The 144,179-nt window shown below is 33.5% G+C and overlaps 1 protein-coding gene across 4 annotated transcripts; it reads left to right on the top strand.

Moving 5' to 3' along the window:
• Positions 1-75,035: 75,035 nt before the first annotated feature.
• Positions 75,036-131,350, top strand: CD99 (CD99 molecule (Xg blood group)). Of its 4 annotated transcripts, none has more exons than XM_074300230.1 (11): positions 75,036-75,366; positions 98,947-98,994; positions 102,980-103,015; positions 106,031-106,078; positions 107,179-107,214; positions 109,481-109,537; positions 114,953-114,997; positions 118,638-118,673; positions 120,089-120,202; positions 130,435-130,491; positions 131,056-131,350. In XM_074300230.1, the coding sequence occupies exons 1-11, from the start codon at positions 75,300-75,302 to the stop codon at positions 131,079-131,081; spliced, it is 570 nt and encodes a 189-aa protein (XP_074156331.1). In that variant the 5' UTR covers positions 75,036-75,299; the 3' UTR covers positions 131,082-131,350. The 4 variants fall into 4 exon arrangements, with proteins under 4 accessions (XP_074156331.1, XP_074156333.1, XP_074156332.1 ...); XM_074300231.1 differs by having other exon boundaries at positions 75,041-75,366; positions 98,950-98,994; XM_074300232.1 differs by lacking the exons at positions 130,435-130,491; positions 131,056-131,350 and adding an exon at positions 124,681-127,283.
• The last annotated feature ends 12,829 nt before the right edge of the window (positions 131,351-144,179 follow it).

Genomic DNA, 144,179 nt, shown 5'->3' with positions numbered 1-144,179 from the left:
TTTATAACAACAACAAAAATACTACTTAGTCATGTGTCCCATATATCTGATATATTGAAGTATTCTTTAAGAAAAGCATGTGTGCTATTACAATTAGGGTTCTTTGTGCTCCTGAGTATGTGGCATAAGGATATTTTTTGCTGATGAAATTCTAACTACAAATATACTATGAAGATGGATATCATGTTGAATATAATCCCTGCTTGGGGTTCACTTCAGAACAATTAAAATGCAGACAACTTCTTTGACACTTTATTGTTACCTTACCATTATAAAGCAGCTAATAAGTCAAAATACCAGTTTAATTCTAATTTAATTAACCATAGAAATCTTTCCTGGTGAGCTATTTTCTCTAAGTTTTAAGTCAGGGATTTTTAACTTGGGATTTATGATTTTTTTCATATTTTGATGACTTGTATTCAATGTAATTGGTTTCCTTTCTAATCTTGAGTATTTTATTTTATGTATTTGAAAACATTATTGTTTTTAGGGGTCAATAGGCTTCACCAGACTCCCAGAAGAAGTTCAAAACATTAAAAAAAATTCAAATTCCTTACTCTAAATGAATACATTGTTAGTCTTTACTAACATAACACATAAGATTCATTTTACTCATATGAAAACACTCAAAATTTATCACATACTCCTTTTTAATCAACCTAAGTCAATTGAAAACTTAATCACATTTCTTGCATAATGTTGACAGATTACATTAGGAAACACTCCCAATGATGCTTAGAAAAAATATTCATGGAAATTGAGAGTATGTCCATTAATTGTGGAATATCTAAACAAATTTTGGCATATGATTGTGATGGATTACTACTGTGTTGTAAGAAATGATGAGTTGCTTGAGCAGGCAGCCTACAAATTGGATGCATATTCAAAGAAACTATAAGCAAAGTATAAGAAGTTAGAGAGATGATGAAAATCATTAGCACAAAGATTTGTGCTAATGTTTCATAAAATAGGTAAAATGGAACTTAGCAAACTTCTTTGTTTCAATTCCATAAAAGGTAGTGGTGCTGCTAGTACAAGGAGGGATGCAGCCTCATCTTTGGTTGGATGTGTAACTTTGGCCACCTCTTGATATCTTCCTAAAACTGCATCCCCTGGAACTCTACCTTATCATGTGCTTCATTGTATGCCCTGGACCAAATCTCAGAAATTAGGATCAACATCTGCCAGAGCAGACACTGATGAGCCACTCTGGTCTCCTTATCTCCTCTCCCTCCCCTCCCTATTTAACTGTTATGAATTCTCACCTACCTTCTATACCTCCTAATAATCTGTCCTTGATAATAATAATTGATAATTGATAATAAATCCCAATTTATAAAAAAGGAATGAAGAACTGATTGAGTTTAGCATAATAAAGACTTGCATGAAATAATGAAGCAGAAATGAGCAGAACCAAAGGAATATTGTATATAATAATAGCAATATTTTCAGAATAAATGTGAATGACTAAATTATTCTGAGTATTATAAATACTCAAATTAACTACAAAGACCCTATTAAGGAAGATACTATACTCCTCCAGAGAAAGAATTCATAAATAGATATATGTATAATATGGTTGTGTGTGTGTGTGTATGTGTGTGTGTGTGTGTGAAATGATGGCTTTCTAGTGTCATGTGGACAGGAAGAGAAAAACAGTCAAGAACTTAAAACTTAAAATATTCAGAACAAAAATAAATAAATATCCAACAAATGGCAACTGTATAGAAAATTTAACTGTTTCTCCTCCTGGATAATTTTTCCTTTCTGGATTTTCTTTCTCCTACTTATCTGATTATTACTTTGGATCACCTCTGCCTCCCATCCTCTAATTGTAGGTATGTTCCAAGGTTTTGTTGTAGCCCCCTATTCCCCCTTACACTTTGTTAATAAATCCATTAGCTCAAACTGTTTTAATTATTATCTCTATGAAGAGATCTCCCATATCTACGTATTAAGCCATAGTATCTCTCCTGAGCTTTAGTCTCATATTACCATATTTATCTTAAACTCAAGACTAAATATTTATTGACAGATTATTGCTATTAAATGTATGATGAATTTTCTTATTCTCATATTCACTTTTTATTATAGAAATGAAAATACTTTTGATATATGTGGACTTAGTAACATTTATATAGATAAACTTTTAGGAAATAAACATTACTGGTTGATTTTATTTCTTTATTCCTCTGTTAAAACTCTACTGGATGACAAGAATATTCAACATCCTGAAAGGCATGTGAAAGTCTTGTCTAATGTATAGATTCGTAATTTAATTAAAATTCAAAGTTTTATTATTATATGTCACAGTTTAGGTAGAGAATGTGTATTATAAAGGATGGAGGAAGTTTCCAAGGTCTGGAAATTAAAAGCAGGAGATGTATTCTAAAGATATAGGCCAATGAGTTTTATGGTGATGACTGTAAAAATTTTGGAATTAAAGGAATACGTAATTTCTAAAACTTAGAAAGGGAAGAAATGATCATTCAAAATAATGATGGACTGGTTAAGTACAAGATATGTGGTACTAATCTCTTTCCCTTTTTTGTTTGCATTGCTAGACTATTTGAAAAAAATATTATATTTATTAACCTCTGGTATATTTGGTATAGGATGCATAACTTTGGGACATATACCCAGGAATAAAAAAAAAATTAAAGGCAAATACTCAATCACAAAAGATAATTTCTCAAAAATTAAAAAACCTAAAACTTTATTAAACAATTTCTAAAATTAACAATTAAACTTTGTTTTTAAAAATATAAATTTTAAATAGAACTCCTATTAATCAAAACTCTTCCCCTTTCTCTTCATCTTCCCCTTCTTCTTCTTCCACTAAAAAATAGAATTATGTTTTCAGTCTTTTTTAAACTAAAAAAGCATTTCCCCAATATACCTTGCATTTTCCTTCTTCCTTCAGCTTTGCCTTAGAAATATATTTTTTTAATTGTGAAAATACAGATTTAAGTGGTACAAGAAGAGAACATTCTATGTGAAAGCAAATTCTATGAGTATGGGGTCTATGGTCTGGAGGCTCAATCTGAGTGTGATATGTCAGCGAGAAAAACTAAAGCAAATTTTCAAATCTGATTTTTATTCATTGTTTTATTTATGTTATCTTTTTTAAGATTCCCAATTATATTGTAAGGTTAATATTATAGATATTATTGTCACCATTTGACAAATGTGAAAAGAGGGTCAGATAAATCCAGTGACCAGTGAACCCAGGTTTCTTTTGATTGTAGGTCCACCACTTATTCCCTTATAACAACCTTCCATAGTCTCTAAAACAAGAGAGATGATAATTTATTGTATCCTGCCCTATGTCTCACATCTAGACTTTAATGTTCAATTCTGGGCCCTACATTTTAGGAAAAACATTAACAAGTCAGAGGAAATTCAGATGAGGGTGACTAGTATAAAAAGAAGACTCAAAACCATATCATATGAGGATCAGTTGGGCACATTTAGCCTAAGAAAATTAGGTAGGGGTATCCTTTAAGTATTTTAAGGATTTCAATATTGTATTAGAAATGTTAGCTTTGGCAATAAGAGTGGAGAAAGAGATTAAAGGAATTAGAGTAGGTAATGAGGAAACCAAATTATCACTCTTTGCAGATGATATGGTATACACAGAGAACCCCAAAGACTCTGCTAAAAAGCTATTAGAAATAATCCACACTTTTAACAAAGTTGCAGGATACAAAATAAATCCACATAAATCATCAACATTCTTATATGTCACTAACAAAGTCCAACACTTAGAGTTACAGAGAGAAATTCCATTTAAAGTAACTACCGATAGTATAAAATATTTAGGAATATATCTGCCAAGGGAAAATCAGAAACTATATGAGCAAAACTATAAAACACTTTCCACACAAATTAAGTCCGATCTATCCAATTGGAAAAATATTAAATGCTCTTGGATAGGGCGAGCAAATATAATAAAGATGACAATACTACCTAAACTAATCTATTTATTTAGCGCTATACCAATCAGACTCCCAAAAAACTATTTTAATGACCTAGGAAAAATAACAACAAAGTTCATATGGAAAAACAAAAGGTCAAGAATTTCAAGGGAATTAATGAAAAAAAAAATCAAATGAAGGTGGCCTAGATATACCAGATCTAAAATTATATTATAAAGCAGCAGTTACCAAACCATTTGGTATTGGCTAAGAAATAGACTAGTTGATCAGAGGAATAAGTTAGGTCCAAAGGGCAAAATAACTCTAACAACCTAGTGTTTGACAAATCCAAGGACCCCAGCCTTTGGGATAAGAACTCAATGTTTGACAAAAATTACTAGGAAAATTGGAAATTAATATGGCAGAAATTAGGCATTGATCCACACTTAACACCGTACACCAAGGTCAGGTCAAAATGGGTTCATGACCTAGGAATAAAGAATGAGATTATAAATAAATTAGAAGAACATAGGATAGTTTACCTCTCAGACCTGTGGAAGAGGAATTAATTATGACCAAAGAAGAACTAGAGATCATTATTGATCACAAAATAGAAAGCTTTGATTATGTCAAATTGAAAAGTTTTTGTACAAACAAAATCAATGCAGATAAGACTAGAAGGGAAACAATAAACTGGGAAAACATTTTTACAGTCAAAGGTTCAGATAAAGGCCTCATTTCCAAAAATATAAAGAGAATTGACTCTAATATATAAGAAATCAAGCTAATTTCCAATTGATAAATGGTCAAAGGATATGAACAGACAATTCTCGGATAAAGAAATTGAAACTATTTCTAGTCATATGAAAAGATGCTCCAAATCATTATTAATCAGAAAAATGCAAATTAAGACAACTCTGAGATACCACTACACACCTGTCAGATTGGCTAGGAAAGGGAAAGGTAATGCAGAATGTTGGAGGGGATGTGGGAAAACAGGGACACTGATACATTGTTAGTGGAACTGCAAATACATCCAGCCATTCTGGAGAGCAATTTGGAACTATGCTCAAAAAATTATCAAACTGCGCATACCCTTTGATCCAGCAGTGTTGCTACTGGGTTTGTATCCCAAAGAGATCTTAAAGAAGGGAAAGGGACCTGTATGTGCAAGAATATTTGTGGCAGCCCTCTTTGTGGTGGACAGAAATTGGAAAGTGAATGGATGCCCATCAATTGAAGATTGGCTGAATAAATTGTGGTATATGAATATTATGGAATATTATTGTTCTGTAAGAAATGACCAACAGGATGATTTCAGAAAGGCCTGGAGAGACTTACATGAACTGATGCTGAGTGAAATGAGCAGGACCAGGAGATCATTGTATACTTCAAAAACAATACTGTATGACGATCAATTCTGATGGACATGGCCCTCTCCAACAATGAGATGAACCAAATCAATTCCAATAAAGCAGTAATGAACTGAACCAGCTACACTCAGCGAAAGAACTCTGGGAGATGACTATGAACCACTACATAGAATTTCCAATCCCTCTAATTTTGTCCTCCTGCATTTTTTATTTCCTTCACAGGCTAATTGTACACTATTTCAAAGTCAGATTCTTTTTGTTCAGCAAAACAACTGTTTGGACATGTATACATATATTGTATTTAATTTATACTCATATTTAACATGTATTGGTTGACCTGTCATCTGGGGGAGGGGGGAAAGAGGGGAAAAATTGGAACAAATGGTTTGGCAATTGTCAGTGTTGTAAAATTACCCATGCAAATATCTGGTAAATAAAAACTATTATTAAAAAAAAAGTATTTTAAGGATTTATTCCATAAAAAAGAGTATACTTTTCTAGTTGGTACTAAAGGAATTAACTAGAAACAAAAATGGAAGCTTTAACGATGCAGGTTTTAGTTTAATGTAAGAAATAATTTCCTGACATTTAGGGCAATTCCCAAATGTAAGGGGCTATCTCAAAATAATAGATAGTTCCTAGCAATGATAGTCTTCCAACAGGGCCTTGTGGATATGCTAGTCTCGTGTACTAATATAAGTTGTAAAGATTGATTTAATTTTTAGGTTCTGTGATTCTAAATTTTAAATTAAGCAACTGACATTAAGTATTTTAATTTTAATTTATCAAGAATACCACACCTAATGATTTTTTTACTGTGTTTTCACCCATAACATAAATTCTTTTGAGATGCACATTTACAAAGAAAGGTTGGTTTTTCCTCTTCATATCTGAAAAAGCAATTTTGAGTATGTGTAACACAGCAAGTAAAACTGGAATACTTTCAACATTCTTTCTGACTTCCTGTTTTTATGCTATAGGTTATGATATCTCTTAACACAGAGAGAAGAATGTTAGGAATGGATTATTCAAAGGAGAAAGCAGGAGAAATATCAATGATCAGGAACCTATCCAGAATAGCCCTAAGTGATTTCTTTCAATTTTCCTTTTCCTTTTCTTTTTTCATTTTTCTGGTCTCTTTTTCTTCATTTCTTTTAAACAACAAAAAATAAAGGAGCTACATTTAAAATTGTAATATGATAAATATTACTTTTTGCTCCCTCATACCTTTGTAATCGGCATAAGGAATGTTTCCTAACCCTCTCTGAAAACCTTATTAAATATTAGAATGATTTATAGCATCAGTGAAAGTAGTACAAATTTTCCTTTTCAGGAGATTTGCCATTTTTGTATTCTCTTCTTTCACAATCTTTACTTCAGCCAAACTAGACTTCTAGTCATAACTACGATAGTCACACAGAGCATTAGGAAAGGGACAAACTCAAAAAAAAAAAAAAAAAAAAAAAGAAAAAAGAAAAAAAAATTCCTACTTAGAAGCAACCTTAACACCTACTATATCTCATAGGATGAAATCACAAGTATCTGTGATTACACACCAAGATACTTCATGCTGGGGGATAGAGGTTTATTTCTTCCCTTTCATAAAATTCTGGCCCATCATTCCTCTATCTCATAGTCCCTTGAGTTCTTTCTTCTACTATCACTAGGATCTCCAATCTATCATACCTGCCATCTAAATTGGTCTCTTTCTAGTACAACCTTAATTACCTAGGATGGCCTCTCTCCAAGTTTTCCATCTAACTGGGAACTCTATCCCCAGGCTCTGTAAATTTGCATAAACTATGTCTCATAGACAGGAGTGTATCCTTCCTCATTCTATCATTCTCAGCATTCTTGTATTTTTTTTGGTTGTTGTTGTTGAGGTAATTGGGGTTAAGTAACTTGCCCAGGGTCACACAACTAGGAAATGTTAAGTGTCTGAGATCATATCTGAATTCAGGTCCTGCTGAATTCAGGGCTGGTGCACTATCCACTGCGTCACCTAGCTATCCCTTCTTGTATTCTTTTAAAACTAATTTTAGATGTCACCTACTTCCTGGAAACATTTCCTAATCCTATCAATTAGTGCTCTCTCTCTGTGTGTTACCTTTTTTTACTCTCCTTCAGTTACCTTCTTTTTCTCTTTTTTTTAAATTTTATTTTGTTTTTTATTAATTTTTATAATTATAACTTTTTTTTTGACAATACATATGCAGGGGTAATTTTTTTTTTTACAATATTATCCCTTGTACTCCCTTCTGTTCCGAGTTTTTCCCTCCCCCCTCCCCTAGATGGCAGGCATTCCCATACATATTAAATATCTTATAGTATATCCTAGGTAAAATATATATGTGCAGAACCGAATTTTGTTGTTGTTGTTGCAAAGGAAGGATTGTATTCGCAAGGTAAAAATAATCTGGTAAAAGAAACAAAACAAAACAAAAAAAAAAAAAACAAAAAAAAAAAACAATGCTCACACTTTACACTCATTTCCCAGTGTTCCTTTTCTGGATGTAGCTGATTCTGTCCATCATTGATCAATTCAAATTGGTTTATCTCTTCTCTATGTTGAAGATATCCACTTCCATCAGAATACATCCTCATACAGTATTACTGTTGAAGTGTATAGTGATCTTCTGGTTCTGCTCATTTCACTCAGCATCAGTTGATGTAAGTCTCTCCAAGCCTCTCTGTATTCCTCTTGTTGGTCATTTCTTACAGAACAATAATATTCTATAACATTCATATGCCATAATTTACCCAACCATTCTCCAATTGATGGGCATCCATTCATTTTCCAGTTTCTAGCCACTATGATAAGGGCTGCCACAAACATTTTGGCACATACAGGTCCCTTTCCCTTCTTTAGTATTTCCTTGGGATATAAGCAGTAGTAGTATGGCTGGGTCAAAGGGTATGCACATTTTGATAACTTTTTGGGTATAGTTGCACATTGCTCTCCAGAATGGTTGGATTCTTTCACAACTCCACCAACAATGCATCAGTGTCCCAGTTTTCCCACAGCCCCTCCAACATTCATCGTTATTTGTTTCTGTCATCTTAGCCAATCTGACAGGTGTGTAATGATATCTCAGAGTTGTCTTAATTTGCATTTCTCTGATCAATAGTGATTTGGAACACTCTTTCATATGAGTAAAAATAGTTTCAATTTCATCATCTGAAAATTGTCTGTTCATATCCTTTGACCATTTATCAATTGGAGAATGGCTTGATTTCTTATAAATTAAAGTCAATTCTCTGTATATTTTGGAGATGAGGCCTTTATCAGAACCTTTAACTGTAAAAATGTTTTCCCAATTTGTTACTTCCCTTCTAATCTTGTTAGCATTAGTTTTGTTTGTGCAGAAACTTTTTAATTTGATGTAATCAAAATTTTCTATTTTGTGATCAATAATGATCTCTAGTTCTCCTTTGGACACAAATTCCTTCCTCCTCCACAAGTCCGAGAGGTAAACCATCCCATGTTCCTCCAATTTATTTATGATTTTGTTCTTTATGCCTAAATCTTGGACCCATTTTGATCTTATCTTAGTATGTGGTGTTAAATGTGGGTCCATGCCTAGTTTCTGCCATACTAATTTCCAGTTTCCCAGCAGTTTTTGTCAAATAATGAATTCTTATCCCAAAATTTGGGATCTTTGGGTTTGTCAAACACTACATTGCTATTTTTATTCACTATCTTGCCCTGTGAACCTAACCTATGCCACTGATCAACTAGCCTATTTCTTAGCCAATACCAAATGGTTTTGGTGACTGTTGCTTTAAAATATAGTTCTAGATCAGGTACAGCTAGATAACCTTCATTTATTTTTTTTTTCATTACTTCCCTTTAAATTCCCGACCTTTTGTTGTTCCATATGAATTCTGTTATTATTTTTTCTAGGTCATTAAAATAGTTTCTTGGGAGTCTGATTGGTATAGCACTAAATAAATAGATTAGTTTAGGGAGTATTGTCATCTTGATTATTTTCGCTCGGCCTATCCAAGAGCACTGAATGTCTTTCCAATTATTTAAATCTGACTTTACTTTTGTGGCAAGTGTTTCATAATTTTGCTCATATAATTCCTGACTTTCCTTTGGTAGATATATTCCCAAATATTTTATACTATCGACCGTTATTTTGAATGGAATTTCTCTTTGTATCTCTTGCTGTTGGATTGTGTTGGTAATGTATAAAAATGCTGAGGATTTATGTGGATTTATTTTGTATCCTGCAACTTTGCTAAAATTCTGAATTATTTCTAATAGCTTTATAGCAGCATCTTTGGGGTTCTAAGTATACCATCATGTCATCTGCGAAAAGTGAAAATTTGATTTCCTCATTTCCTACTCTAATTCCTTGAATCTCTTTCTCGGCTCTTATTGCCGAGGCTAGAGTTTCTAGTACTATATTGAATAGTAACGGTGATAGTGGGCAATCTTGTTTCACTCCTGATCTTACTGGGAAAGATTCTAGTTTATCGCCATTACATAGGATGTTTACTGAAGGTTTTAAATATATGCTCGTTATTATTTTAAGGAATAGTCCATTTATTCCTATACTCTCAAGTGTTTTTAGTAGGAATGGATGTTGGATTTTATCAAATGCTTTTTCTGCATCTATTGAAGATGATCATATGGTTTTTATTAATTTGATTATTAATGTGGTCAATTATACTAATAGTTTTCCTAATATTAAACCAGCCCTGCATTCCTGATATAAATCCCACTTGGTCATAGTGTATTATACCTTATTTTTCTATGCCCATCTTGTATACTTGAGTAATATGTAAGTTCCTTAACAGAAGGAACAATTTCATTTTTGTTTTCATAGGTGTGGTGCTAAGCAAAGTGCTTTGTACATCAAAAACACTTAATAGATATTTGTTGAATTGAATTCATTGAGCTTCATCATCCTTAGTTTTTTAGAACATAAGTTTAGAGTAGCAAAGGACCATAAAGATCAAGAAATTTAGCTTCCATCATTTTATTAATAAGAAAACTAAGATTCAGAGTGATTAAATGACTTTTATAGAGTCTTATAATAAATATCTAAGGTCAAATTAGAACTCAGGTCATCCTTATTCCAATTTCAACAGACTTTCCATCTGTCCATTAGAGAAGTATTCCTTCTTGAAAAATAGATTGATAAGGATTCAGAATCCATTCTCTGGCCAACTGTATGGCCCTGAACAAATCACTTAACCCTGTTTGCCTCAGTTTCCTCATTGGTAAAATGAGCAGTCGAAGGAAAAATTGAACTATTCCAATATCTTTGCAAAAACAATCAAGAAAACAAAACAAAACAAACAAACAAAAAAGTCCAAATGAGATCATGAAGAATTGAACACAGCTGAAATGACTGAACCACAGAATCATAGTTTTAGCCCTATTATTATTTGTGATAATGGTTTATATCAAACATTAATGGCACCCATATTCTGATTCCAGATAGAAAAGATCTTTTGAAATCTAAGAATTTGAAAGTTTCCTAGCTAGTAGCAAGGAAGTGAATCTAGTATTGGGATTAGAGTTAGGAAGATGAGTCCAAAATCTACTTCAGGTACTTATTAGGTATATAAACCATGGCAAATCATTTAATCTCTCAACTTTAGTTTCCTCATCTGTAAAATGAGGATGGTGGGATTTGCCTCATAGAGCTGTGAAGATCAAATAAGATAATATTATAAAATTACTCCGCTAATATTAAACTACTATATAAATATCTGCTATGGTGCTCATCAACATCATCATTGTTGATGTCATCATTGTCATCATCACATCATACATTGTCATCATTAGGAATGGGACAAATCCAAAGAAAAATTCCTGCTTAGGAACAACTCTTGTGACCTAAACACTTACTTTATTTTTGCTTAATTTAGTTACATCCATATATTATAAGATTGATTAGAACAAAAGGGCAATGTAAAAAATTAGAAAGAATCCATCTATCATCTCTTGAAATAAACCCTCAAATGAAAATTCTCAGGAATGTCATGGTCAAAATTCAGATAAAATGAAAATTAATTCAAGTACCCAGAAAGGAAAAACTCAAATATCAAGGCATGATTGTCAGAATGGCATAAGTTTTAGCAGCTATCATTATGAAGAAACAAAGAATATATAGTAGGATATTTTAAAAGACAAAAGAGAACGGTCTACAACTAAGATTATTTTGCTCAATACAACTTGGTATAATGTATAAGAAAAAAAAAGAATATTCAGTGAAATAAAGGACTTTTAAGTATTCATGATTGGGGGAGGTGGGACAAACCAGAAACTGAAATGGAACTTTGAAATTTAAATATTGTAGTCAAAATAAAATAAACAAATGAAAAATAGAAGGGACTTTATAAGTATGAACTGTTTACATTCTAATTGAGATAATTTATTAAAAAGTTTCTCTCATAATAGTGATATCACAATAGGCCATAGATATAATCAAGTTAGGTGGAAGATCCATGAACAGTTTTGCTATGTTTTGCAGATCATGTCAGAAAAAAAAAAAAACCCAAATAGGAAAGGAAAGGAGAGAAGAGATAAAGATTCATTAGAGGGAAATAAAAGGAAAGATGGAGGAATTTATAATCAAAGTCTGAGTAAAACTATATACTCTAATGTTCTCATTGGATTGCTATGAAGAAATTGTTTTGTGTGCTTAATAGTATGTTTTGCACATAATAGGCACTTACGCTTTTTGAAATAAATTGAAATTAAAACACCATATAAATATATTATTATTGTCATTGAAAAATAATTATATCTTGTTTCATGGAGTTCAAGTAGAAAAAGTCCCAGAAAAAGTCACTGTCTGGGTATTATTCTTTTATACTTAGTGTTAAGTAAACTAATGCACAGATAGTAAAATAACTGTGCTTTTGAAATTAAATATAAATACAAGGATGCTCACTAGAAAGGATCCTCAAAATGACTCCATTAGCAGATAAGTTGATGAATATGAAATGAACCTCAGATCTCCATGTCTTAAAAGCTTTTCATTCTATACAACTTGGAAATTATGAACATTGGTATTGAAACTTAATAAGAATGTCATTTTTATTTTTATGCATCAGCAGTATTTCTGGGTGATTGTTGATAATTGTCTAGTTCTGGAATGGTTTATTAGTTGAACTTTTAAGGCTATGTTGAAGTCTGTGTTTATAATATAGGAATTTGTCATGTATCAGTCTTGAAACAGTGAGTTTCTGGTGGTGTAAAATTCCTTTTCCTTGTTTTTGGTGAGGAAACATTAATCTTTCCAAAGCTACCTTATGGCAACAGAGCCTATGTTTTGTTTATATTACATGGGTTTTTACTAGGGAAGTTAAAATATACATTATGGTCCAATTGACAGTTCTAAAAGTGTACATCAACTGGTAATCTGAATTGTTAATTGCTTTAAACACATTCTTCTCATTCAGTTTTTCCTAGTCAGATTTTGGGAAGACATTAAATCTCTTGACATATTTAGCCATAGCTATCTCCTTGATAGTTTTATATTTGGTTCACCTTGCCTAGAAAAGATGAAAATACTTAGAAATATTGCCTTTATGCATTAGTTTAATATAATCCTGTGATTCAAGCTTAGAAGAGATTTATTTAACATTATATATTAACACTAACTATCTCTGCTTCTCAGACATAGGATTATAATGAAAGTGTACATGGAGAATAAAACAAGTTATAAAATAAAGCATTTTTCACAGACCTAGTATCAGGTTTGCATCTGAGAGATGGTTAAAAGCTTGTGTATGAAAGGAAGCTAGTAAAGTATTTTCCAATAATGCATGTGCCACTGTGAAATGTTTGAGCCAGCAATTATGGATATTTTATGACCTTTCTCCATTCACTTTTATGGAGAAGATGAAATTTCAGTTACTTCTTTTGATGTAACTATTATTTCATTCTTTGTATTAATGATGCCGGAGCTTTTTGTTTTCCATTTAATTTCAATATGTTCTGTTGTGCTGTTTATATTATAGAGAACAAGAAAATTTTCACGCTCATCTTTTCCATCTCCCCTTTTTTTGATGTTGTTACTTCTCAAGCTTCTGTGGTAAAATTTTTGACTTGGATTAAATTACTTTGTCTATTGAACTTCTTTTGGCTCATATCACTTAAACTTTTGACTTTTAGTTGTCTTATTTCTTTCTCCCTTTCCCTTTGAAATAGGTCTAACCCACAATCTTTTTCTGCTTTAACTATTGGTTTGACTCTTGGGAATAGTTATACCATTACTATACCCAGTATAGTAATTGCATCAATTATTAATGAATTATTATGAATAAATCAATACACTGGACAGCACTTTAGGGCTCCTGCTGGATTGTAGCCCTTCAAAACTACCAAAAACGTTTCACTGCACATGTATTCCCATTGTGCCTTATCCTACATGAGTTTCTCTGCTTTGTCCTTGCCACGCTCACTCACCTCCATCCTCCATATCACTTCATCTGAAAAATGGGCTGGGCTTTGAAATGATGATGATGAGTATTATTAAGATTTTTCCATATTACTAATAAAAAAAAAAAAGGTAATTCCAAACAACCCTAAAGTCTTTCCAATCACAGCCCTTGGTTTTCATGTGATATTAACATTAAAGCTAACATTTGGTAAAAATTTTCATTTTGCAAAACTTATATTAGTGTTATTTTCTAAATATCATGCAATTGATTATATTTTGTTTCTACTGAGTAAGATTGAGTTTCCTCTTCATATGTCAGCCATGTCCAAGTTTACTCTTAACTGAATGGGAAAATCAACTCACTAAGTGTATTTTTCTAGTATCTGTGTTTCCAGCTACATTAGGAATGAACTTGGCCAACTATGAATTCTCCTAATTATACATTGTTAGGATGCCAAAAAAGACCTGCACATTATGCAGGAAGTTAGGGGACATGACCCTGATAAAGATTCTCTCTAGTCATTCCCCTACTTATGACCATTTCCCTCCTGGGATTTTATGGTCTACAAGTCACATAAAAATACTGTATCCATGACCCAGATAAAAGCATAGTCACCCTTTGGCCATATAAACAATCAGTATACATTGTTGATAACCTATTTATCTTTGACATTTCCCTCAATATCTGAACACTCACAAATTGCTTTAAATGCCCATTTCATTCTTTCTCCTTTGTAATACCCTTATGTCTCACTGTGAATGGCACCCTTTTTTATTACATAGACTTGTTTGAATGTGGGTAGAAGTCAATTTCTTGAGTAGGAGTCAAAAACAGGATGCAAATGGGAGATCAAAGACATTTTCTCCCAAATCATTAAAATTCACATTCTTTTACATTTTATTTTCCCAATTAATTTATAGGATCTCTATTATCATTGTAGATGGACCTCTTTGGACACTCTGTCCATAACTATTATTGTTCCACAGTTCTGATGACAGTCACACATGCTAGACTAATAGCCAGCCAAAGAAGTTACCCACATGTTCCCTGGAACAAATTGCCAGAGATCTTTTTGTTTCCAGCTCTGAGTCAGGCCTTCTGATGCTTCCAAACAAGCTAACATTCTTTTTCTGTCTGGCCATTGGTAGGATGAATTGTACAGAAAGCTGAGCTGGCAGCCTCTGTTAGTGTTGTACACATAAAGAGGATTTACAAAATGCATTGTAAGGGAGTGATGCTGGTCTGGCTTCATTGAGTCCACAGTTTTCATCCACTGATTATTCTTTTAAACCTGCCTCTCCCCCCAGTCTTTCCTCCCTGCTGTTTGTTATGTGAAATCTAGTGTTCTGTGGTAAGCTCCATCTAAGGTACAGGAGTTTATGACAGCTCCAGAATGAGTGGCAATACTGAGATTTTTCTGGCAAGGATTCTGCCCTGTCTGGGTTGTAGAGTAGAAATTAGACTGATAAGATTTGCCAAATGGATGGATGAATGCCCTAAAAATGTAGCAGAACTAAGATCAATCTCTTTACATTTTGATTCATCTACTTGCCTGATTTGTATTTCTGTTCTGATGAGTGCCCTGTTAGGGTAACTAAGTTGTTTAACTATGTGGTCCTTTCTTTAACAAAACTGTCATATGCAGATCTCTGATTTTCACTATGTTTATTCAAAAAGTTGGTATTATTGTTATTATTATTAGCACACAATCATGCTAATTATTGAGCTAAAAGAAGACTGTGTTAACTCTGAACTCCAGGCGTCAAATTGTGAATATATAATATGAATTTTGTCCTAGGACTAGAAATGGAACTTTTTTTTCTTTTCCCTAAAATATATAAAATATAAGAGTGTATGTGGTTTAAAAGACTATAAAAGTAAACAAACAAATAACAACAATAAAAACACTAGCAGATAGAATTCTACATAAGAATACAGAGGTCCTAAATTTCAAACCTCCATCCTTACTACCTACTTAACCTTAGGCTTTAATTTCCTGGAAGGCTCATAGGGGTATATCTAGAAAGATCTTTCAGTCCACACTAATCCAACTATCTTCTTTTACACATAAGGAAGTTGAATCCTAAAGTGTTTTAAGTGACTTGGCTAAGATCAATGTGAAGTACATTAAAGAGAGAATAAAAACCAAGTTCTCCTATTCCAGATCCAGTGTTTATTCCATAAGGCAGAGCTGCTAACTCAGCTATAAAATGAGGGGTCTAAACTCAATGATTACTAATATCCCCATTCAACTCTAAATATATTAGATCACTGATCCTGTGAAAATTCCAATTAACTAATTATTTAATACTACAAAATAATTCTTAGCTTAACCAAAGCATAATTTTAGTAGCAGCACCCCCACTGCCTTTCGGTGCTTGTTTATAGATTATTTACTACTTGACTTTTTTGCCTGTAGTTTCTAATTAGGAAACAGAGTTTACACTTTTGTGAGAGAGATAAAATTTAAACATGAGACAAAGAACCATGTAATGTAGGCCAAAATGTTGAACTTTAGAATTTAAACTGGAGGTTGGATTCAGATTCCAAAGTCCTAAAACGCCTAAATCCCAATTCCTTGGCCTTGCTTTATCGTAGGCCCTAGGTTTGGATGACTGAGAAACTCTAAGGAAAAAGGAGCATATAATTCCTAGATTCCATCACAAGATAAGAGAATCCCTTACTTTTGGGGTTGTCTTTACAAGGGGTCTTATGGGTTTAGGTAAGAGAGAAAAGAATAAAATAGAGAGCTTGGGTGATATAGGTATGTAGTTATCTTAAGGAGTAGCTTGTTTATTTGAAAAATAACTGAAACTAAGGTAATAATAGATCACATAGAGCTTTATAATGGATTGTAAGATTTACAAAGCATTTTCTTTATAACAGCTGGGAAGATAACACAAATATTTCTATCCTTAGTTTACAAAAGAGGATTATAGGATTTAGGGGTAGTAGTAGGTTTAATCTAACCTCCTTATTTTATAGATGAAAAAACTGAGTTTTTAGATGGTCATCTAAAGTTATATTAGCTGAAAAATTCATCTCTGTGCAGCCAGAATGATGATGATACTCCCCTCACGTAGTCAGATTGGACCTTTGACCTCAGCCCTTTCTGACCTCAGAAAACCTTTTCTGATAGGTTAGGACCAGCTAGAGTGAAGATTACATATCTAGTAAACTTCAGGGGAAAGTATTCAAGCTGGTCTTCTGACTCCAAATTCAATGCTCTTTACTAGCACACAAATTCAGAAAGTTTAAGGGATTTATCTGGTCCAATAAACCAAGTAGCAAATTTAAGTTTTCTGACTCTGATCTTTTTTCCATTCAACTTCCATATATAATATAAAACTAAAAATTTTGTATATAGGGATGTCCCCCAAAGTTTGGAAACAGGGTGTGGACTTACTTCCTGAAATATAGGTTTCTGGAGCCTAAAATAAAAGTGTACTTCCTCTGTTATCTGCTGTGTCTCCAATCCTTTTATTCTGGGCTAAAATATGATCAATTCTTGAAAGTTAACTGAAATGGGTGATAGTTTGGTCAAGTAGTGAAAAAAAAGAATAACATGGATTACAGCAAAACTTCTTAAACAGTAAGTCATATTCCCATGTCGGGTTGAGTCACAAAATTATCATTAATAATAAATGTTTCATTTGTACACCTATTTTATATAATTATACATGCAAAGTTGCATAGATATTTCTCGGGCAGAAAGGGGGTTGTGAGTGGAATAGGTTTAAGAAGCCCTGAACTAGCAGAAAGACCTTTGGAAGATATCAATTATGGGTCTTTTTCTGGGAACTGTGCTTTTGACTTCCTAATTAATATAGAAACTGAAACCAAGACTTCTTCAAAACAAGACAAATACTCATATTACTGCCATATAAATATTACACTTCAATACTGCAATGAATCAACCAATCAATCTAAAAGTATTCATTAATGCCCTTGTTGTGGCCTAAGAATTCAAAAAAAGAAATAGTCATTGTCCTCAATGAGTTTAAATTCTTTCAGGAATATAACATGCACATATTAAGTAAGTATATTAAACTCTTTGGGAGAGGAGGGAGAACTTTAGAAAAGTCTGTTTAGGGAATGCAGTTCAATCAGTTCCCTTGAGTACATGCTCTCACTTCCACAGGTAGACAGCTATAAGAGCTACCTAGGATGGAGAAATGATCCTTTTTCCTCTACTGGAAATATGAGGAGAAACCAACACTCCCATGGACCAAAAGAGAGAGAAGTGGCTAATCCTTATGACACGGCTCCCAATATGAGAGGTGTTTTGTTTTTGTTTGGGGGGCAGGGTGGGGTGTTGCACATGGAGAAGAACCAGAACATTCTGATCACATATCTTCTGTGACAAAGGTCCATCCTCTACCGAACTGAAATCTGGTGTTCTAATGGAATCTTTATACATTGAAGTGGGAGTTTTTAAACATCGCGCTAACTTAATTCAACAAAGATTTGATAAAGTTATACTATCTACAAGACACTCTGCTAGGTTCAGGGAATGTAAAAATAATATAGTCTTTGACCACAAGCACCTGAGGTAAGAGATGCTAGAGTATTAAAAAAATCAATCATATAAAACACTCTTAAGAAAAAAGTTGAGGAAAGAGAGAAGAAAGAAGCAACAACTTCAAATAGGAAGTGATACGTGAGCCAAACTTTGATGTTACATAAGGATTGTGAAAGAGAAAGATGAGACTGATATGACCCTGCAGGATGAGCAAGTCTGAAGAAAGGAAAATAAATGAGAAAAGAGACAACAAGTTGAACCAGAACTTAACTGTCAGAACCTCAAAAATCATCTATTTCCCTTTTTTTTATGCCTCTTTCTTGGGGGAAGAGCAGGACCTTAAGAAGACACAGCTCTTTCCTAAGTATATGACTAAGTCTTCTGCAAGCTCCTTTTCTTACTTGAAAAAAGTCCTGTTTCCATAAGGCAGAATGGTCAGGCCTTGTCTTAGCACCAAAAATTTTGAGATAAAAGTCACATGTCTGCTCACACTAACTCAATTCAACAAATAGCCATAGTCAGTCATCTTGACTTTTGTCTTGCTAATGGAACCCACATATTGAGCAGGTACTACCCGTATTATATATAGCATAGTAGCAGGTGTTGCAAAGAAGGGTAGATTTACAAAAGAGGAGAAATTCAATTCCGTGCAATTTCAATTTAACAACAAAGCTTTAATAAGTGCCTAATGCACTGATATTTAGGGAATACTAGCACTTTTGGTCCACTTCATTTCAGGACTGCTAACAACCCACTTTGGTGTCCATCTAATTCATACAACTTTTTCTTACCTGTGACTCCAAGAATTTGCAGCATATGCAGCAGCCATACTCTACTAAACAATCTTAGTAGATAGATTAAACCAGGTTGAAGGTACTTAAAGGGCCTCAAACCTTCAGATGAGTTAAAGAAGTATCTATCCAAGCATATGAAGATCTATTGGTGCAATTGATAGATGAGAACAGTTTGTTCCAATGACCATGGAGGTCACTGAAGCAGGTGTTGTGGAATGAATAGAGCTTGTTTAGATATCAAAAATGTTATGGTCATCCACCTAATCATATATCTCCTTTGGCAAAAGTCCATCCTCTACTGAGCCAAAATCTTTTCTTTTACAATGAAGTATGAATTTTTAAACATCACACTAACTCAATTCAACAAACAGCCATAGTCAGTCATCTTGACTTTTGTCTTGCCAACGGAGTCCAATGACGCTGAAAGAGAGAGTGAAGACAATCATTTTTGTAACTATGCCTCACTTAAATTCAATTTATATGTTAATAAAAAGATATCACCTATATCATTTTACCATTTTTACCTATCTCAAACTCTTGGGGCATCTAATGAGTAATGAAACAGCAGGTATAGATGCATTGGGAACTACAGTCATAACCCTGCATACAGATGGTCCAGGCCAGAGTGTGGTCATTTTCTCAGGACTAAAAAAGACCAAAAGAATTTGGTAGTCCCCTAGTTTTCTGAGCAGGCTTTGTTCTCCTTTTTTAAAAATTAAAGCTTTTTATTTTTCAAAACATATGCATGAATAATTCTTTGACATTAACCCTTGCAAAACTTTGTGTTCCAATTTTACCCCCTTAAACCTTCCCTTCTCCTAGATGGCAAGTAATCCAATATATGTTAAATGTGGTAGAAATATATGTTAAATCCAATATATGTATACATATATAATTGTCATGCTGCACAAAAAAAAAAAATCAAATCAAACTGGAAAAAAAAAGAGAAAAGAAATAAAATGCAAGCAAAAACAACAAAGAGTGAAAATACTATGTTGTCATCCCCATTCAGTTCCCACAGTCCTCTCTCTGGGTATAGATAACTCTCTTCATCACTGAACTGGTTTGAATCATCTCAATATTGAAAAGAGCCACATCCATCAGAATTGATCATTGTATAATGATCTCCTGGTTCCTGAGCAGCTTTTTTTTAAAGGACTATATTGCTTGCCTCTTGTCATGAGGAAGAAGTTAGAAAAAAATATCCTAGAAATTGTCTTGCTTACCACAGCAGGTGAGGATCCTATTCTGCAGCTGGAACAAACACAAACACACACATACACACACACACTCTCTGTATGAAAAATTTTGTAAAGATAATTTCACTCACCAGTGGTACACGGAATATGCATGTCCCTAAGGATCCATAAGATGTAAAAAGCTCTAGTTGAAAGAAAACTCAGAAGGGATCCTATCCAGATAGTAGTCCTGAGTGAAAAAAAGGCTGGTAAATGAAGGAAAGTTTACCAAAGTCAGAGCTGGATGCACGTTTTTCTGGAGTGGCTTTAGTGATGGACAATGCTGAGAAATTGATATAGATTTTACAACCAAAACTAATCTCATCAACCAGTTTGTAGGCTCCCAAAAAGAGGCTCATGAAAATGTGACTGCCATTTGCAGGTAAGTGCCATACCACCATCACCGGTTCATATGCTCCCACCATGACAAAATCTAATGAGGTCAAGGAAAAAATTTATGAAGATATGGAGACCCTCATCACTAAGGTGCTGAAAGAGGATAATCTTGTCATTCTGTGAGCTTTAATGGCAGAATAGACACAGACTATCAAACATGGCAGGGAGTCTTTTGGGAAGAATGGAGTCAGAAGAAAAAAAAAATAATAGTAATGATCACTTAAATTGCTAGTGAAAACAGGTACATCTCAAGGCCTTCTGATCATTAATGCTGTCTTCCATTTACCTAAATACAATAAAACTTCATGGATGTTCTCTCTCAGCAAACATTTAATAGACTGTGTAATTGTAAAAATGAGAGAGACAGGAGAGTGACAAATGTCATATATGGTACAGAATGTTGGATTGATCTATTTAACAAAAGTGTGGGCTTCAAGGAAAGAGGAGTACCAGAAGATTTAATGTCAACAGATAAGAGCTCTTCTCTGTACATGAGCAATTTGTTGCTAACTGTGGAAAAATTGAGCCTACACACTATTGGTAAGAGTGAAACAGAAAAGGAGTGGGCAATTTTCAAAGGTTTTGTGTACAGTGTCACATTTACTCTTGTGGTCCAGAATACTTGCATATATAAAGATTGGTTTGATGAAAATGATGGGGAAATTCAGAAGTTGCTAAACAAAAAAATGAAAATTCCACAGAGTTTACCAACAAGTTAGTTTGTCCATCTCTAAGAACGTGGCATTTAACTCCATCAAAAATAAGCACAAGTGAAAAACACATGCAGGATTCTCAGTTCAGGAAAAAAGACAGGTAAAATTCATTTTTATGCTGATAGTAATAACCTATGGTACCCTGAAAGTGGGCCAAAGATCTAGAGTATATCCCAACTACTCAACATGATTGGGCCTTATTGATTAGTAATAAAGATATGATTCCGGAGAGATAGACTTAACATTTGAATCCCATTCTCAACAGACAATCATCAACCAATGCTGAAACCACTAACTGTATACCTTAGGTTGAAGCTAATCTTTCTGTCTTTCTCTCTAATCAAATTTTCAACTGAACAAGAGGCTTTGAATGCCATTAATCTCTTTTCATATGGCACAGCCCCTGGCACTGATTCCTTTCCACCTGAGAATTACAAGACATGGGGTCTACTGCTCATACAAAAGTTGACTGAACTTTTCCAAGTTATATGGAAAGAAGAGGTTATCCTCCAAGAGTTAAAGAATGCCTCCATTGTTCATCTCTGTAAAGGTGAAGGAAATAAGTTGTCTTGTCACAATCACAGGTTGGGGGGTATGGGAGAAAGAGAAGTCTCTCTCAGTCACTGACAGCAAGCTTCTTGACATGTCAAGTTCTCCTTAATAGACTGATTCTTCATATGGAAGAGAGTCATCTACCTGAGAGACAGTGTGACTTCAGGAAGGGTTGAGAAATGGTTGACATGGTATTTGCTGCCCAACAACCTGGAGCAGAAAAGAGGTCTGTACAGAATGTCTGTAGATCTAATGAAGATCTTTTATACTATTGATCATGAGGACTTGTGAATTTTTCACAAGGTGCCTTCAACAAGAACAAAAACAACATCAAGGTCAACTAAAGCACTGATAGTAAACTATTTGTTTCTAATTATTTAATTAACGTATTAATTTCTAGTTATTTAATTTGAAAAGGCTTCAAGTCAAGACTAATGTAGAGGGAGAATTAGTGTGCAACATTTTGTTCAAAGATAATTGTGCACTCAATGCAGTCTCTGAAGCTGAGATACAACAGAGTATGGAGTCTCTGAAGCTTGTGCTAATTTTGGTCTGACAATTAACACTGAGAAAAGAGAGATTCTCTACTGACCAAAATTGTATTATTCATATGTGGAACCCATTGGTTACAATAAATGGAGAAATTTAAAATCCTTTGGATAAGTTCACTTGCCTTGGCAGTATACTTTCCAGGGACGTACACATTGGTAATGATATTGACTCTCACATTGACAGAGTTTCCAAAGAAAAGCATGGGAAAGAAGTATTAAACTACTACCAAAGTGAAGGTCTACAAAGCCATTGTGCTGACACTTTCAAGGACTCTTTGAAGAACTTTGGGATCAATTGTGAGGCATGGAATTCACTGGCACAGGACCACTTAGTATGGCATATCTTTAGGAAAGAAGCACTGTGTTTTATGAGCAAAACAGAATTGCAGTAGTTCAAAAGAAACATGAGATGCACAAATTTAGAGACATCTCTATTCCAAATGTTCATATGAGCTATTTGTGCCCAACTTGTGGCGGAGTCTTCTAAGTTTGTCTTATCTGACCAGCCACAATTAGACACACTATATGTTGACCAAACATGGTGAAGTCATTTTGATCCTCTGAATGCAATAACAACAGCCAATGAATTTAGAGAACTGGTACTTGATCCTTTGTGAGATATAAAATCTGGTTAAGACATAGTCTTAGTCTTTAAGACTTTAAATAGGGAATATGACATGAATAAATTGAAGTGTACTTGTGAAGTGTAAACCAAAGTGATATGTGATATAGTCATTGTCTTCCAAGTAACTCACCGATTTCATTAAAGAGAACAATATCTAATCCTATTATCAGAATACTTACCAAAATGAACTATCAGCAAGTGCCAATTTAGATGATGTCTGCTGTGTACATTAATAATAAGGAGAAAACAGAAACATTTCAAAATAGTGAATTTAATTATCCAAGGTTACCTTCTCAGGATTCGACATTAGTTTTAAATCATAAAGGCATTCTACAATTTGAATTTGTTAGATGTCTTATCTGCTTGTTTTGAAGACAAACTTATTAACTGACATTTATTGTATATTAAGTTACAGTATAATAGCTATAATTATATAATAATACAGATATTATTATTAATATTAATATATTATTATTATATTATATAATTATATATAATACAGCTATAATAGCTTAAGTTTCTCAAAATTCCAAAGGAGATTTTAGGGCTCTGATTTTCCAAGTGGAAGATTCTAGTTAAGTTTCCTCAAGTTGGGACTTGGGACAAGTTGAAATGGTTAAATAACTAAGGTAAAAAGTAACAAGTATCTAATATTCTCCACTCCCTTCTCCCATTGGAACTCTACCTCAAGTCTAGCTGCTGTACAATGGACTAGCCATCCATCAGAATTTCCCTGAAGCCAGTATTAGCCTTACTAACAGTGTCAGTCAACAAAAAGTTCCATACCAAGCCCACTTGGTTTTTATTTTGGCCCAGTTTGCCTCAGAGTGAATATAAATAGCAATTGTTATTTAGTATAGAAACCCACAACTGTTCCCTCCCAGATTGATTTTTTTATTTATTTATGAATGATTAGCCCCACCCCACCCCCAATAGGCAATTCTTTGACTCATTTCTTATCTCACCTTAATTACTGAATGGGTGGTTCCCTCAATTAAACTCAAACCCCTTAAAGACCTTACCTTAAAAATACCTAGGTCTCCCACTATATCCAGAGCCATCTCTACTCACCCTGATCTAATATCTCCTCCAATTTCTGAAGGAGAAAGTGAGGCTGGCAACTTTGTACAGCCTTCTCTCACACAAATCCAATTCACTTACATGTCATGGCATCATTTTCCTGATATCATGTTCTTTCTTTGAGAATGGATAAACAACTACTGAGTACAAAGCAATCAACAAAGTATAACTTAAGAGGCACTAAAACGCACAAAAATCATCAGGTTATGGGGAAAGATCCAGAAGATCTTGATTTGGATCTTAGCTATGTCTAGTTAGTGAACTTTGGTAAATCATTTCAACTCTTTGGCTCTCGGTTTTCTTATCTGCAAAATGTGTGTGTGTGGAAATGGATTAGAAGATTTCTAAGATAGTTTCCAGCTCTAAATTCATGATCCTATCACTTTTTCATCTTTCCCACTGAATCTCATTGTAATGTCTATATCTCAATCCTTCATGGTAAAGTTATATACCAAAGATTCCTATAAAATGTTCTTGTTTGATCTAAGTGAGATTTTTTGAGACTATCAGTTATTATCACTTAAAATTAATTAGACCAACAGAGAAGTTACCTGCCAAAAACTTAAAGGAATGGGATCCTTGACAAGTAAAATTTGAATGGGGAAAAAAGTCTCGGTCTAGAACATGCCTGATGGGAAAACCCTAGGACAATGGTTTTCAAATATTTTCTGTGCATTACAAACTATTCTTTGCCATGAGGAATACATTTAAGTTGTGTCACTGTGGGAAAATTATAAGATTTGAAAATGAAAGTTTTCCTCTAAAAAGGATAGATTCATGGTATATGAAAGTTATGGAATATTATTTTCTATAAGAAATGACCAGCGGGATGATTTCAGAAAGGCCTGGAGAGACTTATATGAACTGATGCTGAGTGATGTGAGCAGAACCAAGAGATCGTTGTATATGGAAACAAGACTGTAAAACTATCAATTTTGATGGATGTGGCTCTTTTCAACAAGGAGATGATTCAGGCCAGTTCCAATGATTTTATAATGAAGAGAGCCATCTACACCAACTGTGGTGAACAGAGTGGCTGTGGGAACGGAGTGTGGATGACAACATGGCATTTTAATGCTTTTTATTGTTGTTTGCTCACATTTATTTCTTTCTCATTTTTTTTCCTTTTTGATCTGATTTTTCTTTTGCAGCAAGATAATTGTATAAATATGTATGCACATATTAGATTTAATGTATATTTTTTATCATGTTTAACATGTATTGGATCTAGGGGAGGAGGTGGAGGGGAAGGGGGAAAAATTGGAACACAAGGTTTTGCAAGGGTCAATGCTGAAAAATTATCCATGCATATGTTTTGAAAATAAAAAGCTTTAATAAAAAAATAAATAAAAAGGGTAGACTTTTATTGCCTTTTCAAATTCTTTATCTGACATTAATTGCTTTGAAGTTAGGTCATAAAGGTAACTGACAAGTTCTATTTGTTTTATGAATACTATACTTGGCCAACTATATACAGAAGTTAAAGCTTGAAACAAGACTAAGACTTTTAAGACTTAATAATTCATATTAAAATTATTCAGAAATTTTATTTTATGCAATGATATAAAATCTAAAACTTTGCAATACATCTATCATTCTGGGCATTTGAAAGCACCATTCTATTAGGACAGTGCAGTAGGAAGTCATAGGCAGGCAGTTGACAGCTAAAAGACTTCCCACTTGACAGTTATAGTGAAGGCTGATTCTGATTATTAAGGGTAAGGGAAAAATTGACCCATACATTTCCATTAAGCCAGATTCTGATCCCATCACAATTTTACTATATCTCTCATCAAACTCATGTATCACAGAATCAAAGAATGACCAGATTTATTTATAGGTAAGAAAACACTAAAATCCATACAGGCTACGAGACAGTAATAATAATACTTAAGGAATTCTACCAAAAGATCTTTTTACTCACCCTCACAATTTCCCCTTGGGTAGGGTTGTAGCAAGGGTTCCCCAATGCTACTTTTCCAAGTTAGTACTTTCATTATCAGCTCCATTGACCAAATCTACAAAATCATTGCCCATCTCCCCTGTCCTCTGACTCAATTGCTATTCCTGCAGCTCATTGTTTCTAACATTCCAACAATCAACAAGTATTCCAAGGAACCTCAGCAGCTATTTAGGCCAACTTAAATTGAATAAGGATCCTTTCTACAATACATTTACCCAACAAGTGACTATCTAGCCTTTGTTTAAACACATCCTCTGAGAAGTAATCCATTACTTCTCTGGGGTTTTCATTTTGCTTTTAAATAGCTCTATTTGTGAGTAATCTTTTTCTCACAATTGTTTTAATACAACTTTGTACCCTATCAGTGCTTCTTATTGTAGTATTTTCTTCCTTTCCAAGTAGCATTTCATTCTTCCTGAAGTTCTCCTCAGCTTCCAAAAGATGGCATTCATTAGTCATTCTCTTTCCAAGTATACCAAGTCAGCTAATACTTATTGCCCTTAATGTCTTTAATGTCCTCTAAATCCTTACTTATTCTAAAGCTTAATTAGAAAAAGTTTGGAAATCCTATTGAAATCGCTAGTTCCTAAGTTCAATGCTCTTTTTTAAGGCACTTTGTATTATTAAATTTTATTTTGGCTTTCATATACTAAGTTAAGAAACATTAAGAAAAAAAAACTATTGTAACTTTATATAACAACCTAGCAAAATCAAAAAATTATGGTTGGGGTCATTTTGAACTTTTAAGTGAATTTGCTTTCCCTGTAATAGCCAACACACCAATAAAAGGAGACTTAGGAAAGAGCTTAATTTAGAAAGGCCAAGGTCACCCACTGTATCCTGGACCCTTGCCAGTCATCTTAAGCTTTGTCTTGCCACAGGACTTCAGTGACTCTGGAAGAGAAAGTTTGGTTGGTGATTTTGCAAAGCTCTGCCATACTCTAGCACAAGTCAAAACTTAAACTCTATGCCATTGGCCTTCTTCAGAAATAAAGGAAGCCCATTACCTACAGCAACAATATCTTTTTTTTAAATAATAGCTTTTTATTTTTCCAAATATATGCAAAGATTACAACATTCATCTTTGCAAATCCCAGTGTTCCAAATTTTTTTCCTTCCTCTCCCCTACTCAGAAAGCAATCCAACATGTGCAATTTTTCTAAACATACTTCTATATTCATCATGTTGCACAAGAAAAATCAGACCAAAAGGGAAAAAACAATTAAGAAAACAACAACAAAGGTAATAACATTTTTTTTGATCCACATTTAAGCTCCATAATTCTTTCTCTGTTGATAGTACTTTCCATCAGGTCTATTAGAATTGTCATGAATCACCTCATAATAACAATATCTTTTTTTAAAATTATTATAATAAATGAGGACTAAGATAATTTTGAAAAACATGAGATCTATATAAATAAATGCAGACTGAAGTGAGCAGACTCAGTAATGATGATCAACTGTGATCATGTAACTCCTGTAACTTCAAGGGTCTTCCACCATAACACTGGGACAATATTTCATTCATCCAACCAGGCTTTCAGCTGAAAGGTTTCTAAACTAGCACTAACTCTCCCATGACTTATGTTTTTTTGGCCTGAATGACTGTGGCCAGTTCCATAATTCAGAAGCTGTTATTTCTGGACAGATACTCTTTTATATTTTCTTGCTTTCCTAGCACCCTCTTATTTAATACCCCAGTAATTTCTACTTGGTGATTATTCTGCAATATTCCTTTAGTCCCTGGAATTCTGTAAAACAGAAAGCTTCTTTCATCTTCCTCATGAGGCATTCTCTCTGAGTGTTCACTACCTTTATTCTTCTTATGTGTCTTCCCCCACCCCTTACCTCTTCATAAAATGAGATGATTCAAGGAGAGTCAAAGCCATATCTACCTACTACTGTGCTTAAATTCCTAGGATTTCTCTTACACATTCTTGCTGCACTTACTTTACAGGTTTTCCTAAGTCTAGCACTGCCTACACATGAACGTAAACAGAACCATTCAGGAAAGACTGCACATACTACAGTTAGAATAAATAGCTCCAAAAGACTTTGGGAAATTTCTCTGGGGGAAAAATATTTAGTTACAAGTTATACAATTTTTAGAAGAGCAGTTTGATTTCATATTTAATCATCTGAAGAGTCTATCCATAAGAATCTATTCTTATGGATATAATACTGTATTCAGTAAGAGAATCCTTAATAAACTAAGTACTAAGTAATTGGGTACAATGCTGATCACTATAGACTGATATCACCATATATCTGATTACCATTTTTTTTGGTAAATTTTATTATTTATTTTAAACTTAAATACAAAATGAGAAAAGAAAAAAATGTCATATACACAGCAGAACATAATACATAAAACAATGAATTTTCATTAAAAAACCCTAAATAATAAATATTACACATTGTTTTCAGTTACCCAGCTTTTTTTGTTTGTTTTTTTCCATGTAGATTTTCTTTTATCCTCTTTTTTTCTTTTGTTCTAAAGAGAACTTTTATTTTTCCCCCTATATATGATTAAGCATAGATACATACACAGAGTGATGTGTACAAACATATACTTACATACACACACACACACACATATATATATATATATATATATATATATATATATATATATATATATATATATATATATATATATATATATACACACACATATATATATATACACATATATAAAAGTGTACTATGTTTATTTCCACCTGTCATCTATTTCTCTGAAGGTAAATAGAATATTCTTTTATAGGTTCAATTCTTCCCAGGTTTTTCTATTTATTACATATTATATAACATATTAAGAAATATCATATGTGTAATATTATAATATGTGGCCATGTATATCCAAATATTGTACTCAATATTCATCTATATTATATGTTAAGGTATATAATTATATAAATATGCTAAGATGTATTAGTGTATAGATTGAAATATAGCGATATATTATCAAAAGCATCTGTAAATCACATATTAATTAGACATGGATATTTATAATAATGTATATAATTATCATATAATATTAAATATATTAAAATATAATATAATATTTTCCTAAGATATCTTCTTTCATGGTACTGTCATCTTTTGAAATTTTGATAGCTTCTCTAATGAAGCTGAAAACACAAATAACATCTTGCTAGCTAATCCACTTTTCAATCAATTTATTTCAAATTTTACCTTTTGAGATGCATACAATAGTTAGTGCCATGGAAAAAAATTGAGCAGACATGAAAGGGTCTAACAGTTATACAGATTTAATGAATTATCCCAGCACAGGCTTAGACAAAGAATATGCAGAAAGACTATACTTAACTGTGAGACTATTAAATATTAGGCTAGTTTTAGTGAGACATGTTCAGAATGGACTCTGATGGAAGTAGAAAATAATAGAAGTACTCATTAGTAATATAGAGCAGATAATCATCTTGTTTTTATCAAAATGGTATGACCATTTGTTGCTTGTCTGATAGACATTTTAAACTGGAGTTGAATCCAATTAAATAAAATGTTCCTAAATGAGAGAATATGATAGGCTATGTGTACAAATGGGCAATTAATCCAAAATGAAATAGTTTGCAGTGCATTGTGTGAATTTTCAGAGCATTTTTGTTAAGATACATTTGCTTCTTTTCTTTTCTTTTTGAGTGTGTGTGTGTGTATAGGGAGGTAGTATTTCGTTCTTAAACTGACAACTTTTATTTAAAGTTTTATTATTATAGTTTTTTATTGACAAACCTATGCATGGGTAGTTTTTCAACATTGACCCTTGCAAAAACTTCTGTCCAACTTTTCCCTTCCTTCCCTCCACCCCCTTCCCCTTTAACATGTTAAACCTGTTAAAGTATATATTAAATACAATATATGTATACATATTTATATAGTTATCTTGTTGCACAAGAAAAATCAGATTTAGAAAGAAGGTAAAAATAACCTGGGAAGAAAAACAAAAATGCAAGCAGACAAAAACAGAAAGAGTGCAAATTCTATCTTGTGGTCCACGTTCATTTCCCAAGTATTCTTTTGCTGTGTAGCTGGTTCGGTTCATCACTGATCAAGTGGAACTGATTTAGATTCTCTCATTGCTGAAGATAGCCACTTCCATCAGAATTTATCCTCATATAGTATTGTTGTTAAAGTATATAATGATCTCCTGGTTCTGCTCATTTCACTTAGCATCAGTTCATGTAAATCTCTCCAAGCCTCTCTGTGTTCATCCTGCTGGTCATTTCTTACAGAACAATAATATTCCATAACATTCATATATCACAATTTACTTAGCCATTTTCCAATTGATGGGTATCCATTCAATTTCCAGTTTCTAGCCACTATGAAAAGGGCTACAACAAACATTTTTGCACATATGGGTCCCTTTCCCTTCTTTAATATCTCTTTGGGATATAGCCTAGTAGTGACACATTGTTGCATCAAAAGGTTTTGCATCAAAACTGCATTCACAGTTTGATAACTTTTTGAGTATAGTTCCAAATTGCTCTCCAGAATGGTTGGATCTTTTCACAATTCCACCAATAATGTATCAGTGTCCCAGTTTTCCTGCATCCCCTCCAACATTTGTCATTATCTTTTCTGTACTTTTAGCCAATCTGACAGGTATGTAGTGGTATCTCAGAGTTGTCTTAACTTGCATTTCTCTGATCAACAATGATTTAAAACACCTTTTCATATGACTGGAAATAGTTTTAAATTCTTCATCTGAAAATTGTCTGTTCATATCCTTTGACCATTTATCAATTGGAAAATGGCTTGAATTCTTAAAAATTAGAGTCAATTCTCTAAATATTTTGGAAATGAAGCCTTTATCGGAACCTTTAACTGTAAAAATGCTTTCCCAGTTTATTGCTTCCCTTCTAATCTTGTCTGCATTAGTTTTGTTTGTACAAAAGCTTTTTAACTTTTTAAACTTTTTTTTAACTTGATATAATCAAAATTTTCTATTTTGTGATCAATAATGATCTCTAGTTCTTTGGTCTTCCCTCTCCACAGGTCTGAGAGGTAAACTATCCTATGTTCTTCTAATTTATTTATAATCTTACTCTTTATGCCTAAATCACGAACCCATTTTGATCTTATCTTGGTGTATGTTGTTAAGTGTGGATCTATGTCTAATTTCTGCCATACTAATTTCCAATTTTCCCAGCAGTTTTTGTCAAATAGTGAATTCTTGTCCCAAAAGTTGGGGTCTTTGGGTTTGTCAAACACTAGATTGCTATAGTTATTGACTATTTTGTCCTGTGAACCTAACCTATTCCACTGATCAACTAGTCTATTTCTTAGACAATACTAAATGGTTTTGGCGACTGCTGCTTTATAATATAGTTTTAGATCAAGTACAGCTAGGCCATCTTCATTTGATTTTTTTTTTTATTAGTTCCCTTTAAATTCTTGACCTTTTATTCTTCCAGATGAATTTTGTTGTTATTTTTTCTAGGTCATTACAATAGTTTCTTGGGAGTATGATTGGTATAGCACTAAATACATAGATTAGTTTAGGCAGTATTGTCATCTTTATTATATTCGCTTGACCTATCCAAGAGCACTTAATATTTTTCCAGTTGTTTAGATCTGACTTTATTTGTGTGGAAAGTGTTTTATAGTTTTGCTCACATAGTTCCTGAGTTTCCTTTTGGAGATAGATTCCCAAATATTTTATACTATCGACAGTTATTTTGAATGGAATTTCTCTTTGTATCTCTTCTATTAGATTTTGTTAGTGATGTATAAAAATGCTGAGGATTTATGTGATTTATTTTGTATCCTGCAACTTTGATAAAGTTGTAGATTATTTCTAATAACTTTTTAGTAGAATATCTGGGGTTCTCTAGGTATACCATCATATTATCTGCAAAGAATGATAATTTGGTTTCCTCATTACCTACTCTAATTCCTTTAATCTCTTTTTTCATCTCTTATTGCTAAAGCTAGCATTTCTAATACAATACTGAATAGTAACAATGATAGTGATCAACACTGTTTCACTCCTGATTTTATTGGGAGCGGTTCTAGTTTATTACCATTACATATGATGCTTACTGATGGTTTTAAATAGATGCTACTGATTATTTTAAGAAAAAGTCCATTAAACTGAGTCTTAAGGACTGTCCAAATATATATTTAAAATTCTTCCATCTCCTTGAGATAGGTTACATGTTAAATAGATGGCAGAGTATAATAACAAGTCCAGGGACATCACCAGGTAAATTGTGATAGATTGCATTTGATTTTGTTTGCCTTCACAACTGCCCTTTCTACAAAGAAGCCATATTGTTCTGTTGACTACAATAGACTTGGGGTCAGTTGGGAATAACTAGAATCAATTCTAGCTTCTGATGTTTGCTTACTATATGACCATGGGAAAGTCCCTTATTTTAAATCTTAATTTGTTTGTAATTGGGAACAATTGGGAACAATAATATTTGGCTTATTTATCTCAGTCTCAAATAACATAATATGTATAAAGTACTTTGCAAATTTAAATCACTATGTAAATGTCAGTACTCCTCTTTAGGTAGCTTCCTTCTCTCTCTAGAGTGCCCACTACCCTTATACTTCTCATTGATATTTCAACTTCCCTTCTGCAACTCATTTCACTGTGAGAGATATTTATGTGTATCTCTACAATCAGTTTACAAATGTCAGTATCCCATATGTTCAAGTCTTTTGAAATGATTGAAGTTAATCTGAAAAATCAAGTCTATCCTCATGCTCCTAAGAAGCCAAATACAGAATGGAAAAGTTCTATCTGTACAGAAGTATTTCTATGAGAACTTTTTGATAGTAACAACCTAAGGGGGAAAAAAAAAAAGATTGGTGCCTATTGATTAGAGAATTGCTGAGTAAAATGTTATAGATATAATGGAATATCAGAGTGCTGTTAGAAAAGAGGGACATAGAAATTTCAGAGAAATGGGAAAACTTGTTTTAGTCAACGTAGATTCAAGAAAGAAACTAAGAGCAATATTTAATACAAAAACAAATGAAAAAAACAACATTAAATGCAATATCAAAATTTGGCTCTAGATAAGGAAATAAAGGAGAGATGAATATTTTGCAGATCATGAATGTATTATATGAATTTAGGCATGGTCACTGCTCATCTAATTGTGCTTAAATGGTACTTTGTTATAATTGGAAAGGAGCTTGGGTGGAATATATCTAGAAGTTAAGATAGTATTTTTTATAAAATGCATTAAGGAAGGAGGGGAAAGGAAGAATAAAGGAAGGAAAAGAAGAGAGAAAGAAAGAAAAGAAAGAAAGGAAAAAAAGAAAAAAAAAAAGAAAAGAAAGTACTTCTGTCCAATCAAGGAGATATAATGGGAGAAATATATTTAGGGATAATTAACATCCTTTGAGAGAAGAGTGGAATAAAGAAACAAAAGATTAGATTTCAGTTCTTATCTGAAATAGTAACAACAAAGAAATAGACATTCCTGCAACGTCCCAACCCTCAGAAAGAACTAACTAAGGATAATCAGATGATAGGACTAGATTGAGATGTGGGAAATGAATTCCAGAACACCTGATCCAGGCCCTGAAGGCAGCTAAGTAGAAGAGTAGAAGTTATAGAGAGGGGAGCAAGGTTGGTGGGTGGGTGGGGAGGCATATAGATCATGAAAAGACTTCAGAAGGAGAAATACCAAATCATGGAAGAATGGCAGATATTTTCATGCAAAATTTTCACCTGAGTCATGCTGGTATATATAGACACATCACTCTTTCCTGCAGTTTCATCAACTGTGAATAGAGAAAATTCATGCAAAGGTGTTAATTGTTATCATTGACTTCATGTGTTAATTCCAGTGCTAGAGAAATGGTTCTAAACTTTACCTGAAAGTGGTGAGATTTCAATGAATATGTTAATTAATTGTTAAAATTAAGAGTATAAACTGGCTCTCCATCTCAGATATAGACCATCCAGAACTTATCAGCTACCATGGTGGATAAATAGAAGAAATACCATAGAAGCACTTTCCACCCCCAATAAGATAAATTTAAAAAGACCTAAAGAAGTTCATAAACCTCTGACAAAGAAAGGAGAAACCTCTGTGAGAGTAAAAAAAAAGCAACAAGGATTCAAAAGCCTCTTTACTATCAGCCCAGAGTTTGACAATCAAGTAGTTCTTGTTCTAAGAACTAGTTAGTTCTAGTTCTTAAAGTCTTCCCTCTCCTCTCCATGCCCCCACTAGCATGAATCAGCACCATTTCCCAAATCTACGATCCTTGATCCCTCCCCATGATGATTAGTCCTCTTTGATCTCGATAAGAATTCTTTATTTTTTTTAAATTCAAATAATAATAATAACTGACAAATATATGTAGTTTTATGTTCCAAATGCTTTACATTCATTATCTCATTTGAGTCTCATAACACTCCTAAATATATAAAAAGTCAGTATATGCTCCTGGCATTGTATTTTAGATATTCTGTATGGCATTATTATTATTATATGTAAAAGTGGTTCAGAAAAAAGTCATATTGCTAATGTTTTTCCCAGGTATTTATGAACATGTGTACAATTGTAGCTACATGAATGAACCACATTAAAAAACAGTCTTGTTGCATCCTTTAAGTATTAAATCAGTTATCTAGAATGGCATGTTATATATTATTGTGAATTTTTTAAAGAACCATGATCAGGAAGACAAAATAAAGAAGTAAATTTTAAAAATTCAAAAACACAGAGAGAGAAAGAAAGAGAGAGAATGCTTCAGTCTATATTCAGACACAACTTATTCTTTCTGTGAGTAGAATTTTTCATCCTAAATCCTTCAGAGTAGTTGTGGATCATTGAACTACTGAGAATAGCAAAATCATTAACAGCTGATCATCCCAGAACATTGCTATTCCTTTGTATACAGTACATTTCACTTTGCTTAAACTCATGTAGGACTCCTGGTTTTGTTGTTTTTTGGTTTTTTCCCCAAGAGCATCTTGTTCAACATTTTCCATAGGAAAATAATATTCCATGACAATCACATACCACAATTTATTCAACCATTCCCCAATTGATGGGCTTCTCCTCAATCTTTACTTATTTGCCTTGAGAAAAGAGCTACTGCAATTTTTTTTTTTTGGGGGGGGGTACAAATAAGTCCTTTTCCTTTTCCTTTTTTTTTTTTTTTTTTAACTCTTTTTGGTATTCATGCCTAGTAGTAGTATTGTTAGATCAAGGGATATGTATGATTTGTATACAATTTAATCATTCATTAATTGGGGCATGGCTCTAATTTTTTATAAATGTTTGAAAAATAAGGCTTATTATTCACCAGACTTAACTGGTTTAGAGGTGAGGGTGCTCCATCCCTTCCAGACCCTAATGGATTACCCTCTTTCACCAGACAACCTAGAAGGCCTAACCAGTTTCCATAAACTTCTCTGACTTTCCTGCTTTTTATGAATATTACTCCTTAGTAAAGCTGGCTTATTTTGCCATTTTAGAGCTTCATTTTTCTTGTACTGGACTACTGGTGTTTTGAATCTCCCTTTGCCTATGTTAAGACTATCAAAAGCATAAACACAAAGCATGACCATTATTGTCAAGTTTACAGGATTATGACTTGGCTGTCTATTATTCAAATCTAAGATGATAGTTTCTACTGAGGCTGATATTATCTGTGTCAGATTTAACATATTGCTAGAGTGAGAAGTTGAAAGGAATCAGGAATTGTTAGGTCTAAGAATTTGAGGTATGCAGAGGACCTGTCATCTGGTCCTCTGTGTGTTCCTTCAACCCTGAATCCATTTAAAAAGCTTGAAGACAGGCTAGAGAACAATTCAAGACCTATTTTACTGAGATGCTTTTTGGCAGAGATATAAAAATTCATTGAAACTAAATAAAAATATAGGCATATAATTTTCTTCTAATAAGCAAATCCTATAAACAAAAACTTTTTTATTAATTTTAAAATAACTCAAATTCATAGTCAGGAAGTCATGATCTATTTTAAAGTAGACAAACAAGTGCTACCAAATTAATTTCTGAGTTAGAATTTTCATTTCATGGTTTCTTGTACAGTGTAGAACATGCTAGTTTTTAAGTTGAAGGACCTAGTTTTTTTAAATTCTGGCTCTGCCACTTTCTACTGCTGTGACTTTGGATAAATCATTAAACTTCCCTTGATTTTGGCTTCCTTAAGGTAATAATGAAAAAATTAGATCTATAACTAATTCAGGGTTGACTTTAAAAAGAAAATAAATTAGGATTTAAATGTTAATTTTTTTTTTTTTTATTGCTCTGAATTTGACACTTAGAACTTCTTCTGGCACTGAACATATGATCCTAGTCTTTCTCAAATTGGATTATATGATTGTTGGTGAATGAAGTGAACAGTGAAAGCAGTCTCACAAGATGGAGACAGTGTTATAAAGAATGAAGTTCGGCTGTGCCCCAAGACCAGGTTTCTTTCTCCAGAAATCACATGGTTTACAAGGAGTGGGGCCTTTTCTTTATGAGACTAAATTGGGGTCTCCTTGGAATTGAAACTCCCATATAAGATAATTTAGTAATCCTAAAGACGTGGCTGGATTGAAAGTTTTTCCTCATTTATGACTTAGAATGTGAGATCATTTGTCCTGGCCAATCAGGGCAAAGATCCAGCTTATAGGGAGTGCTAGGCCAAGGCTCCTATATAATTCTTGTCTATAAATGGGCCTTGCCTCTTCTTGCACAACCATTTGTGGGGAAGGAGACACTCTTTCTCTAAGATTATAATAAAATTCCTTTCTACTTTTGCCTTGAGAAATCTCCTAAATTTATTTGATTTATTTGAGCCGGTGGTCTTGTCCCACACATTGGTATGAAATACAAGTTCTAACTCTCAATATTTTCTGTTTTAATTGAGTAAATGCCACATGTCCACTCCATTTTATGCTGTGAATCCATACTCTAAAAGAAAAAAAAAAAATGATGTGATTGTTGAATTTACCAACAAATAAATAGCATGCCTGCTTTGAGTAACAAAGCCAGATGGATGAAAGCACAGATCAAAAATACTGTTCAAAGGAAAACTCCAAAACCTTCAGTTTTCTTTCATTGAGCAATTTAGCAGATAAAAATTTTAAGAAGGGAATGATAACTCCTTTTTTAATATAGCTTTTTATTTATAAAATATACTCATGGGTAATTTTTCAACACTGATCCTTGCAAAACTTTGTGTTCCAAATTTTCCTCTCCTTTCCCCTGCCTCCCTTAGAAGGCAGGTATTCCAATACGTGTTAAAATATATGTTAAATTCAATATATGTATACATATCCATATAGTTATCTTGCTACACAAGAAAAATTGGATCTAGAAAGAAAAAAACAAATAAATAAACCTGAGAAAGAAAACAAAAATGCAAATAAACAACAACAGAAAGAGTGAAAATGCTATGTTGTGGTCCACACTCAATTCCCACAGTCTTCTCCCTGGATGTAGATGGCTCTCTTCATTACTGAATAATTGGAACTGGTCTGAATCATTTCATTGTTGAAGAGAGCCACGTCCAACAGAATTGATCATCATGTAATCTTGTTCCTGTGTATAATGATCTCTTGGTTCTACTCATTTCACTCAGCATCATTTCATGTAGGTTTCTCTGTTTCTCTGTATTCATCCTGCTGGTCATTTCTTACAGAACAATAATATTCCATAACATTCATATACCATAACTTATTCAGCCATTCTCCAATTGATGGGCATCCACTCAGTTTCCAGTTTCTAGCCACTACAAAAAGGGCTGCCACAAACATTTTTGCACATGTGAGTCCCTTTCCCTCCTTTAAGATCTCTTTGGGATATAAGACCCAGTAGAAACACTGCTAGGTCGAAGGATATGCACAGTTCGATAACTCTTTGAGCATAGTTCCAAGTTGCTCTCCAGAATGGTGGGATTCTTTCACAACTCCACCAATAATGTATCAAGTGTCCCAGTTTTCCCACATCCCCTCCGACATTTGTCATTAGAAATGATAACTCTTTCATTTAATATCGTACTTCTGTTAAGCTAAAGAATAAGGAAGGAAGAAATTAAATTAGATAAAGTCAATATCTGGGAGGGAATTTTAAAATTATTTCTTTTGAATTGAGGGGCAACAGTGGATATAGAGTTGCGTATGGGTCAGGAAAACTTACACTGAAGTCCTATATTTAACATGTACTGTATGAGTGATTCTGAGCAAGTCACTTAACTTTTCAGTGTTCTAGGTAACTCTATGAAACTATAAGTTACACAAGGAGGTGATTCAAGGCAATTCCAATAGACTTGTGATGAAAAGAATCAACTGCATCCAGAGAGAGAAGTATAGAAACTGAATGTGGATCAAACCATGGTGTTTTCACCTTCTTTGTTGCCATTGTTTGCTTGGTTTTTTTCCCCTTTATTATGCTTTTTTCCCTTTTGATCTGATTTTTTTTTCTTTTTACAGCATGATTGAATATGGAAATATATTTAGAAGAATTACACATTTAACCCATATTGGATTGCTTACTGTTTTAGGAAGGGGAGAGGAGGAAAAAGAGGGAGAAAAATTTGAAACACAAGGTTTTGCAAAAGTGAACACTAAAAACTATTTTTGTATGCATTTGGAAAAAATAAAATATTATTTTAAAAAGGCCAAAAAAAAAAGACTATAAATTACAAAGCGTTTTCAATGCGTGATGATACAAAGTTTCTCAAATAGGAGTTCTTTATGCCAATGAAATTGGAAGTCCATTTTCAAGCTCTAGCCTAATTTTAATTAACTCATTCTTATATATAGATTTAACTAACATATTTGAAAAGATAAAGCAGAGAGTGTATGTCCTCATGAAACTGGCAATTAGTCCAGAAAACTCCTGCCTCTTTTCATTAAGGAGAGGGAGAGATGGAAGAAGTTGCTGAAGAACAGCAATTTTGAAAGGGATAAGAGGAGGATGGAGGGAAACAACTTATTGGATTTGTAGTTCAGCATTGGTTTGGGTTCTTTTTTTTTTATTTAAATGTTAATTTTTTTTGGTTCCTTCAAACTTGACAAGCATCAACATGAACACTTCTATATAGAAAAAGAACTTTATACATAAAACTGCTCATCTCTATTCTATAAAATTTATTTTTAAAGTATAAATAAAACTAACAATTTAGCTACAAAGTTGCCCTGCTTTTCTCTGGCTCTCCCTAAATTTCCTTCCATTCTTTTCTGTCCATTATGAAAAAATTTCATTGATGTGTTTTTCTTTGTTCTGTTTTCTTTTTTCCTTTGTCACCACTGAGACCTATGTTGGCAAACATCTTCAATGAGAACAAACATAGAATCAAGGTCAGCAACCACATTGATGGTAAATTCTTCTACTTGGAAAGGCTATAAGCCAAGACTAAAGCTGAGGGAGTGTTGGTACATGATTTTTTGTTTGCAATCACATGATTGCAATCATATGATTGTACATTCAATGAAGCCTCGAAAGTTGAAATATAACAAAGGATGGATCAACTCTCTGCTGTTTGTATTAATTTTGGTCTAATAATTAATACCAAAAAAATACAGGTGCTCCATTAGCCAGTATCACATCATTCATATGTGAAAATATCGTTGCAGCAAATGGAGAAGTTTAGAATGCTGTGGATAAGTTCACTTATTTTGGCAGTATACTTTCCAGGGATGTACACATTGATAATGAGTTGATGTACACACTGTCAAAGCAAATCTAGTTTTTACATTTTACATGTGTTACAATATAATCTAGGTACAATACATGTGTGCGAATATCATTTTCTTGTTGCACAATAAACATTAGAATCCGAAGGTACATGCAACCTGGGCAGACAGATATTAGTGCTAACAATTTTCATTCCCCTCCCAGTGTTTCTTCTCTGGGTGTAGCTACCTCTGTCCATCATTGATCAACTGGAAGTGAGTTGGATCTTCTTTATGTTGAAGATTTCCACTTCCATCAGAATACATCCTCATACAGTATTGTTGTTGAAGTATACAGTGATCTTCTGGTTCTGCTCATTTCACTCAGCATCAGTTGATTTAAGTCTCTCCAGGCCTCTCTATATTCCTCCTGCTGGTCATTTCTTACCGAGCAATAATATTCCATAACCTTCATATACCACAATTTACCCAACCATTCTCCATCTGATGGACATCCATTCATCTTCCAGTTTCTAGCTACAACAAAAAGAGCTGCCACAAACATTTTGGCACATATATGTCTCTTTCCGCTCTTTAGTATTTCTTTGGGATATAATCCCAGTAGTAGCGCTGCTGGGTCAAAGGGTATGCACAGTTTGATAACTTTTTGGGCATAATTCCAGATTGCTCTCCAGAATGGCCGGATTCTTTCACAACTCCACCAGCAATGTATTAGTGTCCCAATTTCCCCACATCCCCTCCAACATTTGTCATTATTTGTTCCTGTCATCTTAGCCAATCTGACAGGTGTGTAGTGGTATCTCAGAGTGGTCTTAATTTGCATTTCTCTGATCAGTAGTGATTTGGAACACTCTTTCATGTGAGTGGATATAGTTTCAATTTCTTCCTCTGAGAATTGTCTGTTCATATCCTTTGACCATTTATCAATTGGAGAATGGTTCGGTTTCTTATAAATTATGGTCAGTTCTCTATATATTTTGGAAATGAGACCTTTGTCAGAACCTTTGTTTTTAAAAATATTTTCCCAATTTGTTACTTCCCTTCTAATCTTGTTTGCATTAGTATTATTTGTACAGAAACTTTTTAGTTTGATGTAATCAAAATCTTCTATTTTGTGATCAATAATGATCTCTAGTTCTCCTCTGGTCATAAATTCCTTCCTCCTCCACAAGTCTGAGAGGTAGATTATCCTCTGTTCCTCTAATCTATTTATTATCTCCCTCTTTATGCCTAAATCATGGACCCATTTTGATCTTATCTTGGTATATGGTGTTAAGTGTGGATCCATATCTAATTTCTGCCATACTAATTTCCAGTTTTCCCAACAGTTTTTTCCGAATAATGAATTTTTATCCCTAATGTTGGAATCTTTGGGTAAAGCAAACCTAGTTTTAAGGAGGCTCCAAAGGAAAGTGTGGGAGAAAAGAGTTTTTAGACTGACTACCAAAGTGAAGGTATCCAGAATTATTGTGCTGATCTCAGTATTGCATTTCTGTTAAACCTGGACTATCTATCATTGCCAGGCCGGGAAATAGAATCATTTCCATTTGAATTCTCTTGAAAAGATTCTGAAGTTCACCTGGGCAGGATAAGATACCAAACACAGAGGTCCTTTCTCAAACTAAATTGCCAAGCATTCAAATTCACCTGGAGAGAGCACAATTCAGGGGGGCTGGCCACATTGTTTGAATGCCAAACATATGTTTAAAAAAAAAAAAAAACAACCCACTTTCTTGGAGCATTCACACAAGGCAAGTGCTCACATGGAGGTAAGAAAAAGTGATACAAGGACACCCTCGATGTCTCTTTTACGAACTTTAGAACTGATTGTGCAACATGGAAGATACTGGCACAGAGCCACCCAACATAGTGTGCCTTCATCAAAGAAGGTGCTGTGCCCTATAAGCAAGGCAGAACTGAATTATTGCAAAAGAAATATGAGAAATGCATATTTAAAGAATCCACCCCAAATGTTCACCTGGACTATTTATTCCCAACCTGTAGTAGAGCATTTTGAGCTCACCTTGATCTTATTAACCAAGATAGGACATATTATAACTTGATTCTAATATAGTGATGTCATTTTGGTCCTCTTTAAGAATAAAGGATAACAACCAATCATTAACCTCTTCAATGCTGCCCCCATCCCTATCCAACTTCCCTGCATTGGTTGTTTTATTTTTAAGATTGGCTGACTCTTTCAACATTTAGTTTATTCCAATTTCTTATCTGGAAAAATCATGCTGGGTGAGGCAATATCTCTGTGCTGAAGTTGAGTTCAAATCAACAAAAGAGGTCCATCAAGTTTTGTTGTTGACAGGTATGCATAATCAAAGAAGGAATGTAGAGCAAGCAGGTGTGGAAAATACCCTTTCCTTTTTTACTAACTTTTATCCTTGTCCTAACTTCATTTTCATATCAAAGAGGATGATGGGAGATGAACTTACCCTGGCCCTCCAGTCTTTACACTGGTCCCACAAGTGTGTGTGTGTGTGTGTGTGTGTGTGTGTGTGTGTGTGTGTGTGTGTGTCGGGGCAGTGCACATCTGTTTGTGCATGCACACACATGTAAACAAATGAGCATATGTGTGGGTGCAGAGTCACTGTGGGTGAGTACACAAATTAACAACACTCGGGGATTTAGTGGGAATTGGAAGGAATTTTCTAACAACAAATCAGATGATTGTTGAATATCAAAGATCTTCATCAGCTCTGGACAAAAATATTAGAAATAACATGCTTTATCTGAGACTGTCCCTGGGACATTTTACTCCCTTTGGTTTACTATTTGGCTGCCTACTGAGCAAAGTAGTAATCCATTAATCAGTCAACATAAAATTTATTAAGTGCCTACTATGTGCCAGGTAACATGCTAATCATTGGAGATACAGTTCCTGTCCTCAAGGAATTTATAATCGAATGGGGGAATTTATAATCTAATATGTAAGCAAATATATATGTAATACAAGTTTTAAACCAGATAAACAAAAAATGATTAATAGAAGGAAAGCAATGGAATTAAGAGGGACAGAGTAAGACTCAATATAAAAAAATCATATTTTGATTGGAACTTAAAGGAAGCTAGAGAAGTGAATACTCAGAGAAGAGGATGGAGAATATTCCAGCACTGGGGGGTAGGGATGGAGGGCAGCCAAAGAGAATGCCCAAAGCTGAGATGTGCATTTAAAAAGCTGTATGGCACCTAGATAGTAAAGGGGATAGGATATTAGACCTAGTCAGGAAAGCTCATCTTTCTAAGTTCAAACCTGGCCTTGGACATTTATTAGTTATACCACCCAGAGCAAGTCACTTTAACTTGTTTTCCTTAGTTTCCTCATTTGTAAAATGAACTGGAGAAGGAATGGCCTAGGACTTCTGTATCTTTGTCAAGAAAACCACAAATGGGGTGACAAAGGATTGGGCACAACTGAAAATTACTGAACAACAACAAAGTTCTCTGCGAGGGAGAGGCTTTCTAGCCCTTGTAATAACTGAAGAAGCCAGCTATAGCTTTAATTCTTTTATTCTGGTTGCTTTTAGTCATAGGACAGCACCATCTTATAATGGCACTTCAATCCTTGAGCATACTTTAAATGACTAAGGAGATATACTATCTGACAGTTATATTCCTCACAGCTCTCCCAGGCTACCAACCACCCTTTCTCAGCTTTCATTTTTCTCCCTTACAGATCTTAATCCTATAGTTAACCAGTATCTTGTCTTAATTCTCATATCTCTTGTTTCCTTATCCTATCACTGTTCATGACTTGCCAAACTCCAGCTCTGTGTTACATTCATCATCTACCTTTTCTCTTCCTACCCACATATTGTTAGAACCTTCAGAATCAGAGATGGAATCATATACTTATCCATATTTGTTGTCCATTACAAATCTCATCTTCAACCCTCTCTGCAGCAGTCCTTTTATTCTTCCTTGACTATCAAATATCCCACCAGAATGGTTCTATTCTCTCCTCAAGATACCACTCCATTTCTCCTGTGATTCAATAAACTCTATTGAAATAAAGACCATCTAATATGAGCCCCTCCTACTTCCCTATTCTTACTTCAAAGATTCTCAAGGTCACCCCTCTGGTCTCTCATTTGTTCCATTCTCAGAAAAAGAAGTGGTTCTTTTTTATTCCAAACTCATACCCTATTTCTTTCCATTTCTTCTATTACTTTCCATTACTTCTAGCTTATACCATCAATCAAATCCTGTCTTTCTCCATCTAATATCCAATTTTTCAACAATCTCATGGCTCTCCTTCTATTGTTTATACATATTCTCAAGTCTTCCTCATACTCCCCCCTCCCACACCGAGGCTCGGGTTAAGTGACTTGCCCAGGGTCACACAGCTAGGAAGTGTTAAGTGTCTGAGACCAGATTTGAACTCGGGTCCTCCTGAATTCAGGGCTGGTGCACTATCCACTGGGCCACCTAGCTGCCTCTGTCTTCCTCATACTTAATAAAAAATTAATTTGACCCATATGTTTCCTCAAGCTATTTTTTTTTCCCCTGTACCTGGGAAATAACTTTACCTCAGTGGGCCCCAGTTTCTTCCTCTGTACAATTAAACTAATTATCTCAAGGACTTCATTTAGCTCTCAAGTCCTAAGAATCCTATGTTTATATTTTCTCCTTAGTTTCATTTTTTACTTCTTTCCTTTTCTACATCATTTATGTCTTCAGTAAATATGAATGAATGGATGGATCCTGAGTAAATAACTAGAAGTGTCTAAGGTCAGCTTTTCTTTGTTTAGCATCTTTATTGTATGGCACACCCTTAGACAGTTTTGAAATCTGTGAAAGCTTATCTATAATTCTGGGCATATATGGGCTTCCCAATGCTAATTGCTTAGCTATCAAGTTTTGTTTTTTGTTTTTGTTTTACTTTTATTTCAACAGACAGATAAAACGAAGTCTATTGCTTCATCATCTGGCAAGCATTTAGGTGAAAATGTACTTCCTTTAAGTTTTTACTGAGTCACTCTCCCATCAGATCCCATTGTTTTTAAGAGACTGAATAGGACTGGTTTAAATTCTAAAACTGTACACAATTGAGAGCAGTTAAACATTTGGAAAGAAATCTTCAGTTTAGTTGATGAAAGTAAATTAGAGAGAGCTGAACTAACTTAAAAGTTACTCCAGAAAAAGATAGACTATATATGCAGTAGAAGAAGCAAATGCAATACAAGGTGATGCTGCAGCTGTGAATCCTACAGATTTCAGGAAAATGGAATACATTGTAGGTGCATCCTTGGGCTAAACAATCACTTCCAAATTCATTTTGTATGTATATTCCCTGTAGTCAGTACAAGTTTCCATCTAGAAATAGAGAGATATATGTTTTAACTAAAAGAAAAGCTCAGGCACTAATTTTGTTTCCCGCTCACTTTTTTTACCAAACACACACGAAATTATTTTCCCAAGTGTCATAGAGACCTTCCTTGTTTTTACACAATTATATATGTAGATGCACTAGCTGTAGGTAAGAACTACCACCTTTCTAAAGTTGTCAAATATGACCAATTGAGTTGAGAAACAAAGCATAGTGAATGTTGACTTTCTCTATGCAATTATTTTGTGCAATAATGATAACTGGCAGCAGTGGTGATTGTTCATACATTTCCCAGCATTCCTTTCCTTTGCCCCTAAGCAGTTAGTAAAGGTTAGACATTATTTAAAAGCACAAATGAATTTTTTTATATTTTAAGGATTATTTATCATATAATTAGAGAAAACTCTATGTTATGTGTAGAGTGGAGCTTGTCTTGTGGCTCAAAAGGAGGAAAAATAAACTTCTCTAGAGTCTTCCAATCCTTCCAGTCCCTTCATTAAGGGAGACTTACTTTCATTCTTGCTAGGAAAGGAAGCAGAAGGTTGGGGATAGAAGCTGCCATTCTGTTCTCCTCAGATAGAAAGGAAACTAAGAAAAAGTGTACTTATCTGTTCTCTTAGATATTGTTCATCTAGGAGATATGATAAATTTCCATATGATTTCTAATCACTTTGTTGTTTTGGAACGAGAGAGGGGTGGGAGAGAGGGGTGGCTCTAAGCTCTATATTCAAGGCTTGTTCTTTTCCCCAAATTTCCCCTTTGCTAATTCCAAATAATAGAGGAAAAAAAAAATTCAGAGAATACACCCACACCCACCCACACCCACACCCACACCCACACCCACACACATATATATATATATATCTCAGACAATGAAAAATGAAGTTCTGCCACTGGGAGTGACGTAACTCAGTTCAACCAAAAGAGAGAGTTCTCTTGGATCTCATACAAGGGAAAACTCCTGGAAGTCTCTAGTGCAACAAACTGGGAATAAGGATGTGCTGGGGATTTCCAGCTGCTTTCATGTCTTCCCAGAATCTTTTCTTTAGCATCTTGAACAGGGTTTGACCTGTTCGATCTTTTCACTTGAAGTCAGAAGCAGACCATGCTGAAAGACAATTTGAAGCTTGACTAATCCCAAAAGGGAGACTGCTGAGAAATGGAGCTTCCTGTTTCTATAATTCTGCCTGACCTGCCTAATGAAGGTTTTTTTTTTTTTTCTCCATCAATAAGGACAGAGTATCATATCAAAGGGCTTTGGGATAGTAATTATACTAAAAATGTACTTTTACTTTCTCTGTGACTCTGACCTACTTATTTCATCTCTCAGATCTTCAGTTATTCATCTATAAAATAAAGTGATTGTCAGCAAAACAGATTTGATCATTAACTCTATACAAGTAACTATCTATCATGTAAATATGTAAATATATAGATACATATCTGTTTATATATATAAATATATGTATATATGCACATCCTCAACTATTTGTATATATATATGTCTCATTCTGCACCCTAAATTGTAGAGGGCTGAAACTCTGCATCAGATTAGAGAGCACTTAAGGCTACTATTTGATGTGAGACAATGGCTCTGCTAGCATATATTTGGATGATGGCTCTCCTCACCATTGGTGCTTGTTGAATGTTTGGTAGTAAGATAATCGTAGGCAAGGAGTGGAGAGTCGAGAGAGAGAAGTGAAAGGCACTTGGCAGCAGGACGAGGAGGAGAGAGGCTGGAGACTCTGGACTCCAGAATCCAGGATATATCTTTGGCATGCCACATGGCAGTTTGTCTGTCTCCTTCACTTCTCCCCCTAAAGACCAAGGACTTTGATTTATCCTGACTCTGCCTGACCCAGAAGCCCTCCAGGGAGCTAGCTTGCACTTTACACTAAATCCATCATCTCTATCAGGAAGCAATTAATAGATTTCATCCTTGTTTCTTTGGAAGAATGGATGGTCATAGCATTTCTGATAGTTCTAATAGTTTTCAAAGATATTTATCTTTATAATTTTATTGTTAAATTGTTACAGGAATTATTAGAAGGACTCTGTTTTTCACTTTTCCTTTTCCCTCAGTCCCCATAAGGTAAAGGTTGGGAGGGAAAAGAAAATAGATTTCTATTAATTAAAGAAAAATTTAAAATAGAGAAGTTGGGGAGGAGAAACCCTCCCTTAAGCAAAATCCCTGTATTGTTATAAGAGAATTCTCATGCAGTGAGGCTAATCTGGAAATATTTGATATATAAAAGCAGAACACATAATTAAAATTTTAAAATAAAACAAGACATAAAATAAAGAGATTGAGTGAGATGATCTCTAAGTCAGGCATGGTCTGGCTGGACTATTCTAGCTTTCAATATAGCAGCTGGTGAAGGCCCCAGTAGCATCATGGGAAGAGTACTAGCAGTTAGGGAATCTGTTTTCATTTTAGTGCTATTATTTGCTAGCTGTCAATGTGGACAAATCACTTAACTTTTCTGAAGCTCAATTTCTTCATTTGTAAAATGGAGAGGGGAAAGAATAGACTTAATGATCTCTTAGCTCCCTTCTAATTCTAGATACTGAAAGGCTTTGAAAATTGCCAAGTTTCACAAATAAAAAATATTATTATTTTAAAAACTATAATAGTTTGGTAAATTTTTGAAAGAGGGTTAATAATCTTAATAGTGATATTTACAGATAATTGCATGTCTACAGAATGACAATCTTTCAATTCAATTGAACATCTATTCTGAAAAGTATTATCATAGATAATAAAGATATAAAGACAAATAGAATGATGTAGTCAACAAAGTTATTCTTAAAACAATATTGCTTTTACTGTATACAATGTTTTCTTTATTCTGTTCATTTTGTACTTCATTATTTCATGCATAGAAGAAATTAATATGATATTTTCCTGAGAAAGAGAAACATGTAGTTGAAAGGCAGCCTTTCAAAACTCTGTTTTCAAGGAGTTTACATTCTACTGGTAATAACTAGGAAAACACTTAGATATAAATAGAATGTAATTTTCAGGCTGAGAGAACACTAAAACCTGGGAGACAGAGTAGAATGGGAAATCAAGAAAGGTATTATATGGGAAGCAGCTGAAAAGCTAGTCTTAGAAAGAAGTTGAGGATTCTCTGAGGCAAAAGTGAGATGAAAGTATCCCCCCAGGAAAGATAATGCGGAATGTTGGAGGGGATATGGGAAAACTGGGACACTGTTGCATTGTTGGTGGAATTGTGAATACATCCAGCCATTATAGAGAGTGATTTGGAACTATGCTCAAAAAGCTATCAAACTGTGCATACCCTTTGATCCAGCAGTGTTGCTACTGGGCTTATATCCCCAAAAGATCTTAAAAAAGGGAAAAGGACCTGTATGTGCAAAAATGTTTGTGGCAGCTCTCTTTGTAGTGGCCAGAAACTGGAAACTAAGTGGATGTCCATCAATTGGAGAATGGCTGAATAAATTGTGGTATATGAATATTATGGAATATTATTGTTCTGTAAGAAATGACCAGCAGGATGATTTCAGAAAGGCCTGGAGAGACTTACATGAACTGATGTTGAGGGAATTAACAGGACAAGAAGATCATTATATACATCAACAACAATACTATATGATGATCAATTCTGATGGATGTGGCCCTCTTCAACAATGAGATGAACCAAATCAGTTCCAATAGAGCAGTAATGACCTGAACCAGCTACACCCAGCGAAAGAACTCTGGGAAATGAATATGAACCACTACATAGAATTCCTAATCCCTCTATTTTTGTCCGCCTATATTTTTTATTTCCTTCACAGGTTAAGTGTACACTATTTCCAAGTCCAATTCTTTTTGTACAGCAAAACAACTATTGGGCATGTATACGTATATTGTATTTAACTTATACTTTAACATATTTAACATGTATTGGTCAACCTGCCATGGTGGGGGGGGGGGAGGGGAAAACTTGGAACAAAAGGTTTTGCTATCATCAATGCTTTAAAATTACCCATGCATATATCTTGTAAATAAAAAGCTATAATAAAAAAAAAAGAAAGTATCCCCCCATTCAGACACAAAGAAAGCATTTGCACAAAGGCATAGATACAAAAGATGGATTATCATGTATAGGAATTACCTAGCAGATTAATATGACTTCAATGAAAAGTAACTGAAAGTCAGTAAGAAATATTTACTGGAAAAGGTAGACAAGAACTAGCTGATGGAGGCTTTAAATGGAAACCTGATAATCATTTATTTTTTCTGAGAAGGAATGCAGATTCACTGAAAATTCTGAGTAGGGCAATGACAAGGCCAAACTTCTGGTTAAGAATGTTGATTTGTAATATGAAGAGTAGATTGGAAAGGAAACACACTGGATACCCTTCAGGGAAGAAATAAAATGGTACAATCATTATGGTAGTTTTCAGAACATCTAGAGCCATTTTGTATACCCCACCCCAACCCCAGTGACATTCACACATTTGCCTAAAAAGGGGAGGTCTTAAATAAAGTGATAAAAATTTTGCAATAATTTAAAGTGACAAAGAATAATTTCAAGTACTTTACATATCTTTGCAAATAGATTTGTGAAGGAAGGGGTAGGTAGTACAGTGGATAGAGCACTGGTTCTGACATTAGAAAGACCTGAATTCAAATCCAGCTTCAGATACTTGACACTAGTTGTGTAACCTTGGGCAAGTTACTGAACTCCAACTACCTTGCAAAAATAAAAGAAATTTAAAAAAAGATTTGTGAGGTTTTTATTTTATTAATGATTACATCTTGAGATTTCACATAAAAGATTTTTTTTTTGCTGTGCATATTGATTTTATTTTTTATTGATTATTTTTTTTAACTATGGACTAAAACAAGAATTTCCATAATGTAGAATATAATTAAAAAAAAGATTCCATATGAAACTGCAAATTTATTATGTACAACTTGTTATTCCATTTAAATATATAATAATGTGAATTCCTCCCCCCTTTTCCCTTTCCCTCTCCCTATGCTAGAGAAGGCCACCTTTAGCATAAATATATATGTACATCTACACACACACATACATACACAATCATTCTAAACACCCTTATAGCTATCACTTATTTCTCTAGATACAGATAGCATTTTTCTTCATATGTCCTTTATGGTTAATTTGGTTATTTTTTTTAGTCAAAATGGCCTAATTACTCAAATTGCTTAACAACAATTTTACTGTAAATGTACATGTTTTCTTGATTGTTCACTTTTCTCTTCATTACAACATATAAGAAATTATAAGGACATCTTTTTGAGAAAGAGAAGCATATGTTTGAGAGGCAGCCTTCCAAAAACATTCATCTTACTGAGGGGAAGAAACAGAAATGATATTTTAATTGTTTTGTTTAGGTAAACTAGTCCTCATATCTCATGAATTTCTTTTTCCTGTATGATTTGAGAACATATACATAAAAATAACCATAAAAGCAATCATTTCTTTGGGGTAACAAAATAATAGTCACAGATATAGAGAAAAAAGCCAAGTTATTTGATTGATTTAATCTTGACTGATTTAAAGGATGATGGGTTGAAATAACATATGCAAAATGCCATAAAATCTTAAGTGTTTTGGAAATGTCTATTAATATTATTCCTATTTTCTGCCTCTTTTGTGGCAATCCTTGGGAAAATTTAGTTGACATTTTAGTGGTGATATTTTTAAAAATAATTGATACAATATCAAGAAAAATAATTTTTAAATCTTTATATTTTATTGCATACTCTCATATAGATATATATATATAGGATACACACACACACACACACACATATAAAAATTTAAGAAGAAAAACAGGCTGGCCATATCCCCTACATAAAGTTCTTTGGTCATAGCAACTTGTCAAAGGATGACAGTACTAGAAGATAGTTGGGGGAGGGAAGGGTTACCTCATGTTTTATTATGAATTCATTGTCCAACTTGGTCTGGGTTTTTTTGATAAGTTAATGAAGGAAAAATCCTCCTTAGGCTATGCCACAAGATTGTCTTTTGCAGTCAGATATTCCTTTTTTCAGTCATCTTGTTGGCCTCAATGAGGTGATTTTAAAGACATATTAAAATTATTAGGATATATGATCTAATTCTCAGAAAAAATCTTTTTTGGTTTCTTATGTTATCTAATTTTTAATGATGAAAAATTAAAGAACTATGTTTGTTTCAGAGAATTACCTTTTTGAAATTAGTTGGGAAGCAGCTAGGTGGTGCAATGGATAGAGCACTGGAGTCATGAAAACCTGATTTCAATTCCTGTTTCATACATTTACTAACTTTGTGATCTTAAGCCAATTAATATAATTATCTTTTAAAAATAGATAATAATTGGGCCTGCTTGCCAAAATTTTAAAAATTTATATATGAATTAGTTGAGTTCATAGTTTAACAGAAAAAGGACAATAAGGTTAAGATGGGCTGCAACAAACTCCAAAACATTTAAGATAAATATCACATAGAGGGTACAGAAAGACACATGGTAGGTGTGACTATATTATAATGTAGAATAGCCTTTTCCTTCCTCCTTCCCCCTCAATGTGGAAACTACTCCTCCACATCCCCCTGTACTTTCTCTGGACTAGCTCTCTCAAATTCAATCTGAAATCATGCAAGTTTTAGAGAGTAGAGGAGGAATTCCCAGCTGCAGATTTTATGAAAATATACTCTGAGGGGTCCTAGAAATGATAACATTTTGGAGAAACAGTCCTATTATCTGCCACTGTAACTCTTAAGCCCCTACTAGTGTGCTTCATATTTATACAATCATAATGATAACATTAATTTTTAAAAAACATTTACTAAATAAAAAGCAAAAAAGCAAAAATAACCAATACATAACAACATATACATAACCTGAGTCAAAGTCTCTTATTCAAGATACAGTATCTAAGGAAAAGAAAGTTGGCACTCATGGAAATTTAACAGTAGGCACTTAGCTAAGGAAACCCACATACATGGAACCGCTTACAACTCTGGACTATAATTCTCAATGTCCTTGGTAGTCTTGGTGACTAATATATACCATGAATCTGAATGGATAAAACCACTTTTCTGTTATCTGCTGCCCTTGTAATCTTCACAGCTATCCTGCTGAACAAAATTGCTTTCTTGTTACTACTGGGCCACTGAAGCACTGTCAAGCTTTTAGTAAAGATTTATCAGCATTATACTCAGTGAAATAGAAATGCTAAACCTGTAGTTTGCTGCTTTCTATTCCTTACTGGGGCCCTGAAGATCAGTATAGACCAGGTTAGCCAGAAATTACATATCAGGATTCTGTTTTTTACAACCAGCTCCCAATAAAATTTTCTCTCCTTTAATCAATATATGTCCAAGAAAATAAACAAAAAATTATAAAGCTTGTCATTCCCTTTTTTATTCTTCCCTCTTAAGCTGCTGAGAGCAAACTTAATTAGAAAGAGATCCCTGCCAATATATTTTGACTTAGAAAACCATAAATTAACATTATGTTGCATTGTATTTTTCTTTGTTTTTTTAAAACATTTCCTAATTACATTTAAATTTGGTTAGCCCTCAGTCTACCAGAGTGTGATGACTATATGACTTCTAAGCTTCCTTTCACCTCTAAATTTCTTTGATTGTTTAGTCTTCATCATTTTCATACTTTTTTTCTGTCTCCCTCTTATTTCAGGAACAGCTTTTTGCATAATACAATTAGTTGTCCAAAGCAATCTCCTAAAAGTATAGCTAGGTACTTTTACCATAAAGTCATCTTGAAGTGTTTCTCTCCAGGGATTCTTAAACTGGGGCCTGTGTCCTTTTTTTGAAAAGAAAAATTAATACTTCTTTTTCAATATGATAAGCAACTTTTATCATCCTGTATTTGTGCATTTTAAAAACATCATTCTGAGAAGGCTTTCATAGTTTTCGCCAGGCTGACAAAGGGGTCCATGACATAAAAAATTAAGAACATCTATTCTATAACAAGAACATAAATTTTAAACTTTTTGTGAACAAGCACAGTACTTTGATGTAGCTTTTCTATATGCATTATATCTTGAATAATTAGACAATATTATTAAATGATGTCGATTCTTCCCCTCTTCTCCATTTCCAAAAGCGCAAGAAGATATGCATAGGAGATAGTATCCAAGAGGAAGGAAAACCTCCTTTTACTTCCATTTTAAAGAAACAGAACACAAGCTCTGCTTTCCTCAAAGAATAATTTGATTCTGTCATAATTATAAACCTAGTAGATGAACAAAAAAACTGGATGAAATTGGGCAAATACCATATCCTAACCAGTTTTCGATGTAACATTACAAAGAAGATACTGACACTTCAGTTCAGTTAAACAACCATTTATTAATCATCTATTACATGGCTGACACTTTTTACCTTCCTAGTTCATCTTCTCTTTAAATCCTTAAAGTAGGCAGGAATATTCAAAATTACTAAGTCTCTACTAAAATACTTCTAATGACTGAGAACTTATTTCCATAAAGCAACTTGATTTATTTTTGTATAACTGTAGTTCTTATGTAGAGAGAAAATGAGGGCTTGCTTTGGTCAGCATGTAGTACAAAACTCAAAAGTTTTATAGATTAAAAGGACAAGAATATCTACTAAAGAGATATATGAAAGGCCTTGTGTTCTTCAATTAACTGTATTCCTTTGATGACTTTATTTAAATCAAAGAGGTCTTGGGAATGAGATGAAATTCATTTTCCTATCAAGTTGAGACCTTCGGACCATAGGATTCCCTTAAGTGATGTAATAGAGGTTAAAAGAAATTTCTTAACCCTAAGGCAGATTAGACAATTTTAATTTACAAATGGATTGATGCCAATTTGTTAGCTGGCATTTATCAGCTCTGCTAAGCTAGAATTTGTGCTTTTGCAATCACAGGTAAGAATTTCACCCTGCTTTTATCATAGTCTTTTTAGTATCACTCCTTAATAGACAGAAGCAGGAAGTTCAATAGATAGTTCTGAAAACCAATGTATGGAAAAAGAAAGAATTTCAGCAATCATGAAGCCAACTGAGACACTTAGCAGAGACAAAACAATTCCCAATTAAAGATGGAGAAGCCCAGTAGAGACAACATAATACCTAGAGGAAAGCAGAGAGACACATATCAACATGTACAGTGATATCAGGAGAAAGTATTAGCAGCTATTCAGTATCAAAGGAATGATTTGCTTTAGCTACACATATCCTCTGAAGGTATCATCATCATTGAATTAGCACACTAACCACCTGGGTTCCTTTCTTATTCCCTAGAGATCTGTGTTCCATAGTTACAAGTCAATCAATAAACAATCATATATTAGTGGTGGTGGTGGTGTTTGTTCTTTGTTCTGTAAGAGGACCAAAAAACATCATTATGGTAGAATCGAATTACATTGTGTCCAACTATAGCTGCTCAGAACAACAGGAGCTCAGAATGTTCTGCCATAATTTGGACATAAATGGTCCATGTGAACATTTGGGGTGGATTCAAAATTTGTGTATCTCATTTTTCTTCTGAGCTAATTGAATTCTGCTTTGCTCATAGACCACTGTACCTTCTCTTAGGGCACACTATCCTGGGTGGTTCTGTGCTAGTCTTCCATTAATCTAAAGTTCTTAAGAGAGACCTTGAGAGTATCCTTATATTGCTTTTTCTGTCCACTTTGTGAGTGCTTGCCCTTTGTGAGTTCTCCATACTAACAAAGGCAAAAACACAATCCTTGTTCTATAGAGCCCATGTTCTATTGAGAGTGACAATGGACTAAATACATTAAAATAATACAGTAACTAGAAGGTGATCTCATAGGGAAAACATTGGCTATGTTCTCTATGCATGACCTTCCCTTAAGTATCACAACTAATGTGACAGTATGAACAGTGTGTTCATGGGGAATATCTTTCTTGTCACTTTAGTTGATAATCTGTCTGACTGAATGTCTAATGTTTTTGTTTTTGTTTTTGTTTTTTTTTCTGGAGTCCTGAGGAAATGTCCTAACTGTTATATCTAGAATGTTCTTCATTATGATGAGCCCTATATCAGCCTCCCCATAATGCACATGAGAAACTTTTAAATAACTGAAGGCATTTAAGGCCCTCTTTCCTAGGTTATATTTCATTATTTCTTTCATTTCTTTTTGGGCAGTTTTTAGACTTTCAATAGTCTTAACTGCTCTCTTCCATGTGGCAATATCCTTCTCAAAATGTTACACTAAGAACTGGACTATGAGATTTGTCAAAGAAGAGTAGAGTTCTGTCTTTGATTCAGATACAATGATTCCTGAGCAAGATTACATTAGCCTTTGGGGCATGTATGCCATAATGCTGGGTGGATGCTTATGAAATGTAGACTATCAATGTAGTGTCAATTTAGTCTGTGCAAAAGTTTTTCAGTTTCAAGTAGTTATTTATTTTATTTTTGGCAATTGCCTTTATCTCTTGCTTAAGAATACATCTCCTACCCATTGCTATGAGAGATATATTATATATTTCTCTTTTATGTTTATAGTATGATCATTAATATTGAGGTTGGGCATCTATTTGAAATATCATATAAAGTGTTGTTTCTCAGTATAATTTTTGCAACACTGTTGTCTAGTTTTTCTACCTGCTTTTATCAAATTATTTTTTCTATGTAATTTATATTTATCATTTTATTCAAACATTATGTTATTGTGTTTTAATGTTTTTGATTCTCTTTTGTTTAGTCTGTTTTACTCATTTATCTTTCAGGTGTTTTTTTTTAATCAATACCAGATAGATTTGAGACTTGCTGCTTTATAATATAGTTTCAAGTCTTAAAATACTATTCTCTTTTCATGCCTACTTTTTTCATAATTCTCTTGATATTTTGTATCTTTTTGCTTTTCCAAATGAATTTTCTTATTTTATCAAGTTCTACTCTCACTGTTAAAGGTAAATGAATCAGTGTGGGCTCATCAACTATAGTTTTAGAAGTATGACTGACAGAATATCCTGGATCTGAAGTAGTTGCCCCCTGGAGAATTCAATCTACAAGTGCAAAGAGCTATGGTAGGCCACAGGAGATATAAGGATGACATAGTCTCTCTTGTTTCTACTCCTGTCAGGCCACTTTCAGTTCCCTTTGCTTGATCATTATTCACGGTTTGCCTCATGTAATTGTGAGTGAGTGATTTCCAAGACTCTTCTCCCTCTACATTTCCAGCTAGTGATTTCATCAATTTCTTTAAGTTCAATGACCAAAACTACAAAGATTATTTCTAAATCTCAATATCTAGTGCTAGATCATTACCTGATATAGTATATTGTCTCTCTCAATAGAACATGGAACACTACCAGTTATATTTACTCTGTAAGCTGCAAAATGCTATAGAAATATCAGCTCTGATTATCCTGAATTCTTCACTCACTAAGATAACCAATCAGTGCCTGGTATTATTGGCTGCATCTCCATACCATTTATTGCATTGATTTCTATTTATTTGTCCACTAACGTGACCATTACTTTGGTTCAGAACTTCATCATCTCTTACTTGGATTATTACAATTTGCTTCCCAATTAGCCATCCTGCCTCAAGTTTCCCCTCTTTCCCAGTTATCCTCCAGATAGCTGTCAAAGTGATATTCCTAAGCTCCAGATCTAAACATATTCTTCTTGCTCAATAAGCTTCATTGTTTCATTATTTCCTCTCAGATCAAATCCAAGCTTCTCTGACATTAATCACTAGCTCCAACCTACCTTTCCAGATATCATACATATTCCAGATATCATACATATATTACAGATCCTCCATATATCATAATACATACTTTAATCTATCATCCCAGCAAGCTGACCTTGTTTTACCTTATGTGTGATACTCCCTCTTCATCTCTGTGCCTTTATACAGGTTGCTCCAACACACACACTCTATCCTCATGGAAATTCTGTTCCTTTTTACTTCTTGGAATTTCTAACTTCCTTTAAAGCCCAGCTCAGTAGCTATAATGTCAGTAGCTGGAGGATGTCTGGATGAGCCTTGGTCTTAGGTTGGAGAAGTGATGAAAGCAATAAGGATGATCAAAGATGGAGGCTGGAGTCTTGTGTCTTCTTATTTTAAGTCTTCTCAGCCCTTAAATACCTTAGTATGATTATATCACACAACACACTGAGCATGTGCCAACTGTAGAATCATTACATCACCGGATCACATTAAGTATATGACAACTAGAGTGATTGCATCATTATATCACAATAAGTATATATGAACTGGAGAACCATTACCTCATCAATCACACTGAGTAAACATCCTGCTGTAAGTATCCTTGCTTCAAGGATACCTTTCCCAGAGTTCCCCACTATCTGTGGACCTCTGCAAGTAGCTATCATCTACATAAAACTTTTCCTGATCCTCCCAGTACTAGTGTGTCCCCTGAAATTACATTGTATTTGATTTGTATAATTGCAAATATATTTATTTATTTATATGGTTGCCCTAGACAGAATATAAGTTTCTTGATAGAAGTGACTTTCTTTTCACTTTTTGTCTTGTATTCCTCCAGAACCATATCCTACAGTGTCTAGAACATAGTAGGTCCTACCCATGCTTGTAGATTGATTGTCTCCCCCCCACCATATAGATCAAAACTAAGAAACTGTTATTAATTATACCAGAAAAGTTATTAGTAATAAATCTTTATGACATTGTATCTTTTATATTAATATTTTTAGAGTTGAATTCTTTTAATCTTAAAATGAATTCCTCATTATTCATTAGGAAAAACTTATTTATCAATCATATATAAAGGGAAATGTTTTGTGATTGATAGTACCTCAGGCAGAAAAAAATGATAAAATGATTGGAAATGCATAACTTATGTTCTTGAAATGAGAAATTATATTTTGCTTGCTTCCTACTCTTTTCACTCCTTAGTAAGAGAATTTCAGAAGGTATGAGAATGTTTACATGCTGCTCTGTAGGCCACCCTGTAATTTCATAAAATTACTCTGGCTGGAGGGAAGGGAAGAAAGGAGGTGATCCCAGATAGCAATAGAGAGACTGCCCTACACTGAACTCTTATTTCATTGATTTCATATTAGACAATAACAATCTGCAGAAGAGAAATGCTGGCCTGAAACTCAGTGCAGTGAATCAAGAGCAATTTTTGCTCTGTCACAATTCTTCTTTATAGTCACAACCAAAAGTTGTAGGTTCTCAGCACTGCATTCAGATAATCAAAGTGAAGCTGAAATGATATTTTTGTTATTCTTTGTTTCACAGTAACAGCAACATACACTTAACACCAGGAAAAAAAGTTCCTCTATTTTATATTGGTTTCTTAGTCATCTTTTCCATTCAATGAATATATAACAGGAAGCATGGGGTTTTGTTTTGTTTTCTTAGCTACATAGTTAGTTTTTTAGTTAAGTAGTTCACTAAAATAATTTTTGTGCTTTGGTTTTGAGAATATTTTAAAATCATCAAATTGGATCACTGCTTTTTGAAAAATATATATTTATTATAATCATTATTTTTTGTATTTCAGAATACACCCCTCCCTATCTGTTCCCTACAGAGTCATCCCTTATAATAAAATGATATAAAATATAGCTTTTGGCTTTTGCAAAAAAAAAAAAAAAAAGAGAGAGAGAGATGCTATTCATTTTTAAAAAAATATTCAGAAAGGAATGAAACTAACTAAATCTTTATATTTTAAGAGGAAATAACTATCTTGTACTCTCTTTTATCCAGGACCAAGATTAATTGTATTAATTTGACTTCATCTGACTTCTAGTGCTCTTTTTATTTATATTAGTCATAGCTAGTATGACTATAATAATAACTGATATTCATATATCACTTATTATGTGCCATTCACTTTGCTAAACACTATTTATTATGTCATTTGATCTTACAAAGGTTTTGAGAGGTAGATGTTATTATTATCTCTATTTTACAGAGGAAGAAAATGAGATAAGCAAAGGTTAAATGATTTGTCCAGTCATACAGAGAGTATCTAAGCTGGATTTGAACTCAGGTCTTTCTGCTGCCAGGCCCAGAGTTCTAATGCACTGTATCTAACTGACAATTTCTTTCCTCTATATCACTTCTTACAAATTTTTCCTTATTGCTTTAAACTCTTCATATTCACTATTCTCGGGGCCCAGGAGATTCCAATACATGAAAAAGCCACAATTTGTTCACTTTTTCCCCTTGAATAGATATGACACTTTGTTTCCAGGTTTTTGGTTTGTTGGTTTTGCTTTTGTTTTTGTTTTGCTATCACAAAGAGTATGTTATTAATATTTTGATATAATATTTGTAGAGGCTTACATTAATCAAAACCCTCAACTCACAGGAAGATTATTCCAAGTTCAAGGCATTCTGTGAATCCAAATTGTTGTTGTTTGTCCTTCATTTTCAAAGAAGACTGTGACAATATGGAGGTGATGCCCTGAGATGCAAGTGAGTTGGATTTAATTGAGGGAGGACTGTGCAAAGTCACAAGCATCATTTTCTCTTCCATCATCTGTGTCCCGGGAAAAGATATAGGTCAGGATGACTGTAAATGGTTTTGAATGCTAAGGGCTTCAGAGATTAAGGCTAGGTAAAAACTGAGGCAAAGAATGGCTTCTTTTATCTAGTTAACCCAATCTAGTTAATCCAAAACACAGTTTCTGTGTTTCTGGATAATACAGAAACCATGAGTCAATCTAGGGCCAAACTATGACCAATTGGGGCTTGACTTGGGACTTACTGTTGTCCAATTAATGAAAGTCAGAGTGATTTGGATCTAAGGCATGGTCCTTAAGAAAAAAATATAGCCAAAATACCCCAAGATATTTTGGGAAGTTTCAGGGGAAAATATTACATTCTTTTGGGCTGTGAATATGCAAGTAAGAAGAAAGGGAGAAAGGAAGGAAGGAAGGAAGGAAGGAAGGAAGGAAGGAAGGAAGGAAGGAAGGAAGGAAGGAAGGAAGGAAGGAAGGAAGGAAGGAAGGAAGGAAGGAAGGAAGGAAGGAAGGGAAGGAAGGAAGGAAGGGAAGGAAAGAAGGAAGGAAGGAGGGAAGGAGGGAGGGAGGGAGGGAGGGAGGGAAGGAGGAAGGGAGGGAGGGAAGGAGGGAGGGGGGAAGGAGGAAGGGAGGGAGGGAAGGAGGGAGGGGGAGAAGGAAGGAGGAGAGGGAGGGAGGGAGGGAGGGAAGGAAGGAGGGAGGGAGGGAAGGAGGGAAGGAAGGAGGGAAGGAAGGAAGGAAGGAGGGAAGGAAGGAAGGAGGGAAGGAGGGAAGGAGGGAAGGAGGGAAGGAGGGAAGGAAGGAAGGAAGGAAGGAAGGAAGGAAGGAAGGAAGGAAGGAAGGAAAGGAGGGAAGGGAAGGAAGGAGGGAAGGAAGGAAGGAAGGAAGGAAGGAAGGAAGGAAGGAAGGAAGGAAGGAAGGAAGGAAGGAAGGAAGGAAGGAAGGAAGGAAGGAAGGAAGGAGGGAAGGAAGGAAGGAGGGAAGGAGGGAAGGAAGGAGGGAAGGAAGGAAGGAAAGGAGGGAAGGGAAGGAAGGAGGGAAGGAAGGAAGGAAGGAAGGAAGGAAGGAAGGAGGGAAGGAGGGAAGGAAGGAGGGAAGGAGGGAAGGAAGGAGGGAAGGAGGGAAGGAAGGAGGGAAGGAGGGAAAGGAAGGAAGGAAGGAGGGAGAGAGAGAAAGAGGGAAAATAGGAAGGGGGATAGAAGGGAAGGAGGGAAGGAAGGAAGGAAGGAGGGAAGGAAAGAAGGAAGGAGGCGGGGAGCTAGCTGGCTTCTTGAAGAAAATCATGACATTAGCAAAGTGATGCCATGACATGCAAGTCAATTGTATTTAAGTGAGGATGAACCCTCCATCAACTACCCCTAAAGACCACCTCTCAGTCCCTGTGAATCTGTTTATCAATAACAATCATACACAAGAGCATAGATCAAGGATATCTAGGTTCTGCCAGAGCAACACAACTTATGTATGCCATTATTATGTCTATGGGACTGTGGGGCTAGGATACCACATATTTTTATATGCCTGTGACTTTAACTGATTATTTAACTCATAATCCTTTGAGTGTTTGTATTCTTTCTCAGTATCTTGTCCCCCCATGATCTTCTCACACTGATCAATTAGAAAGATGTTATGGATCAGACCTCTGAACTTGAAACAAGAATGCTTACAAGGTACTAAGTGGAATTGAGGAGACAATGGTTATCTAGTTTAGCATGGTTCAGTATGATTGATTTAATCCTACAATAAATAATGATTTCCTAGTGATATAATGATTGGTTTATACTAGTTATGGAGCATATAAGCAGGGACTGAGAGCCACAGAAGACAAACACACTACAAGCTCTCAGAACCAAGGAGACAGAAATTCATTTCACCTTCAGTCAGGCTCCTGGTGGCTGGCCTGGCCTCCTGAACTTCCCCCACTAAGATCAAGGCCAAACTGAAAGGCTCTCCAGAAAGCTGCCCAGCCCCAGGAAGGAGATAAAAAAAGAATCTGAGGGCAGCTAGGTGGCACAGTGGATAGAGTACCAGCCTTGAATTCAGGAGGACCCGAGTTCAAATCTCTGGTCTCAGACACTTAACACTTCCTAGCTGTGTGACCCTGGGCAAGTCCCTTAACCCCAGCCTCAGAAAAACAAACAAACAAACAAACAAAAAAGAATCTGGACTATAAGAAAGCTAACCAGGCCCTAGGAAAGGAGACAAAATTTGAAAGAGATAATAAAGGATTTGGACTTTAACACCTGGCTACTCTTGTGGTGATTACTGAACTGAAATGAAGGCTGCTCCCAGAGACCCCAAGAAAACTGAAACAAAGAATATTTCAGAAGGATAGTATAATAGGCTGAATAAAATGTAGTGAGGGTCTGAGCAAGGGAGTGGTAGTTGAGAGAATAGGATATATTTGAGGCATGTTATGAACATAGGGTACAATTTGGTAACTGATTATTGAATATATGCATTAAGGGAGAATAAAGAATATATGATAATGAAGTAGTCAATTGATTAATTAAAAGGATAGTGGTATTTTCAACCAGATATTTAGGGAAGTAAAGAAGAGAGATGGGTTTGATGGGAGGAAATAATATACTAAAAGTAAAACAAAGCACATTAATGCAATGTAATTTGAGGGAGGAGAAAACCTTTAGGCCTGGAAAATGGGGAAGTCTTCATAGAAACTTTTCTAGAGAATGGGACAGGATATATAAATATTTGAAATCATCAAAGATGATTGTTAAATTTGTGGGAATGGATATGATTACTAAGAAAGTGGAATAAGATATAAAGGAAGAAATCCAAAAGTAGTCAGAAGAGAAAGGAGAAAGTATCCACTAATGGGAGGGTAGACAGTGTCAAAAAAGAATGAAAGAACAGACAGAATGAGGGCTGGAAAAAGACTATATGATTTAGCAACTGATAAACTTTCAGAAACCTCTAAGTGAAGTGGTATGATTGAGAGCCAGGTTGAAAGTCTTTGATGTAATAGGAGATGAAGAAAAAGAGACCTTTAATACAGCTGAATTTTTCTAGGCATTTGACTGTAAAAGAGAGAACTACAGGATTAGAACTAGAGGGCATAGCAGGGTCAGATGAAGTTGTTTTTAAGATGACGAAGAGCTGAACATATTTGTTAGCAACAGGGAAGGATAGAATAGGCAGGAAATATTGAAAATGAGGTAGAGAAAGAATGGAATAAGCTCTGGGTGGAGACAGGATGGAATAGGATGTACGAATCCCTTCCACCTGCATATCTGTATTCCTGTGATCCTTTAGTGTGGACATAGAATTTATAAATCTTTTCCAGCTTTTTAAGAGGAGAAAAACACAGTTTTTGTTTTAACAATAAATTCCAATATTTAAAGTAAGTTACATATGGACAAGTAAAATTAGTGAAGTTCTTAAGAATGCATCTAGAGCTTAAAAGAAACTTTGTAAGTAGTTTAGGAAATGAAAATACAGATGTCAAGTGTAACTTAGAAAGGTAAGGACATTCGAGATATTGGAGGTCCTGCAAGATGATAAAATGTTTACATTCTAATAAAAGAAAAAGAAACAAATCTTCCTTAAGAATTCCATAGAATCCAAGAGTCATCTGGGGAATTAAGTACCAGATAAATACATTGCCTAGATGTGGCTTTGTTCCATTTTCTTATTTTTAAAAGAGGAAGGAAAAGAACAAGGACCAAGGAAGAAAGGAAGAAGCAGTGGAATAATTTACTGTTTTATATCTATTGTTAGGATTCATAAGAAAAGGAGTATGCAAACATGGAAGAAGGGATTGGAATAAAGGACATTTCATAAATCTCGTTCATATCTGAACTGAACAAAAGAAGGGTGAACCCATAGAATTTCATGTTGAAATTCATTAAACTAAGGAGGAAATGGGTGGAGAAAGGAGAGGAAATGTTTAAGAGGAAGGGTTAACTCAGGAAGGGAATAGTTACAGATTCCTCCCCCCTCAAAAGAAAGGTCAATTTTGGATAGTAGTTTTTAAAGGTGAAATTAAAAAAGTGAAGGGAAAAAAAATCTAAGAACCAGAGAATGGCGTCAGGTAAAGAGTAGAAGGCCAAAGGAGAAATAATAGATCAATTCCACTATAGATTAATAGAGTGGTTCTCATTCCTCTCTTTTAAATCTCTTATTCCCTCGTCCCACCCCACCCAGCTTATGTTTGTAAAAGGAAGAGGAGGGACAAAGTAAAAGAGGGTATAATCATGGTTAAAACACAGTTAATAATGAAAACAGTGGAAATGAACGAAAAGAACTCACCTAAAAAACAGGAAAGTAGCAGAGAATAGACTTAAATTCAGAATCCAGAAATATGTTATTTAAAAGAAATGCACCTAAGACAAAACAAAACAAAACAAAACAAAAACAAACAAACAAACAAAAAAAAACCACACAATTAAAATGAGAGGCTAGAAAATGTGTATTCTTTAGGTGAATTTAAAAAAACCAAAAGCATAATCTCAGGCAACTATGAAAAATGGATAAGGGAATTATGTTATGCTTAAAAGCACATAAAAATGAAATTAAATGTTACATTTTTTATATATGTATGTGTGTATGAATGAAATGACAAGACATCTAAAAACTAATCAAATTACAGGAAGAAATGGACAACAAAACTATAATATCTGGGGAACACCATAAATCTCTTTTAAAAGTAAAAGAATATAATAATACACAAGAAGGAAGAAAAAACTTCAATAGAATTTTTGAAAATCTAGTAATTACTGAATGGAAACAAAGATACATAAGTATTTGTATATATTTATACATACATATATATATATATATATATATATATATATATATATATATATATATATATATTTATATGCATTTATGTGACAATCTGCCTGTTACTTAACTCTCCTTGTGATCCTTGAATTCTGTGAGATTCTTAAGAAATACATCTCTTTTCCTCCTATCAGAATGTAAGATTTCATCATCCAAGACTCTCTAGTAGCTCAAATGTATTTACTTTGTAAGTTTATGCATATAAACTTATTTTTAAAATATGCATACTTTCATGCATATCTGTATGTATGTATGCATATGTGTCCATACATATCCATGTATCTGTTTATATATATATAGATAGATAGATAGATATAGATATATATAATCTCATTTATGCATGGCACCTTTACAAAAAGTTAAAATGTAGTAATGCACAACAACTAAACAAATGCATAAAATCTGAAAAATTAAACATATCCTTTACTGATGCTTTTTAAATTATAGCAAAGGACATTTGAAAAAGGTATTGAAATAGTAATTAAATTATTTAATCCTAAAAAATTGGTAGTTCCAAATATGTCATTAAAACATTGGATAAAACAATCGTTAAAGAAAATTAACTTTTAGACAACACATCAAAACTTTTGGGATTTAGTAAAATTAGTTCATAGAGGAAAATGTATATCTCCCACCACTTTCATTAACAAACAAAAAAAGAATTAATAAATTAATTGGGCATACAACTAAAAAATACTAGAAATTAGTATATGAAACTATATATAAACACAAAAATCAAAACTCTAAAAATCAAAGATAAATAAAATTTTTAAAAATGAATTGATGAATAAAATCATGAGCTGCTTCTTTTGAAAGCAAAAAGCTAATAAAGTAGATCATTAGCTAGTCTGATAAAAATAAGAAAAAACAATTGCCAATATAAAAAAATTCATAACAACAAAAAGGAATTATTAGAAACTATTTAAACTCATATACAAATAAAATTGGATGCTTAAAAGTTTCCAGTTACCCTAAAGATTACAACAGTTAAAATAGGGCCTGAAATTCACTAAAAACTGCTGACACAACTATAAAGTATTCTGGTCAAAATTAAGTTTAGACTAATACCTCACACAGTATACCACAATAAGCTATAATAGATAAAGGAGCTACATATAAAAGGCAAATAAACAAATCAGAAGAATTAGGAAGATGATTTTTATAACTATGGATAAGAGAAGAGCTTTTGACCAGACAAGTGAAGGAGATCATAGAAGATAAAATAGAAACTTTGGGTTCCATAAAAAATGAAAAGTCTTTTGTAGATACCCTATTCAATGCAGTTAAAATTAGAAGGTAAGTAGTTAATTAAGGGGAAGAACAATGCAAGTTTTTCTGATAAAGACCTAATTCAAATATTTAATAGTAACAGCTATTCTCCAATAGGTCAATGAACATAAACAGAAAGTTTTAAAAGGAACATCAGCTAACTGTAGAAACCATAAAAAAAAAAACATATCCATATGTACTTCCCACCCAAAACACTACTACTAAGCATATAATATAGTATAATTACAAAAATATTTATATCAGCAATTTTTGTTGTAGCAAAGAAAAAAAAAACTCAGAAGAAGGCTCAATTGTGGAATAGCTGAGTAAACTATGGTACATGAATGTTGTAAACTATTATTTTCCCCTAAGAAAGGATGAAAATGGATTCTGAAAAATTCAATGAAACTCAAAAGAACTGATGCAGCCTGAAATGAACAGAACTAAGAGAAAACTTCATAATAATGACTACTATATTATTATAAAGGAAAACAGCTTTGAAAGATTTGAAAACTGCTCAATTGATGAACTATTAAGATTCCAGAAAAGCAGTTACTAATAATGTTCCCTATCTCCTGGCAAAAGAGAAATAAACATAACGTGTAGAGACATGTTTTTAGGCATTACCAATATATGTGTAACAACCCAGCCATTATGAGCAAATAGCAGCACTTTTGACAAATGCTGTTCCCTGTAGAAAAGGCTGGAAAGCCTATTTATGGGAGAGTTATGATGATATATAATGGAAATATCTTAGAAAAATTTGAACAGATATTCTATAACTGATTATAGCTTGTCAACCATATAGTAAACAGGAGTTACTTTGATTGGATGTGGAGCCAGAATTGGGGGTCTATTCAAAATTGATTAGTTGGTGTATAACATGTTTCAAAAATTTGGTTGGTCATTATACCAATCAGAATTCCTAAGTCTTTTAAACCTATGCATCTTTATATTATTTTGTCATTGTATAATTTGGTTTCTTAGTTCTATTTATTTCATTCTGTTCAGCTCATATATATTTTCTCAGGTTTCTCTTAAACCATCATTTCTTAAATCTTCTTCATCTTTCATTACCTCAAAAAGAGTTATTAATATTTTTGCATATCCTACCTAAAACCAAAAGCTAGTATTGTGTGGCAAAGTTAAATTTGATTTTGCTTGGGACTAATCCCTCTCAATATGCTCTCCTTCTAAATCCTCCTATCTCCTTTATATTCTCTCTCTCTCTCTCTCTCTCTCTCTCTCTCTCTCTCTCTCTCTCTCTCTCTCTCTGTCTCTGTCTGTCTCTCTGTCTCTGTCTCTGTCTCTGTCTCTCTCTGTTTCTCTCTCTCCTCTCTCTCTCTCTCTCTCTCTCTCTCTCTCTCTCTCTCTCTCTCTCTATATATATATATATATATATATATATATATATATATATATATATCCTTGTGTGAAATGTATTTCAGTACACAACTCTGTGTGAGTCTGTGTATTCTCTCCTCCATTGACCAGTTCAGATGAGAATGAAGCTAGAGTCAATTGTTTCCCAACTTGTTCTTCCCAGTTGTTCTTCCTTGTTTTATAGAAATTTTTACACACCCATTATGTCAAATAACTTCTTAACCTTCTTCCTTTTCTATCCCTCTAATATATTTCTCTGTCTTCTGTTTCTATATTTCTATTAAGATCATTAAAACACAATAGATCCCTTTCCAGGCCATCTCCCTATGTAAAGCTTTTTTCTGGTGTAATGCTGGGGTATTTTGTTCTTTCTTCCAGATTACTTTCTGACATGCACTTTATGGCAAAACCAACAGGCTGTGCTATATTTTTGGAGTTGGTCCTGCTTGGAGTATTAAATTAGGGTATTATTAGTACAAGACAGCTGGGGGCAGAGTGGATAAAGTGACAGGCCTGGAGTTCAGGAAGACTTATCTTTCCGAGTTCAGCTCTGACCTCAAGACACTTATTAGCTTTGTGACCCAAGACAAGTCCCTTCACTCTGTTTGCCTCATTTCTCCAGCTGTTCAATAAACTGGAAAAGAAAATGGCAAACTACCCCAGTATTTTTGCCAAGAAAATCTCAAATAGGGTCACAAAGAGATGGACATGACTGAAACCACTGAACAAAAATAACAAATATTTTTTGGTTTTGCATATTATTTTATTCCAGGATCTCAAGGTCAGCTCAGGCTAGGGACCTTCAAGCTTTCCAGGATCTCAGAGTGTTTTAATTCAGAATAAAAGCTAATTATTGCCCTGGTCTAAATTCAACAAAACCCTGTCTTGGATTTGGGTCTGAACAACAGTAGATTGCCATTGAATTCAGCTACTATCTGGAAAGGTCAAGGATTCAGGGAGAGAACTGTAGGCTTCCCTTTGGTTTGATGGTGGAACTAAGATTTTCCTGATCCTCACTCATACTGATATTATTTGCTTATTAGTTTTCTTCTCTGAGCCTAGGGTCTTCAGTCACTCTTGTTATTGCTCCCCAAACTCCTGCCATGTCTAGGGACAGTTGCTATTCTGTTATTCTGAAGGCTTTCCTAACCCTCTCATCTGGCCCTGTTTTTTGGATAGCAAGACTCCACACAGAGTCTTTTTATGAATCTAGGAGTGATCCCTTATGGGTTTTGCTCTGTGCACAACCTTTCCATAAAGGTGTTAAAGTGGTTTATGCAGGGTGTGCTTTTACCAAAGCTAGTTCCTAATATCTGACTATCTCTTTGATGATCTCTTTATGCAGATCTGGCTGGAAAAAAAAAATGACTCACTGTAACTTTTTCTTGATTTTTCCCATTGGGATTTAGTCTGGTATTTTCTAGATCTCTTTGGAGGCAGGTGGTGGTGGTTGTTGTTGTTTTGAGGTAGGAAAATGGGGAAGGCTGCTTCCTTCTACTCTCAATCTTGGCTTTGCCTATATGTTTTATTTTAAAAGGATATTTACCCATAATCAGGAAAGATCACTTTTTCTTTTCACCTCTTACTTTTTTAAAAATCTGAAATAAATGTTGGATTTGTAAGAAGCATTTTCTCCATATATTGATGTAATCATATGGTTTTGATTGTTTTAGTTATTAATGTGCTCTGTCATTTATAGGTTTCCTAAGATTAAATCAATATTTCATTCCTTATCCTTATTCCTTATACCATCTTACCTGGTCATATTGTATAATCTTTTTGATGTGTTTTTATAACTTTCCCCTGATGTTTTATTCAAATTTACATTTATGTTTATTAGGGATATTAGTCTATCATTTTCTTTCTCTATTTTATTTTTTTTAAGTTTAGTTGCTAAGTGAATATTTATATCATAGAAAAATTTGAGACAATTCTTTCTTTTTGATTTTTGAACTATTTTATCCTAATATTGAACTTATTTTTTAAAAAATTAATTTTAATTTTATTATTAAAGCTTTTAATTTTATTTTTCAAAACATATGCAAAATGAGAAAAAAATACAATGCAAGCAAATAACAACAACAAAAAGAGTGAGAATGCTATTTTGTGAACCATAATCAGAGTTCTCTCTCTGGGAATAGATGGCTCTTTTGATCACAAGACCATTGGAACTGATCTGAATCATCTCATTGTTGAACAGAACCACGTACATCAGAATTGATCATTGTATAATTTTGCTCTTCTGCTCATTTCACTTAGCATCAGTTCATGCAAGTCTCTTCAGCCTCTCTGAAATCATGCTGCTTATCATTTCTTATAGAACAATAAAATTCCATAGCATTCGTATATCATAACTTGTTTAGCCATTCTCCAACTGATGGGCATCCACTCAGTTTTCAGTTTCTTGCCACTATAAAAAGAACCTGCCATGAACATTTTTTCACATGTGGGTCCCCTTCCTTCCTTTAAGATCTCTTTGGGATATAAGCCCAGTAGAAACACTGCTGGTTCAAAAGGTATGCACAGTTTGATAACTCTTTGGGCTTAGTTAAGTTCTTAATTTTTAAAAGAATATACTTGTAAATCTATCTGGTACTGTTGTGTGCTATTTTTTCCCCTTTGGGATTTATAAACTTGTTCAATTTCCCCCCTGATATTAGGAGATTTAAGTTTATATCTTATTGTTAATCTGGATATTTTATATTTTTGTGTATATTCATCTACCTATTTAAATTATGAAATTGTTGGCATATATTGAATCAAAGTAGTTTATCATAATTTTCATGGTTATTACTGTTAATCATATATTTCCCTCAATCATAACCTTTTATACCTTATCTTCTTTCACTTTGTTTACAAAGAAGTAGGTGACAAAAGAAAAGGAATACAACCAATCAACCAGCAAATATTTATTAAATATCAATTTATGTGCCAGGATCTATACTAAGTACTGGGAATACAGTCCAAAGAAGGAAACAATTCCTACTTGCAAGATATTTATATTTAATGAAGATGACAAGTCCATATATAGCATACATATAAACATTGGAAATACAGTTATACAAAGAAGTTAAATACAAGATAATTTGAGGAGGGCAATAGCTTTAGGCAAGAGAATTTAAGCTTAAAAAAAGGAGAAGAATTCTATGAAGGACATAAGACATCCCAGACAAGGAAAGTTTCCAGTAAAAAGATATGTAGCCAGGAGGTAAAAGCATCCTTTGTAGGTCTGGAGAGGATTAGGGGGAGAATGAATTTTCAATGAGGCTGAAAAGATTAGTCAGGGCCAATATTAGTTATTTCTCATTGAAACTATTTGTTCCCTCTATCTGTGCTCATCTTCACTTCCCCCCAGTCAGAATGGATTATTTCTTAACCCCCCAACCCACAATCATCCCTTAATGTTGAAGTTTGTTTTGCTTGTGAGCATTTCTTCCCAACCCCACCATGTCTCATAATCTTTGTTCCCAGCTATCTGCCATTTTCTAAAAATAAATTTATACTATGTAATTGTATATATCTGTGTAGGCACAATGTACGTTTTTCTGGGTCTGATATAAGTAAACTTTATGGGATGTCTGTTCCCCCTACCTTTTCTCCTATGTTCATATGCTTTTTTTACACTCTGAAGTTATTTGGCGATTTTCATGAAAAGTGTACCCACTTTTGTTACCAAATGAGACACACCAAATACAGGAGTGAGATCAAGCTTCATACTTACTATTAGTTTGGTTCTTCATCCCTTCCTTCAAGGCCTGGATTGGTCGAATTATAATCCGAGTTACAATTAGTGGGATTTATAATGCTCTTTATTTGCCCATTAAAAGGCTTGTGACCTGTCACTGACCATACTCCATTTGGGCTGCTTCAGGTCTGAAATTCTATCAGGAACTTTGTTCCTTTAGCCAGTTCCTTGTCTCATACAGTGATTCGTTGGAGATATTTTAACAAGATATTTTACCCCTCCCTTCAAAGCTGTTTTAACAATATCTGTGGAAGCCTAACTTCTCATATTCCTCAGTGTTCAATTTTTTTTTTTAATTGGTCCCAAGAAGTGGATCCCAAGAAGTCTGGTGATTTTTAAATGATCTTTCTTTCACCTGGTTCTAGGCCAATGTTTTTTATGATAGTTGACAGCTTACTTTTCTACCTAATTTTTCAATTATTTGAAATTCAATCATTTTAGTATTTCTTTTTCTTAAAGAAACATTGCATTTTGTTTTCTTTGTTTCTTTAAAGGTATCTACACAGGTCTTAAATGTGCTTTGGTAATGCAATCTTGATATTTCATGTACTTGATAGTTATCTTGTTTTACAATTTTATTCTAAACTTGACAAATGCCAACAAACATGGACACTTCCATACACAAAGAACATAAAAAGTTTATGAAACTGCTGATGCCATTATCACCAGCTTTTTAAAATCACATACTCAATTCAGCATGTTATCTCTCATTTATCCTGCTTCCTACTCTCTGAATCTTCTTCTGATCTCTTCCATGTATTTTCTAAAAATATGCCATTGATATTCTCTTTCTTTCTGTTTTCCCCATCACAATTACTAACCTCTCTTCTTTTCTCTTTAAACGCTTCACTTGTAACAAGAGAACAAAAAAAGGAGCCATGTCTCTACTTTCCCTCCTCTGCTCAAATCTCACCCATTGACTATGGCAGATGTTTGAAGTTGACCTTCCTAATTTTCATCAACCATGGAGAACCTTTGGGGGCTGATTGTGTGACTCATCTGTAAGTGGCTTGACCTGTCAGCTCCCTTTAGGGTATTATAGACCCAAAATAAAAACAATAAAAAAACCTAATGACTCAATGTGATGTGAATTCTGAAATTCTTATTCTCTCTGTCAAGAAATATGAAAATGCTCATCCTGGGAACTTAGTTTTCCAGATTGTCTTATTATCGTAGTTAAGGTAGCTATAATGTGCCCAGACTGCCTTATCAACATCTTTAAGATAACTATGGTGGGAACCAAAGTTTTCCAGACTATCTTTTAAAGCAGTCTCAACATCTCAGTACACATCTCTGTTCCTGCCTTTATTCCCCCTCCTCTCCTGAGAGATTATATTTTACCTATAAAAGATGTGCTCACGATGAAGATCTTTATTAATTCCTTTTTAGGACTAAACCCACCTCATAGTGACCTTTTAATGGTTGCTTCCCTATGACTAATTGTGAGTTCTATTAAAGAACTACTTTCCCTTTGTTAATTTACATAATAGATGAGCAAAACTTTATAACCTGTGATGGATGTTCTTTTCATGGTTACTCCATGTCCAAATATATCTTTATTTACTGTTCCTGGTGCCTATTTGCCACATCAAATGGATGAACCAAAGAAAGTAGCTATTCCCTCTTTCTTTGCTATGACTATTCCATGTGTTATGTAGTGTTTTGTGATAAAAGACTCCCATGATGTCTTGAGGGAATGGGTGGCACTTTCTTGCTACTCCACTGTTGCTGCCATATGGATTGTAAACTTAAATAGGTGAGTTTCTGCTCCTGCCAGCCTTTTCTGCTTTGTTTTCTTTCTTGAGTGTATGATAATAAATTTTCAAGGTGAATGTGTCCAAAATTGGAGGCAATCTCAAGATTTTGAAAGGTCTTAGTTGTGACAGGCATTTGGTTGTAGTAGATTCTGGAGTATTACAGAACTAACTATAGAAAGTAGAAAGTTCAAAGAAAGTCAGAGTTTGTAGAAGAGTTATTGTGCAGAACTTCAAGGCAAAATGTAAACTGTCCAATCAGAAAGACCACAAACTTTTATGTTTTGATGAAGTTTAAATATTATCCTCGTAGTAGATAATAATAGAAGTTATAAATTGTTGATGAATTCTGTTCTATTTATATGTTTTTACAAATGCCCTATGTTTAGCAAGCTTTTTATGTGTAGAAATAAATTTTCTGTCCCATTCTTGATTCATATTGTTCACTGAGTATTTTTAACACCATTATGGAAAAGTCTTTGATTAACTTAACCATAAGTAAAATTGCCCATAACTATTGTGGTGGAAGAAAGTACTTAAGTGAGCAAAATAATGAAAATAAAGGAGCCTAACCTCATTCATTGAAGGTAGGATACTTCTGGTACAGAACCAGACCCATTCACATGCCTCTGTACAGAGGAATAGAGCAGTGAGTGGGAACAGTACTCACCATTCCACTCCCCTGACATGCTGTCTCTTAAGGATAAATTAGATAATCAAACAAAACAAACTACACATTAATCATGTCCAAACACATATGTCTCATTTTCTACAGACTCTTTTAATTATTTTGTACATTCTGAAATCAGGGACTCTTGAAATCAGTTTGAACTATGTGCAAAGTATTATGCAAATTAATTTTCTAAGCTAAAAATGATACTACAATGCAACAGGAGTTCTTCAGAGTCGTTCCTTTAAGAGGATATCAAATCCATTTAAAGGAAAGATAATAAATATTGTTGGCTAAATAGCTCTACTTCCAGTACCAATTGTGGAATTTCTTTAATTTATAACTTTAGCAAAGGGAAAAGGAATAGGAGGTTTCTGGCAGTTAATCATTTCAGTTTTCAGAATTCTGAAATAAACATTGGCACACAAGATCAACAAGTATAGAATACAGTGTCTGAAACCAGGTTTTTTCTGACTCCCAGATTAGTTTTCTCCCCTATGCCATATTTCCTCTCTTACATGAAATATTTTTCAGATTTAAAAACACAATTCAACTCAATGTTATTAAATATTTGCTTAGTGCTGGAACAGTCAGTTTTCAGGTTATTATTTTTAAAATTACTTTTTGGTAATGTTTAATCAGGATTTAGGACACAAGGAGTTGTGTTAGACCTTGCTTGTTTCTAAAGAGACAATAAAGAACATGCAATCAATGTTTTGTTTTATTTTTTAATAAAAGAAACTTTAGGGGTTAGGAGAGATGATACCACTTGTTTTCATACATGTTATTAACGAACTCAACAAATATGGATTTTCTAATCTAAGTGTTAGACATATCAAAAGAAACGATGTGATCCTAGTTTGCCAAGTATACCCAACTCCATCTTTTGATTAAATCACTCTCTCTGCATGTTTCCTTATCTGTAAAAAAAAAAAAAAAAAAAAAAAAAGGTGGTTGGATGAGATTTTAACCAGAGTCCCTTCAAACTCTGAGTTGATATTCTTCTGTGCTTCTTTTTAAGTGAGGAAATAAACTTACTTCAACTGTAAATTATGCAACTATTTTATCTAAAACAAACAAACAAACAAACAAACACCAAGGTCTTAAGAAAACTGTAAGAAAGAAAGAGACTACTAAGATTCTGGCCTGGATGGCAACGAAACGATTTTAGCACTGCAGGACCAAAGAGAAAAAATCCGCTTCTGTAGCAAAGGTTAGTCAATCAACGTGAGAAGGCATACCCATCCAGGTTCTCTTTTTAGAGAATTGGGGAAAGAGGGTTGGGAGAAGTAGAGACTAAAACAGACAAAATCTCATTCCCGTTCCAGTAGGAGGCCAGTGACTCAGCTCTGCTAAGAACACCTCGTACTTCTGGAGTGTAAGAGAAAGTTAGGCTCGAGGCCATTTCGGAGGTCATCCGGGCTCCGAGCTCCAGGCAGGAGTTTTACATGTATTTGGACATACTATAGAGTTTCTGAGAATCAAATTTTTGTCCAAACCAACCAGCCACCACACAATTGCTTACATCTCTGAGGCACTCCCTCTCGGCCGGGCTGCCTTCCCCTCCACCGGCAACTAGCTGATCCGGATTCTTCGCGCCCTTCTTTGGCACACAGATTCTCGCCCAGGCTGAAGTAAGGAGGGAAAGAGGCGGAGAGCAAAGGCGGCGGTTCTTCCGAGGGAGTGTCCGGGGTTGCCCGCTACTGCAGAGGCGGTCCCTTCCAGGGCGCGGCTCGGGGCTGCAGCCAGAAACTAGTCCTAGTCCCTCCTGTTCTGCCTCCCTGCAGGGCCCGGATTGGCTGGTGGAGCGGACTGGGTGGCTCCTCTCCCTTCCCCGGGCCAGACCCTTACTAAAAGCGAGTGGAGTGCCGCGCCCCTTGGCTGGCGGATTGGAAACTTAACTGAGTAACCCTGCTGCTGTCTTCTTCAACACCCCGTGCCCCTCCCTACCCCAGCCTTGTCCCCTTGCTCTCTCGGGAAGAAGGATCACCCCGCTGTCTACCTCTCCCACAGATCTCCGGATCCCAGGAAGACTAAAGGAGCCTGTGAACCCCCAGACACAACTACTGAGGAGCTGAGTGAACTTACAGGGGTAGAACCATGGGGCGCTGGCTAGCCGAGCCTCTTCTGCTCGTTCTTCTCGCCTGCTCTCTGACTCCATCTCGAGGTGAGAGACCCTAGACCCTATTCGCCCCAGCTTTGTTAGAATTAGTCTGTGTGGGAGTCCTAGCGTAACTCTTTAGGATGGGAGAGGGACGGATTTAAAGTCAGGGAGGGTGGACAGTCAATTCTTGGAGAGTTCTCTCAAAACAGATCTTCCGGGCGGAGGGTTCTTGAGATGTCCAAATTTTGCTTGGGGGGGGGGGGTGGGGGGTGGGGGAAGGGAGATCTAAGGGGATCTCTCCAGCGGAGTGCTCCTGGGGGTTCGAAGAAGTAGCCGAGCCTTTGCTCGCGTTTGAGGGGAGGAGTCTTGATATCTGTGAGGCTTTAAGTTTGGGGAGCGGTCTTCAGAAAGAAGAGACCAAAAATTAGGCTTGTTTTTCCTCAGTTATTGAACAAACTGTGGTAGACATCAGCATCTAACAGTGGGGGGTGGGGGTGGGAGTGGGATGGGAGATCTAAGAGGATCTCTCCAGCGGAGTGTCCCGGGGGTTCGAAGAAGTAGCTGAGCCTTTGCTCGAGTTTGAGGGGAGGAGTCTTGATATTTGTGAGGCTTTAAGTTTGAAAGAAGAGACCAGAAATTAGGCTTGTTTTTCCTCAGTTATTGAACAAACTATAGTAGGAGACATCAGCATCTAGCGGTGGGGGGGAGAGGGATTGGAGCAGAGGAGGTGGGGGTGTGGTTTGTTGGAAAGTATGTGGCTTTCAGGCCTCTTTTAAATATTCTGTATGCATTATAGGTAGTTTTGCTATTTCCCAGATCGGTGTGAAAATCCCTGAGAGGCAAGTTTAATTGAAAGGTTATTGGCAAAGAACTGGCTAGGTCTTTATTGATTGCCTTGGGAGTTACTAAAGGAACTAGCGGGCCACTGGACTGAAGCCTGGCCGTTAGTCAGAGACGGTTACTTTTTTACCCCCTGAAGCTTGATGGTAGACCTGGAAACCAGGCTGGCAGATTCTCAAAAGGAGAGTGGGCTAAACGAGAGTCAACACGAGAACTCGGATGCAGTGGGGGAAAGTTTAACAGATGTTTGTATCAAGAAAATTCATTACAGAATAGCTTCCCAATGATATTAATGATTCAACTTTTGGTTATCCTATGATGGCTTTTAATTAGATGAATGAGGGAGGTAGAATTTGTGGCAAGTTTATTGAGAAAGTAGAAATAACAGGTGATATTAATAAAGAATATATAAATATACATTCATATATTCACTTATGCATGTGCACATATTTATACATACACACATGTATATATACAGACACATATATAGCAAATGATTCAAACTTTCTTTGTCTCTCTGAAAGTAGTAATATACTTCTAAGTAATGTTTCTAAAGTCCAGATGGCTGAGAAGTATCTTTCAGATATGTGCCTGCCTGCTGCTTAAAGGTAAAGCTGAAGAAGGGCCAGAGAAGTTTTGTTTCTTGTTGAAATGCCAGCAAAATGGCATTTAATCATTGGGGGTCAGTGCTTGAACCATGTTCTTAGTATTTTAAAAATAATTCACAGAATATGAGGTACTTTATGTGCTTTGTACTTTTTGTAGAAAATTTAAGTTGAAGGTTGGCTGTTTATAAAATTTAAAGGTGATAGATGCATAAGAGCTTCAGTATTATTATCTTCATGGCTTCCTGCCCCACTTTTTTGTTTGAGTGTCCTTCCTAAATTGAAATTGATTAGGGGGCAGCTAGTTGGCGCAGTGGATAGAGCACCCGCCTTGAATTCAGGAGGACCCGAGTTCAAATTTGATCTCAGACACTTAACACTTCCTAGCTGTGTGACCCTGGGCAAGTCACTTAACCCCAGCCTCAGGAAAAAAAAAAAAAAGAAAAGAAAAGAAATTGATTATTGCAACAAAGTAAAACCTGTCTCATATCCAACATTCTCTCTTTTTATGATTTATATAAATGGTGAATTGCTGAGCCTTTCCCTGTAACCAAAATAAATTACATCAAGCTATAGATATTTGAGGAAGTAATATTTCTGTACTTGTGTTTGTCTTTAGTAGTGCTTAGACATTTTAAATAGAAACATTTATATAAAGAAAGAAATGAGGTGTAAAACATTTTGATCTCTTGGAGCTTTATCCTTTCTAAAAATGAACTGTTTCAGGGATTCCTCAAGTTACAATGTATATTGTGGCAACAAATATTTTCTAATTTTTTAAAATAGGAAATTTAATTTTCCATAACACTTTTATCATGAAGACCAGGATCTCACACCGTGTCATAGAAATATATTTAGCTATTAATTCAATTTGAAATTTTATTATGGTACTGAAAATACTGTTCTGAATTCTGAATTCTAGGATAAAAATAAGAAATAGAGTATCATACATTTTCCTATAAAATTTTTTTTAAAAGATTTCCAAGTTTTGTCACAATAGATCTCATGGCAACAATACTGAAAGGTTTTTGGTTTCGATTTTTGTAAGGAATAGTAAGGGCAGTAGATTGTGGATCTATTTAAGTGTGTGGAGTGCTGATAGAGGTGTGCTTTAACCAGTGTTCAGAAATCAGCAAACCTATAAATAGGTACTTAATTTATTGCTGTCTGTAATTTATTTATAATTGTTAGCCCTGTTCATTATGGAAATAATAATGTTGATTAAATTTACAAGTGTATTATGTCCTGTATACAGAAAGCCAGTTAAACATTTACGAACACACTGCTTGATTGCAAAATCAGAAAAAAAAAAAAACTTCTGCAAATCAGAATTTTAAGTGGTCAATCCAGAGTCGCTCATTGATTCACTCACTGGTAAAGATGTGATCTGATTTCTATTTCAGTTGGACTAGACCAGATTGCCTACATAATTTAAGAACATCTGTTAACTAAGTAAAAACTAATTAAACCACATTGAGGCCCCTCTGGTATGCTTTCCTTATTTTATTCAAATCCGGACATGTTTTTAATATCTTCTTCCAACAATGTCTGTCTTGTGTTAGACACAGCTGGAAAAATTTTAAAATGTAGTTGCCATTTCATTTTTGAAAAGGAAGAAAAGATTTTAAAATGTTGTGCTCACCAGAAAATTTGCTCTAAAGTATTAACATACTGTGGTTTAAAAAAAATAGTGTTTTAACTAACTATATTTCATTTCTTCTCCCTCTTTTAATTTCTTTATAAGTTCCCCTTCATCAAGCAAATGTGTTTTAGTATTTGTTATTTTCTTGGGGAGAGAGATTTTTCTTTTTTCTAAATTTCTAGTCAAGGGCTGTCATTTAAATGAAGTTAAGTTAAATGGGACCAGTTAGTGCTTCATGTAATGCAGAATTTTTATAAATTCTGACAGAATTTTTTCAATGATATAGAATGAATATACTTTTATAACTTAAAAAACCAATTCCTCCTTTAAAAATTATTAATGTACCATCCCCAAAACTTTTGGGAAAATGATATTTCCTTTTAATAGAGATTTTACCATTAATTATTAACATCATTAAATTTCCTTGTAAGTTGTAGGCAGAGTAAGAACTACCTAACAAAGTAGTGTGGCAGAGAGTACCCAGCCTTTTCTGTGGGACCTGAGTTCAAATTCCAGTTTCCTCATCAGTAAAATGATGAGATTGGACAAGATGGTCTCCTTCCAAGTTTCCTTCTAGTTCTCTCTATATGATCTTAATAAATTTCTTTATTGTTACTAAAGCGCTTTAGAATAGTAAATCTTATTCTTTCAGTCTCACTTCTTAATCAGTGAGAAAAGGAATTTCTTAGAGACTAGAAGTCAAATTATTTTATTAGATCTTATTCATACACAAGATAGATGTTCTCCAGTTTTATTGATTAAATATAGGGAATATTACATATATAAGGCTATAACAAAAGTGGTTTTGGATAAAACATTTAAAGAGAGAGTCTGTGCGTGCATGTGTGTGTTTTCACAGACATCTGCATGGGCACCTATTGGAAGGGAATGTTTTAAGATTCTAATTCCTGTGCTAGATAACATTGCAATATTATTTCCGGAAATCAATTTTTGCTTATTTTATAATAGTAAAGTATCATCCAGGTTTAAGTTGACTTGTCAACTTAAAAAAAAAATTTGGATGTGCCTTATAAACACTTAATATCACTCACATGCATCAACATGTGGTTGCATACATCATATAAGAACATCACTGTTTGGAAAACATTAACTTCCTCTTTCCTCTCAGTTAGATTAAGATTTCTGATACCTCAACTTCCATCAATCACAGGATCTCTCTTTTTTTTTTTTTTCCTCCCCCTGAGGCTGGGGTTAAGTGACTTGCCCAGGGTCACACAGCTAGGAAGTGTTATGTGTCTGAGACCAGATTTGAACTCGGGTCCTCCTGAATTCAGGGCTGGTCAATCACAGGATCTCACAAGAAATGGTCTTTTGGCATAGCTTTTGAATAGACCTATGTCTTAAAGATTAACTGATTAAGCCTTATCTCTTTGAAATGTAAAGCTCATACAGTTTTAGGAATGCTTACTAAAATTAGACCAACAGGCTCTTTAGATTGGAGAATAAGTCCCTGAAGTTAAGTTGAAATATTGTCATGGATGGAAAAATTTATCTTAACCAACATAACACCAGTCATCTTTGTACTATAGTTTATCAACAAACAAACAGATGCCATTCCAAAGGAGTTCAAATTTTGTCCTAGAGACAATAAAGAGCCACTCGAATTTTATTGAGTAGGGGAGAAACATGCTTAAATTTGCTTCTTGGAACCATCACTGGCAATTATGTGGAAACCAAATTAAAGCTGTAGGGAGACTTAAGCTTGGGAGACCATTTAAGAAGCTATTGCAGTATGTTAGATCAGAAGAAAAGAAGGGTGATAGTTGTGGCCCAGTGAGTAGAGAAAAGGACATTTGAACTAGTATGGTAGTTATGTACTGATACTAGAGATACCGAGTCAATAGAAAAGATTTTTCTTTTGTCAGCTCCATAATGGAAAGAGTATTAAACATGAAGACAGAAATCTGGAGTTGAGTCTTTGTTCTGACAGTTACAGTCTATGTGTGGTTCACTTAACCTTTCAGCCTTAGGTTTTTGTTTTTGTTTTCTCTATAAAATGAGAATAATATGGTATCATCAGATAAATACTATATAAACATGAATAATAATAGTGACATTATTCATGTCCATAGAATCATAGATTTAGATTGGAAAAGGCTTCATTTGCCATCAAATCCAGTCTTCTTATTTACATTTAAGGAAATTGAGACTTAGAGAGTTGGAATAAGTTTTTCAATGTCACAAGTAAATGATAAGTCAGAATGTGAATGCAGGTTTTTTCATCTCCCAATCAAGTGTTCTTTTCCACTTTATGTAGTACTTACTATGTGCCATTTGGGGTAAATATCTATATTTGCTCCTTACAACAACCCTGCAAAATACTATTATTATCCCCACTTTATAGTTGAGGTAACTGAGGTATTCAGGGGTGAAGTGATGTGTCCAGAATCACACATTTAATAGATGTTTGAGGCTACATTTGAACTCACATCTTCCTTTCTTAAGAACTAGTGCTATATCCATTATGCTACCAGCTGCCTCGGGGAAGTAGGAGATATCATCCTGTAATAAAAAGAGCACTAAATTAACAGTCAAGAGAGCTGAGTTCCAATTATACCTCTTTTATTAGTGTTAATTTGCTGTGACTTTTTTCTGGCCCTTAGTTTCTTAAGATGGAATAAATGATATTTACAATCTCCATCTTATAAATCTAAGTAGAATACCGTTTCGAAGTTTGGAGTAGAATATGGTAGAGGGATTTAATACAATATTGGTACCTAATCCTTGGACCTTAATTTTTAACCCAATATTTCTATTATGAAGAACAGCTCAGAAAATTATAATGTAAAGCTTAATTCAACTCATGTAAGAGATAGCATAAATATCTTTGTTTACTAATTAAGATGAAATATACAGAAAAATATGAGAAGACATGAATTAATGCAAAGTGAAGAAAGAAGTATAAAAAAATCAAAATACACAGTGATTACAACAGTGGTTACATTAAAGAACAGGAGTGAAATGATCAAATATGAAGGATTGTATAGTAATAATGATCCAAACTTGACTCCAAAAAGAGACGAAAGGAAAAAACAAACAAACAAAAAAAACTTTTCTAACAGAGATGCATAGTCAGGCAAAAAATATAAATTCCCATAGCTTCTGTGTCTAAGTTCTTTATGTTTTATTTTCTATTTGAATCCATTATTTCTCTTCTAACAACTTAGATCTTCATCTTCTGGAATTGTGACTGACCACTGAATTGATCCGAGATCTCGTGTATATATATATATATATATTTTTTAAACTTGTTCTCTTTTGGAATGTTAATATAAAATTGTTCACTGTAACTGCTCATATAAATCTTTTTGGGTTTCTCGGCATCCATCCTTTTCTTATGGCTCAATAGTATTCCATTACAGATATTTAATTTATTCAAACTTTTTGGAATCTCTGAAATAAAAATGTATTGTATGTATGAAGACAACAAATTTGTATCAAATGCCTTGTAGGAGTAGGCACTCAGGAACCAACTAGAAAACAATTAAGTGCTAAACTATATAGTACTGATATAATAAGTACAGGGACTTATCAATGCAGTTCTGCATAATTTGGGAAAGCTTCTTGGAATAGGTAGAACTTGAATTATTATCTTGGAGGGAAGGACAAAGAGCATTCTGTATTCTAAGTAAATGCTGTGGAGTATTTTGGTTAATTTTAACAAATAAAAGTAAACATTTCTATTAAGGTTAATCAGAGAACCTAATATAATAGTAGTCAAATCAAAACAAACAGAATTTGTCTTTATATCTATATCTATATATCTATATCTATATCTATACCTATCTATTTCTATCTATATCTAGGTTTAGTGTGATATATATATACACACATATATACATACACACACATACACACACAGATTTAGTGTGATGTAGCTTGGAGTTACTTGGTACAGAACACAATGTAACAAAGTTTATTTAGCATCAGAATTCCAATAGAATGTCTGTTCATTCTTTGATGATGGATCTTAAATCATTTAGGGTGAGACAGTTGAATCAATTGCCCTCGTGATATTTGGTTTTATTTCTTACTCAATAACATTTTTCTCTGGCTCTCAGGAACTGCATTATTTGTGATTACTGCTATTATAAAAGAAATTGTATTCAGAATATGTTATGGATAGCTTTATGAACTTCAAGAACTTTGTGTCTGTTTATTACAGGGCTGTAGTTAGGATTATTTTTTCTTGTATTTCTTGAAAAAGCAATATATCAAAATACCCCTTCCTCATTAAAAGGGCCATTACAGACATATCTCCTGGTTTGTAACATTATGCTCAACTATCAGTAGAAGTAAGCAGTGAGAGAGTGGGAATAAGGACTTTATAGCTAGTTATCTTGTGTGGGGAAAACCCTGGCTGGCTTTATCCCTTATGATGGAAAGGGAGGCTGGACTATAGTTCCCTCTGTGTCTCTCTTAGCGCTGCTGCTTTCTTGGAAGGGGAGATATGAGTAACTGCTGGGCTGCCTAGAAACTAGTTAGTTATTGTTCTTGGAAGGGAAGTGCTTCCTTCAAGCCCCGCAAAGCCTGAGTAAGGAAACCAGAACCATAGCTCCTGCTGTAGCCTCCCAGGTGGCTTAGTTGCTTTTGTATTCACACATCACAGGAATCTTTCATTTCCCTTAAAAATATTCTTTCCTAGGTATCTCAAACTTTCCCTTGGCTCTGTGTGGTAGGCTAAGGTAGAAGAGCCCTGACTCTTTGGTTAGCAGGGGTGAACTGTTTTGTATATGAGGAAATGTATCCTGAGAATCTGGAAATTCTCCCCTTTGGGGTGGTTGAAGTTGATAAGAGCCGGGACTTCCCTTAGATAAGGTTGGGAGATAGGAGATAAGGAGATAGGAGATAGATAGATATTGTCTTTGAAATGCCTCTCTATCTCTCTCTATCCCTATCATTGGCCCCTTTAATTTTCTGACCCTTAAAGCTTTCCACTCCAGTCTTCAAAAACTTTCCTGCTGACCAGTGGTGAGAGTAAGCTTAGGAATGGATGACTGATTGTGAGGTCAAGAGATTCTTTCAGTTGAAAGAACAAAGATTGGGAGGTGGGTGCCTCTCTTCCCATGTCCTTGTCGTGAGTAGTGAGAACAAGAGCTGCTTTGAAATCACTGTTCCTCCAAAGACAGGCCTATTTTCAGTAACCTGACTGAAAATATGCTGTCCCAGGAGTCAATTCCCAGGTTGTAGTTTCTGTTCTGATAACTAACCCAGGGCTTCTGTCTCCCCTCCCTACCTAGACCCCATAAAATATTATGGTTTAAGGAAAGATGGTCTGGGAGGTCTTGTAAGGTTCAATCACTTCAAGTTTGAGATTTGGACTTCTTTTTTAGCTTAATCTCAGTTTCAATAAAATAACAATGAACATTTCTTTCCGTGACCTTGGGAAGTCAGGTTCCATCTCTGCAATATCAATATTCTCCTCCATAAAATTAATAAGACCTCTCCCACACCTTTAACGTTCATTTTTAACATTTGAGTTCAAAATACCTCCCTACATACAGTGCCTTTCCCTATGCATTAAGAAAGCAAGTAATATAATACCCCATCATATCTGAGAAGTCATGAAAAAACATTTCCTTACTAAATATGTTACAACAATAACCAAAAAAAAAAAAAAAAAAAAAAAGACAAGGATAAAGAAAATGAAAAAAAATGTGCTTCAATCTGCACTCAGAATTCATTGGATCTCTCTCTGGAAATGGATAGGCATTTTCCATACTTAGTCTTATAGAATTGTCTTTTATCATTGTATTGATTAAAGCAGATAGGTCTTTCACAGTTGATCATCATTACAATATTGCTAAGCAGTTAGTGTGTACAATGTTCTTTTGGTTCTGCTTACTTCATTTTACATCAGTTCATATCCAACTTTTTCTGAAACTATCCCTATCATTCTATCTTCTTATAGCACAATTGTGTTCTATTGCAATTATATACCAGACCTTGTTCAGTCATTCTCCATTTGATGGGCAATCCTTCAAATTTCAGTTTATTTTGCCATTACAAAAAACAGCTTTCATAATTTTTTTTTGTATAAATGGATCTTTTTTCTTTTTAAAAAAATTTCTTTGGGATACACACCTAGTATCTGGATCAAAGAGTATGCACAATTTTATAGCCTTTAGGGCATAGTTCCAAATTATTCTCCAGAATGGGTGGACCATTTCACAGTTGTACTACTAGTATGTTAGTGCACCTATTTTTCCACATTCCCTCCAGCATTTGTCATTTTCTTTTTTGTTGTTATGTTAGTTAATCTGATATGGGTGAAATATTTTCAGAGTTGTTTTCATCTCTCTAATTATTAGCGATTTTTAATAATTTTGAACAGTTTTAAATATGGTGTGATAGCTTTGATTTCTTTCACTACTTATCAACTGGACAACAGCTCTTATTTTTATTAATTTTGGTTAGTTCCCTATATATTTGTGAAATGAGATATTTATCGGAGAAATTTTCTATAAATTTCTCCCCATTTTCTTGCTTTCCTCCTAATGTTGGCTATATTGGTTTTATTTGTGCAAAAACCTTCTAATTTCAGGTACTCAGAATTATCGATTTTATATCTTGCAACTCTCTCTTACTACTACTTCCTCATCCATAAATCTGAAAGATATGTTTTTTCTCCTGCTAACCTAATTAAACATGATACTTCAAAAGTTTAATGTGGATGTTGCTTCCAACATAGCCTCTACTTCCTCCAAGAACAACAACAGCAAAAGGCATCTATCAGTTATTTGCATATATTATCATCTACTCTTCCCTTCTTTCCAGGAACCTGGATTCTTGGATGTCAAGTATGAAGGAATAACCAGCTAAGGCACTTAATTATTAAGAATAATTGCTTAAAATAGGAAGCCATCAACTAGCTTTTTCCTCTGGGGTGTCTGTGTGTGTGTGTGTGTGTGTGTATGTGGTGGGGAGGGGGGCGGGCAAAGGAGTAAGAGAGCCTTCCAAGTAGCAGGCCCTATTTTCTACTCATGGGGACTGAGAGTTGGTGTCCCATATCTGACTCCCTCCCCTTTCCTCCCATTTAAAAGAGCTGGAAAAGATTGTTAGCATCATATAGCGGAAACCCATTCATTGCAAATAAGCAAACTGACACTTAGAGGTTATGTGATTTGGCCAATATCATGAAAGTATAAGGGGCAGATCCAGGATTTGAATGACTCTAGGTCTTTTGCCCCAAAATCTAGAACATTTTTGGGCACCATTAATAATTTTCCATCACCTGTCATTTTCTGTGATTCAGTTTCTTTATAAGATGTGAGAATTAGCCACTGTTGCCAGGGTTCCCTTCCAGGAACAGACAGGGGCAGCTAGGTGGCACAGTATATAGAGCACCAGCCTTGAATTCAGGAGGACCCAAGTTCAAATGTGGTCTCAGACACTTAACACTTCCTAGCGGTGTGACCCTGGGCAAGTCAGGGGGGGGAAAAAAAAAGAAGAGTGGGGCTGCGACAGCCCAGATATTCCCATTGGAATTCATGGGGGCTGGGAAATAGAAAGGAATCTTTAACCCATATCAATCTGACATTCCATTTTAAAAATTAATTTTAATAACAAATTTAAAGAATTCCAAAAAGAAATTATGTTATGCATAAAGAACAGAACAAGAGGATTATATGAATTATTATCCTCCATTAATAGTTTCCTTTTAAAATGTGTATATATGAATATTTATATATATATATATAATTTATACATATATGCACATGTATAACATATGTACAGTATATATAATATATTTTATGTACATTCCTTTTTAAATTTATTTTTATTTTATTTTTAAAAAAAAATAGAAAAAGACAGGAAAAAACTAACAAAACATTGTCATGTGCCCACAAAATATCAGAGAGGATGCCAAATACATAATAATACATTTCTATTTCAAGAAAGCATATATAATAATAGAAGAAATTATATTCATGAGTGGGGCTTCCTTGGAGGTTATTCTATGCATATGGAATTTAAAATGTGTATATATTATTACAACCAACATTATTTTTAAAGCTATCCTGCTTGTCTGTCTTCCATAAAGGACTTAAAAAAACCCCAACAATGATCACAGAGGGAACATTTAATTTGATTAATTTGTTTTTTAAATGAAAAAATATATACTGCTCTAAAACATTTCATTTGTTTGCTTTTTAAATTCAAAACGTAGAGAATATCAGAATAGAGACTGACTTTAGAAGTCACCTAATATAGACTTTTGTATGTTAATGGATCCTTGTGACAGTCTGGTAAAACCTATGGATCCCTCTCAGAATAATGTTTTTAAACAATTGAAGGAAATGCTAAATTTCTCTCTTAGAGTGTGGTTAAGTGTAATATCTTAACCATTCCCTTCATCTAAATTAGGGTAGTTTTTCCTTAAAAGGTAATGGAAAAATTTCTTGTGACTTGATTTGACTCTAGGGTCTAAAGATTCAGATTACTGATGTCACTCATCACTTATTCAGTGAGATTCTGGGGCAGAGGATCATCCAAAATATATTGGGGTTCTGGACTGTTGTTGTAGGTATCCCAAAAGAATCTGCAAGCTTAGATGATTTCAAAGTTAAAAGGCACAATTTTATTATAATTATAACACCAATTAAAGTAGGCTAAATTCCAAGAGGGAAAGATAGCAAAGAGCAAGGAGTAAACAAGTACATTAATAAGGATAACTTAGAGGTAGAGTTGGGAAGTATAGAACAGAGAACAGAGCAGGATAAATGACATCCTGGGTTTGGGGTTCACATGATTGGTGAGAAGTTTGGTAATGGGGGTTAACAACAACTCCTTTCTTCTCTCATGAAACTGAGAAGAGTTAGTTCATTGTCTTAATATAGGTGGAAGATAGCAGCCCAGACTTTTGGATAACAAACCAGACAGACATCTTTGAAGGATAGCTTGGTGGAAGAAAGCTTTCAGACTCAACTGCCTTTTCCCCCCCCTCCACACATTCGCCAAGGTTATGCCACATTACTCCCAATTTCTAACGTGACTATATCATTCTTAAGACAGGTGTCCTGGGAGTTCAGAAAATAGAAATTAGTGAAAATAAAAATGAAAAAAATGTTTTTCATTCAAATTCACTGACCCACTGAAATCAGGTTCTTAGGGACCCCAAGTTAACAAGATTATATGGTGATCAACCATGATGAATTTGGCTCTTCTCAATAATTTGGTGGTTCAAGGAAATGCTAATAAACTTGGAATAGAAAATGCCATCCCTATCCAAAGAGAGAACTGAATATGGATTCATTTTATGTTTGTTTGTTTGGTTTTTTGTTTGTGGTTTTCTTCTCTTTTTGGTTTGATTTTTCTTGCACATGATGACAGATATGGAAATATTTTAAAAGAATTGCACATATTTAAGCTATATCAAAATGCTGTCTTGGGGAAGGGAGAGATAAAGGAAGGAGAGAGAAAAGTTTGGAACACAAAGTCTTACAAAAATGAATGTTGAAAATTATCTTTATATTTATTTGAAAAAATAAAATATTATTTGAGAAAAAGAATCCTTGTTTTAGATTGAATGCTTTAGGTTATTCAGTTCTTTACTAACTCACCTGGTAAAGAGTGCAAGCTCTATTAAAAGAGATAAGCATATTTTGATTTTGTAATATAGTTATAATATTGAGATACAGTATCACATGGCAAATTGAACACTGGACTGCTCAAAAGATCTCCTGGTTCTTCTGTTACAAACATATAGTTTAGCAGATCGATTATATTTTCTAGTCTCTGTTTATTCATGTTTAAAAATGGAGATAATAATGTCTGTATTACTGGCCTCACAGGATTATTGCTTTACAGGCTTTGTAAGGTTCAGAAAATTTCTTAAAGGTAAATTGTTGTTTGCTGTTGCTGTTATCTGTAAAACAGGCATCCTGATACCACTATTATCTTATCAGCCTTCTAGGAGAAAGTAATCTGGTGAAATCCAAAACTTTGTACACACATTTTTGAAAGTACACAAAGAAGAATGCAAATTGTCATGGAATAGCATCCACACATTATTATTATTATTTTGTTTACTTGTTTTGTTGTGAGACTGTTGGAGTTAAGTGACTTAGCAGGATTACATAGCCAATAAGTGTTAAGTATCTGAGGTCTTATTTGAACTCAGGGCCTCCTGACTTCAGGACTGGTGCTCTATCCATTGCACTGCTCCAACAGCTGCACATTGTGACCTTTTTGGATATGACTAAATTTAGTGATATGTTATGTTTTTGCAGCTGTTGATAAATGGAAATATTACTTTCTAATAGTTACCTTCTGGGCTAGTAAAAATTAAATTAAGATCTGGATCTAATTCCAGGACCAGAGTTTCTGTGTTCTCATTTCCAGAGACACCACTATACCTTCTATTGCTTTTCTCTTAACTTTATAATCATTTTTTTAGAATAGAAGCATTACCCAGAATGAGCTTCTTTTCTCCCAGTTTCAATACAGAATTCTCCCTTTTATTAGAAAGCTCCACTTTAACCCCTTAACAATTTTCACCCACTTAATTATCATAAACTTATGAACAAATGCATAGTCAGGCTAGTTTAAAACATTTTTAAAAGGTATAAAAATAAAGATCTTAAAAACTTCAGGGCTATTTTAATCTGTTGGGCCACATACGGGTGTTTGAAGTAACTCAAAGAAAGTAAAGAATGTTAACAAATAGCACATCTGAATTACATGAATTGGGAATAGCAATCTGGGAAGGTTTTCTTTATTTTGACGAGATTTTATAGTTGAATCTTCAGAGTGCTTCCATCCACAAACACAAAGGGAAAAAATATCTTTAGAGTGGTAAATTTTGACACAGCAGTAGAATTTTAGTACGTGGAATTTCTGAGTGATGATTTTCTTTTTTGGGGGGGTAATGGACATCCTAATTAAATTGGTAGTAATTAGAGTGGGAGGAGGGAGAAAAGAATATTTTAAAATTGGGACTGGCCAAAAATCTTTTTAAATTTATCTTCAGATATAAGAAGTTAAATACAAATATCTTTAAATTTAAAAAAAAAAAGTTGCTTCATCCCATAGATTTCGCATTGTTTTACTCACTAAACTCAAAAGGGCTGAGTGATAGTTTTCAGATCCTCTGACACTGCCTCAGAGAATGTCTTGTCAGGAATGAGTCATAGTAGTCAGTTCAAAGCTGCTCCACCCTTGTGAGTCATTTTCTTAGTCTTCTCAGCACACACACACACACACACACACACACACACACACACACACACATACACACACACATACACACACCCCTGAAAGTCATAGAAATCACATGCACTTCACATACTGCATTCCAGTGTTTTCACACTTTATAAGCTCTCAAAATATCAGTACTAACTGCAACAATTACAAAATATATACTTATGTTCTTCATTGAGGAAATGCACAGTAGAAAGAATTTTGGATGTATCAGCTCAAGTATTCTAATTCAGCAGTGCTGTTGGCTGATTTTCTGATCTTGACAAGCTGCCTAAACTGAGTCTTCATTTTCTTGTCTATGAAATAAAAAGATCTGGACTATGTGACCTTTAAGATATCTTCAAGCTCCTAATTCTTATTTACTTTTCAAGAAAGAGTTTTATACAAGAACATCATGCATACCTCCCTTGGCTTACTGCCCCCCCCCCCTTTTAAAGTCAGATTCCTTTTTGTCTGTGCCTCTAAACAAACTGAGATGTTAAAAGAGCAGCAGAAAAAAATAGAAAGATGGCTCTGGTTCACTAGGTCACTTTGGAGAGGTTGTAGCATTAGATTATAAGCAGGGAGCTATGGGAAAGGTTGTGAAATCAGACGGATGATATGATATTTGGCTGTGACTTGACCTCCTACTGCTGGTAACTGCTGGTGAATTATAATTATTATATTTGGTTTTGTGAAATGTTAGAGAAGAAACCTAGGACAGTGGAGAGAACTGGTATTGAGACAGGATGCTATATTTGAGTAACTGCAAGTAGACTAGAACAGAGGTTTCATGGAGGGAGGGTGAAAATGTACAAATTTGGATACATAAAAAGGGGCCTGGTAATAATGAACTTTAAATGCCAGACAAAGGTGTTTATATTTTATCTCAGAAATAATAAACATATATTGGATCATTGATTAGAATTAGATGACTTGGTCAGACCTGTGCTTTAGAAAATCACATTAGGGCAGCTAGTGATAGCCCTGAAGTCAGGAAGACCTGAGTTCAAATATGGCCTCAGACACTTAACATGTCCTAGTTATGTGACTTTGGGCAAATCACTTAATCCCAATTCTCTCAGCAAAAGAAAGAGAGAGAGAGAGAGAGAGAGAGAGAGAGAGAGAGAGAGAGAGAGAGAGAGGAGAGAGAGAGAGAGAGAGAGAAACAGAGAGAGAGAAACAGAGAGAGAGAGAAACAGAGAGAGAGAGAGAGAAGAGAGAGACAGAGAGAGAGAGAGAGACAGAGAGACAGAGAGGAGAGAGAGAGACAGAGAGAGAGAGAGGAGAGAGAGAGAGAGAGAGAGAGAGAGAGAGAGAGAGAGAGAGAGAGAAGAGAGAGGGAGGGAGAGAGAGAGAGAGAGAGAGAGGAGAGGGAGAGAGAGAGGGAGAGAGACAGAAGAGAGAAAGAGAGAGAAGGGAGAGAGAAGGAGGGAGGAGAGAAGGGAGAGAGAGAGAAGGAGTGGAGGGAGAGAGAGAAAGAGAGAGGGAGAGAGGAACGGAGGGAGAGAGAGAGAGAAAGAGAGGGAGGAAGAGAGAGGGAGAGAGAAGGAGAGGAGAGAGAGAGAGAGAGAGAGAGAGAGAGAGAGAGAAGGAGGGAGGGGAGAGAGAGAGAGAAAGAGAGAGGGAGAGAAAGGGGAGAGACAGAAAGAGAGAGAGAGAAGGAGGGAGGGAGAGAGAAAGGGAGAGAGAGAGAAGGAGGGAGGGAGAGAGAGAAAGAGAGAGGGAGAGAAGGACGGAGGAGAGAGAGAGAGAAAGAGGGAGGGAAGAGAGGGAGAGAGAGAGAGAGAGAGAGAGAGAGAGAGAGAGAGAGAGAGAGAGAGAGAGAGAGAGAAGGAGAGAGAGAGAAATCATGTTGACAATCTATAGAGAATGGATTTGAATGGGGATAGATAAGGTAATGAAATCAATTAGAAGATTGTTGAAGTAGTCTAGGTGAAGGAAAATGAAGGATTGAACCAGGATTGTGACTGTGTGAGAAGAGAATAAATATAAGAGATATTTTGATGGTGGATATGAAAAGATTTGACCGTTTATTGGCTATGGGGGGGGGGGGGGGATGAGAGTGAAGAATCCAGGACAACAGCAAAATCACAACCTGGGTGACCTGGGAGGATGGTGTCACTCCAGACAGTGATAGAGAAACTTAGAAGCTGAGGGGGAGAGAGCAGGGGAATAATACTGGTCTGGGTATTGGGGGATGGGAAAAGAAGGTTGAAGGGGTAGAAAAAGGTCATCAGTTCTGTTTTGGAATTGCTTAGTTTTGGGATGCCCATCAATGCCAAGGAACTCAGGGGTCCAGATCCTACTTCCATCCCATGAAGTATTAGAATATTATAGAGGAAATGTTTCTCTGTTTTAAAAAATCTGTTATAAGATGTATTTCACTATAATACTTCAATTTTGAGGTTGATTCACTAATAGAACTATTTAGTTTACCAAGGGAAGATGTCATCTTGAAAGGTTGTTCACTCATTACAAATAATGAAATATATATTCAAAAAGACATAATTCATGTTATTGAGGAAATTACAATCAAAAGAAGAAAAAAGAGTAAGCTAGCAAAAATATGTAGATAAAATAATTATAAGAATGTTTTGAAAGTTAATGGCAGGTAGGAATTAATACTTTCCAACTCTGGGAGGAAGGCAGAAGCATGGTGATAAATCAGAGAGACATATGACTCTCTCTTTTCTAGTCAGTTCAAGATAAACTACACTAGAAGTTTAAGAAATAATAAAGGATACATTGATATTTGTCTTTAGCATTTGATTTTTTTCTTCTCTAGAATATTCATTTCACTAATCATTTTAGATTAATAGTAAAATAGCTTTGCATTCCTTTTTTTTTTTTGTATTTATATGATACCATTGAGTTAAAAAAAAAATTCCTAGTTTCCATTTACATATCACCAATATTTTAAAGTGACAAAGCCTATTTTTGTTAATGGATTATTCAGACACTGAAAACTAATCTTACTTCCTTGGGCTCTTATGTCATTCTCTTGAGTGTTATTTATCAATTTCATATACAAAACAGATAACTAAAAAAGATTCATTTAAGACCCCTTTTAATTGTATCTGATTTTTTTGGAAACCCTTTTAAGCTTACTACCATTGGGAAGTTCTTTCCTCCCCCTCCCCCATCCTCCATTTAATAGTATTTTGTTTTTCAAATTACATATATAGTCTTCAGCATTTATTTTGATAAGATTTTGAGTTCGAATTCTTTTTCTCCCTCTCTCCCTTACCTCCCCACTTCTCAAGACAACAAGTAATCTAACTTAGATTACATATGTACAATCATTTTAAACATATTTCCATATTAGTCATCTTCTGAAAGAAAAAATCATTACAAAAGGGGAAAAATAAGAGAAGGAAAAAAAAAACAAACAAAAAAGTGAAAAGTCTATCTATAGAATTAAAAATAAAATTTTGCTGTTCACTATGTACAATGTTCTTCTGGTTCTGCACATTTCACTCAGCATCAGTTCATATAAGTCCATGTTTTTCTGAAATCTTCCTACTTATCATTTCCTTTTTTTTTTTTTAAATAATATTTTATTTCTTCAAATTCACTATTTGGTAGTTATTGTGCAGTGAAGCTCTACTTGGAAGCAAGGTAAATTTGGAAGGGAATTTTTAGTTCTTGTCCCATCTCTTCTGTGTCATGGATGCAAGAGATGTTATGATTTGATTCAACTTTTTATTTCCTGAAATTGTTTTGTATGTAATATGTAATACATATGCATGTATATTTTATGTGTTTAAGTAAATATGTATAGCATGTCTGTATGTCTGTCTAGTGTTTACATTTATATGTTAGATTCCTTCCCTCCCCCCCCCCCCAGCCAGAACTGAATATAAGTTTCTTGAGAGCAGGAAAATTTTGTTATCTTGTATATGTATAAGACAACTGAAATCCAAAGACACCTGAACTTTCATTATCTTTGCAAATGCTTTTTAAAAATTTACAACTAAGTGCACAAAGATGTTTGTTGATCCGTTTCATCTCCCTTCTCTTCACCCATCAGCTCCATTGCTGTTGATAATATCACTAAAAAACCAAAAAAAACCCCAAAAAACCCTTTATTCAAAAGTGGTACTTTCCCAATCCATGAGGCCCTCCAAATCATAATATTAACCCAATTCAAACTTATTTTGTCTTCTAAGTGGCACAGTGGATAGAGTGTTAGGTTTAGAGTTGGGAAGAAGTCCATTCAAATTTGGCTTCGGATACATACATATACATATACATACAGATATATATAGATATATAATTTACATAAAATTGGAAGGTCCATGAGATCAGAGTTCATATTATGTTTTTCTTTTTAAAACTTTTTAACGTGTTCATTGTTTAGCATAGTGTTCTAGGGGGTGTAGACATATAATAAATATTTGTTGAGTTGAACCACTATACTAATGTTGTTTTATTAATAACAACATTATTTATTCCCTTTTAATTTGTTGACAGTTACCTCTGTTTCAGAGATAGCTTGGTATAATGGATAAATGGAGTATAGAGAAATCTGGATTCATCGCATAGGTGGAGAAAATGGCAAATCATTTAAAAAGCTTCTGTTTCCTCACTTATAAAATACATGTAGAAAAAGTTATGATTTTTTTGATATCATTTTGTGCAATAGCGCAGATGACTGTAAATAAAGTTGTAATACTTCCTAAGCAAAGTATAATGGTTAGAGCTGTTTGGTCAGAACTATACCAGAGTTGAAGCGGATTAAGAGGAAAATCCTGGCTATAACTATTGTGCTAGAGTGGAGTAGGGCTGATACGGGGGTTGGACCTTCTATGGCTGAGGGGAGTCAAGGGTGAAGGCCAGATTGGGCTGATTTACAGGTGGCTGCAATGACAAGACCTAGCAATGCTAAAGTGTCAATATTTGTTATAAGGATTTGTTGCATATCTCAAGAGTTACTAATGAGGGAAAGGAAAGGGGGAACCCCATTTCTCGGCGCATAGATAATCCCATGAGGTATAGTGACCCCTGTAAAATGAATTTACAGGCCTGAAAACCTAGATTGAAAAATAAAAGGTTTATTGTAGAAATTTGGAAGTAAAGTTCAGTTATAAAGACGCCAGGGCCAGAGGTGGCCGCTGGGCGGACAGGAACCCCTACAAGGCTGGAAGGGATACCATGTGTTGGCTGGGAGGACTCCTGCAATGAGGGAGTTCCGGCTCACCTCTTTTATACCTAGAAGATGATGGGTGGTACCCCTAAGTTCTCGGCAGGCTTTTCAGTTAGCTCAGATCAGGTGAGGGCTGGGGGAAGCTGAGCTGATAGTGGAGGGCTGGGCTCAGGTATTCAAAGGGTGCCTTTGACCAGGATTTATGAATCAAGGTCAGTCATGGGTTGGGCAATTAGAAAGGAATCTTAAACTATTAAACATCATGATTGTCATCCTCAAGTTAGTTATTGTACAAGGTTGTTTTAAGAAAATCATTTTGTAAACTTTATAGTGCCACATTGTAAACATTATGGCACTATATTGCAAATTTTATTATGAAATAGTATTAGCTATGGGAAAAAAGCTCTTCATCAGAAGATTTGGATTCAAATCCTACCTCGCTACCATCTCTGAGTTATGTCTCTTTCTTAATTTCTATTTTTTTTATGTATAAAGTGGGAGGGTTAGGCAAATGGCCTCTGAAATCCCTTCTAACTCTAGGTGTATGAGCTTATGATGTTAAAAATATTACTTAAAACAACTACAACCTTCTGTTATTCAATCATTCTTCATCTTGAACTGGATTTAAAAAACAAAAATCTTTCTAAGTAAACATGAAAGTAGTCCCTTATCCACAAAATCACACTTCCTACAGCACTAAAATAAACATTTTAAGTTTTATCTTGTACCAGATTGTGACAGCATGAATAGGAGAAAGGATCCCCTCTTAGATCTGCTGTGCTGCAGTGTGTCCTTAGGGAAATCACATAAGCTTTCTAGTCTTCCATTTTTCTACCTATAAAAATGAAGATTGAGTGTAATTTTAGTTGATTTATATTAGTTGTTTATTTCTTTAGAAAAAATAATTATTTATTTTGTTATATCACATTTCTTAAAAAAAAAGGGGGGGAGGTAAATCTATCCCTTTTCTTCTCTCCAGTGATCCATTCTTATAATTTAAAAAAAAAATTAAAAAGAAAGAGGAGCATTTTAGTAAAAACTATCAACAAATCTCTTGTATCTGACATTATGTGCAATGTTCTATACCCATTATGCAAACTGCAAAGAGAGGATCATTTTTCAACCCTTTCTAGAGCAAATTCATATTAGTCATTAATTTATAATTAGAGTAACTTGCTCTTCAAGAAAATTTGGCATTATACCTCCTTAGGACCTTGAAGAGCATGTTTATGAATGTATACAATAAATAAATAATTTTGTATTTTGAGTAGGGCCTTCCTATGTTACAGGTCTCCAAAGAACACCTTCAGAATGTCATTTTTCTTTATGGATGCCTCCTTAAATGTCTTGATCTTACTGTTAGCTACTTTTGAAAATTTGCCTTCTAGATAGTTTTTCATCCATAGGATTTCTTGAATTGGGATTTGGAAGCTGTGATATAGCTATGGGAGAGTTGAGAGGAATGTACAGAGGTTGGAGCTTCAAAGCCAAGAACAGCTGACAGTTTAATGGTAGTTAAGGCAAGCTATAAACTGTTTGAATAGAATATATTGGCTTTTCCCTGCCATTATCATTTCACTCCTTCCAAAACCTTGAGATCTACCCACTGTACTGAGGATGATTATGAGAAGAGTTGCATAGATAGGAATACCCATTGCATATACAGTTAGTTATCTCTTCCACATAATGATTTTCCTCATCATGCTTTTGAAATATGTATCTCATTTTGGCATAAGAAATTAAATGGGAGTTTTGGAGGTGTTGTGATATCTATAGATAATATTTGAAGACCAGATGACAGAAACCCATGACCAAATACCTAGCTCAAATTTTATAATAAGATACTGTAAATATCCTGCAAAAGGAGGGGAAAAAAATCAGAATGCTCTGGTGCAAAGCTAAAAAATTTAATGCAAATTTTCCAGCTCATGGGGACACCCTACCCCCAATCCCTGCAGATAACTGTAAATAGGTTTTCTTTTTCCTTTTTTTTTTTTTTTTTTCCCCTTTTTTGTTGAGGGCAGGAAAATGATTTGAGTAATAGACAAGTTTAATTTTTGTGACTGTGGGGAACTTACTATGTATATACATTTAGGTGTTTTTGTAAATGTTAAATCATATTTAATCTTTATCACCACTGGTCTCATTAAGCAATTTGAAATCACTTCAGAAATTAAAACAAAACAAAACAAAACAAAACAAAAAACTGCATTTTTAATTGACAACTGACTACCATGCTCAGAATGCAGTTTTCTTTCCTCTTGGAATCCTTGTTGTTATTCAGTTATTTCAGTCATGTCCAACATGTCATGATCCCATATTGGACTTTTTTGGCAAAGATACTGGAGTAGTTTGCCATTTCCTTCTCCAGCTCATTTGGCAAATAAGAAAACTGAGACAAATAGGGTTAATTGACTTGCTCAGAGTAAACACAGCTGGTGAGTTCCTGAAGCTGGATTTAAACTCTTGTATTCTTGACTCCAGTCCTGGAACTCAATCCTCTATGTCACCTAACTTAAGTTTCTTTTAAAGCTTATCTCTAGGACCACCTAGAACTTTATCTTAATCCCATTACCTTTACCCTTTTCTGCCCATTGTAGCTTCCTTGTATATAATTTGCATACAACAGTATATCTACCGGCCATATAATCCACTCAAAGCAAAATAGTATTTCATTCATTGTATTTATGTCATTAGCATGTAGCACAATGCCTAGCACATAATACATGCTTAGTGAATGCTTGATAACTGATTTATAGTTCTTATCCCAATTCATATATCTAACACAAGTATGTTTTTTCCCCTTCTAGGACAAGATTTAGATTTATCTCATTCCTTGTCTGATGCTGAATAACAGATATTCTCAGCATTTTTAAATTTTTTACCCTGTTTACTAAAAGACAAGTTTCTTCTTTGTAGAAAAAAATTAACCTTATTGCATAGAATATGTCCTTTGTTATTATGAATGACATTACAATAAATTGCTTGGGACTTTGTAATCTGCCATAGTACACTCAGGGAACTAACATGATAAGTGTTCCAAGTTCTGCTTTGGGTAGCTATTATTTCCTTACTTTACTTATATTCATAAAAATTATTTGACTTTTTCTTTTTATCTGTATCTCTTGGCCTTTTCAACATTCTTTTTCTCTCTCAAAGTCTGAGATAATCGTAATATTGATCTATGTAGTGATGATGGAAGTTTAAAAATGGAGGAAGATTAAAAATGATGTACTTAAAGGTGGTGACATAGAATATTCTAGTTCTTTTCTATTTTTCAGGTCAAATCTTGTTTTTAGAACATTTTGATCTTGTTTCTTTGTCCACATGATCTAGAAAAAAATAGACTTAAGCAGAAGATATTTTAGTTGGACTGAGCAGGTATAATATCTTGTAGGAATAAATTATATCAGATATCTAAGAAAGCTAAGTCTATACTTATTTTTTTATTCTATAAGAGCAGATAGGCCAGTACATAATCTCCTCTAATTTCTTACCAAAGCCTGTCTTGATTTTAGTGTCTTATGGAAAACAGAGAGTCAATTTAATCTCAAGCACTGTTTCCCATCCATACCTTCTTCCCCTGACTTTTCCCTTGGGGGTTGGCAGTGATTATATAATGATCTAGTTACTTGAATGTCTGAGAATAATTTTAGAGCTTTAGGGACATGGCTTCTAAAGTCAATTGGTAGAAACTGCAAAGAAACTAATTTGGGCTTACTTTAAAAACATTTCCCTAAGAATTAAAAAAAAAAAAAAAAAAAAAAAAAAAGCAAAAATAGTCCAGAAAAATGAGCCAGAAAACAAAGGAGGAAAAAAAAAAGAATACCTGGTCATGTTGGTAATATTTTCTTTTTCCTCCCATTTTTTCTACCTCTTTTGCTCTTATTTTCTTCAAGTTCATCCTTAATATATAACTTTCTTAATGTATCACTTTAATACATAACATTTATTTTATCTTAAATTCCCCACTTAAATTAGTGGGGCCTGCTTAGAATCCAGTCAAATTTTAATTACATTAAAATTTCAGTCAGTAAACAACAGATTCAACAGTATATTCAGGGACAACTGAAAAAATTGGACCCAGCAACATATTTTGTCAAAATTCATATTCCCTGGTATTAATGTTTTAATGTGACTTTTGATTTATGTTCGTTTGTCATTTTTATAATATATTTATTGGTTTGTATTTTTTTGTCCTGAAGAAGCACCTACAAAGAAAACACCTCCAACTATCAAAAATCCACAATTTGGTGAGTAATGCTACCTTTGTTTGCTATATGAGTAGCCTCATTAAAGTATACAGTGAATTGTATTTTTTGGGGGGACCAAGTGTGTTGAAAAAGTTGGGGTTATATTTGTCAATAATAGATTGCTTATTTTGTACTTAGTGATAAATATTTGAAATGCCAATAAAATTGACATTCTTATTTAGTAAATTTTAGGAGAATTGTACTATTAGATATTATTTAGCATTTATTGAGCCTTTTAGAAGATGGATTCTTTTGGAAAGAGACTTCCAACTGTTACTGAGGGTGCTTTATCCCCAATCTATTGGAGAAAAGGCCTCTGGGAGTCTTTTAGGAACGTTCCATTAGAAAACTTAGAAGATGGATCCCACAAAACAACATCTTATTTTGCCTGAAACAGGGAGAGGTATTTAATAAGAATGATAAAGCACATGGATTGTAAGGGAAGTGTTTTTCTTGATAATAAGTTATAAACCCAGTATAAATGGAAACCTATCAATTACAATGACTGTAAGGGGAAATTCCTCATTTACTACAAACCCATAAGTCTCTAAAAACATTATTGCTAGTTAATTAAAATAGAAAAACGTATACAAGTTCTTAAAGAATAAGGTATATATTCATATCTGAAAGGAGCATGGCTATCGTTTTCTTTTCATGAATCTATAAGTGGATTTCCCAATTCCTAGCAGAGGGAGATGAAAAGAGAGAAAGAAAGGGAATTTAAAAAAGACCTCTAATCAATCCCCCCCCATCAAAATAGTACCTTTATAACCACATATTCTTCCTGAGTAGGCAGGGTAATGGAGGGAATAAAAAAAAGAGGAGTGAAGAAAGAGAAAGACCAAAGACAGACAGACATAAACACAGAGACACAGACAGAAAAATTCAGATAGAGAGATAGAAACAAAAAGAGAGATGGAGACACACACAGAGTGACAGAGAGAGATTGGTCAGCTTCTGTCTTGGAAGATTCAGGCTTGTAAACTACCAACTATAAATCTTAATGGAGTTGGTTCTACTTTTTTAAAGAAAGAAGTCAGTTTTGAATTAGCTGTGAGTAGAATAAAGGGCAAGGAGTCCTTAATAATAAATGAACAGAAAACTGCTGGCTTAATTCCCCATGTCTACTTGGGAACCACCATTTTTATAAAGGATGTCCTACATTGTAATATAATGCTGTGTTTTCAATCTGTGAGCCAATTCATCCTACTAATTCCTGAGACCCACTCACTCTTTTGGTGGAAGGGTGAAAAATCTATAACAAATTTAGTATCAATTGTGAGTTTTATTATTCCCAAAGATGACTGAACAGAAAGTCATAATGATCTTATCATTGGTGGGATGATGACTCCATTCATCATGACTAAGTAGTAGCTGATAGTAAAGATGATCCCAAATTTGTTTTTGATAAATACATACACATACACAGACACACACACACACACACACACGTGTGTATATATGTATTTTGTGTGTGAACTTCTAAGTTCACCTCAGTTTGGGATCATACATTTCCTTGATAATGTCATTTTGAACCTTCTTAGACAAGCCATTAAATAGAATATTCTCTCCTTTGGGTTTTTGGCCACTTGCCCTTTTGATTCCTGATCACAGTTTCCTCTTGAGTTGTACAGATACAGAATATAATTGAGACAATAGTGATACAGATTATATTTGAGAGAGTAATTATGTTTTTAAAATTATGGGCTTTTGTGTCATGGAGCAGCTTGGAATTTTCCTAGATGTAATCAAGTCCTCTTTCCTTCTTTTATTCAGTTCTGGACCTAGCTCAAAGTTGATGGAAAATTCTTGACTAAGATATATTTTCTAATTTATTGTTTCTTTTGCTAATTGATCCATATTCCTTAAGTTATTAATCTGGGGCAGCTAGGTGGCACCAGTGGATAGAGTACCAGCCCTGAAGTCAGGATGACCTGAATTCAAATCTGGTCTCAGACACTTGACATTTCCTAGCTGTGTGACCCTGGGCAAATCACTTAACCCCAATTACCATAGCAAAAAAAAAAAAAAAAGTTATTAATGCCCCAAACTGTAGTATCACTAATTCATTCATTCATTCAACAAGCAATTTTTAAGCATTCATTATCTTTAAAAACTTCAAATCCTCTTTGAAATTCCAATAGTATAACAAAACCACAATAGACACAATTAAATATGCTTATTAAAATTTTATTTCCTATGTTGTTGTCATTTGTCCTCCACTCTAAAAGATGACTGTGACATCAGGAAGATGATGCCATGACATACAAGTAAATTGGATTTAAGTGAGGGAGGGCTGTGTAGAATCACCTCCCTCACCTTCTCCTCTAGAGCTACCTCGGTCCAGTGGCCAGATATAGATCAAGACAACTGGACATGGCCCTGGAAAGCCAAAAGGCACATTTTATGTAATTTTAAAACAAAATTTTAATGTTGAAAGATCAAATCTGCAGTGTTGGCTATAGTGGCTGTGATTCTCCAGCTCTTATTTTCTTTTCATCTTTTTCATAACTATGCCATGGAACTGTGACTAATAGAGAAATATGTTTAATATAATTGCATATATATAATCTATATCAGAATGCTTGGCATCTTGGGGAGCAGGGCAGAGAGGGAGGGAAGGAAAAAATGAAACTCAAAATAAAAAAAAAATTAGTATTAAAACTATTTTTATGTGTAATTGGAAAAAATAAAATATTATTTACAAATAAATAAATATGATTTGTCCTATCCTATCTTGACTAGGCCTGACTCAGGCCTTGGTAATTCATTTTTAATATTGAAATGAAATGAAACATTTTTGGGTCATAGGCAAGTCAATGTAAAGAGCCTGGTTTAATTATGGGGGAAGAAAGTGAGCCAACATGATTTCCCTGGTTCCCAAGTTGTCCATAATGTCTACTTTCTCATCAACGTGCAGAGCTCTTTGTGGTTATTTTGTGCTCATGTGATGAGTAATTGATTTCAGCAACCTGAGTCACTAGTTCTCTAATGATTTTAAATTTTCTAAGGAAAAACTCACCTAATTTTCATGGGGAAAAATTTAGGATATTGTTCTCACTACAGATGACCTACTAAAATCCAGAATACTTGTCTGTGGTCTTCCCTTTTATTCTTGTAATCTCAAAATAGATCATCAAAAATAATTTGGCAGGGATAATCCTCATTTGGATATTGGCATATTCTAGTGTGTTCTAATAACTTGATTGGCTAATTGATTTTTTACCTCTTCCTAGTGCCTCTTAGGAAAAAAAAAATCTTCTCTTCATGTTTCTATCTTATTTTACAGTTTAATTTGGATAGTGCAGTAATACTGTGTTATTTGAATGATAATAATAAATAGTCTTAGTCAATTTGTCTTGCTCTTCTCAGCAGTTTTCCTAGTTTCCAAACTTTAAAACTGTATCTTAATTAAATATCATTATTATTACTATTATTAATTTAAACATCATCTTTCTGGTTAAAACTGGTATTTGTTTTAAAGTTTGAAAATCACTTTTCATACATGATCTTATTTGGTCCTCATAACAAATCTGTTAGGGAGGATCTACAGATATCCCTATTACACAAATGGAGAACTTGAGGCTTAAGAGAGGTTAAGTCACTTGAGCTAGTTAAAACTAGATTCATCACCCTTTCCAGGATGTCATAGTGCCTTTTAAGAATTCCCTCTTGTATGAAACCTATTCAGAGTAATACTAGCAATTAAAATATAAGTTATCATGTACTTATTGGAAATTTGAAAGGACACAGACTGATAATGCTAATTCTAAAAAAGACAATGCCAAAAAATTAATAAATGTTGGAATTAGAATAAAGGTATAATATGTGAAATGTAGTAGAATCAAATTATTAGAATAACATTTTAGGACAATGTAAACTATAAATGCATCACTTTGTCTTAACTTTTAGCAAATATATATTTTAAATAGTCTATAGCCTGATGAGTATTCTCTGTTTTCACTGTTCTTTAATTTCTTTATAGATGATTTTAATTTAGAAGAGGCTCTTGGAGGAAATGGTAAGTATCATTTCAATTAGCAGATAAGATGAGATAATATTTCTAGAGATGAGGACTTTATATAAAGATAATGTTAATTAAAAATACCATTTAGAAAGAAATAAGGTTTGTTGTTTTGTATAAAAATATGGTTCTTCTCAGATTTTTTAAAATGGATTTTGCCAACCTTATGTTCCATAATTATAGCATAATTTATATTCCTATGATGGGTTCTTATAACTAATGTCATATCATTGATTATTTTTATTCAGCAGATTTGAGCCAGTAAATTAGTAGTAAGTGTGTTGACTAGTAGGGTACTAGTAGTTGGGTACTAGTAGGATCATCACCCCTTCTTTATCATTCCAGTAAGTGGTTTGAGATAAAACACCATCCCTTTTCCGCCAGGTGGAATTAGTTGACAAAAGTATTTTCATAATATAGTACAATAAAAAGGGATGATTGTACATGACCTGCAAATATATTATGTACAATTTGGTATTCCTTTAAAATATACAACAAAATTATTGTGTATATTTATTTTTTTCTCCCTTTTTTCTACCCTCCTTCCATCCTCCCCTAAGAGATGGCTGCCATTAGACCCAAATATATATACACACACACGTATACAAATACATGTACCTATATATGTATGTAAATTTATTCTATACATACTGATATTTAACAGTAATTTTTTAAAAATCCTTTTTTTGTATTGTGAACTTAGCAATCAACAGACCTTTCAATATGTCTATTGACATATCTAACAAAGAACATGTGGCAATACCTGTTAGGTAAAGCTTTTAAAATATATACTATGTACATATGCAGATAACTGTAATAGGTTTTTTTTTTTTTTCCTCTTTTCTGTTGAGGGCAGGAAAATGATTTGAGTAATAGACAAGTTTAATTTTTGTGACTGTGGGGAACTTACTATGTATATACATTTAGGTATTTTTGTAAATGTTAAATCATATTTAATCTTTATCACCACTGGTCTCATTAAGCAATTTGAAATCACTTCAGAAATTAAAAAAAAAAAAAAAAAAAAACTGCATTTTTAATTGACAACTGACTACCATGCTCAGAATGCAGTTCTCTTTCCTCTTGGAATCCTTGTTATTCAGGTATTTCAGTCATGTCCAACATGTCATGATCCCATATTGGACTTTTTTTGGCAAAGATACTGGAGTAGTTTGCCATTTCCTTCTCCAGCTCATTTGGCAAATAAGAAAACTGAGATAAATAGGGTTAATTGACTTGCTCAGAGTAAACACAGCTGGTGAGTTCCTGAAGCTGGATTTAAACTCTTGTATTCTTGACTCCAGTCCTGGAACTCAATCCTCTATGTCACCTAGCTTAGTTTCTTTTAAAGCTTATCTCTAGGACCACCTAGAACTTCATCTTAATCCCATTACCTTTACCCTTTTCTGCACCATGGTAGCTTCCTTGTATATAATTTGCATACAACAGTATATCTACCAGCCATATAATCCACTCAAAGCAAAATAGTATTTCATTCATTGTATTTATGTCATTAGCATGTAGCACAATGCCTAGCACATAATACATGCTTAGTGAATGCTTGATAACTGATTTATAGTTCTTATCCCAATTCATATATCTAACACAAGTATGTTTTTTCCCCTTCTAGGACAAGATTTAGATTTATCTCATTCCTTGTCTGATGCTGAATAACAGATATTCTCAGCATTTTTAAATTTTTTACCCTGTTTACTAAAAGACAAGTTTCTTCTTTGTAGAAAAAAATTAACCTTATTGCATAGAATATGTCCTTTGTTATTATGAATGACATTACAATAAATTGCTTGGGACTTTGTAATCTGCCATAGTACACTCAGGGAACTAACATGATAAGTGTTCCAAGTTCTGCTTTGGGTAGCTATTATTTCCTTACTTTACTTATATTCATAAAAATTATTTGACTTTTTCTTTTTATCTGTATCTCTTGGCCTTTTCAACATTCTTTTTCTCTCTCAAAGTCTGAGATAATCGTAATATTGATCTATGTAGTGATGATGGAAGTTTAAAAATGGAGGAAGATTAAAAATGATGTACTTAAGGTGGTGACATAGAATATTCTAGTTCTTTTCTATTTTTCAGGTCAAATCTTGTTTTTAGAACATTTTGATCTTGTTTCTTTGTCCACATGATCTAGAAAAAAATAGACTTAAGCAGAAGATATTTTAGTTGGACTGAGCAGGTATAATATCTTGTAGGAGTAAAGTATATCAGATATCTAAGAAAGCTAAGTCTATACTTATTTTTCTATTCTATAAGAGCAGATAGGCCAGTACATAATCTCTAATTTCTTACCAAAGCCTGTCTTGATTTTAGTGTCTTATGGAAAACAGAGAGTCAATTTAATCTCAAGCATTGTTTCCTATCCATACCTTCTTCCCCTGACTTTTCTCTTGGGAGTTGGCAGTGATTATATAATGATCTAGTTACTTGAATGTCTGAGAATAATTTTAGAGCTTTAGGGACATGGCTTCTAAAGTCAATTGGTAGAAACTGCAAAGAAGCTAATTTGGGCTTACTTTAAAAACATTTCCCTAAGAATTTAAAAAAAAAAAAAAAAAAAAAAAAAAGCAAAAATAGTCCAGAAAAATGAGCCAGAAAACAAAGGAGGAAAAAAAAAAAAAGAATACTTGGTCATGTTGGTAATATTTTCTTTTTCCTCCCATTTTTTCTACCTCTTTTGCTCTTATTTTCTTCAAGTTCATCCTTAATATATAACTTTCTTAATGTATCACTTTAATACATAACATTTATTTTATCTTAAATTCCCTACTTAAATTAGTGGGGCCTATCAAATTTTAATTACATTAAAATTTCAGTCAGTAAACAACAGATTCAACAGTATATTCAGGGACAACTGAAAAAATTGGCCCCAGCAACATATTTTGTCAAAATTCATATTCCCTGGTATTAATGTTTTAATGTGACTTTTGATTTATGTTCGTTTGTCATTTTTATAATATATTTATTGGTTTGTATTTTTTTGTCCTGAAGAAACACCTACAAAGAAAACACCTCCAACTATCAAAAAGCCACAACCTGGTGAGTAATGTTAACTTTGCTATATGAATAGCCTCATTAAAGTATACAGTGAGTTGTATTTTTTGGGGGGACCAAGTGTGTTGAAAAAGTTGGGGTTATATTTGTCAGTAATAGATTGCTTATTTTGTACTTAGTGATAAATATTTGAAATGCCAATAAAATTGACATTCTTATTTAATAAATTTTAGGAGAATTGTTCTATTAGATATTATTTAGCATTTATTGAGCCTTTTAGAAGATGGATTCTTTTACATCAAAAATAATTTGGCAGGGATAATCCTCATTTGGATATTGGCATATTCTAGTGTGTTCTAATAACTTGATTGGCTAATTGATTTTTTACCTCTTCCTAGTGCCTCTTAGAAAAAAAAATCTTCTCTTCATGTTTCTATCTTATTTTACAGTTTAATTTGGATAGTGCAGTAATACTGTGTTATTTGAATGATAATAATAAATAGTCTTAGTCAATTTGTCTTGCTCTTCTCAGCAGTTTTCCTAGTTTCCAAACTTTAAAACTGTATCTTAATTAAATATCATTATTATTACTATTATTAATTTAAACATCATCTTTCTGGTTAAAACTGATATTTGTTTTAAAGTTTGAAAATCACTTTTCATACATGATCTTATTTGGTCCTCATAACAAATCTGTTAGGGAGGATCTACAGATATCCCTATTACACAAATGGAGAACTTGAGGCTTAAGAGAGGTTAAGTCACTTGAGCTAGTTAAAACTAGATTCATCACCCTTTCCAGGATGTCATAGTGCCTTTTAAGCATTCCCTCTTGTATGAAACCTATTCAGAGTAATACTAGCAATTAAAATATAAGTTATCATGTACTTATTGGAAATTTGAAAGGACACAGACTGATAATGCTAATTCTAAAAAAGACAATGCCAAAAAATTAATAAATGTTGGAATTAGAATAAAGGTATAATATGTGAAATGTAGTAGAATCAAATTATTAGAATAACATTTTAGGACAATGTAAACTATAAATGCATCACTTTGTCTTAACTTTTAGCAAATATATATTTTAAATAGTCTATAGCCTGATGAGTATTCTCTGTTTTCACTGTTCTTTAATTTCTTTATAGATGATTTTAATTTAGAAGAGGCTCTTGGAGGAAATGGTAAGTATCATTTCAAATTAGCAGATAAGATGAGATAATATTTCTAGAGATGAGGACTTTATATAAAGATAATGTTAATTAAAAATACCATTTAGAAAGAAATAAGGTTTGTTGTTTTGTATAAAAATATGGTTCTTCTCAGATTTTTTAAAATGGATTTTGCCAACCTTATGTTCCATAATTATAGCATAATTTATATTCCTATGATGGGTTCTTATAACTAATGTCATATCATTGATTATTTTTATTCAGCAGATTTGAGCCAGTAAATTAGTAGTAAGTGTGTTGACTAGTAGGGTACTAGTAGTTGGGTACTAGTAGGATCATCACCCCTTCTTTATCATTCCAGTAAGTGGTTTGAGATAAAACACCATCCCTTTTCCGCCAGGTGGAATTAGTTGACAAAAGTATTTTCATAATATAGTACAATAAAAAGGGATGATTGTACATGACCTGCAAATATATTATGTACAATTTGGTATTCCTTTAAAATATACAACAAAATTATTGTGTATATTTATTTTTTTCTCCCTTTTTTCTACCCTCCTTCCATCCTCCCCTAAGAGATGGCTGCCATTAGACCCAAATATATATATATATATATATATATATTTTTTTTATATGTGTGTATATATATATATATATATATGTATATATATATACACACGTATACAAATACATGTACCTATATATGTATGTAAATTTATTCTATATATACTGATATTTAACAGTAATTTTTAAAAAATCCTTTTTATCTATTGTGAACTTAGCAATCAACAGACCTTTCAATATGTCTATTGACATATCTAACAAAGAACATGTGAAAATCCCTGTTAGGTAAAATTTTAAAAATATATACTATGTACAGGAAGTGTACATGCTTACCCACGTGGATATATATTTATATGTTTGTATATATTTTTCTAAGTTTTCTATGTCAGTTCAGTTATTTTTACAGATGTGTCCAACTCTTTATCACCCCATGTGAGATATTTTTGGCAAAAATACTGGAGTGCTTTGCATTTTTTCTATGGCTCATTTTATAGATAAAAAACAGGCAAACAGGGTTAAGTGATTTGCTCAGAGTCACACTGCTAGAAAGGTCCTAAGCTCATATTTGAACTCAGAAAGATTAGTTTTCCTGATTCCATAGCACTCTATCTACTGGGCCACCTATCTAATTTTTCTTATCTGTATGTTGTTTAAATAATGTTTTACTTGAACTAGAAATATAACAACATGAAAACATGCTGACTCCTGCTAAAAAATACAGAATTTGTGAAATTCAAAAATATTTGGGAAAATATAAACATTTAATGGTCATCTATAGTAACAAACCAAAGGTCATGAATTTGTTAATTGTTCATTGTTGTGATCATTATTTGGAATTTGGTTTTGTGCTGTAGGATGATTTTCAAATATTATTTTTAAAAACTATATGTCAACTATTTTAATCACTGTAGTTCTTTTATCAAGTTTAACTATGTTGTGTTACTACTTTAATATTTTTCTATGTCACCTTCTTCCAAGATTTGTTGTAATGTATGTTTTTGTTGTAATGTATGTTCTATCTACAACTATAACCCTTTTTCTTTTTAAAATAATTTTTTTTTTTTTTTGCTTAGACAATTGGAGTTAAGTCACTTGCCTAAGGTCACACAATTAGGAAGTGTTAAGTGTCTGAAATCAGATTTAAACTCAGGTCCCACTGACTTCAAGGCTGGTGCTCTATTCACTGTACCTGAAAATTACATTTTTAAAAGAAAATCAAAATTCATGGCATATATAAATAAGTTTTAATTATATATTTTATATATAAAATATTATGGATTTGTATCTCTGATACTGAAAGGGATCTCAGAGGTCATATAATTCAAAGTTTAGTATTCATCCTCACTAGCTGTTACTCTTGTTAAATATATATTTTCCCCTCCTGTATTGGAAAAAGAGGATTCTTTTAGACAGTACTTACAATCAATTCATTGTCATGGCATTTTTATTTCCTCAAAGCTTGGAGAATAGGTAGCATATGTATATTTTGAAGTATTATACCTGATTTTGAGTGAGATGATTTTTGAGAAGTAAAGGAAGAAGGTGCATAGCCTGTATTCAGTAGGTAAATGAAGTTAGATCATCACATTAATTCAAGCAATCTGTTATCATTTGTATTGATTAAAGGATAAAGAATTTGTTAGCATGAATTACCACCTTTCTACCACTACAGTTTGAAAAGTTAGATCTCTCACTTTTTTTTTTTAATCTTCAGATGACTATGAAAAACCTAGTCCACCAAAACCCAAACCTGGATATCATGATAACACAGGTAAGACAATTCATTCCCTTTTCATATCTTAAGTACTTTTCAATATCTAGCCTTTATATAAAGAATTGATTGACTTCTGGTTAGTATTGGAAGCATCTCATATGTTTCCTTGGCATGGCATACAATATAAGTGTTCCTGATTTCCTAAAAGCTTTCACATATGAGGACCAGTTTGGTTAAATACTGAGAGGCTTATTGCCAGTAGATTAACCATTGCATGACATTCTTTTGGGCCATAAAATCCACAAAAATAAGACATAAGGGCCTTTAGCATTATATGTCCCTTATGGTAATCACAGAGCATCTCAAAGAGGAATTAGGAGTTTTGATAGTCTGTAATTTTCTTGAATTCTGAATCTTGGCCCAGTAATCACTATTTGTGGTCAGAAACCGGACCACATCAGTGTTGACTTTCTTACTTTCAGTTAAACTACTAGAAGTGAAGAAGTGGCAGCTAGAGAGAATAACTCATAAGCTATGTTTTGAGATCCAAATAAATATTGCAAAATTAGTTTCTCCAAAAGGAAAATAGAAACAACATTTCAGAGGACATTTGATCCTTTTACCCTGTATGTTCATAGGGAACTTAAGAAAAAAAAGGATTCCATGATGATAATTGTACCTAAGCAACAATATCTGTTGTCAAAGATATATGAAAGTGAAAGAAAACCAAAATAGACAATAAAAACGTTGACAAATTCATTCCACAATATCTCTTAAGATTGGTTATTGTAGAGCCACCATATGTAGATTCTTAATACTTCAGTGAACAGCATTTTATGTGGAGACATATAAATTAAATTTAAGAGGAAGAAGCCAGGAAATTTGAACCAGGTGGGCATAGGAGAGATGAGACAAAACAATTTTGAAAGCATTGAGGGATTAAATTTTTGAATAACTTAGGAAAGGAGAAGAAATTGTTAATTAAATTAAATTGTTAAAATTATAGATGAATTTATTACTAAGATAATAACAAAAGAACATTAGGAACTACAAGCCTATATGTTTTTTTAAAATCATCTTTTATAAATCTTTAAAAGTGATTTCTAAATATGTTGAGGTATTTCTATTGAAGATAAAGAAGAGCCTTTATTTTGGCTGATTTTTTTCCTTATTATTTTTATTTTGTGACAAGAAATATACTTATTGCATTGCTTCCAGTGAGAGAATTATACAAGTAGAGACTTTAAAAACAAAAGACATCAATAAAATCTAAGAAAAAAGTTTTAAGAAAAAAAGACAATAATAAAAGGCAAGATCATTTCAGGTTAAATTTATTTTATTTTGATTGTTACTAAACTGATAGATGGAGAATTCTATAGATGATGGCTACCTAGATTTTATTAAAATTATAATGAATAAAAATCATTTTAACAGATTAATAACCATTAAGAGTGCTGTGTTACATTCTGGGGAAAAAATACAAAAATGAGACAGTCTGTGCTCTTGAAGAGAGAAAAAATGTAGGAGAGTAGTGGCCAGGCAACAGATTTACAATCTAGAAAGTAACAAAAATCTCGGTGAGTGAGATGATAGGATGATTGATTGATTTGGCCTTTTCAGGGGTAACTATTATTGGTTTGATTATATTGCTCAGAGTAATAGGTGGAGAAGAGAGGGGGATACAAAGGTAAAGTAGGGCAATATCAATTATAAAGCTATATCGCAGGGACTTTGGGGTCCTGATACTATCATGATAGCTCTGAAGGACTTTCAGAAATCCTGAAAAATTAACAAAATAGGACTTTTGTGATACCATTTACTATTATTATCCTAATCAGTGTGATTTAAATACCTAAGAGTTAAAGAAAATGAGTAAGTGGATGTGACTATATATTTTATTTTCATTGACCTTTACAACTTCTGAGAACTTTCCAAAATAGCAATTATTTGAAAGAGGAAAAGTTATTATAGTTATCTCCATGAGCTAAAACACGAAATCCCCCAAATGGTCAATATCCTGATGAATTAATAGCAGAGAAAATTAATCTTTCATTCCTAAAATGGTCACTCAGCATTCTTTAAACTCTGGTCTAGCTGCATAATGAGACTCCTAGGTTTATGTCTAGAATCTACCCAACAATTTCCCTGTTGCTACTATAGTCTATCAACATATGCCCAATACTACTGTCCATACCTCATTATCCTATAAATAACAGAATTCAACTCTGCTACCCCTCATTACAGCCATGTCTCTCCCCTCTCCCCCCAAGAGGTAGTGATAGTATAGAAAAGAAGAAGCTTGTTCTTCTCTATGTTGCCCCAATGCTTAATCAGAGAACTAAAGGACAAAAACAGTTGGGTTGGGACTGGACTAGCATGTGTCACAACTGGGACTCCATTATGCCTGAATGAAAGGAGAATGTCATCCAACAGATGCTAGTTCTGTCCCTCCAGAAGGTTACTCTGGATAAGGACTGAAACTGATGAAAAGTGAAGTGTTCAGTGTTGAAGGATTTTAAGTCAACTGAGTCCAGCCTTCAATTATCTGTCATAAAAAACATAGGAGTCAGAAACTGATCAGTAGGAAAATATATGGGGAAAAATATTGAAATTATCAAGGTCTCAGAAGGAAGAAAATTCATTTGAAAACTTGAATCATAAACAGATAAGTAATCATCAGCAAAAATATTAATAATAAAAAGAAAGTTATCCTACTATGGATCTAAATGGGTACAAACATCTGAATAAAATATGGCTAGACAAAGGGAAATAAATCACCATCTGATGAGCCAGAGAACTCTGTTGATTCCCAAGAAAGCAATGGCTCAAGAGAGATTTAGAGTTCTGAAAGCAGACCAAAACCACATAGAAAAACTTAAATCCATTGGTGGCAAGTCTCTCCAAAGAAACAAGAAAGAAAAATTGTTGGGAACGCCAAGACCTAGAAGGGAAGGACGATGTGAAAGAAGAAAAATAAAGAGCAATTACATTAAAACAAACATACAATCTCTGTATTAGTGAAACATAGTAATCTTAAAGATAAAATGTATAGTAACAACTTAAGGCTAATAATTCTTCTAAAAGGACATGAGAAGTCCTGAATGTCATAATGTGAGAAAACTGCTTGGAACTTCTGACCACAGAAAACAAAGTATCAATCAAGTGCAGCCATAGATCAACTCAGAGGTTAGTAGGGAGAGGGAAAAAGAAAAGAAGACACTCATCACGTTGATTACTTTTAAGATGCTTAGTGGTTATATTGAACACTTCCAACCTATACAAAAATTCTGTAAGCAGAAAGGAGGAATTAACATAAAGAAAAGGATATTTGAATACCTCAAGATTATTCTTAAAACCCACTAGACCATAGAAGAAAATGAAATTTTTTACAAAGAACAAGTGCACTAAGTTTGCAATTCTGAGACTAATAACGAGTGGAAAATGAAAACAGCATTCATAGCATTCCTACAAAACATATGTGAGCAGATTATTTTCTTTGTAAATACCCCAGCAATAAAAATACAGTAAAGTTAAACACAGCAGCCAAAGAAGGCATACACTAAAACAAACATTAACAGCAACAACAACAAAAAACAATTATCCCAGAAAAAAACAAACAAACAAACTAGAAAGAGAATGATTTTTCTGGGATTTAGATAACAACAGAGGGATAATTAATAAATTTATTTCAAAAAGTAGGAGACAAGGGGAGACAAAGATAGAAAAGTAAAATTTCAACAGATGTGATTGTGGAGGAACAGTTGCCAAAACAACATGAACTAAACCTCAGAACACCATGTCTACAGATTAATCATTGATAGTGGTGATTTTTTTTCTTTTATTTCTTTTCTTTTTTTCTTCTTTCTTTTCTTTTGTGGAACTAAATTGTGTAATGTGAGGGTACATAAAAGGGGAGAAGGAAGGGAGAAGATAAAGGGAAATATGCATATTCTAATCAAGTCAAAGGTATATAATGAAAAGAAAGTAATTCTTATGGTCTCTCAGGAATAAGAGGGGATATAAGAGAATGGTAAAAAGATGGATGAAGAAGGATTGAAATTGTAATCATTTAAAGAAAAAACATAGCAGCCAGTGTTGTGGTGAGAACAATTAGAGGAAAGTTGCTGCTCTTAGGAAGTGTCCTAATGGAAATGTTAAATATCATCGTGACAGAAAATAATTGTAATAGCTGTCAGATATTTGAAGAAAGGAATTTGAAGATTATATCAATGTCTAGCTAAATAAGCACAATAGAAAACCTCAATATCATATTGCCCAATTAAAAGAAATAAAAAATAAATATAAGGAAAGGAATTCAGAACACAAAAATATAAATTCTACATTCCTTTAATAAAAGTAAGTCAGTCAAATCAAAGTAAATCAAAAGTAATAAAAAATAAAGTAAATCAAAGAATCAAAGTAAAAAGTCAAAGATTAAAATAACACAAAGAGTTCAAAACAATACAATAAAAATAAATAAATAATTCAACATCAATCAAAACCTTCACTTGGAGAGTCTTGTGAAGAGAAGAAGTCAAAAGCAAGAACTTCAAAAATACTATGTGGAAAAATCTTTGGTTATCTATATGGCATAGGTCCTGGGTTGGTATGACTGTCTCCACCCCTCTAGCTTAGGTTCATGGGCTGTCTGGGTGTCTCTTATATCCCCCATATAACATATCTCCCATATAACATGATATGCAAAATATATCACATTAGCATTCCTAAAACAAGGTAAGTGGAGACCTCTTTGCAGTCTGAACTGGCTTGGTTATTGCAACTCTTTCTAATCCTGACACTTCTAGGTTACCAAAGAAAGTTTCATAGCAGCTAGTTTTAAGATGGTAGTAATATATGATTTAGAAGTTGAAATCTTTTAGTCTAAACCTTATTTTTTATATGAGGAAACTAAAACCAAAAATTACTTTACATTAGTCAATCTTCTGTGTATATCAATCCCATTATAGGAAGAGTTATCCAATGCAGAGGCTGTGCACAATCTCGCCCTAAATCTGTGTGCTTGCTTGCTGGCTTTTTTGTTCTGTCTTCTAAGGTTTTTTTTCATGCTTGATTCCTTTATACTGTTTTCTTGATTTTTCACTTTTTTTATCTAACTCATGGCTCACACTGACTTTGCTATTAAAATGTCATCATTTTAATATTTATTCCGCTAGTACTAACTTTGATCTGACTTCCCCTGCAGAACAAACTACAGCTTGCTTGGGCCTAGTTACCTGTCTAATTCACAGTGGGCTGCTAGTCTATCCCTTGGCATGACTCTGCTAATATGCCTTAGCCTTTATTAGGTGAGTTTCTTTTAAGCCAATCTTGACATTTTTATTGATATATCTCTCAGACAGTTATGAAAAATTAAAACGTGGATAATTGCAGACTTACTTTTCTTTTATGGCTAAATGTACAAATTTACAAAAAAATCTAATTTGGCAATTCTAACTTTTTCTTCTTTTATAGGTGATATTTCAGATGATGATCTCAAAGGACATTCTTATTCAGGAGGTATCATGAATATTATTTATTCCAATGCTTCTTTGCTCCTTTTAACATTTTTGTCAGTCAGCATATATTGAGCACTTCTTTTTTTTTTTTTGCAAAGTATTGTGGAAAGACAAAACTAAAGAAGATAGTTCTTGATCTTCAGCAGGGTTATTAGTCTAATATTTGTAGGGTAACATGCTAATTTATAGTTTGTTCTTCATCTGTAGCTCAGACATTCCTAGCAAATAGATTTGAGAATGAAAGGCTAATCCTATAGATGCATACTGTTAACTTTCTTCTTGCAACTATCATATTTTAGTGGTTATTAATAGGGTGTAAGGTCCATGAATAAGATCATGCATTTAAAATGAATAGGTTCTCCTCAGGCACAAATATTAGGAAGGAACAAAAAGAGATAGAAAGAATAAAAATAGGTAACAAGCACACAAAATTATTTCTCTTTTTTCAAATGATTAGAGAAACCTAGAGAATCAACTAAAAAAAAAAAAACAATCAAAACAAATAAATTTAGCAAAGTTGTAGAATATAAAAAGCCCACATAAATCATCAACATTTCTGTGTTACCAACAAAACCCAGCAGGAAGCAATGGAAAGAGAAATTTAATTTAAAATAACTGCAGACAGTATAAAATGGTTAGGAGTCTACCAAGAGACACACAGGAGTTATATAAACACAGTTACAAAATGCTTTTTACACAAATAAATAATTTGTCTAAATAATCAAAGAAATATTAATTGTTCATGGATAGGTTGAGTCATTTTAATAAAAATGACAATAACGTCTAAATTAATTCACTTATTTGTTGCCAAACTAATTAAAGTACAAAGAATTGTTTTGTAGAACTGGAAAAAAAGAAAGAAAGAAAATTCACGTGAAAGAAAAAAACAGCCTGAATATAAAGGAAATAGGTGGTTTTGTTTGTTTGTTTGTTGGTTGTTGGTTTGTTGTTGTTGTTGTTGTTTGTTGTTTTAAGATGAAGGAAGGTGGCTTAGTAGTAACAGATCTCAAACTATAGTGCAAAACAATATGGCACTGGATAAGAAATAATGATTGATGTATAAATTAGATTAGAAATAAAGAATAGACTAGATACATAATATACAAAAGTAAATGATCAGAGTAACCTAATACTTGACAAACCCAAAGCTATTGGTGCAAGTACTCATATTCAACAAAAACTGGAAAGCAGTCTGGAAGAAACTAGGAATAACCTAACATACCATAGACTAAGATAAACTTAAATTGTGTACATAATTTTGACATGAAGGATGAAATTTTAAACAAATTAGGAGAACATGGGAAAAAGTTGTCTGTCAGACCTCTGGGGGAAAAAAAAGAAAAAAATTTATGACCACATAAGAGATAGAAAAGATTATGAGAGGTAAAATGGGTAATATTGATTACATCAAATTTAAAAGCTTTTGCACAAAATCTGTTCAGTTAATATCAGAAGGAAAAAAGGAAACTGAGAAAACATTTTTATAACAAGTTTCTTTAATAAACATATTTAAAAAGTCCAACTCCTATTTTTTTAATAATAGTTTTTTATTGTTCAAAATATACACAAAGATAGTTTTCAATTACCCTCAAAACTTTGTGTTCCATATTTTTCTCTCTCCCTTTCTATTTCCCTCCTAGCATGGACAGAAAGTAATCCGATATTGGTTAAATATGTGCAATTCTTCTAAATTTATTTCCATATTTGTCATGCTGCACAAGAAAAATCAGATGAAAAAGGGAAAAAACGAGAGAGAAAAATAACAAGAAACAAGCAAACTACAACATCAACAACAAAAAAGTGAAAATAGTTGGTCTAGTCTCTAGACAGTTCTAGTGTTCAGAAAGAAAACTGGGGAATTCTTAGACTCATAATTTATAATTTAATGAGCTATGAAGCCCATCAAGAAAGAACAGACTGAGAAGAATTCTAAGCATGTCTTAGATGGATCCTAGAACTGATTGTTTTTCTCTCGTATCCTTAAGAACAAGAATAGTCTTTGAGCGCATTGAGTAAACATGGCATTTTACCTTCTTATATTCTCTTCCATGGTGCTTATTGTTGTTCAGTCATGTTTGACTCTTTTTGACTCCACTTGGGGTTTTCTTGGCAAAGATATTGGAGTGGTTTGCATTTCCTTCTTCAACTTATTTTACAGATGAAGAAACTAAGATGAATTTGAGGATGAGTATATAGTTAAGAGGAAATCTAAGCCTTTTCATGAGTATAAAGCAATAGACTGTTAGATTGTTAAGTTTATTTAATGATGATTATGAGATGTCTTAATTCTTGTTCTGTTCTCTTAGTCCTATGTGACCTGAAGGAGTTATAACCATTCCAAAATCTCTGCTTAGTTGACTTTTTTTTTTTTTGTCATTTTTAACTTCCTATAACAATTGATAAATCTTTTAAATAACTTTTTATGCAAAGGCCTTAATTTGCTTTTATAATTTAGTTTGAAAAACATTATTGGAATAGCTTTAAAATCAGTGTTTTTGATTTTAATCAAGAAAGCTCTTCAGATAATTATGCTTGTGGAGCAAGTCAAACATGATAAATTTATTTCTTTCTCTTAATTTTAACTCCTTTAACAGTATTCTTTATAGCAAAGATTTATCACAGACTTTTAGAAATGGAATGAACCTTTAAATTTATGTAATTCATCTCTGTCATTTGCTGATGAGAAAGCAAGTGAAGAGAGACTATGGATTGCTCAAGATTATCTAGCTAGATAGTGACAGATGATAGATCAGAATCCAACCCTCTTGAATTTTCCAGGTATTCTTTCCACCTTAACATACCACCTCTAATTTATTAACTTATTACTAATAGATGCTACCTTCTTTTTCATGTTTGTGGGGCATGGGTATGGGTGGAGAATAAACTGGGAAATCAAGCATCAACATTGATAAAAGATGTTGGGGCAGAGAAGGTTGACCTGTGACAAGAAAGAAGTTTGCTTCTGTTAGTAGTAACTTAGTTCACTCAGTTTAGTATCTTTGATTCATATACCACTTCAATCATAGAACAGCATTTTAAAAATTGTTGAACATCAGAAGTGGAAAATAGTTGCTTTAGTAATACTAAAAAAGATAAGAAATGGAAATTTATAAGTTAGGGTGATTAAATATTTCTTTTTTATAGCTTTTTATATACAAAACATATGCATGGGTAATTTTTCAACATTGACTTCTGTTTCTACTTTTCCCCTTCTCTCCACTCCCTTCCCTAGATGGCAGATACGACTAAATATTTTAAAGATTTATTAGCTCTCATATTTTGTGTGGGAAAATTTTCACAGTCCTGTTAGATTTAGCTAGCTGTGAGATTCAGTTTAAATCACTTAAACTTAGCCTAATTTTTTTCATTGGTAAAATGTGTATAATATTTTTACCACCCATTTCTCAGGGCTATTTTAAGGGAAGCACTTTGTAAAGGACTGTGTAAATGTAAGCTATTATTTTATTAATCTTTTGGATCTATAGTTCCATTCACTCATTCATCTTAACAGGGTATGCCATAAGTATATGCTAATTTTTAACATTCTAGTAACTAATTAATATCTTGCACAAGTTCTTATCCATTTTTTTACTAGAAGCATATATAATATGCATTTAACACAATATTTTAATATTTTATAGGCTCTGATGATAGAAGTGATGGTGAGAATGCCCCTGGTATGTATGCACAATATTAAGTATCTTTGATTATTATAAATTGTAACAAAGAAGACTTTATACAAATTTTATAGGCTCTCTGATGTATCTTTTTTTTTTTTTTTTTTTTTTGGGCTGGGGGCAGTTGGGGTTAAGCGACTTGCCCAGGATCATACAGCTAGGAAGAGTTAAGTATCTGAGGTCAAATTTGAACTCAGTCCTCCTGACTTTAGATCTGGTGCTCTATCCACTTCACTAACTAGCTACCCCAACTGTGATGTATCTAAAAGTATTCAACCAACCTTTGACTTAAGATCTCCAAAAAAGGGACACCCATCATTATTCAAGGCAGCCCACTCCACATTTTGGATAGCTTCAATCGTTAATAAGTTTCTCTGAAATAAAGTCCACATTTTCCTCTGTGTTTGAAATTCAGCTCATAAAACTTATGTGACTTATTTACATAAATGCAAAATTTTAGGAATTCCCTGTAAAATGAAGCTTTGCTTAAAACATTTTAAAATTGCAAAATAAAAAATGGACAAGATTTTAATGGAGAAAAGACTTTTTAAAATGTCTGGAAAACTAATTAAGATGTCACAGGAAAGAACTCAATATGAGTGTAGCTTTGGTGAAAAGAATGGCATAACAAAAATAATTTGTACTAATGCCTCCCATCACCTCTGTCCCTGTTCTTTCTTTTTCTTCTGTTGGCTACCTTCATTTTTCTTTTTTCTTTTTTCTTTCTATTTTTCTATCCTTTTATTGTGTTTTTCTTTCTCTTTCCGCTCTTTCTGTTGGTTCTAAATTTCTTGACTTCTCTTCTAATTTTTTTCTCCTCTGCATGATTTGGAATGGAATATTGTAAAGTTATAATTTGTTATATAAAATTTAATGTTTTAAATTAAAACAAAAAAGCAAAATTTTAAAAATTCATCTCTAATGGTTTTTTCTTTGTAAATGTTTCTTAACAAATTTTCTCCTGTTGATTAAGTGATCCTCCAAGCACAATGAGTTTCAATACTAAAAGGAATCTAGACCATGTAGGTCTTTCCCATTATTGGTACCATTATTGGTACAACATAATCCATCTATGCTTCTTTACTCTAAATGTTCCTTGTTAGCATTTTTTTCAGATACTTCACAAAGTGTCCAACATGTTGGAGGCCTTCCTATAGGTCTTTTTTTACATTTCATGGATACCAGGACTGCATTTGAGTTGTTTATTATCCTGTAACTGTCTCTTCTCCATTTTTCATCCTTTATTTCCTTCATAACATTTTCTTTTGGCATTTCCTGTACATAAGTCATTATGAAAAATCATGTAACAACCTATTTGAGCCCATCCTGCTTTTTCTCCATTGCCTTTTTGGTCAATCTTAAATTCATAATAGAATTGTATAAGTTGATTTTTTTTTTCTTCTTCTTTCTCGGAGCTGATTCCCCTGGAGTAATACCTGGAATTGTAAGTGCTGTGCTTGTAGCACTGGCAGGAGCTGTATCCAGTTTTATTGCTTACCAGAAAAAGAAACTCTGCTTTAAAGGAAATGGTAAGATTTACCATTAGATATTCCTGTTTTGATTGCAAGTAAGAAACTTGTCCTAGGATGTTTTTTCTTCTATGAAAATGTCAATCAATGGCACCTAGCTGGATAATGCTTGGTGTTGGACCTGGAATTGAAATTCCAGAGTTTGAAGTCTGCCTCAACTACTCACTAGCTGTGTAACCTGAGGACAAGTCACTTAACCCATTTAATCTTTTAATCTTCATTGCCTTAAAATTGGGGTAATAATAGTTCCGACCTCATAGGGTTGCTATAAGAATTGAATGAGATTATATGTGTTGAATACTGTGGAGAAACTTTAGAAGCCTAGTTGAAATCACAACTTGTTAAGACTACTGTGTTTCCCCCAAATCTTTTCTAGAATGTCTGTGTTGCAAGGTTTTGTAGAGATAAAAAAACTATCTTTGCATGTATTTAGAAAATAAAATACTATTAAAAATAATTTTATATAAAAAATTTTGTGTTGTTTCTCCAAAGGCAATGAAAGAATTTTCATTTTAGTAATGTCTACTGGAATGCTCATTTTTTGTTCATTACCAATACCCACCACTCATCTAAGTTATTCGTGTTCAAATGAAGGTACTGATTCAGGAAGTGATTCTCTTTCTTCAGTGGTGGGGACTGTTTCCCTTGGTATACCCTGTGGGCATATGTTCTTCCCTCAGAAAGAGATAAAATTAGTTTCTGTATTTCAATAAACCCAGTTTTAATCTTTTTTTTTTTTTTGTCAGTATTTTCTTTTTGAAATTTCCTGTAAAGCCAATTATGATTCATCTAAAGTATTTTTTTCAAGGCTAGCCAGTCTGTGTAATTTTTTTCTTTAGCTTAATAACCAAGTGTCCTTCAGGTGAAAAACCAAATACCAACCACTTCGCCTAAGAGTCTGGATAGAGCATCATGTTAGAGTTGAGAGATCTTCTCAATTTTACAGATGAAAAAAAATCAAACCTCAGAGGTTAAGTGACTTGCTCAGATTATTTATTAATGTTTGAGTTTAGATTTGAAACAAGTACATTTTTCCCTGCAAACAGGCTGTTGAGACAAAATGAAAAGAACCAAGATGTACAATGTGACAGTTGTTAGTTTGTTACTACTCAATTTGTTAAGCATAATCAATTTTGTTTAGTTGTGTCTGATTTTTTTTTCCCATTTAGGGTTTTCTTGACAAAGAAACTGGAATGATTTGCCATTTCCTTGTCTAGTTCATTTTAAAGTTGAGGAAACTGAGACAAACAGAATTAAGTGACTTGCCCAAGGCCACACGGCTACTTAGTTTCTGGAGACAGATTTGAACTTTGGAAGATTCCAGATCCAGCATCCTTTGCGTTGTATCACCTAGCAGCCCCAAGAATAATCATAAATAAGTTCAATTCATTAATTCTTTCTTTTTTTCCCCTGAGGCTGGGGTTAAATGACTTGCCCAGGGTCACACAGCTAGGAAGTGTTAAGTGTCTGAGGGCAGATTTGAACTCAGGTCCTCCTGACTTCAGGGCCAGTATCATCTAGCTGCCTCCTGTGTAATTCAATAAAAATAGTTGAATATCTTCATCCATGATTTCCTCCACTCCCTTCTCCTTATCTAACCTCTTATTTCCAAGTGAGATGATCTGGAGGTAATCTTGATAGATGTGTTTATCTGAAGGAATTGGTTTACAGCCTGGGCTTCCTAGAATAGTTCTAGTTGAAGTCCCAGATGTTGAATGACTAGACCTAAGTGAACTTAAATGAGCATAAAAAGTAAACTTATACTATTGTTATTAATCATTGCTACAAATATAACATGCAGATCATATTATATCATGTTTTCTTGATTTCTTCTGTTATGTTCCCCTTGAAACATCAAAATCTCACTTGTCCAGATTGCTGAATTCTTTGGGTATAGCTCCTTACAAGAATTACATGATAAATGTCATGGAAGTATCACAACCCTACACGGAGAGAGGGTTGGATGTGGGAAATGAGTACAAAATTACAATGTTTCTTGTCTTTGTTAAAGCTGATTGCTTGGGATCATTAGGAATTCACCTGAAATATATCTGCTTTCTAGAATCATTTTTCTTCCTTTGGTAAATTATGTCATAGATCAGAGGGTGATGACTGCTATGTAAGGAAATTTGATGGTTCTTTGTAGAAAAATCATAAAGTTTAATTGACTCAGAAATTTAATATTTGTTTCTGAAAAAAGAGAAACAAAACTTTCATATGTAATATAACAACTTCTGAAAGGCTTGCAGGGACATTTCATGAAATTCTCTAAGCCAAAGAAACTTTTGAAAATATCTAAGATTCTAAGAGGGTTGTGATTAATTAGAAACATGAGTGTCTGTAATTGAAGTAAAATTTTGATCTTTTCCCCAGCCTTGGGGGGGGGGGGTCTTTCTGGAAGGATAGATTAAAAGAAATAAATAGCATCTGTATTAGGGCAAGGAGAAGATGAATAAAGGGGAAGTTCTAATGGAGAGCCACTTACTTGACTTGGAAACAGAAAAAATGGTGATACTTTTAGCTGTATTAATTAAAACCTTAAAAAGAAACTTCCAGTTAGTTTTCTATAAAGAAGGATCTGCCATCTAGACTACGTAGTAGATTTATAGTCAGGAAGATGTGAATTCAAATTCTGCTTCATATCCTTAACTAATTGTATGATTCTGGGAAAGTCAGGCTTTCAACCTCAGTTTCCTCATCTGTAAAAGCAAGATAATAATATCTTCAAACTTCTAGAATTTTTGTGAAGATCAAATGGAAATACACACATACACACACATACATATTGTGTTTTACAAACCTTAAAATGCTGTATAAATACTATTATAATAATAGAATTTAAAATTACCCTTTTTAGGCGAAAATTGAAAAGAATTTATTTATCTGCAAAGCAAATAAATAAAGCAAAGGTTTAAATGACTTGCCCAGGGTCACATAGTTAGGACTTATTAAGTGTCTGAGGCTGAATTTGAACTCAGGTCCTCCTGACGCCAGTCCCCCTGGATAACTGCACCATCTAGCTGCCCAAAGTGAAAAGAATTTAATTGAAAGTATTATCTGGATTTCATTCTTTATAAATCTAGTTCTATATATTTCAAATATATATATATATATATATTTATTATTCATCTTGAGCCTTCAAGAACATAAATATATCTTAAAGACTGAAAGAAAAATAACTGGTAATAACAATAATAATAGTTAATGTTTGTATGGTACTTTAATACGGGATGTCTCATTTAGATTGAAATTATTTAGTATTAGTCTTTTCACTGTCCTTGTTAATAAGAAATATTACTGTTAAGATGTCTAGCACTAGTAACTAATTGAATGTTTGGATTTGTCTTATAGTGAGGGAGAGGGATTTGTGCTCTAGTTCTTAGAGATAAAATGGTTACATTTATTACCTATGTGGTCTTTGCCCTTAATTTCCTTACATCTCAGGTTTTTCATCTGAAAAATAAAGGCATTTGAATTAGAGACCTCTTTCAGCTTTCCATATATGGTTCTATGGGTTCAGCAGAATTGTCCTATATAGCCTGCCTTATTTTCTGTCACCAGTATGATCACATAAATCTAGAAGGTGAATTGTTAGGGCTGATATCAAGATAGCTCACAGAATATGGAGATTTGTATTAATTTATTAAATTTATAATAAAGAAGTATAATTCAGAAAAAATACAAATGGGAGGTTGGTATAATTTTGAATACAAGATGAAATTTTGTATATTTAAAAGTAGAAAGCTTTCCTCTTACTGCTTTTGAATATTATTGCTTTGTGCTTATGTCTTAAAATAAATTTGGAACATCAGTGCCTTGTATATTTTTAATAGAGTTAGAGAATATATGATTTGACTGTTTTAGCTATTAATATTCTTTTGTACTGCCCATTTGGTCTTTATTTGTTGTCTCTGTAATATCTTCTGTGTGGCTAAAATCAGCATTGTTTGCTTTTAGTGACTGATTGAGATTTCTCTTTTACTTTGTGGCTGATTCTATAACTGACAAGTTTTGACTTTTGCAGTGTTCAAATTGTTGTCCCTTGGCATTTGTGTTGCTTTCTCACTATTAGTAATAACTGATTTTTACTATTGACTGGTGACCTGACTGTTGTTCATTTGGTTTTCATAGATGTTTCATCACTGTAATTTCAGAAATCTGTTGCTAGCTATAAAGCTGCTGGCTCTTTCCTCCATTCCTCCCTTCTCTCCCTTCTTTCATTCCTTTCTTCCTTTTTCTTTTTTTGATGCATGCATGTGTATGCTGATTTTAACTAAAAAGCTTCAGATTTTTTTCTGTATATTTTCTAGCTATCTTTATGCCATCTAGGCTATAATTTATATATGCTTTCTACTTTTTTAAAGCCCAAATTATAACTTTTTAAGCTACAGGCCCTCTTTCTGTAGAACACTGAAAGAGTAAAAATTTTAGGCAACCATATCAGAAGTTTGAATTTTTTTTTTAACCTTCCATTTCAGATGAGCCGAAGATCTAGAAATGAGGAAAGAACAACTGTCAAGTGATGACTACAAGATCAACCAGATATAATTATTTTTCCAATAAAACTCAAAGCCTTCTTCCCTCACCCCCATTTAGCCATGAAAATAAAGCCTCTTATCCCACAAAACCAGAATAAGTATTGAAAAGACATTGCCTTCATCCCCTAGGAGACCTTTTACGTAGTATTGAAGAAAGTCAGAATTCTAAGAAATCTATACATTTTTTCTTCTCTCTAACTCATAGGTTACGACAAGTTCGAAAGATCAAGAGGATCATGAGAGTTTGGTCGTACCTCTGACTTTTTTGAAATAAAGATGGAAGTCTATTTTCCATTTTCTTTTAGGTTATAAATCACCTTGATTATTGTTATTACTGTTTTAAGTTAGTATACGCTGTACTTTTATGGGGCCAAGACCTTGACTACTAGAAAACTTGAAGTTTTCTTCACTTCTACCAAATTCATTTTTGTCAATAAGTATGGCAACAGCACCAGGACACTGAGGTATGCCCTCCTTCTAGTGTCTTAAATATTTAAAAAAAAAAAAAGTTGATTGAAAGTGAAAGAATTGAACTTTCATCCAATTGTGAAGGTTTTTTTTTTTTTTGTTTTTTTTTTTTAGTACATTCTACTTCAGTTGTTATCACTATAATTTTTTAGATGTTTTCTTGGAAATGGCTTGTTCTAATTGAAATGAATTTTATAAGCCTGTAAATTCACCAGTTCTCTGAAGAAGTTTTAATTTGTTTAGTAACAAATCATATGACCCTAATGATGATGTTTTACAAAGGATTTAAGTCAGATCATACTTGATATCTTAGTCCTTTCTTTCCAGATATTCACTTGATATCTTTCTTTAGGGATATCTGAGCATATTTCTCTTAGTTTTTTTTGTTTTAATTATCATTGCTCTTGGTTTCTTCTCCACTCCTTAAATTCTTCCAAATTAGCAAATAAAATAATGCAATAGAATCAATTACTTTTCAAAGTGACTTTGTCAAGGATCATGAAGGTCATTTGTCTCATTTTTATGCTCTTCAAATTTAAATATAATTATCTTTTCTGGTGAAATGAAGGTGGCCTTGAAGTTGAATATTATTTGATAGTAATATAGACTAAAATATATCTTGTTATGATGGAGGCTGAGGTAGAATAAGGAAGGTGTTCCTTTAATGCACATTATCACCCTTTTGCAGTATTAGAATTTGTAAGCAACAGTTACCTGAGTAGAATTCTATTTATACCTTTTTCATCTTTGCACTATAGAAACATGTTAGTGATATATCTAGTAGACTTCTCATTTCTGATAAAACAAAATCATTATCAGGAATTTGAATTTCTTCCTTAATATCCTAAGTTATTGATTCTCAAAATGTGATTTGCTGGTCAGCATTTGCCTTACTGGGGGTAAATAAAAGGCAAATCTCAAATTCAAAGGATGCAAAAATTTTTTTTCAACTAATTTTTACATTTCATGTTCAAACAAAAAAAAACTAAAAAATCAGCACTTTAAAAGATTGTGATTTACAGTCTTTTTGATTTTTTGGTTATTCAAGTTGAAAGTTACATCTGATAGGGATAGATGGTGCATTGGAATCATTTGTTGTGCTAGTACAGGTCATGAATCAGATAGTATATGATGATGACTTCACATAGTCATTTCATTGCCCATTTCTGAGCTTTTTGGCAACTTAGAATCTGTTATAAGACAGATCAAAAGGAATGGTTATGTTAAAGTTCTCCTATATAAGTGTTAGGTGCTATTTCTCCCATAGCTTCAGAATTAGTTCTTATTCATTTCTAATGTATTCTCTAATTTCAAACCTCTTTTAGTAATAATTATTCTTTCTATACCCTGATCATTTCAAAATTAGCAGCATTAAAATACATTACTGCTAATTTATATGTATAAGGATTATATGCCTTTGTTATAAGCCAGTTAGTTTAATCTTGGGTACAATCCACATGCTTGTGTTTGAATAAAGGTTAATTCTTTCACATATGAGCTATGTTGCCAATATTTGCATAGGTTTATAAATCAATTTATTGTATATGCTCTATAGTTTTATGCCTTTAGGAAAAAAACATCATAGCCAACAAAAGAAATGATTTCCTGCAAGTATTTTACAAATCTGTTTGATCTTTGCTTCTTTGTATGTAATTTTTCTCTTGGAGTTTTGTAACAGCATTTGTTATTCAGTTTCTGTGAGCACATAGAATTGCACTTAATGGTCCAGTATTTTGGACCTTAATTTGCCCTCTTTAAAATGAAGGGGTTGGATTAGGTGACCCTCTTAAATCTGTTTTCCAGCTCCATATCCATGATCCTATGAATTGTCTACTTTGTATTTTAGTTAAAAGGTGCACTGATACTCCATGAATATTTACTCTTGTGAAAATACTAAAGTATTTTAACCACTAAATGTTTACTTCTACTAGCTTATTATCAGTTGAAATTTTCTTTTAATAATGTTGTTACTGATTTGATGAGTTTTTTAAACTTTCATATATAGCTAACAAAAAAGTTTGTATTGTCATTTAACAAATTAGCAATGGAATAAAAATTTTACATTGTTTTCCATATTTTGAGTACTGTTGAACTGTATTAGAAGTTGGAGAGCAGTTTATTCTGGATGTATGTGGTATAATGGTTCACAATGTGGATTTTTCCAATGTATATTTCCACTCCTTTCCTCCCTCTTCTCCACAAATATGTATTATGGAACCCCAAGGTCACTTAAATTACTTTTTTTCCCCTGAGGCAATTGGAATTAAGTAACTTGCCCAGGGTCACACAGCAAGGAAGTATTAAGTGTTTGAGGTCAGATTTAAACTAAGATCCTCCTGACTTGAGGGCTGATACTCTATCCACTGCACCACCTGAACCATCTAGCTGCTCCTCATAATATTCTTTATGATATACTGCTCAAAGCTCCATTAAAGAATTTTTAACATGAACTCCTTGGACCATTTGGGAATTCCTAAGTACTTTGCCAATCCACTTGCATACACAAGTGTGAGTGCACACATACACGCATATATCACAGATGAGAGAGAGATCCTCTGTGTTTTCCTTAAAGTTTAGGGTGTAAAAGGAAGGATAAGGATTAACAGTTTATTGCAAATACCATTTTATTAAACATTTAAACTATTAAAAGTTGATAGAATAGAAAAACTTCTATAGTTTTTCTGAAAGTGTTCTTTATGTTACTTTCTTGCCCACTCTTTAAATTTTCTTTTTAATTTGTAGGACTTTATATCTTCAAATATATCATACCAGAAGAAAAATCTCCATATTTCTCTTCTTTTGCCTCCATATTTTCTATTTCTTAAGGTACATACTTAAGTGTATTGAGTGCTACAGATTATTTTAAAAATTCATTTTAGGGACACATGGCATGTATTTAGGAAAGGTAGTGTAGAATATGCCAGAGTTAGACTTCAGAGACCTGAATTCAAATGCCAGTTTCAGAGATTACTAGGCTAATAGTCAAAGACAATGTCGCTTAACTTCTCTGAATCTCTTTCTTCATTTGTAAAATGAGGGACAATACTTATTACAATCAATTTCTCAAATTTGTTGGAAGGAAAGTATTCCATAAACATTAAACTACTGTGTAAGTGAATATTGTTATTTTATTTGTTTGTTGTTGCAAGGCCATTGGAGTTAAGTGACTTGCCTAGGGTCATACTGCTAGAAAGTTTTAAGTGTCTGAGGTTGTATTTGAACTCAGGTTCTCCTTATTCCAGGGTTGGTACTCTATCCACTGTGTCATCTAGCTGCCCCATCATTGCTGTGTTGTTATATTTAATAGCAGGAGTTGGCTTGATATTCATATATAATCCCCATGAATTTCCTGAGGAATTTCTGAAGACTCTGTGACACATAATTTGTAGGACTTTGGACCTTAGTTTTAGCCCTCTGTGAAATGAAGGGATTGTAGTATATATGATCCCTAAATTCTGTCTCTCAGTTCTAAATATATGGTTCTTCCATGAATTACATTTATATTTTGGTTGAGTTGCATTAATGTACTGTGATTGTTTAATCTTGTGACAAGAGAGAATACTAAAGTGTTTTAACAATTAAATATTTAGTTCTACTGATTTAGGATTAATTGGAATTTTTATGAAAAGAATTTGTTATTGACTTAATACATGTATGTGTGTGAATACACATGCCCATGAACATACATATTTCCATATGGCTTCAAAGTTTTTGAAAATTGTACATCTAATTGTAAAACAAGTGGGTTTGGGGATGCTTTATCTATGCATCTTAATTGCCTTATGATTTTGATTTAACAAGTTCCTGAGGAAAAGAGATATATCTGTATGTTTTTCACCATAGCATCTCTATTTGAAGGTGGGAATAAGCATGAAGTAGGTGGAAAGGAAGACCAGAATTAATTCCAATGACCTCTTCTCATGGATACCAGGACTATTTCCCTCTGAAATTTTCTACCCAATTGTCATCTAGAAAAAACCTGGCAGTGAACATAAACTGAACATGTGATTAGGTAGCTATTTTAGGTGCATATGTGAATGAAAGTACACCAAAAAAAAAAAAAAAAAAAAAAAAAGGAATTCTATACATGGTAAAATACAGTAAGAACAGAGACCTGGACTGGTCCTGTGATTTCACTGATATAAGGAACTTCCAAGAGGGAACACTCTTCCTAACAAATGCAGGTTGGTACTATGAAACTTATGCTCTTAGAGAATTGCCTGAGGATTTTGAGAGGTTAAATAACCTGTCCAGGGTTATATATTTAGTACAAATCTTCTTCTTGGTGTTGAACTCTGGTCTGACCCCCAAAAAACCATTGCCCATTACAGGGCAATGCGCAGGGACATTTTTGCAACCTTCTTTTGTTACTTAATATTCCCCTTATAAGGCTTGGCTATTCTGTATAGCCAGATTATATGCCAGCTTTTCCCCTATGATTATGCTTTATAAGAACTTCTTTCTCCCCTTACTCCTAGGACATCCCTATTTTGAATAAGGTATAGTATTGTCCCAAATTGCAATTGTTCAACTCTGATTAAATACTAAACTTTATTTGCAGATTACCTAGTTAGTCCATGTTTTTCCAGTTTGACATTAGCTCCAAAGCCCAGCTCTATCCACTACATCATGTACAATTTGACTTTTTTGGTTCAAATGATTCTGCTTAAGAATTGTCTGTAATTTAGTCAGGGACCAGATTGATGTTTATATTTGAATTATTAAAAAATACATTTGTGGATCAAATTATAGGAATATAATTGGTTTAACCTATAGAGAGCATTATCTTTTATGTATAGTAGATACTTGCTTTCTGTGTATTTCACATTGTTCCTCTATAAAAGTGTGAATCCAAAGACCTTCAAATGGCAAAAGAGTCTTGCCTCTTTTATTAGCCTCCCTTATATACACTTGAAACCAATTACCACATTTCTTTTTTAAAAACACATATCTATCTATCTATCTATCTATCTATCTAGATATATATAATTTAAATTCTATTATACCAGCCTGTTCTGTTCTCCCAGCCAAATAGTTTTAATTGTTGAAATGCACTCAAGGTGGTTTTATCTGTGAGAAAGGAAATTAAATTTCAAATGACTTTCAAAACAAATTCACAAATAACAAAAATAAACCTTTCCTATTAGCACTAAAACAGACTGTTCAGACTAAACAAAAGTTTTGAGGCTCATTTTAATTGGGTATTTCATGTGTTTATTCTTTCAGAAGATCCAGAGAATGTTAATATGGAGAGTCATCACGGAGCCAACACAGAACCACCTGGTAAGAGAAAAGACAGATTTACAAAATTTGTTGAGCATTTTATATCCTTTTAATTTTTTTAAAGCTTATTATTGTATCCTAAGTTTCCTCATAAGAAAATAGTGTCAACACTAATAGATATCTTTCTATTCACTTTTTGACTATTCCTATTCTTTTCTGTTATTCAAAGTAATTTTAATATATTTCATGCCATTACTAGATCATAAACTCCTTGAAGTTGGGGACTATCATTTTTCATCTTTGTATTCTCCAAAACTCACACATCACTTTGCAGTTCAAACTCATAGGATTTTAGAGAAGCAAAGGGATCTTAGAAGCCATATAGTTTGGTCTTCTCTTTTGTACTGATGAGAAAAGTAAGCCTAATGAAAGTTACTAATGCAACGTCATACAAGCTAAGATTTAAAGCAGCGCCCAAGTAATTGTTCATTTCTACATCGCCAGCTCATAGGAATACTCATTGAATTCAGGCTCTGTGTATAATTTAATTTAAAAAATAGTCCTGAAAAGTGTGTTGTGTGTTTTAGGAGATTGCTATAAAAATATGTCTTTTCTTTTTTCTAGTGCAACGAACGCTTCTACAGAAATAGTCTTATTCTGAGAAAACAATGAACACAACTGGATTAGACTGCTTGCCTGCCTGAAACAACATTCCTTAGAGGGCAAGGATTGCAAAATTGCATGAAAATAAATTATACTGGGTTGTTTGTGAATATGGCATTTAAAAACACATCTTTGGAAAGTTATTCATCCTGTATAACATATGATTAATTACTATTATTTAAAAATTTAAAAATCTCCATGTTTTAGGAAAATTTAGGAAAAATTCTTTGAAATAAAATTGAACCCTTTACCCAAATGGCCTTTGTACATATATTAGATTTTTAATGGTTCATACCTCTCTGTAAAAAAATCAGGAAAACAAAAAATAGTTACCTTTTATCCATATCATTCATTCATGATTATTTTAAATTATATAGCAAGTAAACATGCCAGTAAACAAAGTACTAAGTGATAAATTTGTGAGTTAAATATCTTAAGACATTCCTTCAAAATTAATTTTATTCAATCATTTGCTATCAGAAATGGGAAAATATGCCATCTTGTTTGAATTAGCTATTTTTGTAATAACTTTGATGGTGGATTTATAACAATTACAAAAATTAATATATTGAGTTTCACCTTTTTTTCAGTCTTTGGGAGAAAAAAGGAACTTAATGAGTTCATTAGCTCCCATGAGTCCAATTTTTTCTATGTTGCTGATTTCCAGATGTATAAACCCAGTTTACAACCCCATATCACCAATTGCCTTTTGGACATCTTGAACTGAATGTCCCATAAACATTTAAGTAGAATTTACTCTCTTTCTTTTCAATCTCTCCCTTTCCAAATTTCCCTTACTAGTGTTGAATGAAATCTGTTTTCCCATTCACCTGGGCTTGCATTTTCTCTGCCATTCTATATTTCGTCTACTTTTTTACATATACCCAAAACATTGACAATTTTTTTGTTTCAGTTCACATTTATATTCTCCTCACTCACATAGTCACTATTAGAATTCAGGCATTCATCATCTCTTGCCTAATGCTATTAGAATAGTCTTCTCTATCTATATACGCTATTAGAATAGCCTGCTCTCTCTATTTAGTGTCTCCCCATTTTAATCCATCATTTGTTCAAAGTGATTTTCTTAACAAGAAGGTCTGATCATGTCTGTCTCTGTCTCTCTCTAACAAACACACACACACACACATCCCTTAATAAATTCTAGTAGCTCCCTTCAAAATCAAATATAAATCCAATTTATCATTTAATCTCTTGATAAACCATTCCCTTCATATCTTTCTAGTGCTTATACTTTATTTCCCTCCAATCACTTTGTGCTTTACTTACGTTGTCTGACTTTATTGTTCCTTACACAACACTCCATGTCCTACCTCTTTGCTGCTGAACTGTTTGCCCCTCTCCCAAGCCTGAAATGCCCACCTTCTTTAACCTTTGTTGTTGTTTTGTTTTTTAAGAGTAAGCTCAATTCACCCCTCTTGAGTTTTTTTCCCCCCCAGTTCTCTCTCCAGTTCTTCCCATATATCTTCTACATACCTAGTTGTTCACATCTTGTCTTCCCTGTTAAAATATCCTCCATGAGAATAGGAGCTGTTTTTACCTTCTTTTTTGCCTCGTATGCAAAATTTGAAACATATATTAAGGTTATTTACCCCTTCTTTCCCTCTTTCTTCTTCTTTTTACCCTAAGTATAATTGGGCCAGATCAGAATAATACAATATTGCTTAGGTAGGTAAGGTGGCTACTAGATAAAATTGTTTGAAAGTGTGATGAATTATGGAAGTTAAAAAAAAGTTAATTATTCAATATGATTGGTTGGATATTAGATGAAGTTGTTTATAGATATGTTTTATGTCATACAGTAACCCTCTTTAAAACTTTCTAACAGTGAGATAAATTGAAAATTTTTTTTGTTTTTACTTTCTTGCCAAACATAAACCCGTGAACATTAAAATGCAGTGATCTAGAAAAGAAAATATTAATTTAATTTAAAAATTTTTAGGATGATTGATGAAAAGCTTCAAAAGGATTTTAATGGCCTATTTTTAAAATTGCCAAAACCAATAAACTTTTCTACATTTGAGGAAAAAATAGGATTTTTCAGTATATTATTGCTATTTTCACATATTCCTGGTAAAGTCCACATAATGGGAAGTTTTTACAATGCCCAGATTAAATAAGATTCTAGTGTGTGTTACACTTAATGTAATTGCTGGTTCTTTATAATAAATTATTTATGCTATCTCATGTCAGATACCAGCAAAATTTGCAGGCATTTCCCTCATGTGAATATGTATATTTCAATCAGATCTATAGATAGTAAATTATTGTTTCTTATTTCATCATTTTACTTGTGTTTACTCTTCATGATCCTATTTGGGTTTTTTTGTTTGTTTTTTTTGGCAAAGATAACTAGAGAGGTTTGCCATGTTCTTCTCTAGCTCATTTTAAGAGTGATGAAACTGAGGCAAATAAGTTTTAGTGACCTGCCCAGCATCCCACAGCTAGTCAAGTGTCTGAGGTGGGATTTGAAAACAAGAGGATGACTCTTCCTGGTTCCAACTTTAGTGCTCTATCTAGAGTGCCACCTAAAAGCTGGTGGTAATATAGTTTCATAGAAAGAGCTTTGGATTATAGAATCAGAAAGCCTAAGCATGTTTCTTGGTTTTGCTGCTTAACTAGTTATATGATATTGGCTATCCAATTTTTTTTTTAAATTATGAGAACATGTTGAATTAGATGATGGATAATGTCCTTTTGGTTTTAAGTCCTATGAATTATTTTTATTTAAAATCATCTTATTATAATTAAGCCTGTAGATAAGTATATGCTAATTTTGGTTTTAGATCTCTCCCATTTCTTATTCCTGTTAAATTCCTAAATCTTTATTGCTACTAGGTCATATGCTATATTTGACTTTTTTTTTTTTTTTTTTTTTTTTTTTTTTTTTTTTTTTTACAAAGATGCTCTTATCTAGGTTGTTTGCCAATGAGTAAGACCTGACTAGTAGCATCCACATATTTCCACTAGGCCTGGTTTTGAGTAATTGCTACTGAATGAGTAGGTGAAAGAGATTCATTTTCAAGGTATTCATGATCAGAATTATTCTAGACTGTTTTTGCATTTGGATTACTGTTTCCACATTCTGTATAACTTAATAATTTGTGAATATGGTAAAAATGAATGAGGCAATTTGTTATTTAGTGTTATCAGGTACTTGTTATCATCAGTCTCATTGGAATTGAAAACCATCTTCTGCATCAGTTTGTCTTAGCAGTTAGCTAACAAAAATGTTACCTATCTATGGATGAGCGATACCAAACAAGCCAAATTTTTGCAAGGATTTGACTTAAATTGTATCTTTTACTAGTTGTGAATCTATAACATCTGTAACTAGACTATGTGCATTGTCTTGTTTTTTAATAAAAATATTCATAAAATTCTATTTGGTAAATTTGTGGGTATAATTGATTTGTTTCATAATAATTACACAGCATTTGTACAATACCCTTTTCATTTAAACAGAAAAAAAAAACAATTATAGAATCACTGCTAACAAATTAGAACTTTGGGAAGGAATAAATGCCACAATTTATGTAATTTATACAACCATAAAGAGTTTGTGCTTACCTTTGGGAAATATTTCACTTTAAATTGTTCTTTTTTTTAGAAGCCTCTGGTGAAAGCTAAGTAAGTTTTTTTTTTTTTCCCCATAAGGACTAGTTTTCTTCAGAATGAAGTTTTTGAAGTGCCAAAATGGTGATTGACTAAGATATTAATTTTTTTCAATGATTATGAAAATATTTCCTATTTTATTTTGAAAGTTATATGCAAACTAAATGATTTGTAAATCTGTTTTTTAATGCTGCAGTAGTTCTGGTAAACTTTTGACTGAGAATATGTGGACAAATCTCACAACTTAGAATAGTTTTATTTAATGTACTAACGGGGACAAAGCAAAATAATTTTTCTGATTGTTAAGCCTAAAAATATTTTTTTGTTAAAAAATCCTAATATGTAATACATACTCCCTTGTCTGTAGCCCCTATAAATGCGGGTTTGACTCCTTAGGCTCTGCCCTGCTCCCACTCTCAATAAAATTCTTCCTGGTTGCCATTACATTTCTCTTCTTCAAACCTAGAAATTGCCCTTCTTTTACCATTCCCATGAGCCATCCAATTACCCTTACCTTAAATAATTTAAAATTGAGTTCCCAAAATTTTGATACATTCTTATATTCTTCATGAATTCACTTTTAATAGCACCTACATAGATGGTATATGGGACCTGGGGTCAGGAAAGCTTGAATTTAGAACCTTCCTCAGATGCTGGGTAAACCTAAGCAAGTCATTTCACCATTATCTGCTATAGTTTCCTTAACTGTAAAATGGGATTATTTTTGAGAATTGTTTTGAGGATGGTAAGATAATATTTACAAAGCATTTAGCATTAGTGCTGGGCATGTAATAAGTGCTTTATGCTTATTCTTTCCTTTCCTTACCATGTTAGAGATTAATCATACTTTTAAAGAACAGTCCATTTTTTTTCCAAATCTAATGTTGATTATAACTCATGAGTCTTCAGTGAGATTAAACTGGCCAAGACGATAGAATCATTTTTATCTCAACCTATTCAATAAATTCCTTAACTTTTCTTGTTGTATTGTATTATTGGCTCATACAAAGGAACAAATCCACAAACATTTTGGGGTATAGATTGTTACATTCTGATGAAAATACTCAAATCTTCCACTCTTGGCTGATCTTCTACATGTGATTTTGGAGGAGCTATGGATCCAAAATAAACAGCCATTTTACTTTTTTCTATATTTTTAGTCTTGCTGTAATAACTAATGAAGCATTATTAATACCCTCTCTAGCTGTCAAGTATCTTGCAAGGTCTTTGCTTGTTTTTTGATTTTGCTATAATAATTTCAGTTCTTGGTGGTTTTTATTTTTAACTGTACTTCTTATGGCACTTCAATGTAGTGACTGAGTCTTTTTTGTCTTTCTAGAAATGCTTGGCTCACCCATGCCAGCAGCTGCTTCAATAACATTTAATTTTTGCATGTAATGCACATTATTACTTCAATTTAGTGAGAGCAACTAAGGAAATATGGCTCAAAATCCAGAATCTAAATGATAAAGATAACAAAATGTGGGGAAGCCAATTCAATTGAATTTAGCTGGTGAAGGGCTTCTGATACAGCTTAATGTTAGTAGTAATATCCCAAGTAATTTGTACAACTCTGTAACAAAATTTTATACATTTGTGGAAAGACAATTTAAACTATTTGAAGACAGAAATGAAAACACAGCAGGGTGATAGTAAGTGAGGGAATAAAAGGATTATATTTGCAAAATTGTAGAAAAAGTATTGGAAAAACTTAAAGAGAGCTTGAGAGGAAATAAAATAAATAAAAATTTCAAAACTGAAAATTCACAATAGAAGGATGCTAGAAAAATTTAACATTGCACAAATTTATATTCACTACTCTGTGCAGACAGAACACTATGCTTATCAAGAAGATAAAGCCTCTTCTCTGACTTCATGTAGAACTACAAAAAACCAAAAGGTCCCTAATAGGGCCACAAAAACCAAACACTATTATCTATAGCCATTGACATTCATGAGGGGATTTAATTTTGAAAGAGGTGATGTTTTGAGCTTGAGGGCATGTTAAGTTCTAGGATACTAAGGAGGTGTTCTAAACACATTTAGAAAAAAAGGATTGGAAAGAATGTTACAGGTGAAAGCAAATATAGAAATGAGTCATTTATAAATAAGAAATAATATACATTAAATGGATAAGCTCTAAGGGAGGGAGAAGCAAAAGACTTCTTTAATTTCTTTAGGGCTTCTTCATAGGAAAAAAAAAAAAGAATGTTTGCTGGGAAATTCTAATCCTCTGTGAAAACTGATTGCACCTAGAGCTTGGAAAAGATCACTATTGGATAGTTTCTCAGTAGATATGACTACAAAAAAAGCTGGATATACCTTCATACACTTGATCACTCATGTATAAATACTGTTATTCTCTTCTCACAGAAGAAATGCAAGTGCAGAAGATTTGATCGACAAATTCAATGTCCAAGACATGCTGTATCTTCTCCCTCTGTAATAATGTATATACACCAGCAGACACTATCTAGTGAATCCTTACTAGAATTTAGAGCTAAAGTGACATTGAATTAGAGTTCTCTAACCGACACTCAATTCTCATTTAAACTACTCAAAATAAATCTAATGTCTTTTCTATATGACTGCCTTTCAAATATTTGAACTATAATAACATTACCCCCACCTTATGTCACTTTATTTCCAGCCTAATTATGCTTAGTTCTTTCAACTACATATTATGTTTTGTTTTGTTTTTTACATCTTTCACTATTCTGTTTGCCCTCCTTAATAATTTCTAGTTTGTTACATGCTCATAAAGACAATTCAGATGTGGTCTGACTAGTTGAGTTCATGCAATGATCGTGTCCCTTTTTCTGAAAACTTACTTTTGTTAAAGGAAATTATTGCATTTCCTTATTTCACAGCCAAATACCATAATTGTTATCTTGTCACTATGGATAAGAGCTGGTAGTCAATTCAGATCTCTGGGTTATAATTTTTTCCCCAAAATAGCCTATTGATTTATTCATCTTGTTCATTTTTAACCCCTATAGAATATTTTACATTTATTCACATCAAATTTTGTCTTATTACCATACACTCTCTTTAGATTCTTATTTTGTCACCCAATTTATTAGGTATTCTCTTTTAGAATTGTGTTATCTGTAAAGCTGATAAATGTGTTCTATAGGTCTTTACCCACATTGTCCATTAAAAATGTTGAATATTAAAAGAGAAAAGGAAATTGATGTTTTTTTTAAACTAAATATGAAGAGAGAAGGTATTTCGAAAAGGGACAGACAAGCTAGATAATTCTCAGTTAAATTTAATATAGATTTTTTAAAAACAAGCTATATAAAAGTTTACTTTCATAAAATTTATTTTTCTCTTCACTGTGTATTGAAATGACCATTTTGTTTTGTTGATGTTAAGTTCACACTAGAAAGAAAAAAATTTTAAAACTGAATATTATGAGATCATATTCTGAGACTGTCAGTAAGCAAGACTTTCCACAAAGAACTTTTCTGCTTCATCATTTGGGAAATGGCTAAACAAACTGTAGTATGTAATAATAGTGAATATGATGAAACTAGAGAAACCTAGAAATACAAACAAAACTGAAGAATAATGACAACAATTTACTAGATAAGCACAATTATGTAAAGGAAAATAGCTTTGAAAGACTACAAAACAGTGATCAATAACAATTATCAATTCATGACTTCAGAAGACATGATGAAACATACTTCTCACTTCTTGACAGGTGAGGATCTAGAGATGCAAGATGAGAAATCCATTTTCAGATATAATCAAGATGTTGAAGTTTTGCTAGACTGTTCTCAATTGTTTCAAAGTAAGATTTCTATTGGCCTGGGGGGTGGTGATATTGGTTGATATGTAGAAATATACATAAGAAAATAAATATTTAGAAAAGAATGTAAACAGGATGATTTTACCTATTAAATTTAATATCTATTTACTCTCAAAAAGTCACATAATAGAAACTTGTGATTTTAGATAGTAGTTCTATTAGTGATAGACTGAAATGTTTATGTTAGTTGATAATAACAAAGTAAGTTTAAAAATCTTTAACTCATATCTTTTAGATAAAACAGCTTAACTCTTCACAGGGGCTTTTCTTGTTAAATGGTTCTGCTACTATATGTGAATATCTACCAGAATCATTTATATGATATAGGTGATGCTCTTATTGGTATGAGGAACACACAGATGTATTCCTGGAAAGTGTGTTTAACAATTTTTTTGCAAATTCAAAAAGTTTTCAGGCTCTGCTGTGGTTCAGTCTCTTCATAGTAGAAAGTATAGTAGAAAGAGAGAAGGACTTAGAGTAGGGGTTCTCAAACTACTGCCAGTGGGCCAGATGTGGCCAAGGACGTTTATTCGGCCCACTGGGTTATGGCAGGGGGGAGCGGAGACAGAGTGTGAGGTTTTGTTTTTACTATAGCCCAGCCCTCCAACAGTCTGAGGGACAGTGAACTGGCCCCCTGTTTAAAAAGTTTGAGGACCATTGACTTAGAGTAAAGAACTGAGTTGAGATCTTGTGTCCTAGCTGTGAGATTGTGGGCAAGTCACTTAATCTCTATCTGCTTCAGTTTCCTGAGGATAATAATCACATTTACCTTCTGATATTGTTTTTGGGATAAAATGAGATAATATATAAAGCACATTGCAAATCTTAAAGCACTATGTCATTGATATTTAATATAATTAAAGGGATCCTGTTCTGAATCTTTTGAAAAGCAAAAGATCTCATCCTCACCTATTTTAATGCAAACAATCACATCTGATGTGAATACCTTTCAAAGTTAGTTTTGTCATGTCTTTGATTTTCTTAAAGTAAGTCAAGTCATACACCGACCGACCAGGAGATTTGGGGGTGAAAGAGAAACACAAATATCTTAGTTTTATTTTTAAAAAAGATTTCAAGGAAGACAAATGGAACAGATACCAAGGAAGATTTTCAAACAGTAAACACATTGGTAAAAAAAACAGGTTTAAAAAACTGGTCCAACAGTCAGGCAATCAAGCATCAAGATGCTGGAAAAAACCCATTTCTTTTCCTAATAAGATTATTTGGCACAAAGCCACCTAAACTGAGTCTTTAATGAACTACTATCATTACCTGGATTTATTTTCTTTTCATGTATTCATTAACCCTATAATTTGAGAAGTTCAAAGTCTTTGGCAGGTAGTAACTTTTGCTTTCCTGTGCCTTTGAGGTTAGTAACTTTAAATGTTACTGTGATCATTTTAGAAATAAGAAAATCAAGAACTGTAGTTTTAAAAAACAACATGCCTAATGGAATTAGGAATGGAGCCTATAAAGGCTGAGCTCCCATTGAGACCATGATTTCTCTCCAGAGAAACTTTAAATGGAAAGAGACAGGAAATTTGTATAGGACTGAAGTTCTTCACAGTTAAAAAAAATTAATTTCTCCTCAAGGGATCCACTTTCTTTTCATGATGGATTCTTTGGGATAATTTCTTGTCTAGAGATGCCAAAATGAAACAAAAGACAGATTTTTTACAGATGTCAAGTTTGAAACTATTTCTGCCAATTTCTGTCTTGCTTTACAAAATGAGGTCATAAGGATGGCAAGGTAGTTAATTATTTTAAATTACATATCCCACACTTTTGCAGAGAGTTTAGTGATTTGATTTTGGTAATGAAGTACCATAATTACAAGATTTATCTCTTAAAGATATCCTACTATTTTCTTTCAGTTCTTCATTTTTGTCAATTTTTTTTTAGAAAGCAGTAGTTTGAATTCAATGAAACCACATTTAATAACATTTCCTTAATCCTTTATATGGCACAGCATGTCAAGAAGAAATTATCTTAACTTTTGAAGTGAATGCTAATTGGCGCCATCTTTGTTCAACAATAAAAATATAGATCACATTCTGGCAGACTAGAGATATATATCTCTTTGTTATCTTAAGCAATATTGAGTCTATTAGCAAAATTACATATTTACCCTTATCCTTAGAAATGCTACATTTTAAAATACTGCAGAAACAATTCTCTAATTTCATATCAGATACTTTTCCCGATCTCTATCCATTTAGTTATAAAATATTCTCAATTTCCATATTTCATTTTCTTCAATCCTGTTAAAGGAACATCTTCCCTGACAGATGTTTCTCTTTAAAAGAATAAATGCACAGTTCCTAACCATTAGAAGATAATCTTATGGGACTTCAAAAATTTTCAAAGTTTATTATAATAATGATTAATTATTACAACAATTAATATAATAATGATAAATAATAATATGTTTAATAATAAACATAATAGTTTATATAATGCTTTACATATATTTTATACTCATAATAACAGAAAATTGTAGATATTATTTTTATATGATGATGGACATGATGATGGGCAGATGAGGACAAGCAGAGGTTAAGTAACTTGCCTTGAATTTAATAGTAAGTAGAGGAGATTGGGTTTAATTTAAAACTTTCTGATTCTAGAGCCATCATGCTATCCACTGTTACCTAACTGGTAATCATCATCATCATCATCATCATCATCATCATCATCATCATCATCATCAAAAAGATACATTCTTCTTAATAGATTGCAACATTTGTGGAGCCTCATTTTCTTCCTCATAGGTGTCTGCACACACATTCTCAGCAGGGTTTTCATTGAATTGAAATAGCTCCTATTCTTTCTCACCTGCTGCTTATCTCTCTCACATCTCGAACAGCTCACACAACATGAAGACAAAGGTAATGAAATAGATATATGGATATATGACTTAATCTGTCTCCACAACATTTTAGAAAGAAAATTTTGTCAAATTCATTTTATAGTAAGGAAGAATTCAGTAGAATGTCTGTTACTTGAAAATAGACTGGTTTTTATTTTTTGATTAGGAGAGGACACTCTGGTGCTAACTTACTTGAAATGATGAGATAAATTTATTTTTCAATTATTGGTCGACTAAAGCTCTAATAATAAAGTCAGCATTTGAACAGTGTTTTAAGGTTTGTGAGCTCTTTGCATATATTATTTCATTTGATACTTACAGAAACCTTGTCAATTAAGTACTATTATTTTTCTGCTCAAGTTTTCCCCATTTCACATATAGGGAAATTGAAGTTCAGAAGGGTTAAGTGATCTGACTAGACTTAATTATGAGTATGGGTTTTCCTTAGTCCAAGCTTTAATTTTATTTTTTTTCCATATTATACATATTTATTTCATTTTTTTGGTATTCTAAAAATACATCTTTTGAAATAAAAAAAATCAAATTGTACTTATTTTTTAAATCAAGCTAGAAAGATATGAAATGGGCTTGAAACACTAAACAGTAATGTTAATTGCATTCAGTTAGAAGTTGGTACAAAGAAAACAAGAACTTTTTCAAAACAGAGCCAAGTACTAACATGTTGCTCAAAGTTTTAACCAACACTGATAACTGAATAATTGGCACCAATTACCTCCAGTACCCTGGAGAAGCTCAAGTTTTCCCATGCAATGTACCTACCTCCAAGAAGTTTAAGTTGTCTTCCTAATCTTTTCTCAAAAGGTTCTCTCAACAAGTTGTTTCTATTGAAAAAGGACAAGTCAAATAAACCAAGATCAAGTTTCTCAACCTTTTCTACTGGGGAAAAAAACTAGTCATCTACCATTTTTTAAAACAAGAAATTAAAGATGTTTCTGAAAGCAAAAGAAATTTTATTTGTCGTAAACTCAAAACTTGTTCCTGTTAATTTAATCCGTATTACCCCTCAGCACCTTTTAGAAGGGCAAGAAAAGGTAACCGGGATAGTAGCCAGAGTGAAACCAATGTGAAAGAATCAGAGCCTCTTATGTTTGATGGGAGATTATGCTCTTGGTTGATGGGACAGCTGAGAGCTGATGCACTGTCTTCAGAAGATTCCAGGAGTGGATGTAATCCAAATAACCCTCTTTCCTATATTTCCCACTGAATGTCAGGGACTTATACTAGAGAGTAAAGCACAACTATATTTCCCTTTTCCAAAAAGTAGGGTGCTGCTTTATGGATTATGAGAAATGGTTCAATTAGGTGGATGTGAAATTGACACCAGACAAAAGTGGGCAGCTACCTGAAAGACTCACACCATTGAGGAGATAAGTTGGAGCCAAAAACCAGTACTTCCCACAAATCTTCAGGGGCATTACAGCTTCCAGGAATGAAAGTCTTCCTAACTAGATAAAAAGTCATTATTACTTCAATAGGTAGAACAGGGATCAGCTTCATTAAGGTGATGATTCTGACTACTATTAGCTCTACATGCTATCAGTCTTAATTTCTTTATCCTTAAAATTTCACTGAAAGTAAAAATTTCCATATATTTTTACAAGTAGACCCATTCTTCTATTCTGGATGATTGTTGACAATGTCTTTATTTCACAGTAGCTTACAGAGAATCCTTCATCTTCTTGTTCATGATAGGGATGATATGCATGTGGTCATCAACACATTCGGTCATATAGGTTTTTAGCTGCTTCTTCACCTGTTTCTCCTTGCTCCTGGTGTTAATCATGTCTTTGGCTTTGTTATTGTAGTATGTAGTACATCAAGCTTGGTGGTCCAGGAATTCTTCCAGTTCACTGTGCTTCATTAATTTAAAAAAATACGCATACACATATGTGTATATATGTACATATATATATATAACATATCTGTGTGTATATGCACATATAAATATATACATGTACAAGATAAAAATGTAAAGCAGGGTAGAGCGCTCATCTATGTCCAGAAACTTTCTTTCAAGAGGCATCTCTTTTAGTCATATGTACACTGAGGACAGGGTAATGTACTTGAAATGGAGGAATTTTCCCAATGGCACCTGCATAGCTATTGTGGGTTTTTAAGTAACAATTAGATTATCACTATTGTTAGGTTAAAAGCCAGGTCTGAAATGGCAGATATATGAAGGAAGACTTTATCTGCATCCAGAAAAAGAACTGACAAATAGAAGTATATAGAGAATGATTTAAACTTATATACACATTTGTATCCAATAGTAGTACATCCAGAGTGGTTACATTGTAAATTTATTCTATATTTAAAAGGAATAGCAAGTTGTACACAATAAATTTGTACTTTCACATGCAATCATTTTAAAAATTAGGCTATGTTATAGAAATGCTTATTTTGTTTTATAAATTAAAAAATAAAGTAACAAAGTCAGTTGAGAGCATGGAGTAAATGTACATTAGATAATGAAGTTTAGATGTGGTTGTGATGAAGTAATTTCATTATTATTGCAAGGAGGGTTTAGGATTCTGATCTTTTCACCTTCTTTGGTGGATCATATCCCTTAAAATCATATTATAATCTGTGGGTTGGTGTGAGTCTGTGGGAGTGTGTGTGTGTATATGTGTGTGTATACCTGTGTTTAACAGTCTGTTTGAGTAAGGAAGGGGGAGATGAAAAAAGGAAAAAAAAAGAATAAAGTAAAAATTGTTCAGCCAAGATCAAAAGAATAATCTACAT

This window comes from Sminthopsis crassicaudata, chromosome 3, assembly GCF_048593235.1.
Source record: "Sminthopsis crassicaudata isolate SCR6 chromosome 3, ASM4859323v1, whole genome shotgun sequence".
Classification (NCBI taxonomy): domain Eukaryota; kingdom Metazoa; phylum Chordata; class Mammalia; order Dasyuromorphia; family Dasyuridae; genus Sminthopsis; species Sminthopsis crassicaudata.
Note: the sequence above shows the minus strand (reverse complement) of the source record. Positions and strands in the feature narration are given on the sequence as shown.

Bases quoted from the DNA above. Each gene is read 5' to 3' on its own strand.
- CD99 (XM_074300230.1), top strand. From the start codon at position 75,300: ATGGGGCGCTGGCTAGCCGAGCCTCTTCTGCTCGTTCTTCTCGCCTGC. The intron at 103,016-106,030 runs GTAAGTATCATT...TTTGTCCTGAAG, and splicing joins AGAGGCTCTTGGAGGAAATG to AAACACCTACAAAGAAAACA. The intron at 106,079-107,178 runs GTGAGTAATGTT...ATTTCTTTATAG, and splicing joins TATCAAAAAGCCACAACCTG to ATGATTTTAATTTAGAAGAG.